At 38.1% G+C, this 126,701-nt stretch overlaps 1 protein-coding gene across 1 annotated transcript; it reads right to left on the bottom strand.

Moving 5' to 3' along the window:
* Positions 1 to 10,982: 10,982 nt before the first annotated feature.
* LOC140243455 (uncharacterized) lies at positions 10,983 to 88,832 on the bottom strand. The gene is made up of 15 exons (XM_072323132.1): positions 87,207 to 88,832; positions 78,918 to 79,109; positions 68,484 to 68,597; positions 54,344 to 54,427; positions 38,223 to 38,402; positions 27,496 to 27,522; positions 21,588 to 21,758; positions 20,825 to 20,923; positions 20,038 to 20,127; positions 17,802 to 17,865; positions 17,061 to 17,171; positions 15,159 to 15,338; positions 14,108 to 14,245; positions 13,598 to 13,706; positions 10,983 to 12,380 (listed from the first exon to the last, which is right to left on the bottom strand). The coding sequence occupies exons 1-15, from the start codon at positions 88,830 to 88,832 to the stop codon at positions 12,212 to 12,214; spliced, it is 3,354 nt and encodes a 1,117-aa protein (XP_072179233.1). The 3' UTR covers positions 10,983 to 12,211.
* Between the last annotated feature and the right edge of the window lie 37,869 nt (positions 88,833 to 126,701).

Raw genomic sequence — 126,701 nt, 5'->3', positions numbered from 1 at the left:
ATACTGAATGAAAGAATATAGGCCTACTGAATGATGTGATGCTACACTTGAATCACGAAGGAATGCGCAATGGCCTCCTTCAACAAAGATTAGAGTTCTATCATAATATTATAAACCATGTGACACGCGCAAAGTTGTTTGGCGAGTCGAAGAGACCATTATACATCTTCATGGCATGTTGTTGTGAGATGAACTTGGTACATTTGATATTATTATTTCCAATGTTCGTACCCTACCAGGCATTTGTACCCAACAACTGCATGTGATACCCAAGTCCAGCTCTCACGTATCCATGATAATAAATGTGTGATCGTCCTCGTCAAAACGTGCGTTGACCTCTAAACCGGTTTCACGCGCGATTTAGATCAGTAATCCCACAAGAAGCTTTTTTTCCGGCAATGAAAATTTATTGAGCATGCACTAGCGACGAGCCAGTACAAAATAATCCTTTCCTTTTTTCTTTCCCTTCTATCTTTCTTCTTCTTTATCTTATCTCTACGTTGTCCCTTACATTTTTATTTTAGTGTTACAGCTTGATCGCTTTTAGGAGTTTATATAACAGCGTTATTGGAGATAGAATTCAGAAAAAATGGTTGTATAGGTTTTCCCGGTCAATTTCGCACTTTTGTCAGTCCATTTGATAGAAGGTTCATTCAAATTCATGACATTCTTCCGTCGAGATGTTTTCATTGCAACTGATTGACAAATTGCCCTACATCGACGTAAATAAGCACTGAATTGATCAGTGTTTTAGTAGTAGCCATGATAAAAAATCATGGGCGTACATACTCGAGCAGGACTCGAACCTACGACCTCCTGATCACCGGACAGGCGTCATCTCCACTAGACCACCGAGCTTTCGCCCGACAGCAAGTGTTGGTTCTAATCCTTATAGCATGCAGCTCGTACTGCTTTGTTATTCAAATTCATGACATTCTTCCGTCGAGATGTTTTCATTGCAACTGATTGACAATTTGTCAATCAGTTGCAAGGTTCATTCAATTTAACAAAACTGCGTGTATGTATATAAGAGCATACATACTCATTCCCTACTCTTCTATTCGTCACCTAATTGCCTGAAAAAAAAAAGTTCTACATCTTCGGTGCCAAGTTATTAGAAAATTCAATTAAATTAAATTACACACTACATTATTTCCACCCAACCGAATGTAATACAATAAAACACAAAGCTTATATTTGACAAATGATCATTGTTTCAACAATTTTTATTTTTTAAGAATATACAGAAAATAAACTATGAAACAAAATATGAGTCCCACAGGTAAAATAGTTCTTTTTTTCTCCTCGTTATACAATAATCTCCATGAATATGGGTATACACTTTAGTCAGTGTTTGACTCCTTGATACTTGACGTCATTGTGAATCTACAGTGTTGTTGTATACAGCGGGAAACAGTTCCAAATTTCATCTCCTGCACGTCATGCATGTATTTTGAGCCCTTCTGAGAACTGTTTATGTTTGAGCTTTAATAAGACATTTCATAGAATGAAACATACCAAAGCTCCACAGTACTTTTTATTGACAGCCCATTTGATTCACCAATATAATCATTTTTTTTTTTTTTTTTTTGCTTCCCGACATTCTTTGTGGTGGACCCGGGCCACAGAGCCACTGCTAAAGTCGAGCCAAAGCTTGTTTATAGCGGGTCTAGGGCAATTACCCCCTGGGCAAGTACTCCAGACCATTCTCCTTACTCTAACCCTGATCCTAATCCTGAGCCTATAATCCTATGAACCCTAACCCAAACTCGACTAAACCTAACCCTAATCCTAATCTTTACTCTACCTTATCACTAACCAGTATTTAGCCGAGGGGTAATTGCCCTCGGGAGGTAATTGCCCTGATACGGTCTATAGCATAATGTTATACAGTTAGATAGGTAGGATGATAGATACGTGGATGAACAGACACCTGTTTTCAGGGAGATTGATTGACAGGCAGACAGGCAGACAGGTAGGTATGTATGATGATTCAGAAGATAAGTAGTGAAAACATTATGGACACCAATGTGAAATCAATCTTACACTCACTGGTTTCTGTCCTGGCCAACCGGATCTCAGCTCCCATGAGCAAGCCCAAACAGTCATTGCCACTAATTTCACTGGTCTCCTGGAAGTTTCGCGATCACTCATTCCTCTTCTGCGATCCGGGGGAAGGTAAGGGCTTCCCCCCCCCCCCTTTTTCCCCCTCCACTGCCTTTAAACGACAACACTTCCAGACAAATTTGATTATTAGTGTTGGTATTATGACTATCATCATCATCATCATTAAGTGTTTGTTTTTAGCAGGCAACAAATAATTGAATAAGTAACTTTCCCACGACTTATAAATCGTGTAGTGAATCAGTATAATTTTCTACTCTTTAGCCAGTATTCTCTTACTCTCATGCTTAAAGGGACTGTACAGTAGGTCCTACTGGTTGAGGTGGGGATTCGTGTTTTGAACATTCCTAAGTGAGATACTGAGAAACCTCTTATGAAATATGAAAGAGCATGTAATTTTAAGAAGGATTCAATGTTTATTTGATGAAAATTGGTTTTCAAATGGCTGAGATATCCAAAAGAAAAAGTGATACTAATAAAAGACTACAGGCCACGCCTTTTATTAGGATCTCTTTGTTTCACCTTGTTTTTGGATATCTCAGCCATTTCATCAAATAAACTTTTGATACCCCTTAGAATCGCATGCTCTTTGAGTCAAGAATCTCATAGAGTGGTTTCTGAATATCTCGCAAAACGTTACAAGCTAGATCCTCACCTCGACCAGAACTGTACACACCCTTTAATGATATGATAAATAACGGAAAGGTATTCATTCCGCCAATGATAATGGGTCGTCAGCAGCACACCAGGGATCAGTGTTCGGTCAAAGTACTGGGCACCTCGACCCCCTGGCTGGCCGGTGCTGCGTTGGGATTCCCTAGACAGCAACCCCATGGCATCTCAAAACACTTGCCATTGATACCCCCCCCCCCCACACTCTTTCACTCTCGATCACCAAGGTTCCCTCTACATCCCCATTACCACCATTACCCACGCCTTCTCAACAATCCATGCAGATCCTGTCTCCGCTGCTCCACAAATCCTCTTTACCCACCTCTCCCCCTTCCTACCACCTACTCCCATCGCTCTGACCCACCTCCTCACCGATCGTCCAGCAAATCCCCTGCACCCAACCTCCACAGTATGCCCCTCTGCTCTCCACCCCTTTTCTCACACTCATCTCTCAACTCGGCACACCTATCCAACTATCTTCCCCTTGCCTCATCCATCCTCGTTTCCCATGGCACAGTCAGTTCCACCATCGCCACCCTGTGCGCAGACCTATAGCCACCAACACCCCATGTCCGGCCGCAGGGCAGTCAGTCACCACCACCTCCTCTGGCACTGTACGATTTCCTTCATCCACCCACACCTCCCAGTCATCCCGCACTGTCCGCATCCCTCCAACGTCATCACCTTAGCCCTTCTCGCACTCCATCTCACCCCCTCCTTCACAATACGGATTCCCCTCACCCTTCAGGGGGTCCATTCTTCTTTATCGCCTCCACTACCACCCTTGCCACTCCCACCATCTCCTTTAACACCTAGCCACCAACACCATGTCCGGCCGCAGGGCAGTCATCGCCACCTCATCTGGCATTGTACGATTTCCCTCATTCACCCTCCACACGCTGACAGAATGTGCTCTGGCGACCCCCTTGCCTTCGTGCAAACCATACACCCATCGTCCTCCAAAACGCCCCACCTCTTCAGATTCACTGGTGACGGCAAAACATCAAAGGTAGAACTGATCATGAAGCGCACAGCTCCAGATGACATTCACCTGAGGCCATCCCAAGACACCTTCCTCTGCTCCACCCCTTCCCACCAAGTCCACACCCCCTGTAATCGATCTCTGCTGTACAACTTTTGCAGACTGGTACTCCTCCTCCTTCTCCTTGACAACCGGCCCCCATCGCCAAATCCCTCCTACCCTTCCTGCCTTGCTTGCTGTACCCTCACACACCCTGATGAAACCCGACCCCACTCCGCCCTACCTGAACAGCATCCCGCATCTCCTTCCACCTTGCCATTGCTACTGCCTCATCCATGATAGCCTCCTCCGCCCTCTATATACTTCCTCCCTGTGTAGATCTGCGGCCTAACTCCTGCTATAGTCTGGTCCTTTGACTCCCTCATAATCCTGATTACCCTAACCTTGCCAGCAGCTTTAAACTTCTCAACCACTGATGGCATAGGCAATTGCAGCTTACCCGATCTACAAAAAATGGCCAGATCTCATCTGCTTGAGCATTCTCGGGACACCTATAGCCACTTCCGGTGGTACAAGTTCATCACATAATTGACACTTTACAGATTTCATCTCTCCAACTGATAAATCCTAGACAGAAAACATCATTTACTACAGTGTATGTAACAACTTAATTATAACTTGTATGGTTTCTGTCCGACCCATTCAGAGTTGTGCATTTGGCCAGTATCACAGCACACATGGCTTTCATGCAGCTGGGAGACTAAGTGAAAGCGAAGTTCCGGCAAGTTTCTTCAGGGCAGGATGTCATTGACCTCATGAGTGATTTCCTCAAGTAAGCAAAAGATTCACCATAAGAGTAATCTTGCTAAGCTAGAGAGTGATAGGTCTCACATAGAAAGGATTAAGTATTTTCAGTTTTTACCACTTTCTATATTGTTGACAGTGTGAACCTGTATCCTACAAGATTTTTTTCTTATTTTTTTTTATTTTTAATTTCTACGGACCGACTTTACACCACACTCGTCGTGGTCCTGGGTGAACATAAGATTATGCTGGATTACCATAGTCTTAGGTCCAAGAAGGCGACACATGTACGAGAAATTTGAGTAAATGGAAGCATATTGGAGTGAGGCGAGGAACATTGTTTTAAAAGAAATATAATATATATATATATATATATATATATATATACCAAAGAGATATGAAAGCTGCATTTTTGTTTCATCTGCAAATAGTAAAAAAAATGCCTTTAATAAATTCTGATGTTAAAAGCCAGTGCTCTTATAGCATATGACACACACACATAAAAAATGCAAAAACATGGTTATTAAGCTTCTGTGAGTTTCTTATAACTTTAAAATCACTCGTTTTTAATAAAATGCTGTGTAGTTGTCCATTGTGACATGAGGCTGAAAGGGATAATGTAGTGAAAAGGACAAACCAAATCACACACATTGCACAGATTTCCCCTTGTCTTTAGCTCTCTGCGGTTACCCTGCAATCATTTCTGCTTGCAAGAGAGTCCACGTATTGCTGGCGGTGTATGAACTATGAAAGGAGTGTAGCCAAGAAATGATGGGCATCATACCAAAATGTTCATTTATCTTTATCATCTTCAGCTGTCACAGACAGTGGACGCAGAGTTTGATGCTCCCCAAGGATTGCTTCCCACGTAGGAAACAAGCAAACTCTGCTCAACTTATTTTTATTTTCTTGACCCGTATAGGGATATATAATCGTATGCCATTTATATTGATCTCAGAGGGTTGTATTGTATGTTATCTGGTTAATAAAACGTTTTTGTCAACAATTCCTTTGCTGCTATTCATTTTGTCTGTGTTCATTTTGTCTGTGTTTATTTGTATTACATTGTATGTTTATTGTGCCGTATCATTAACTGAGTTTGCATATTTATTTGCCTCATTTTACATTTCCGTATTTATTTGTCTCATCATCAATGGGTGCAGATATTCTTAGTGCCACAATAGTATTTCATCGCATGCATTTCACGTATTTTACATGTTATTAGTTCACATTATTATGATCCTTGTGCAATACATTGCTTTGAATTCACGTGCCATCATATGATTTCTTCCGATTTGACTCTGCAACAAAAATCAACGTTTCCCATCTACACTTCCTTTTTATCTGGCAAATTATGATATGAAATACTAATTGTTTTTTACATGATAGTAAGCATGCTTTAAAAAACTGACATTATATTTCATTTGTATATGTTCGAATAAGTATTTGCTTTTAATATTTGCATGCTATATTGTTCTTTTGTACGTGTTACTGTTCAAAGTTCATTTTAATAATTATCACTAGATGTTAGTGTTGATTAACATTAGTATTGATTATTTTTCTATAAAAATCAAAGGAATTATACCATTGACGCTTATAATTTCGAATGCTGATTGACTAATTGAATGATTTTTTACTGTTTATTTGGCCTCTGTTTAACTTATCCAATCTGATATCTCACATCTTTTGAGTCAACGTACGTTTAAACCAACATTCCTTTTTTTTTTGATGCCTCACTTACCCGATATCCATCATTTTTTTTTATTTGTTGTCCTTGTGAATGTATTTTGTATGTATGAACGCATGTATGTTTTTTTTTTTTATTTTGAGTCGCTTTTATGTTGTATATTATATCACATTATGTTTATTACTAGTATATAGTTGCAATAGGGTGCACCTTACCCGACAAGCGTTTGCTTCTTATAGGTGTCACCCAAATGAATCCTTGTAATATTTACTTTGTTTTATATCCGAAATAAATGTGAATTGAATTGAATTGAATTGATGAGTGTTGACTACTAACTCCTGCTTTGAACGAGGGAATTACTTTTGTTGCGTGTAGATGTCGGTATACACTTAATATACACTGATAAAAAAAAAAAACAAGAGGACAAGACACAAACATTTTATTATTCCCAGACACTTTAATACCACCGTATGTGATCTTCTGCTCCTGCAAAGTGTACATTTCTTTTTTTGTTTGTTTTTGTTTTTAAAAAAAGTCTTTACATGCACATCAGTAATAATCCTGTACACAGTATAAGTATATATGCAATGTCCCCTTACACCAGTGAAAGTTAATAGGCAAAGTTAAACGTAGACAGTTCTTTCTTGCTTTCTCAGGAATATATAAATATTTAACCATCTTCATTACTTTCTCTAGCTTGTATAAATTTCATTTACAATGCTTATTTTATGAAAAAAGGAAAGACATTTCTTTATCTATTTTTCTAAAACTTATTGCGTACAAATAACAATGTTTCAATAGTTTCCCCCAAATGCTGAACTCCTTCACCATGTATGCTCATAACTGAAGGACAATAACATAAAATCATAGATTTTTACTTCTCTCAATCCAAGAACAAATATAATTGGGATTATCTTGCAATGTTTCATCTTTACTGTAAGTAAACATGCTTGGTAGAGACAAAAAAACAAAACAAAACAAAACCTGCAACATCATTACAAGAATACAACATTGACAGAACTTCTGTTTTGAAGAGTACAAATGGTCAGTTGCAGTCACACTTAGCATTTAAAGAATGACCTCCAATATGGATTCCGCAGAATCACAACTTTAAGCAGAGTTAAAGCTGGAACACCACTATTGACTGCCGGAGTGAATGTGTACATTCTTTATAATGCATGAATGGGGCTAGGATTTAACGTAACACATGAAGCAATTCTGTAAATCACATGTGTGTTATATCACCAAACTTTGAAATGCAAACACATGTCAAAAAAAAAAAAAAAAAGGCAGCCAACTTTCTTTCCTTGTCATTTAAAACAATTATGACACAACATTTAATCAAAGCAGCACTTTTAATTCTCCTTGCACGCTCCCCAAGTGTATGTGCCAGAGTTGTCACTACGTCCCTGTATCGTGCTGGACCTTCTTTACTGGTCAGCAGTGGACAAATGTCTCGCTTCTAGCAGGAATTGTTTGTTTGGCCCCCCATAGTTTGCTTTCAAAGAAAGCTTTTACTCAAGAGACACCGATTACAACAGGCTTTGGAGTCTCACATCTCCAGTATAAATGGAGGTTCATATTTTAAAGATGTGGGATCAGTGGAATATGTATCACACTTATAGCAGAAATTTTCATTTTAATTCATTTCTTTTCTCTTTTTTTTTGGGGGGGGGGGGTAGCAGTGTACAGATCAATGAAAATGTTCTTCTTTATTCTTTAGTTTAGTTTATCTTAATTATTATTATTAATATCATTATTTACCAGCTGACATGGACTGTAATAATAAAACATCTTAAATCGCAATCAAAGGGGAACCGACCAGAAATTCTCATGTTCGAATCCCGGTGGAATCCCATTTTCTTAGCTCAATTTTTCACTAATAAATATACCTTATCTACAAATTTACCTTTTCCCCATACGATACTTCACAACTAGGTACTACAATTTGAATATGGGAAGTCTCAACTGCCCAAACATTTCAATACTTTTTATACTGCCAAATATTCCCATACCACAGGGGAAAAAATACCATATCCTATAATGTCTCAATGGGGGAGAATGGAAAAATAGCCATGAAGGGATTTAAAAAAATAAATACGATAATGCAGTAATATTTCAAAATTATGATTAAGTAATGCTACATTCAATGAGGATGAATACAATTTTGGTCCATTTCCAAATGTGAACACCAAATCATTCATTAAGCAGACTGCCAATTCATCAGCAAAGTTCATTGCAATTTTGCAAGCTCTCTGGGAGGGTGAGACAAAGAATGACATTAATTCTTTAACATTTTGACACATCAAGATCATTTTTCTGTAAGACGCAGAAACAGAAACGTGAATTACAGTAGGTAATTGCATGAAAGTCAGCTTGGGGAAAAAAGACCAAAATAGATCGTCCATCTTATGCTGGACGTCAAGTCACAAGTATAGCAAAGAAAACGAAAAAAAAAAAAAAAAAAAAAAGAAAGAAAGAAAAAAAGATGCCACTCTGTCTCTGCTATAAAGCTGTCCAGGTGTTGGGAGTTTTGCTCAAAACACATCCCGTAACTCTAACCCGCAATACTGTTACAGAGGAGTGGGGAAATAGCCACATGAAGAGTGCCCTCTGTTGATCACACATGGACAGACAGGCATTCAAGATGTACCACTGATCTTACCAATAATATTCAGTATCATACTGAGTTGATATATAAAATTCAACAAGTACGGTCCTTCCACCATAACTGCCTGCAAATAATAATCCATCATGATGGTAAATCTACAAATTACATACCAACTAATGTGACCATGCAACTGTAAGATCATTCTTACTGTTTTGTGATAGAATTTCAATTAAAAAGAAAAAAAAAATCAACTGGAAACACTTATTAAATGCATGGCAACGGCCCAGTATCAGCCAAGCGGCTATGGAATGCAGGTGGTAAATGAATGCATAAAACAGCACACAGAAATGATGTCCATACTGCTACATTCAAGATAAGGCTCTTAAGTCCAAGGAAGCATAACAGTTTGAAATTCTGAGACACACACAGACACATCAGAAAGCATTTTTCTTTTACATCTCAACTGTTTTATGTTGGCCAGAGCTTTCACTTTTCTAAAATGCTGACTTAGTAGCCTCAACAAGATCTTTCCCGTTAACATCTGTGACTCCATGGTGTGTAATAGTGTTGAATCACCACTGATCTACAAATAGGAATACCCAAAGACAGCATGAATGCGAACCTCATTATAAAAGAGGACCAAATATAGAGGCTCAGTAAAAGTGGATGTTATTACGTAATTTCTTTCTAATGTTAGGTTGGGTAAGATGAATTTTGCATTTTTTTTCTTTATTCTGAGGAATTGAGTCATTCAATAGTGGTGCATACGGCAGGCAGAAATATTTGCATATTTCATTTTTTCGCGCTAGTGAAATGCGTGAAAATGTCCACCCTGCGAGCATGTCCACTTTTACAGTGCCTTCTCATAGACCTAAATTAACCCCTGCTCTGTTCTGAGAGAAGACCACAACTTAAGTGTGATGGCAATGCATGTGACAGGTGGGGAGAGTGTGACATGCAGCTTTGCATCGACTTTCTTTTGTACCTGTGACCCCTGCCTAGGCAAAATTTCAACATGCAAATGAAACAGAACGTCCAAAAAAAAAAAAAGAAGAAAGGAGTGAAATTGACACACATAAAGAATTAAGCACAAGATTGAGATAAAAAAATAAAAATAGCGCATACACATATATATGCATATATATGTATATATATTTTTTTCATCCATATAATATAATCTTTTTGACACATGAAGGAGTATGGTACAGCTTCAACACTCATCATCTGGTCTCCTTAAAGTTCAAAATTGCAAAAAACAATCAAATCGTTGGGCCATCATTTGGCAATGCGTTCCGTGTCCAACTGTTTCGTGCACTGCTGGCCTCAATAATACAACTGAAAGACTTGAAAAAAAAAGCATTATTGTATGATGAAGCCCATTGGAAGCATTTCGTTTGTTTACAAAAAAAAAAAAAGAGAAAAAATGCAACACAAATATGTAATCATACATAAATTGAACCGAGTAACAAAATGAACATACACATGTGGTTAAGGCATGTTTTTCAGTGGCGTCTCACAAATATTTGCCCCCATGAAGACGAGCAACACACTGCGATATACAGAGCGGGATTTGTCTCCAACCGCATCGTTCTTGCGTCAACTAGTGGTCCAAAGCAGGATTGGGACCCTAGTGGAACCTGCGCTTGGAAGTATAATCTTCTTGTCTGCTCGATCAACTTCTACGAGATTATTTAAAGGGAATGTGCAGATGCCATAAATTCCACTTCAGACTGAGCAGTATGTGGAATCGATACTTTCCGTATAAAGGAAGAGAAACAGAGGATGACTTGTCGAGGAATGTCATTTTACTTCTAGCATACAGATATTTACTGAAGAGAGGTTATCATTGCATCATCTCGCGTGCCTCGCCAAAATCTTGAATGCACGGTCATACCAACATGAACACTGCTCCTCATTAAATGGTGCACAGTGCTAACTCAACGACATCCTGCTAGGCATAATTTGCTTTGCTGTGAACAATTGAAACAACATTCGTTAATTGCGGCTGCAGTAAGGAGTTGGAGCTGACATCAAACTTTACTTCTTGCTGCATCGATCCAACGACAAGGCTTCCATGATGGCATGGATTTTGGCATTGCTATCTTCTTTGCTGACAAGCCATCTTTCCACACTGGGTTTTTTTGACATGACGACAGGTTAAGAGATATCTAGTCATTCACAGCCTTGAACATTAAGGCGTACCTCTCAGATGCTTTAAAATAACATCGGGGATAATGCTGTGATTGGTTGAATTTAATGATGACGTCACAAGGTGACAAGTACGGTAATGTAATACGGTGATACTGCCTTCTGGACAAAACTGGAACAAAACAATAACGAGAAATCATGTAGATCCAAAAATTCTCAATGCTTTAGCTTTTGAAGTTGCAGTTTGAGCTGTGCCAATGAAATTTAAATTGAAATTGTACTACATATGTGATTCAAGAGCCAGATCTGGTAATTTTGAGTATGATTCTAGGGCATAGTTTTCTCTCTGATTTTCAGATCAGAATGAACTTAACAGTACCGGACACTGAAACAATTGCTGCAGAATATGTGTATTTCAAAGGACTACACTTTGGTACACAACCGCATTATTCAAAGGTTCCAGCACGGTTTGCTTCAGTTTTGTTTTTGTTTTGACAGACATGAGCAGAATAAAAGAGAAATATTTTAGGCAAATCAATGAACCTTGAAATACTGATCATCACAGAATACAAAACAAAAACATGATCCTCAGGTTGATGTTGTTAACGTCGGTGGAAGAGAGATCGCTCCAGATATGAAGGTCAGTGACGGTCACTGCTGCTCCTGTCCACCTCCAATGTGTGGTCAACTGGCTGTATTTTAATCCTCCCTGGATGACTTAACTCATTCGCTGTCATCATGAAACAGCCTGCGTTTGGTCGGACGCCCAAAAACTCCAATGCAACGCCAGCCACTTGGCGAGATGATGCAGCTCCCGACTGATACATCGTGCAGAGTGAATCAACTAAAAAACAAGTCTTTCACATTCTCATACATACTTATCTCCAACTGCTGGATTTGAAAGGGGCCTAAGTGATGACGGAGAGCTTTATAAATAAGGAAAAAAAAAATGGCGCAAACAGCCAGCTGTCACCGACTTGCCTTTATTATACCAAGAAGACATATCTAGTTTAAACATGCTTGTGTATTCACATGGTATACAGTGAAGTGAAGTTCCCCCATGTCTTTGACGCGCTTTCGACAAGGAAAGTCCGCAGATCGAACACTGCTGAGTTTGAAGAGTTCATCCAAAGGGAGGGGGGAGTGGGGTGCGGATTATGATGTTTACCAGTTCGACACCGCTTCAGAAGATGTGATCGTACTCGAGGAGGACAAACTCCATCACCTGGTTCTGGTACACAGTCGCCATGGTCATGTTCATGCTCTCCCGCTCTGGCCACATGAGGGTGGGGCCAAATACCGTGGCCAGGTTCTTGGCAGGCATGCGGTTGTGCTGTACATTGTCCATGACCCTGGGGGTGGGAAAAATCAGATGGGGGGGGGGGGGCAGGGTAGGAAGATAAAATGAGTGTTGGCTGAAAAGATTGCTTTGCTTTTGCATAGGTAAAAAACACTTTGGTCTTTTATTACTAAAACAGAAACATAAGCCTCATGATACACCTTATTTTCTAAATTTGTGCAGATGTCATAAATTGAATCTACCTTAATTTCCAATGAGAGATATGCAATGAAATTCAGAAATGGCACTTTCATACAGATGAGAAGAAAAATCTCTGTAGCTACAAATTCTGACAAAATGTATGGTAAACAGGCCTACACACATTTTGACTTCTCCATATCAAAGCTGTGCCAATATTGTGATTGTTCTGCACCCTGATAAAGTATCAAAATACCATCATGTGGTTTGTGATATTAAAAACAATGTTAACATCTATTTCCACCGCTGAGAGTGCACATACAATAAAAAAAAAATAATGGTGGTAAACCACATGTTAGCAAGTCAAAAAAAACAAAAAAAAAAAAAACCAACCAACAAACAAACAAACTCTGCTATAAGGTGTGATGCCATATTTTCACTTCACTTCCTTATTTGAACATCAAAATAACATAACATAACAATATCATGCTTACGGAAATCAAATACATCCCTTTTCCAAAGTTCATGTAAAGATGACATTTTGTTTTACAAGCATCAATAGGTGCATCTCTCTCTTTCTCTCCAACCCCCCCCCCCCCCCCCCCCCCGACACAAGATCGGACAGAATTATGAGTTGTCTGCAATATAAAAGCTCTGCTTTTTAGTGGACCTCTCAATCTTTTTTCTTTTTCTGCAGAGCATGGATAATACAACAAAGTTTGGTTGGAAACTATGTATACATGCTTCTAATTCATTAATCACCTCTAATGTTTATCGTATCTACAGCCAACTATGGTGTACTCAAGATTATTTGTGCTTTTTGTATATTATGCCAAGTTCTGTAGAAGAAGAAAATGAAAGTAAATTGAAGTGAATTTAACTGAAAAAAGGCATTTCCACTCATTTGCACCCTTGCCTGTCTTGAATCATTAAACATACCTTACCTCTGTTTGGCAGTAAAGGTGAGAGAAAAGAGAGAAATCAATACAAAAATACCCAACCAAAGAGTAGCACACACACTCAGACACGCAGACATATTAAACTACATGTGTAACTCTGGAAACGAACCCAAGATTTCTCAGTTCGGCTTACCGTTTGAGGTGAGAGAAGAGTGTACGAATGGTTTCGCGGTTGACTGGAGGCATACCCCTGATCAGTTCTTGGAATGCTTTGATTTTCTGCTCTCTGTTTGGTATCTTGGCTGCAACGAGAGGAACGAACAATGGGAACACGACGGTCACACGGATGGTCAACGGTGGTTAAAAAAAATGCAAACACAACAGGACAGGAGAAAAATCTGCTGCAAAGGTGCACAGAGCAAAGTGAAAATTGACACCCCAGTAGGAATGGTTATAACCGTATGGAAAGAGGTATGTTGGATGATGATGTAATCAGCTGAGAACTTTCCCGCTGCTTTGTACATACCAGGTGTGCATACTTCAGCGATTTTAACCCTTTCTTCCCCAAACATCATCAGCTACGTTATTGCAATACAATGAAAAGGCGATGAACAGGATAAGAGCTTATTTCTGACTGCTATACCGATGAAATGTTTACATTCATATGAGATAGGGAGAAATTTCTGAGAAACAGGAGGCTCACTTATTGATGCGATGAATCTATCGAAGGTGGCGAAAGTGAAGAGAGGCTCGGGGAGTTCCCGAAAGTAAAGCTTGAGGGCGCCGGTGATGACATGGATGTCTTCCTTCCACGGCGATGTCTCGAGATCGACAGGCTTTTCTGGAATTCCACAGAATAGATGAGCAAAGAAATGTGGACAAGACAAAAAAATAAAAATAAAAATAAGTTTTAGCACTCCACACTTGCTTCTTTATGCTTTTGCAGAAATCTTCAATAAGCTAGAAGCAATTAAAAATTGTGTCTGTCTTTCGAAAGACAGAATCGCCATCACATTAATTCATCATACTTGTATCTTACTTTGGTGTCTAGCCCTTGATCCATACTGAATTGCCATAGCTGATAACTGATCAATCTCACCAATTCTCACACTGTTGGGTTTGAGATCAACTCTACATGATATTTTAATTGAAGGATGAGTTTCATCGAAATTAAAAGTATGCAATTACTAAGGGTAATAAATTGTAATTAATAAAATTACCAACGGTAATAAATCATAATTGAGAAATTGATAATTACAGCCAACTTGAACATGGAGTGAAATTACATCTGAAATAAATATGATTTCTTTAACGACTATCGAATGATGCCCGTTAATACGATGGATAGTTGACAATTAAGAAATCATGGGAAACTAATTGATCATTAATTACTTCCTCAATTACAATGAGACAATCTCTCAATACAGCTGCCTTTCTTCTCCAAATGAAAATCTTTGTAGATTTGTCATATACTTCAACAAGTGCATTTCAAAACACACACAATGTAACTGCAACTTATCAGAGAATTTGTTTAGAGCAAGGAGCAAGGAACTTTGGCCAATGAATTTTTTTTTTTCATTCTTTGAATAAATGAAGGGGATTCGACTTCTACGAGGATAGAGCTTGCTTTTTTAAACAGTTTTTTTCTCTTTTCCATCGGCCTAAGTTCACCGACAAGCAGGACTGATCAACTCTACCACATGTGCTGAAAACATACAGAATTTTAAGAGATTGAGGTCAAATTTTTGCATTACCTTGGTCAACTTGGAAGCGCAGTTTCTGAATCATGGAGAGGTTGCCGCTGACCCTGTAGATTCCGTCGCACATGAGTCCCCGCTTGTCTATCGTGGCGATGCACTGGGACACAAAGTTGGGCACCAGAGTCCGCTCTTTGTCGCAGAGCTTGATGATGTGTTTGCCGAAGACATTCTCGTCTGACCGGGAGCAAAGGATTACAAGAGATCATTATGAAAGATTATCCAGAATTGTTGTTTTGTATTTTTTGCCTTGCATATAACATGCTTAGAAATTGCCATTTTGGTAAAGATATTTCTTTGTCTTCCTCTCTGATTTGCATAGCCAAGGGTGAACAGGAAATTTCATGTTCAAGCTTACTTTCTACAGCAAAGAAGTGTAATTTAAATCTCTTCTTAAAAAAAAAAAAAATGCTCAGCACACTGGTAACTGGTCTAGGACATGTGAAAAAAAGAGAGAATTTTGGGGGGTTTGCTTGCTTCTTGCATTTTTGTCTGTTAAAGCATTATCCATTGGAAATATTAAGTTTGAATATCTTACATGATCATAAATTAAGCACATAAATGCTTGCAAGAAACCAACCACAGGACCAACAGCTAGAATATCCCTTTAAAACAACTGGACAATGAGGATTGTACATTGCATAGGGGGCACTGACACCTGTAAAGGGGGGGGGGGGGAGGGCGCGGCCAAACTGAGGGCCTCAAGAATTGAGGGAGTATTAGTCCTATCCACTAAACCTCACAAACATATACTCTATTCCCCAGCGATAAGGACGCACCACTGATAAGCCTCTTCCCAACGGATTTTGTTCTTATCAAAACTTCCTCACTTTCCTACATTTTGATAAGAAACTTCATTATTTCTGCATGTTTCTGTGCATTTCCAAAACAATTTGTGTTTCTTTCAGTATAAGTTTTACCAAATGATGCAAACTGGGTGTCCTCAAGTGCATAAATGTGAGGATGAATAACTGAGTGCGTGTGTGTGAAATGAGCCTCACGTGAGAAAAAGCATGCATGTTTGTGTCTTCATGCACACACACACCCCAAGGAGGTATCATACATCCTGGCTTAAAGGACAAGTTCACCTTCATAAACATAAGGATTGAGAGAATGCAGCAATGTTAGTAGAACACATCAGTGAAAGTTTGAGGAAAATTGGACAATCGATGCAAAAGATATGAATTTTTAAAATTTTTGTGCTAGAACCGCTGGATGAGGAGACTACTAAGGCTCGTGATGTCATATGAGTACAACAGTATAAAGAAAATATAAAGAAAATTCAACATATTTTCATTTTTTCGCATAATAAAAGAGCACTTGACTTGCCTCTTTCTAAAGGCAGTGGGACTAATATTACCTATAACATATGTCAGTAACGAGCCAAGGGAATGTGTACTTTTTTCAAAAGATGAACTTTTGTGAAATTCTCTTTATATTTTCCTTATATTGTTGTACGCATGTGACATCATACACTGCAGTAGTCTTCTCATCCAGCGGTGACTGCACAAAAACTTCAAATATTCATAACTTTTGAACAGATTGTCCGATTTTCCTCAAACTTTCAATGATGTGTTCTACTAATAAGGCTACATTCTCTCAATCCTTATATTAATAAAGGTGAACTTGTCCTTTAAACAACTCAATAGCTGAGTACAGCATTGCATGACAAAGCACTGTCTGCAAGACTGAAATTCAGTGGCTGATATCGAGTTGCTCTTTGGCTTATTGCATAGACCCATATGTGATTACGTGTGTTTGTTGGGCTTGGAGTTTCTCTGGGTTGGACAGACAATCACTTGGTTGGGCTGCCTTACAGACCTCACAGCTTATTCCTATTAAAAATTGTGCAGCCTCGTCGCCGACAAATATGGTAATTGTGCTTGCACATCACAGTACCTTGTAGAATTCCTTTGCGCTTGAGTTCATCCTTCTCTGGTCGGCGGATCATGAAGCTCTTGAGTTTCTCGCGGATATTACTCTTCTTCACTGCATGGGCTTCGTGGGATACTGTTTGAAATTGAAAAGGGAAGAGGTTATCTGTCTATGTACATATAAACAAAGTATCATCAACTTTTTGAAATAATGTATCCATCTATAATGTATAAACTCCAAATGAAAACTCCTATCATATGATAACACTTTATATGAAATTAGAGAAATGTTTCATTTAGAAAGCATTTTTCCTCTTTCTCTCTTTCTTCTAGGAAAGGAAACCCATTTAATACAAAACATGGGGAAAGTACACTGTGTTTTCATTACAAAATGTGCAGTAGCAACAAAGCCCCAGAACTCGTCATTGAACAATCACATGAGAAATTATATGTCTGCATCACCATCTCTTTTGATTTCAGTAAATACCTCCTTTCAGCAGTTCCAAACCTGGAAAATACAAATAGAAAAGATCTTCTCATAAGGCTGGAAAGTTTAAGCTTTGAAATATGAAACTGAGTGCATCATTAATAACTGACAATTAACTGTTCAAAGCCTATGTCCTAACAACAGAGCTGGTATGGCCTGGGAGAATATCGATATCATTAATCACGAGTTATAAAGCTCTGATAACAATGTAATGATGGGCAACTGGTTGTCAAAGGCAACACTAAGAGGACTCCTCCATCCCACCTCAGGGTGTCATACCTGGACTGTGGATGTCATTGATATCGTCTGGACTTGGACTGGAATGCCACAAACTTCCCTGACCCTGTGAAAACAACATCAACATACAAACATTTTATCATGACTCCACTAAGTATAGATATACTGAGTTTACTAAAGAAGTTAAATTATCTAAATTGCTTTGTATATATAGCAAGCCTTGAAGCTGCCTCTCAGACCTACATGCCAATTTTGAAGATGCAAGTCTTGAGATAAAGCTATGCCCTCTTCTAATACTGATCCCTATGGTAGAGCTAAGAAATGGGGATGGACATGTCAAAGCAAATGGGCCATGACGTGAGAAAAGGACCCTTAGTGCCGATGCGTGCAAACACCAGAAAACGGCTCGGAAGTTTGACAAAGCAATACGCGCAAAAAAGATCAACAAGCTAACTGCGCACACAAGCATAGACGCATCAAAAAGAGGCAGGATTTAGACAAAACATGCTTTTTTGAATGTCCTAATGGGGCCATTGAGGAGTGGAATTTCAAAAAAAGGTTTGCATATCTAAATAAGTCAGAGTTCCTTCTACAATGTGGAGGTGAAAACTCATTTTCGGTATTTAATGCCCTAAGGGCCCTTTCCTCGCATCATGGCCAACCCAAATACTTTCTGCTGCAGTTTACTGAATTCACTGAATTCCATGGATTTTCAACTCCCTTCCTGAACACAGAGTTAGCTTTCTACTGATGTCAAATTTTGATCTAAAATCACAATCAGTTGCTTAACAGCCTTGATCTCACAGGAGAGAGTCTACTCTTAGATTTTTGATGGGTGATTTACAGTGTGAGTGTCCATTTTGCAAACCTGAAAAGGAGATTCCTTTCATAAGCTGGTATATTGTAGGGGTAGGCAATTCAGACCTTTCCTCAGAATGTTAAAACTGAAAACTTCTTTATGATGGATGGGTAAAATAATACAATAGTTTTCCAGTGAATTTATTTGGACCTCTAAAAAAGTTCAACTGTTATTCTCAGTATTAAGGGAGAAATGAACTCTTGAGTGGCATGGGGTTAGTTTTTTATTTTGTCTTTACAAAGTCTGAGGTGTGTTATTGTAACATCCCATACACAATATTGACAGACATTATTCTTTAACTATGGAAACTTTTGTGACATTTACAAAAGTGATATAAAACCTTCAAGGCAATTTTGTAATTGTTGTACATTGCTAATATAGCATCGCTAACGGAAAATTGGGCATTACATTCCCAACAAAGTCCCACCTATGGACACTTGTGTGCGCACTCTGTTAAGGTCCAAATAATGCACCACAATTTAAGGAGACCACACAAAAAATTCCATCACAGACTTCCTCAGAGCTGTATGTGTAAACTGATATATGCTCATATGGACTCTTTTCTTCTTGGCCTACTCAGGACTTTTAATCCACTGTAAAAGCTGTTATTTTTGTGAGGGCTTAATTTTCTCAAATTTTGCAAATACATTGTAATAATTGTTGGGCTGTGAATTTAAAAACATGCCAAATATCACCACCTGACCTTGATCACATTATGTATCGTGCACTGAAGTCATACACTGCATACATACAGTAAAGTGGTGGATTGAACAGACAGGCATTAGGGCACTTACGATAGCCTGGGTGTCAGATGGCAAAAACAACATCTTGCGAAAATGTTTATGACCTCCTCATTTGCGAAAATATCCCTACGCAAAAATAACAGCTTTTTATACAGTATTAGTTTTGAATGACAACTGTTGAAGACATGATCTAGAGACAGACATGCAGTCAGTGAGTGGTTATGCCCCCTATTCAGACGCAAGCCAGTTTATACCAAAACTCTATAAAGAAACAACGTATAAAGAATCATCGTATAGCCTATAGACCGTTCAGACGCTAATTTCGACCATTCCGGAAAAACGTCGTATAGATGTGCAGTTTCTCACTGCGCATGTTGTTATGGTCACGAGTGACAGGTACAAGGTCACCTTTCGTGCTCGCTCCCATTAAGCCCCGCCCAGTTATACCGTTCCATGGTCGCCACACGTTCAGACGCACAATGCACACGATGGAATGCTGATTTGTTATCGAGTTCTAGTTCGAAACGATGCTCTGACCGTCGTTTCGCTATACGTCATTTCGTTATACATCGTTTCGTTAGTCAGCGTTCAGACGTGTAAATTCATCGTATAACTATACCGTTCTAGTATAAATTTTTTGCGTCTGAATGCCCTGTCAGTGTCACGTTTGTCTCACCGATATTGCTGCTTTGATGGCCTCAAACCACGAATTGCTTGCCACCTCGTCTTCGCCTTGTAGTAGGTACGACCCCTGCTCTGCTTGAAGCTGTGTGATTGTGGGATAAGATCAAATGCAACAGGTTTGTTGGGTAGTCCGCACACAGTGACTGTTAAGGAGAAATGTTTCCCTACATGCATACCTTTTTTTTAAAATTCACTCATGAGCATGGCAATTTCTTTTAGTGCTAAATCATGTTCACATGACTATCAAAACCAACAACTAAATATGTTTATACACACTTGCAGAGTTTTAAGGTCATGCTTACTTTGAACTCCCCCTCAACATTGAGAGAGCAGCTATGGAAAATCTTGAACAGTGAACAAATGGGCAAAACCAATAGTGGAACTTCAGTATTTTTCCCACATTAAATTCAAGATTTATAAAGTAATGCAGTTATCATTGCTTAAAAGGGAATGAAATCCAAATATATGTGAGGATTGAGTGAATACATCAGAGAAGATTGAGGAAAATCGGACAATCCATTCAAAAGTTACGAATTTTTAAAGTTTCCATGCCGCCACCACTTGATGAGACAACCACAACAGTTAAAGATGTCAATGCAGGACAATGATATAAAGAAAACATACAGAGAATTCCACCAAATGTCAGTATAGCCACTGATTACAACAACTGTAATATTGCTGCCCTCTTTTTGCCTTTCACTTGGGGTGTGGAGCTTCTATAAACTAAAAGCAATACATTCTTGAAATGACAGTGAATGGGGGGGGGGGGGAAGACTCACCTCAAACTGTAACCTCTTGGAGGGCTTGCTCCCCGCCTTAGTCCAGAAAATGTTGGCCTTCCAGAGGCTAATGGTGATATCCGGATTACTGCCATCTTTCTGTACGGACACAGGAGCAACAGGTGGATTTAAGGAGATGCACCACAGATGGAAGAAGCACATAGATCATTTAAAGATGATACAGAAAGATGTGCAGGTGCATGCATTTGTTTTGTTTACAAAATAGTTGATATATCTTTGATGTCGTATATGGGTTTACCAGTTTGATAAAAAAGAGAGACCCTTCAAACACAACCCATCAAAACATCACATAATCATTCTGTACCTTTGGAATAGAATCAAATGAGACTGCTATTTAAATAAACACATTTGCATATACACACCTACAACACATAACTATATCTGGATGGATTTTTTTTTCAACTTCTGGACAGCTGTCTTTGAAATTTATACATTGCATCACTGAGCATGTTGTGCCATTATCAATCACCACAAGTGTTCAATCTGGGGAGGGTTGGAAAGGTTCTGGCATTTGTGTCACTGTGCAATTTGAGTTCATATGGTGTCAAAAACGTGAAATGAGAAATATATCAACACACTCAGAATCAAAATATGATGCAAGAACTCTGAATTTCGATGCAATTACATCCTACAGTTTAAACTTCGCCAATACACATAGTGGGTTGAAGGACAAAATTGGCTATCAGATTATGACAGTTCACGGCACACAAACAGACACGCAAACATACACAAAGGACATTACCTCATAATGCTTGCTGTCCTTGTAGTGTTTCAGCTGCGATCCAGCGAGGACGCCGTGACCCGGCCTGGTCTTCCGCGCTCGACTTTTGTCCTTCGTGTGTAGGAGGGTCAAGATCCCTTCCTTCTCCCGAATACCCATCTCGTTCACTATTGGACTGTACACGCTCACCCTCTGTTCTCCCCCGCAAATAAACAAAGAGAAAAGATACACAGACACAGAGAATTAGATGTGGCATTCATACACAGCTGCAGGTCCCTGAGGACCTTTATACAAGTATCTAGTTACTGTATAAAGTGACGGTGCCCTCTTGTGGTGGATTATAACTATGTTGTGTGGATGACGTCTACAAGTGGACTGGATGTGCTGTAGAGAATGTGTGCTGGGTGTGGGCCATATATTACCCCATGGTTGTTATTGATGACACGATTCACATCTACATCTATGACAGTGAGATGACGTAACTAGTTAGCTTTTTTAAAAGTGCATTGCTAAAGCCATCATTTAATTTGAAAAGAAATACAACACGATCCACAAACAAATGAAGGATGGAGATAAATGGGGGCAATGAAACAATGACCTTTCTTCTTCAGATAATACAATGTTCACTTCCTGGTCGCTACGGAGTACACATTCATGATTAAAATGATAATAACAAGATCTTGTAATCTGTATAACATTTTTACTTTACAAGCCATACAGACTGCCAATATTGAAACCAGTGTGTTTCCCACAGATACACCATAGGAGAACAGGTGGGTTTTGTAGGTGCACCCTGGTTTGGGTGGCTAGGAAGATGCTTGTATGTTCTCTGGTATTTTTGAAAAGTTTATTGGACTGTACACTTTCAACAACATGTTGTTGTTGTTTTTTTGTGATAAATTTTAAGCAATTCTGGACCAAGAGTGACCTAAATATTACCAGCACAAACAGAGCAATGATACCCAGGAAAGTTAAGCTCTCAGTCTCCTTTTCAATTGAATTGGGAAACTAGTAAGATCAAGATGTCACAGATTTTTCATTTTGGGTCAAAGGTCATAATCACATTGCATTTCTGGAAACAAAACAACCAAAGACCTTGTAATGCCAGAAAGTAGTGGTAAATGTAGCATGAGGAACTTAGATATTCGTGAAATAACGATACAAAAAATATATCTGAGATTACAAACATGAATATCCTTTCAACAAATGCCAATAAGTGAGGTCAGTTCAATTACAGTAGAAAACTATAGATTGACAAAGGTCTTAAAAGTGGTGAACAAAAAAACAAACAAACAAACACGGACAAATTGTTAGTGGGCTCTGTGAAAAACATACATGTACCTGGAGCATTCTACACAGAGCATATAAATAGATGGATGAGAATATACATTGAGCGCCAAGAGATGAGTTTTTTGTTTTTGTTGAAAGCACAGCAGCAAACAAGTGGCAATTTTTATCAAATTGAAACAACCGACAAAGGATAATGCAAGGTATGTACCTCTTACAGACTCCAGAAATTTGTGAGAATCGCCATACTGAATTAGACTGCACGTCAAGGGATTCGTACAGATCATATGGCAGTCATGGCAAAAATGTTAGTCATCAATTAGCAATTAAAACACAGACCAAAGAAACCACTTACGTACAGTAGATGTCACTGAATGAGCGTACTGCAATGGGATACTTCAACAAGTCTTTTTTGAGGAACTCATGGCGTGTAGTGCATTGAGAAAAGATATTGGTTGCTCTCTCATTATGCACGTGTATATGTATGAGACAGCAACCAATCTCTCCTGGCACACCCTAGTAATGCTCCCGCCATACCCCTAACCACCCCACCCCCTTCCCCATCCCCTACATACTCTGCAACCATCCCATCCCCTTCCCTTCCCATCCATACTATAACTGAAACCCATCCTCAAGTACACTTTAACCCTCACAGTCATGAGCAGTGAAAATGCCACTGGCAATGTACAAAGACAAGTCACCAGTGGTAATGGCAAGGCTACACGATGCCCATATAAGGAAAGATTGCAGGCAATTAAAAACTAAGCTCTCTTGGAGCGGTTTTAAAGCTACACACCACTCTCCACAAACACATCATTCAAGTCTTTCACAAAACACACTCTCTTCTCCCAATTCCAATACTTTCATCAGATATCCATTCATGTATCAACCAGAGACTGGGCATACTTCCAAACAGAAGTACTGACATTACTCAGACCATGTTGGTTTACAAACGCATGGATTTATAAGATTTTTTGCTAAGTTAACTTGTACAACATGGTATGGCAAATCAGACAGAAATAGCTAACAAGAGACAATGTAAAACAGGCTCCAGTTCAAATTTTGGAGTCATGTACAGAAACTAAACTGAAACTTTATCCTTAAAAAAAAAAGACAAAAAGGGAAGCCCATTAAAAGCATGCTAAGTTCATGACATAAGCATTTACAAGAGATTATATTTTTTTATGATCTTTTTTTTTTGTTTTGAATACTTAATTCACTGAACATGAGAGAGACAATTCACTCAAAGAAATTTGGTGCTCAATGCTCGACATTGTGACTCATAAAATAGAACTTGGAAGCCGCACGCACAGGCCTCATTGTACGCTGTGGAACAATTCTGCTTCTTCCAATCATATACCATGTCTTAAACGGCGAGATTAGGAAGGAAAATGTCGACTCCGGAACAGAAGCAAAAAACATGATCTGTTGGCTAACTTCAGTCACCAAGAGGATAGATCTATGTCAAATTTATTTCCACGGACCTCAGTTTACTTCTAGAATAATTTTCAAGTTTCAGCTTCAATAGGTCAGTATTCAGCTCAATTCCATGGTTAGTTTGATAAGTTCACAATATCCATGTTTAAACAACAGTTTTAAAGTGAAGATTAATCACAAAGTTCCAGTTGAATTTGATATCAAAATTGAGTGAAATCAGACAAACATAACTGTAGAAGCTTGATACAAATCAGACAAAAACTTGAGTTGTGGAAAGTTACGGAAAGTCTTCACCAAGTTTTCACCAAATGGTGATACATACCAAATTGATTGAATTTTAATAACACAACTGCCATTCAGACATCACTCTGCTCACTAAAAATCAACATGTACACAGCATAGTCTTGCACTGTAATATAGTCCAAATTTAGTAGGCCTATTTCTACACTGACTTTATCACTTTTCCTGATTTAAAAAAAAAAAATGCAACGCTAATCCATTTTTTTTTTTTTTTTTTTTTTGACCAGTACAAAACTGTGGAGCATTGTTTTCGGGTTTGCTTGTTTTGTTTTTTCAGCTGTATTGAGCAATAACCTTGAAACCTCTGTAATACTTGATGGCAACCAATTACTCCTTTCTCTATCTCTTTCTGCCGTTGCATATTTGAAAAGTGATGGAGTGCTAAAAACCGCAACTTTATAGTGGGTACTGACCAGTATATATAAATTGCATTTCACTGAAAATAGGATTAATGTTAGTACTGCACAAATGGGTGATGGTGTAAACACAGTGTACATTGTGTACGTAATATGGACAAGAATATTGTATTATTGTGCACTAGTGCAATACATACTATATAGGGTACATGTATGTGGAAGTGAATATATTATAATAATAAAAAAAACCCTATGGGGGTGGGGGATCACAACCCCGTATACATTCATATATATATATATAACAATTATCTTTACTGTGATCTGGTTTTCACTGGAAGAATGCCACATAATGTATAGGGAAATGAATTACCTGTCCATGAGCAAAGAGTATATGACAAAAGCCCCAGTACAATTCAGGAAATAAAATTCTTGGAAAAATCTAGCTTTCTTTCCTGCTACCTTTATTTTGCCTTTGCTAGGAAGAGATCATGATTCACATTGAATCAACTGAATTGCTGACCAACAAGTATTACCCAGTATTGGTTACAGAGGAAAGATGATATACTTCAAAAACATGTGCATTACGTTGCAATACAAGTCCTTTCACTCTGATTGGAGCTGTTTGAGTACATCACATCTCTTCACGCAGTGATTTATGGTTTTTACTTTCCAATGGCCCAGGGTCATCACATTAAAGGGATAGTATAGTATTGGTGGAGACGAAGATTCAGCTTTTAATATTTTGTGCGATACTTAGAAACCACTCTGTGAAATGCTAGAGAGCATACAATTATAAAAGGAATTCAAAGTTTATTAGATGAAAATCGGCTTTGAAATGGCTGAGATATCCCACAAAAAAGTAAGACAAAGCTATCCTAAGGGCTTTTTACACTTGTAAATTTTTGCTTAGCCCCGGACTATCGGTGGGGCTAAGGGGGGGGGGGGGGGGGGCCTTAGCCCCACCGATAGTACGGGACTATCCTTAGCCCACTTTCTGTTTACACTCGTTTTTGCCAAAGTGGGCTAGCCCCACCGATAGTACGGTACTATCTGGCCCTGCAAAATAGCAGGGGTTAGCACCGCAATTGCGGTGCTAGCACCGCAATTGCGGTGCCAAGCAAGTGAGTGTAAACAGAACGAAAAAATAATCCTGGGCTAAGCGACGGAGACGAAGTGCGACCCTCACTGACCAATCAGAAACGAGGTAATCAAATGCTGCCGGTGCGTGCGTGTACGTGTACAGTACACAGCGTAATTATGAATATTCATGTGGTTTGGAAAGTCCGGGGCTAAGAAAGACGAGTGTAAAAAGGTCAGTTTTCTCCTTAGCCCCGGACAAGAGATAGTACGGGACTAATTGGCGAGTGTAAAAAGCTGAAAAAATTGGTACGGGACTAACGATAGTCCTGGGTCAGAGAAAGTCCGGGGTTAAGAAACACAAGTGTAAAAAGCCCTCTAGGGTCCCATCTGCAATTAGGATCCCTTTGTTTTGGACATCTTAAGACATTTCAAAACCAATTTTCATTAAATAAACATTGAATTCCTCTGAAGAGTTATCATGCTCTTTCATATTAGACGTTTCTCATTATCTCATGAAAGAAAGTTGGGAACCTGAAGCCCTTATCTCAACCAAAACTATGCCATCCTTTTAAACACAATGCTACAGGATCCTTTGTTCTGTACAGTCAGTGGTTAGAACATATTCCAGGCAGATTCTCTTGTATCTGCATATCTTATTTTGAACACTGTATTGATGCTTAGATGAATCCATAGCTGTTCAAGATTACATGACAGTAAATTGGCCAGTGTACACATGAACAAAATAAACAAAACAAAGACCCAAATACACGAAAACAGAAGTCCTAGCAATGTTATTCAAATTAACATGTTAATCTTGGTGAAAGAGAAAAAGGTTTGGAATACAGAGTTATTTTGTGCTTGAGAGGGAAGTGATCAAACATTTCTTTTATACCCAAACATTTTCACACCCTCTTCAGTTATGTGAGAACGGAGGTACATGATCTGCTGTGTTTCTAATTAGTAGGTCCTTTAAACCCCTTTTATTCAAATTATTTGGGAGTGGTAACAAAAGTTAGTCAAAATGTTTATTTTGGCCAAAGTGAAAATCACTGGCAACATAATAATGCCCTCCTCAACTCCAAAAACAAAGAAAAAAAAAGTAGATACGTTAAAAAAAGGAAACCAAGAAGTTTTGTGGTATTCCTGAGGAGTTACAAGAATGCCACATAATCACACAATCCATTCTAGTGATTAGCACACAGGTAACATCACATTATGTACACCTGATGCTTAAAACACCATGCATAGCAATGGGGTGCACTGATAATGCAGTTAATAGAGTACTTGTCTTTATTAATAGGCACAGCAAGTCTTCATCAAAACTGGTAAACTTAACGATGCCTTAATTTTGGGTTATCTCTGCAAACCATTCATCTGTTACTCTGCAAACGTTAAAGAAAAAAAACATATCAAAACACATACCACACATTACATTTTCATGAGCATGTATGCACTTTTCCATAACTTACATTGTGCTTCCTTTTCATTTCACTTTTCTGTCAAGGGAAAAATAAAGGGGGGAAAACCTGATGATTAACACAGGGCAGAGATTAACAATCTCTATATCATGTATTTACGTGAAATGATGCACACATAGCTACGCATTTCAATTAAGTATTTATGGTTATGAAAATCATTGTAAAGCAGCATATACCTTTTACATAATTCAACAATTTAAAGACAGACAGTGGGTATGTTTAAAAACACTGCATTTCTGATAGTCATCAAGACTAACCTCAAAGTATGATATCATTTTAAAGAGTAGTGTGATACCGCCAAGCAAACGCTATCACAGAACATTTCTGGCAACCTTACTCATCCAATAAGTATCAGAAGAATATAAAGTTTGACTACTCTCAAATCATACCCCTTTTTTCTGCTTTTCACTTCAAACTTTCATCACAGCTAATATTAAATTAAGCTGAGCTCATGGGAAAAAGTCAATGCCCCCCCCCCCCCCCACATTACTAACCAAGCTCAGCCAAGACATTTGGTAGAAAAAAAAAATCAGAAAGCTTTCAAGGATAATGAGCACCTTTAAAAGAAAATCTACCCCAATAGAATAATTGTTTGGAATGAAAAGATATCAAATCAACAGAGCAGTTGATGTCCGAGCAGAATTTAAACATTTTTATATCTTCACAAGAACACGAAGGATAACTAGACATCTGTGAACTTTTTTGCTGTCTCCTTTTCTTAAACCTTAAGTCAGGCTTTGATGCAACACTGCAATTCAAAAATCTTTGATAAAAAAAAAATATGCATTGTGATTATAGCTCTAATGCCTCTAGACTGATCATCCCTAATATCACATCAGGGCAAGGACTCGCACATATGCAGCAATTTGCTCTGTTAACGGGGAAACACATCAGATAATGACCACACATTTTCTTCCACTTGAGAAAAACTGATGATATTGAGCAATTACCAGTGAAGGGGCAGAATATAATGTGCATCACCAAATATGGTGAGTGCACGCAGCCTGGCTCCGCCTCTCTTGCCAAATATGGCAGTAGCCTAATAGGGCAATCTCCTTACAGGACGAATGGTAAACACACACTTACAGTGGTACGACTCAAGATTTTGTGAAGGAGGTGGTCCATTCAGTATATGGCTAATCATAAGCTGAGTGTACAAAGGTTGGGGGTGGGGTGGGGTAGGGTAGGGTAGGGGTGGGGTAGGTGTAGAATTGTAGATGGGGTGGGGGAAGGTATATTCCCTATTGAAAGCAAACTAACCAATGAACCAGGGGCCCTGGTCATCAATACCAACGCTGGTTTCTTCTCAAGTCAAACCAACGTGACATGCCGCATAGAAAGCATATAGAGTCTGCATCACTACTTCCTTGTTCGCTCTGCACTTCTTTCATTTTACAGCTTGTACAGTCAGAAAGACACATGCATACTGCATATGGTGCATTCGGGAATGGACTGACATACAGCTTAAAGGGAATTCCACTCTATATCCAGGTTGACTTTAATGCATGCGCAATAATAAACAAAAATGTTGCACTTTCACAAAAGTTAAACATAAAATGAAGAATCTAAGGAATTCAAAGTTTTATATTTTAATGAAACAAAATCATTAGCAACTACATTCAAATCACATGATGCTGTGCTGATGCCATTGTGCCATAAGTTTCCCTAAATGGAATGCACAGAATATCGCTTCTTTTTAAATAATATAAGGAGTTACTTCAGTGGTTGCATATAAAAACTTGAAATTGATGACAAAATTTATCAAATTGACTGAAATTGCAAATCATAACAAAAACTGAATTTTTGTCGCACTTTTGCAAAAAAAAAAAAACCCACACAAAAAGTAAAAGCTGTAATGCAATGATAACATCATTTCATTTCATCTGCATAGATATAGTTGCAACAAATATTAACATTCCAAGAAAATTAATGTGATTTTAAAATGCCATAAATCTCTAGTTTTTTCGTATGATTTTTGATAAAACTTTCATTTTGTTTGATTTCACTCTACATATCGCAGTCAACTTGAATGTAGTGTGGCATTGTGTCTAAAATCAACTACAACTTGTATCTCCCCCCCCCCCCCCCCCCCCCGTGTTGCAGCTTTTAGGCCAAAAATCAACACGTATTTGCCTTCTGTTGATTTAAATACAATACCCTGATCATCACTTATGTGGCCTAAAGAATACCTTAATGCATGTCAAATATTTTATAATAATTGTTCTACTTTCCTTCAGATTATTCAGATATGCCCACAAAAAACCTTCAAAACCCAAGATTCTTTTGATGACATCATCTGCCAATCGCTGCTGATGTGCAGATATGCCAAAGAAAAGAGACTGCACAGAAACATGCAAGTTATGATCAGTCTAGGAAAAGGTGCATTACAATGTCATTTGCCAATCATTTTATTATCATCATTTTTTCTTTATTTGCCATTTGCAAAACAATACAAGTGAATGATCAAACAACAAACTAAAAACAAACAAAACGAGCACAGCACTTTGACAGCGATTGATAGATGATCTATGATGTCATCTACAGAATCCTTCTTGCCCCTGGATTCCCTGGCAGTTTGTTGCCATTTTATTGCCTTTTAGTTGCCTTATTGTTGCTAAGCTTCAGTAGCTGCAATTGCTGTAAAAAAAAAAGTCATTGTGTATGCCATACACTTTGTGAGTATGATTTTGCACACATCTGGACTTGTAGACAACTTTGTGAGTGGTTAACTTCAAGATCAGGAATCACAGTTATGGAATGAGATATATCTTTCATACCTTTCCAAGATGCAAAGTTCATGATTACCCACCTTAAAAATGTTTGCACTGCATAAGTGAAACTAGCAGGCAATAGTTTGGTATGTTGCCATTCTTAAAATTATTAAAAGACTCACAAACCTTATTGAGATGAAATAAAGGCATCTTATATAATAAAAAAACAAACTAGATGGCTCAATTTTATGAGAGAGAGCCCAAATTCAATAAACATACCTAGGAATTAGTTATATCACATACGAAATATACTCTGTATTCATAATGATACAGACTGAACTACAACTACTGTATACGCTGTTATTTTCGCGTACAGGTATTTTCGGGAATGAGGAGATCACGGACATTTTCGCGAATTGATACAGAGGCCTTCATAAGTGCACTATTATCTTAGCGCACGGAGACATTTTCACTTGTCGTTAAATTCGCGGTCCAAATGTGATTCGCGAAATTCACCAAAATAACAGCTTACACAGTATAGCAAACACCACCAAATTGAGAACACACTACCAAAACAATTAAAACTATTCAAAGAAAAAACACCAAAAGTATTTCCTAAATTGTTATGTCAAATTTGTTGTACTATAATTTCAAAAGATCCCCTGCATGCATTATTTTTTTTCATGTCTGAAGAACTGCAAAACATTCCCGAGATGAAAAATGGCAAAATGTGAACAGGGCCAATGGGATGTATATAGCAAGATTAATGTACTGTTTCAGGTTATAATCTCACAATGCTGTAACAAAGGAATCTGAATATGTCCAACTACATGTAATGATGATACAAATTTAATGACATCAGTGAGGCTTATCTGTTGGGATTATAAGGGCATGGTTTATGAACCAGGATGACATCATTTTCTGCCTCAATTCGAAACTGTGCGCGGAATATCATCACAGCTATTCCATGAAATACGAAAATGAGTAATGAATATATAGAGGTAGACATACAAGAATGACTTGCATATGAAACTGCCAATATAGGAAATATTCATGCTATGAATATGCAGTGATCATCACTTGTTCAGTATCTTCTGGATGAGAGAAATTCCGTGTTCTTTTTTTTTTTTTTTTTAAATACCCTTCCTACTTTTTGGCTACTTTAAGAGAGCACAAAATTTGCAATGAAATATTCCACTTTTGCAAGCATTGCTGCTTATATCAAACTATATGTTATGTTGAACAGAAAATGTGCAAAAGACTAGACAAGACTAGGAGCAATGTCGCATTAAAGCTGTTAATACATGGGCGTCTGCTCAGTTAAGACTTCCTTTCGTGCACATATCAAGTTTCCACATGCATACCTGAACAGCGACAACCTACCAAGGTAGTTACTTTCACTATACATTAAAAATTTAATGTGAATAAAATCTACTGACAGGACTCTATAATCACAGTCATTACCATAGCAAATTTAGCATGGGAATGACAGTAGGGATGACAAATAGTCTACAAGTGACAGACCAGATCTTTAAACCGTCTTCAGAAGAAGAAGAAGAAAAAAAAAGAAGAAGAAGAAAACACCCACACACACATACACACATATTAAGACAACAATATATTGGAGGACATTACCATAATGGTCTATGGCTCATGACAATATTTTGCGGACTGTTTCAAAATGGGAAGGAACGGGACCAGGCAACAATGGTGTACCACGAGTACTGCTCTGTGATAAATCAAGACGTGACAGTAATATCAATACTGATGATATTGATACCAAAAACTGTGACAATGACGACGATGATAGTGATAATAATGACAACAATCATAATATCAAAGCTTAAAATCACTATCACCATCATCATCATCATCATCATCATCATCATCACTATCACAATGATGCTAAACCATCATGCCCTAGGGAATTTCGCTGCAGAATTGATCCTCTTCCTTTCATCAAATTGGCAACCCTGAATCTCACTGGATAGTTTACATTGGAGGACAAGATGTTCTATTTAAATTTATCAAATCTGCTAAAAATCAGACCCCCAAAAAAATAAAAATTAAAAAAATAAATAAATAAAATAAAATAAAATAAATAAAAATAAAAAAATTGCCCATTTGAGAGCCACACTATGTTGCAAGTTGAAGAATCAGTTGAATATTTTATAATAAATAACTTTTGAAAATTCTGCAAGTACGGACAACATTCACACACAATCAACAAGTCTCAGTGAAAGAGAAATATTTTACTCTACCACTTGAAACATTTATGAAGAATAATAAAGATTTACAATTTGAAAAAAAAAAATGGTTTCTTGGAATGGATGGGTTGATACACAGATATAAATATCCATATGGGGTCTGACACAAAAGATTAATAGGATATGTGGTCTGTAGATATTGATGAACTTGACTTGATTAATGACATACCTTTCTTTCATAATACCAGTCCTGCAGAGATAAGAAAACCAACAGATGCAGCTCCTCATGTAAGATTTTTTTTAACAAATCATGACCTGTGTTAACAAGGGTGCTGAGCTTATAGGTTTTAATGAGATTATGCTGTCTACAGTAAACTTTATGACAAGATATAAAAAGCAAATTAATTTTCATTTCGTGCTCATAAATGCACGCAAAATGCCCTGTACAGTAACTGCTTCCACCAAATTCTTGGGGAAACTGCTGCAGAAATTATTATTTGTTGTTATTAAACTAAAACCTCTAAATTTCATGACATATCTTTTATTGGAGAAAGATTAGATGGAAATGGATAAATTCACAAAAACTGCAAAAAAACAGACCAACCCCCATTCCCTAAAATGTGACTTTGAGACAGAAACAAATTGTATTGATTTCAGAAACATTTTTGAATTTAGCAATTTAGAGGCTGTCGATCACCCTGTAACCAGAATAAACAATGGTATAATTGAGTATAATAGGGTGTAAATGATTTGGAGAAGTTTTCATACAACATGTACTTTACAAAAATATAACACTAGCACTGAATGTTAAATATCATGACAAAGAGATAAAGGCTTAAAGTGTATCTTTGGTCAAAAAATATTTTTTGATATGTGAAAGAGATGTATTTTAGTAATCTGTTGCACCAACAATCAGAAAAAAAATGTTACATATAAATGAGGAAAAAGTATATTTTGATATAGAAAATAAGAACTAAATCAGTGAGTCTGAAAGGAAAGACTATCAACTTTCTTTGTTCTCAGGAACCAGCAAGAGATTAGGCAGCCTGGGAACAATAGCAAAGTTATAGTCTTCTTTTCAGACCCATTGGCTTTAGTGGTATGTTTATAACTTTAAATGTATTTTTCTTTGCTAATATTGAACTTTTTTTTTTCTGATTCTTGGTATAATAGGTTACTGAAATGTAGCTCTTACACATATCAATTTTTTTTTTTTTTTTTTTTTTTTTTTGCCAAAGATACACTTTAAACACTTATAAATGTGTTTTCCGGGATATAACATGCACTTTAGACGAGCTCAATGTTATTGTTTTACAATTGTAGTTGCTTGATTATGATTTTGTTTGTTTCGTTATGTTTCCATTTGTCAGTCCTCCCTAAAGAGTATATGGTCCTTGCAAACTGATAATCAATGATACTTGTACATGGCTGTACTACATATAAAGTGTGTATCTGTATAGAAACTTTGAACTGCTTTTGCACTTTTGCAGCATTAAACAAAAAGGTACAATGGTAAGGTAAACATTGCAAGTACTTTCAATGCTGATGTTTTCCTCATATGGATATTCCTTGTTCTCTCCAAACAGTAATTTGATGTATTTATATTAAAAAAAAAACCCACACAAACAAAAATGGGCTCAGTTTTGATTAACTATGCCCATAAATGTTGCTGCAGATCTTATTCCCTGTTAAGTCTTTAGTAATGAACGTCTAATGTGTAGGAAATCAGCCTTGGCCTGCAATTTAGTGGGGTTTTTGTGTGTATGTGTGTTTATAGCATATTAAAACAATGATAAGAGAGTCCATATCATTACGGGAATTATCACTCAGTCTGTAGCCATTTATTGAATGATATTTGTCACCATGTCCCGGCTTTCAAAATCCAGATTTTGAACGAGACGATATGCGAGGAAGTCGTAACTATTGAGGGGCCGCATCTCTAGTGAGGCAGGTAATAATATCATCAAAAACTTGGCATAAAATCTTGTTTTTAGAGATAGCACCGCTATTTGGTAACAGGACACCAATTTCATAATACATTAAATGCAAGAGGGGGAAAAATGACCTTGGTATCACTGTGCAGGTTTCTTACAGAAAACAAACATTGAATGGAAAGTTTCCTTGATAAAGTGTGAATAGGCAAGACTTTCAGTTTCGTGTCATTTTCAACAAATAAGGTCCATAAAATGTTGCCAATAATTACCTGTACATCTATAAAATTGCATGTTTTGACAAGTAAGCACAAAACACTACAAAACATGATGACACACTAATGATAGAAATCTGGGTTGGCAGAATGATTGGAAACAACGCCGTGGGTGTATCAGGAGATACATGGATTTAAAAACAAACAAACACTTATTAATTGCATAATCTGATAAACATACGAACATATTACCTGATTATTTTATGTCAGTGATTCACAGTATAAAATGCTGTTGATATATCAGTCAGTGATTCACGGTATCAAATGCTGTTGATATTTCGTCGGTCTTATGCCAAGGGCCTTTTGGCATAACAGTAGAAGAGGTTTAAGGCCCTTTTGGCATAAGGCCGACGATATGTATAGGCCCTATAAATGTTTTGTCCACTCCCATACACTACTGGCATTTTCTACATACACTGTAGTCAATGTGTGACTTCTTCATTTATGCATTAACCCAACAGATTTCCCCTTTAATAGTTAATTAATAGGTAATTATTTTGAATATTTTGTGATATTAAGTGTTGCAGACAGGAGAGGGAATAGTTTTTCATCTTCACAATCACCTACATGATATCCTGCTGTGGTTGTACAATATACATTCCACAAAGTTCAAACCTATGAGAATCCTACAAGAAGCTACAGTGTGTCTGCTTTCTGTCGAGCTGAACCAGTTTCCTCAACAGACTTGACTTATCCCCACACTACTCTCCATATTTCAAATTATTTGGGGGGTCGAGTGGTGATACATGGCAAGTTTACAAAATATCAAAGTGACAGAAATCGGCTCAGTCTTTTATTACTTCCTTTCAAGACAGAAACAGCATCTCTACTATGCATACAAACAAACAAATAAACACAGTGACAGACAGATGACAAGTGAGTAGCAATCATTTCATGTTTTGCTGCGGGTTTTCCCTTCCGACTTCTGAGACAGTTTGATGCAGTTGAAAAAGTTGTGCTGCAGCATCATAACATTGTGTTATTACACATCTTGAATTTTCTCTTCCTTCTTTTAAAATCTATTTTATTTGTTCTTTTTTAAGCATCTCTAGTGTACAAATTATTGGCTCATTGCACCTCACAAAGCATGTGGAATCTGATCAAAGCATAATTCTGTTTCTGACTCTTTTATTTTGAAATCTTTGAAAGATGCCACAGTCCTTGGAGTACTGCAAAAGTTTCATGCATTTCATGTGACATGAAATTAGAACGAAAAATAAAAATTGCATTCATTTTTTGCTTGTTTGCCTTCTTGTTTTGTGTGTGTGTGTTTTAACATTTGCTAGTCTTGTAGCATGCAATGCAGACTAGTAACCTTTTACTGTATGTAGTACGTGTTGCCAAAGCTGTTAACCACAGTGGCAACAGTAAGCCCTTTTTAAGTGACCGCTCAAATATTGTGACTACCCACAAAACTAAAGACATGCAAAAGGCATCTGAACCTGCTACGATGGGATAACATTACTGATTATTATGATTTCTACACGTTCAAACTCCTTTCAAGCTTGGAGAAAAACTTTGGCAGGCACATGCTGCCTACTGCCAGCTGGTGTCTGCAGAATATGAGTGGAATTTTATGCCAGAGCTTGCTCAAAAAACAAAGGGCTAGTACATTTAGAAGTTCAACAAAACTCAAACAAACAGATAGTTAAGTATGTGAACCAAAACAACCCTCATGCCATCCAGATAATAGTAAAAGTGTCCCCTTATGTCTACCACATAGAGATATATATGTCCCCACTGATACATGTACATATTTACAAGTTGAGAAGCACGGTGTATACCACCCTGTCTAATAAGCTAATATTTTTGCGCATTTTGTGGCAGCCTTTTATTTAGACACAGCTGCAATATTCAAAACTGCTTTTTGCCCGTGATGGCTTTCATTTGATAAAGCCTTTAATATTAGCTCGAAACACAGAACGTTAAATTGGTGATAAAAATCATGCACATATAAGGTTAGCAGTGAAAGTGCAATAATTGCATGTTGGGTTTTCCATGCTATGAAGAAGAAGAAGAAAAAAAACAAGAAAGAGCAGGAAGATAGTAAAAAGTATTAATAGCTGGTACTGTATGAAAATGAGTACCTCTTCCGTCATGGGTAGTCCACGCTATACACGGATTGTGCCATCACAAAGGAGGAAGGGGGGGGGGGGGCAGATGTAAAACAGAGAATGCAATGAAAGACGAAAACAAGACAGAGGATCAATCTGACTGTGATGGGTTCATCGCTTCTTTCATACACACAGCTACTGGATGCGGGTGCCGTGGCAACAACAATGCAAATGTTATGCTCACAAGAGACAAAAGCAACAACAACAGCATGTTAAGGAAACCTTTTATCAGGTGAAGGAAACAGCAATGTACGCACAGAAAATAAAATCAACATGTATTTTCAGGGACAGCATGTAAAAATGGATCAGGAGATATGTGCTAGCATGACACATTGATTTTTTCCTCTTTTTTTTTTTTTTTTTTGGAAGAAGTACTATAATGGAGTGGTAAAAATGACAAGCTTTATTTTCAGTTTTGTATTTTTTCCCCTGTTTCTGCACATGATATTACCACTTTTAATATGCATGAGTATGCAGCCTACTGCTAAAATTCTGGCTGTAATGTTCCACTTAGGAAATATTGTACGAAGGGAAAACAGACAAGATAGGATGACAACATTCATGGGGGGGGGGGCAACAGGAAAATGATTCTTTACATTTATGACAATATTATGCCATGGTCTGAGACAAAATGCTTTGGTTTCAACATCAAAACACTTTCAAATAATTTCTTTTGCTTGCCTGCTACCTAAATCTAAAACTTTTCCTCACAAGATAACGAAATTGCTATAGCCTTTGAAGAGGGTCCATCATAGGCAACAGAGTATTAGAAAAAATGATTGGCAGGACAGGACATAAGAAAGAAAGCACCTTAGACAAGATGCTGCAACTTGCAAGGTTTTGCCAAAGGGGAAGGGCGATTTACTCTTTATAAGTCAACTGATTAATCATACTTCTTTGTGAGCAAAACATGTTTACCACATACATGTACACATAAACAAGGCCATGCTTAAAGGAGACAAAACACTTAACAAAAAGAAAACGATCAACATCTCATAAGAACAATTTAAGAATATTTGAAAAAGGCATTTAAATAAAAGTAGCATGTCACTAACATCAATCACCTAGAAGATTCCAAACCCAAAGAATTTGCACAGTAAAGAGGTAGAATTAACCTCATATTTGAACTGAACTCTTAACAGGATTGATTCCCCCCCCCCCCTCGTGACAAATAGAATTATCACACAAACCCATGTTTGTTTGTTTTTTCCTTCCTATGAACATTTGGCCTGGCATCTAGACACAAAATAACATTACTTGAAAAACATCAGGCTGGTATCAAAATAACAAACACCAAAATTGAAGATAATCATTTAAAAAGGAAAGAAAAAAAAACACATTCAACATAAGATTTCCTGTAAAGACAGAAACCATACTAAAGACAGACTTAAAAGATTAGGAGACAGATAGACAGACAGACAGTCATAGAGACAAACAGACACAGGCAGGCCAGAGGAACGAGAAGAAAACACATCCTTACATCCAGAAACCTGCTCTCAGAAGGGAGGTTCGCGCCCGGAGATGGAGCTAAGTGTGGGTGGAAGGAAAAGGGGCGCGCCGGGCGTGTGTCGCCCCCTGGCCGCAGGGACTGGCTGGGTAACCTGGAATCGTCTCCGCCTGCTCGGTCACTGTCGGATACCATGCGACGGCGTGAGTTCACCTAGAAAGACAGATGCGTTAATGACAAGGGAGTGGGGGGTCAATTCAGAGGGTGGGTTATATCAGGAGTGTCGGGTGCTCAGAGAAGTGGAGTATAGCAGTGCAAAACGAGGGATAGTGTCATCTCATGAATTCAACTGAGCTGTATGGTATCATCATCTTCATACAATTACAATCAATAATATCCATTTCCTTTTTCATTTCCTTTACAGTGACAACATCGGTGGCAGAGTAATAGACTGTCTCACCAAAGCATAGCTTACTCATATTTCAGTGTGTTTATAGCTGATTATACCTCATTCATTCATTCATTCATTCATTCATTCATTCATTCAACCAGGCACATTGTGTCATACGCTTTAAATAAATGAATGAAGCTTACTCAACTACTTAACACATTGAAAGACTAAATACAGGGATCATGGCCATGCTGCGGAATAGAACCAAGGATGAGGTTCAACAACAGTCTGGATATTACACAGTCTACCAATCAGGTTATTGGGGAAAACCCTCTTCACAGTGCTACTAGTATTTCCCGCTGCACACACAGCACAAATTTAGTAACAGACCTGCCCCATTAATATTTTTTTAACTTTCACTTTACTGACCAAATGGCAATGTTATTCTACTGCTCGACTAAAATCTGTTGAAGTGAATCAGATGCATTCAAAGCCTTTGCCCATTCAAAGCCTTTGCCCCAAAAATGACAATCTAAAAAAAAAAGACAAAATAAGAAACAAAAAGCTTTGTGTGGTAAATTCTTACGTAAAGTAAATCTACTTGTGTGATTTCCTATTATTTTGTGGGGGCGGGGGTGGGCAAGAGAGGTAGTAAAGTTAATATGTATGCTAGAAGACATTAGAGTATATTGTAAGATAAAGTTTATACAATTGATGTACATTGATATACGGCATGAATTTTGATTTCATCAGCTGGCACATATCCCCATCTCATGGTATTCTGTATAAGAGGGAACAATGGGATGAAGGTAATGCTTCAGAAAATGGTACAGAAAAATAGACTTGAGAGGGAAATTATTGTTATATTACCATTTGTCGTATTACAATCACAAAGCAGGTTGTCTCCTGTACTGATGCCATGCCCAGTTACTGCTTTTTCCATTTTCACAGTATATATTATACTTTATTTCTAGTCGAACAAATGTCTTTAGAATACAATCATTTTACTGTTTGGTATCATTTGCTATTTGTTCAGAAGAAAATGATCTCCTATTGTTCAGTACTCCACAATGTTCTGCCTGGATGAGGACATGACAAATGGATTACTATCACCTGATCATGTTTAGAAATTTTAGACTGGTATTTGACTATTAAAGCACCTACCTATGTTTGATGATGATATATAATGCAATTACATCAAACTGAAATGTTCAAATCAGCCTAAAGCATCAGTAATAATATGTCTAATTTCTTGGAATGTCTGATCTACATACATCAGAAATATATGGACCTTATGAGGGGAGAAAAAACCCACTGTTCAGAGTAATAAGAAAGAAGGGTGTGTACAGTTCTGGTCGAGGTGAAGATTTAGCTTTTAACGTTTTGTGAGATATTCAGTAACCACTCTATGAGATGTTAAAGAGCATGCAGTTCTAAGGGGTATCAAAAGTTTATTCGATGAAAATCGGTTTTGAAATGGCTGAGATATCCAAAAACAAGGTGAAACAAAGAGATACTAATAAAGTTGGGGCATGTCGCCTTTTATTATTAGCACTTTTTTGGATATCTCAGCCATTTGAAAACCAATTTTCATCAAATAAACGTTGAATCCTTCTTAAAATTACTATGCTCTTTCATATTTCATAAGAGGCTTTTCATTATCTCACTTAGGAATGTTCAAAACATGAATCCTCACCTCAACCAGTACTGTACAGTCCCTTTAAGAGATGTACAACATACACATTCACAAGTCCATACACACACACTTGCACATACATACATACACACAAGACACATTTATGCGAATCATGTTAATCAGTGATAAACCCCAACATAGGTCAGATGGTCAATACACATCCTACATATCATCTTTGACATGGAATCATGTGATATTATATCATTCAATACTGGTTCAAACATTTCTCTTTTAGACACAAGATTATCCAACATGCGTACAAAAGTTAATACTGCCCCGTAGATGGGTACACATTCCATCAACCGGCAGCATGCTGTAAAGTACACTGTATGTACATAGAATACTTTATAGTAACATTCCACAAGTGATGTATGAAATCATCATTGCTGCAAAATACTTGTACAGTCTTACACAAGGATTAAGAACAAAAAGTGTTCTGATTTCCTTTATGAAATACATGCTGCATTAAATCAGCCACATATAGCCCTTGGGTGGTGCAATATCAAAACTAGTGATATATTACAAACCAATGGCAAGCAATCAATCACTTGTTTCACACTGACATATCTCAGAAAATCTATGCTGGTTCTTATACACATGCACATGGAACCACTATTCCACATGGACCGACCAACAGTCAACCTCTGAGTTGACTTTGCACAAGTCGTAAAATTGGCTAAGTCGAAGAAAAATTCTACCCGCATGGATACAAACATTCATTAAGGATATTGTGTAGGTCAAAATTCATGTTAGGTTAAAAACTTTCCTTCCCTTCTTCATCATCAATTTGAATAAGAGACACAATTATATCTGCAATGATACAGGAAATATATTTGAGATATCTGGGCAATTTTGTAAGTTTCCGTTTTGATTGCATTTCTGCATTTTTCCAAAGAAATCATACATGAAAATGACAACACGTGTATCTGACAACAACAGAATAAAGACAAATTAAGATATCTGGTTCTTGCACATGCTTGAAGAACAAGGAACTGCTCATTACCTTCACACAACTTGAAGAACAATCACTCTTGTTGTTCTATACCCTGGACAACTGAAGAGTACTTGAGTGCAAGAGATGTCAAAGTGAGTGACCAGGTCATCTTCTCTCAGTCTCAGTGACCCACAGGGCCTGCTGATATTCCTTCCAACAGTCACAACTTTGCTCCAACAAACAGCCTACCTTCACTTACACTTTCACTTCTACTCCCGTGTAAGACCAACACTGCTACCACTGATAACAACTTCCTCCGCATTGATATTAAAAGACCAATACAAACACTTCCACCAAAAGTACTCACTCCAAACTCACATTTTTCACCGGGCATTCGATTGCTAACTCTCTTGGAGGAGTCTGCTCCTTCGAATGTTTCTGCAACAGATATACGGCGCTATACAAATGATGTGGATCATCACCATCATAGAAAACATACAACTCTCCTCTGCTTTGGGAAGACAAATGCTAATCACGGAAAATAACTTCTCTCTTTGCTGTCATGTTCTCCAGTAGCAGATGTACATGTATACCATATAGCAGGCAGGTGGGACAGTATCATCACATACTGTGAGTTTCAAAGTTTTCTCACAGGCATGTGCATGGGTCTGCGCCGTCTCTGCACACCATGCAACAAAAACCAGGACATACGGAGGATATTCCTGGAAGTGGCCAAGGAGGAATTTCCTTAAAAGGACCATTTCCACTGCGAGCCAGACTGAAAAGGAAGAGGACCTTATTGGTATGATCACCACTCGTTGCTATTCGTTTCTATCATTGGCTACCATGGTGGGGGTAGCACTGAACATGAACAAATTGCCAGCCTTCCTGAAAAAAAAAAAAAAAAAAAAAAAAAAAAAAAACCCAAAAAACAACAACAACAAACAAACAAACAAACAAAAACAAACAACTTCCTGGATGGAAGTTGCACACAAATGATTACATATCATATTACTTTATAACAAATTTCAGGACATGAGCTTGTGGAGTACCGTCATCAAGGAAGTTCAATCACTGTATTAAAAAAAAAAAAAATGTGTGGACCACACACAATACTATAACAGTTCTCGAAATGCACATGCATATAGCTCATGAGCACTTACGTAATGTGGACAGGTCTCTCCCTAGTCTCTCTCTCTATTTCTTTCTATCTCTATCCATTTCTTAATGTATCTCTTAGTCAAATACACAGAAGTCCCAAATTTATGAAAGAACTCAACTGATCTCACTGCCTAAGAATGAAAGAATAGACAAAACCGAGACCAACATTGGACATGAAAAGCACAACATCAAACCAACAAATGCTCAAACAATAATCTCACCCCACCAAGGATACTGTTTCTCCATACACTCATGAAAGCAGATTAGCTGGTTAACCCTCTAATACCCTCATGATCTCAAAATATGACTGATACTGTATAAGATCACTCACCTACGGTAAATAACAGTTATTCATGAGTGGCAAGTCCCATTTGTACAGTGTAAAACATGAAACATGTTGTGCGAGTTGTTTCCTAACGCAGAAGACATTCCCTTGTACAATGTAACTATCACCACTTGGCTATCAGGCCACTCACAAAAGTCCATTTCACAGTGTATTCAAATTTGTGTAAATATTTGATGAATATATACTATACCATATAAGGATGGTGAATAGGCTCACCGTAGGGAACTGAAACCACACTTTTTCTTTCTTCATACACCCAAGCTCTTCATGAACACAATAGTATTGTTTTAATCTGCATTGCAAGAAATGTCTGCTTGCAGTGCCAACCATGAAAACTGTATCCTGTCTGACCACTCAAAGAAATAAACAAACAAACAAAACCCTAACATCCTGGAATATAATCCTAAGGCAAATTAGCAGGAGCACAAATGTGTTTACTTTTATTTTCAGAGAAAACCAAACTCTTGGGTCCGGCAGGGAGGTAGATATAATGCATGTCCCTGGGTACAGGATGGTCACAATGACCAACTGAAATGTACCAGGAAACTATGTCAGACTCAGTTCTGTGTTAGCTGTGATGCATTCCATGAACTGCACTTATCCTCTATCCCCCCCCTCCCCCCCCCCCCCCCCCCCCCCCGCTTTACAAAAAAAAAAAAAGAAGAAAATCATAAAAATGGTGGGGTGGGGGATTTAAGCATAGATGCATACCATGATGGGACCATTATCTCATAAATATCTAGAACAAGCAAACAAGGTTTGGCGTCTAATGTTTGATGACAAAGAAGGATGAATATGAGAAATGAATAAATAATGGTGAAAACAAAAAAACAAATAATATGTGAATGAGGGCAATGTACAAATATGTATGTGTATGGTGCAACTTTTGTTTGCTTCGTAAATTTCATGAGTACCGGTATGCTTTTGTGAGATTTAACCATGACTGCTTGAAAATGCTGCAAACCCATCTTCAAAATTGGATAAGAATTATCAGAAGTAATGGCGTAAACATGATGCGCAATCACAATTTTAAAGAGCTTTCACATTCTCCATCAGGACTCACGACTTTTGATTTGTATGAACAAGAAGAATGTTCCCGACCAACTGATCATGAAGCACAACATGTATTCTGACTAATAATCCAAAGGGGTCATTCATGTTGTGTCCAGTTCTAGTAGATCTGGTTAGCCTGGTGGCTTGTCTGTTTTACAGCTTTCATCTAAAACCAATTCTCTCTGCAACCGCATTCACACACAGGAGTTACTGGTTTTTGATTCGCAATGCAAAAATCAATTTTATTTGCCACCGTATATGCACACGCTGCGCAGGACAATTATCCTTAGAATTTCAACAACAAACTAGAAATGTCGCTACAGCGACTGGTTATACCCCCGCCAAACAACATTTCATAAGCTTTGGTCAAAACAACATTTCATAAGCTTTGGTCAAAAAACTGAGAAAGTAGTTAAATCCGCAAGATCTTTCCTTGATCTTCTGCCATTAATATGCTGTTACCATGGCAACGTACTTTCGGGTACTGTCGAAAAATGCGTCTTGCACATCTACAACCAAAGGCACACATCTGTACCAAGTTTCATGGAAATTGGGCAAAAACTGAGGAAGTAGTTTGCAACACAAAATTTTCCATCATTTTGGCTCATAATATGTGAGCTGTTACCATGGCAACATACTTTTTGTCACTGTCAAGAAATATGTCATGCTGACCTATATCCTAAGACAAACATTCAATATGAATTCCATGAGAATTGGAAGAACACTGATGAAGCAGTTTTGCCATGAAGCATTTTGCCCTATATTTTACCAATAACATGCCGTTACCATGGCAACGCACTTTTTGCCACTGCGGAAATATGTGTCTTGCACATTAACATATTCAGATGAACATCTGTACCTAATTTCATAAAAATTGATCAAAAACTGTGGGAGGAGTTCGCGACGCAAGATTTGTACCCATTTTTGCCCATAATATGCCGTTACCATGGCAACGTACTTTTGGGTACTGTCAAAAAATACGTCTTGCACATCTACAACCCAAGGCACACATCTGTGCCAAGTTTTATGGAAATCGGTTGAAAATTGAGGAAGTAGTTCGCGACGCAAGATTTGCAACGGACCGACCGCCCGACCGTCCGCTGATTCCTATATACCCCCTTCAAACTTCGTTTGGCGGGGGTATAAAAAAGAAAAAAAAAATCAACAGTGATCAGAATGTGACTGTGGGCATTCTAGTGTGCAGAACTATGTGACGAGTTGCATTATGGAATTAAAAAAAAAAAACCAATACGTCTTCACGTGCTGTTCACACACACTGCACAGGACAAATTATCGTGATAATTTCAAGAAAATAAACATCCGCCAGGACTGATTTCCGCATCACAATGCAGATCATATTACCTAATGATTTTTTTTTTTTTTTTTGCGATCTTGCACCATTCGCGGATCACTCCCAATTATCAGCTCCGTAGTTAGTGTCTGATGTGTGCTCAATGTGAATGTGGTGTATTATTAAAGCACGCTGCGTGATTTTACCCTTCATACTCACCACGTCTTCCGAATCTGTGAAGACAATGCGGGAACAGCCATAGCGCATCGAGCTGTTCGTGGTCACCTGGTTCATGAGCTCAGGTTTGAAAGTGATTAGAGTTGTCATGTCTCGCGATTTTTAATCCTCTCTCATCAATTCGATGTCTCTTTGTTTCTCAAAACACACATTCATGAAATATGCACAGTATTTTACCAGTCTGCTATTTGAAAGGTCAGGGGAAGAAATTCCCCTGTCACGACACTGCACTTGTTAAGAATTCACCAAATGCAGCTTTTTGTTTGAAGGAATTCTGGGTTTCCACCAAGATGATCAATATTTGAGTACTGTTCTGCTGATGGCATTGTTATTGATCAGAAGTGGAATTCCCATTTCGAATGAATGAATTATAAGCAACATGCACTGTCATTTGTAGCTCCTTTGCATATATAATCCATATTGGGTGGGCTTCTGGCAAAAGTTACAACAATTTTGAATGAATGAATTACAAACAACATGCACTGTCATTCGTAGCTCCTCTGCATATAATCCATATTGGGCGGACTTCTGGCAAAAATAACAACAATCAGAGATGCATAATGAGTATTCTCAGCAGACAGTTGATGTCCAACTTCCAGAAACAATCTGTAGTATCAGTCGAGAGCATCTTCACAGAATTGATGTTGTTTGAATCATGGACAAATGGAGCAATGGTTTGTCTACTGAAATCCTTCAGGACAATAACAGCAACTATCAAGTTGAAGGAGCTGAAGTGGCTATGTATCTGGATGAGATCACAGATTATCACTCACAACCTCCCTGGTTCAAATCCCCCGGCTGCACTGGTTGTGCCCCGAGGCACGGCATGATATCCTCAATGCCCAGTTCTTTCCGAGAGGACCCGAAGACAATTATCCCGTGGTTGCTTGCAAATCTGCATTCAGTACTCCCTAAATGGAGGTCACGTAAAACAAAATCTACTCTAATAATTCACAAAGTGCTTCTCGAAGGCAAGCGGTTCTCTTCCAAGTGTTTCACTCAGCGAACGACGAACAGACTGCAGGTTGTTACTCAATTCCACATGGTACATATATACACACAAACAGTATCTCAGAGGAAATATGAGGTAACTCCCAGAGATAACGCGTTACTCAGCGCGGAACCAAAACATCCCTTTGTTTCAACTGTTGCTGCCATCAGACTTTATAACTAGTCATCACTGACACTGTGGAAACTGAAACAAAGACTGGCTCTGGTCACAACCTCTTTCTATATATCTCTCTCTTTGTGTTTATAGTGATTGACTGATGCACACCTAATCAGCATCGGCCTACAGCTGTATGTGACATAGATAATTCATGGACCCAACACACTTTATTGTTGGTGGGAGGACAGTCATGATGACATCACAGGGGTTCTCCCTAACTATGGGTGTTGAGCCTACCTCTTTTTTTTTTTTCTCTCTCTCTCTCTTTTTCCCCCAATTCTGGCACAACTGAGTGAATCACCACAATGTTTCTATTATCACTCTCTCTTTCTTATTTTTCTGGTCATGATGGTATACGTGTGAAGTCACACTATACACCCTTTTTTCCCCTTTTGCTGATGTGTGAAATGTCTACCTACTGATATGTATGATTGCACCAGTACAAATACCAGTGTGTGTTTGTGTGTGTGTATAGGATTGTGTACTATTCCGACAGGGTGTCGTCATACTTTTTTGCACCCTCTATAGTACACACAAAGTGACCCTTGCCCAGAAATTCAATCAACAAATGGCAGACTATGTATGCACAAGCAGAGATCTACGAATACCAGGAAATACACACATCCTTGAGGAGAAGAATTTTGAAGAGAAGAATTTTGAAGAGGAAAAGATTATCGTCTATCCTGAATACCTCAGTACACCATAAATTCAGTGACTACATGGTGCCAATACAGGAATGTATGAATGTCACATTATAAAGTTTGATAATAGGCCTATAACGTACGTATCATACAGATGATTAAATGAACATTCTAGGCACAGCTGTACAAAGAAGACTTTTTAATCTATCACAAAATGAATTTTGTGATTTCTATTAGAGAGGGTAGCAAATGAAATTATACGGCTTTATCCTTTTCTCTGTGCTTACATGTGAGCCGTATGTGAGAGGAAATTACTAATTAATGTTAGCCTATAAACCACAAGATTTGCTGGAAACAAAAAAAAAAAATTAACGACCTTCAGGAATTGTTTTTTTTTTCCTTTCATTCTTTTTCCTCTCTGTTAGTGAATACACCAAAAATTCACTCACAAAAAGGAAAAAAAGGAAAAAAACAAAGAAAGGCATCAACTGGTGGTCCAGCATGCATTGAGTATGCAGCACATACAGCATAATAGCAACAAAGAAATAAATCACCCACTGTAATGGCCTCATTATTCTTCATTATTTACATTCATTGCATATTTGTACAAATATTTTTTTTTTATATTCTTGATATTGTTTAATAGCACACATTAAGCTTTGATGGTGGTGCTGATTAATTCCCAATGATCTCACCAACACAGGCCCTATATATATATGTATATCATTTTTAGGCCTACTATGATTTACTTTACAAAGCTGCACAAAAATTATTTGCAGTGGTGACTTATCAAATGCAGAATAATAAACTACACCTTTGCAGATACCCCTGCAAAAACAAACAAACAAACAAACAAAAACAACAACAACATCAACTCAATTACACAGAAATCTAGCACAAGGAAAAACAGCCATAGATGCTGGTTTGCATGGAATAGTTTGTCAGCTCAAACAGAAAGTAGGGAAATACGGATAAAACGATTGGAGCCAAGATTTTCTCAAATCCAGACTGGTTTGATCATAAATTGCAAACTCCACCTCCTGTAGCAGCAATGTACAGCCGTGCCCTGTTGTAAAACACCCTCCTATCCAGTCGGCAAACAAAGCCGATGCATTTATGACTTCTCGCCGTCTCGTTAAAGTTCGGCGAGAATTGCGATGATTCACCGTCACTCCCACCAGCAATATAACAGCGAGACAAACCAATAGGCAACAGCGCCACCGCTGACGAGTGCGTGGGACCCTGCCGTCCATTAATGTCACTCTCTGCATTAGATTGGATTGAGCGTCATCAAATCATCATCGCATCTCCCAAGCTTGGCTCATCGGTGGTCCTTGTCCAGGCCAAACACTCTCTACAATCGTCGGCTCAAAATCAGTCTCCTCAGAATGTCTTTGTAATGGGGCATTTAACTCAAATAGATGCGGATTCAGTGAAGGCAGAAATATTAGTACTACAAGTTGTATAATGCATCACAAAGTTTGTCGAAATTCAGAGAATTTAATAATTCCCCCCCCCTTTTATATAAGGAAAAGCACATATCCCATTGACTTGTTTCTAATAAGTACATATTGTACATAAGGGGTGATGTTATTCCCCCTGCCTTCTGAAAGAGGTACAATGTATGGAAGTTCAGCTACAATCACTTGAATTGTGTAAATGACCAGTGTAGGGGATACCCAACAATACACCTGTACATGGACACTGTGACAGTAAATTGTTACTTGGCTGTGGATGACGTCAGCATCACAGTGTCAGCATATACGCTATCACATACACTCACACACAGACACAAAAACACACACACTTCGCATTATATAGATGTACATTATACAATTAACAATTCTGTATTATCTCAATTTAATATGTTCAGACGGTGATCATTAACCTCCAAGGATAAGCCAAGTTTGAAGATAAGCTCTATGGGGCGCCAAGTGTCACATGGTCAATTTCGTGACGATCTGGCCATTTCGTCAAAGAATTCAAGTCATTTTGGAACAAAATTGACCGTGCGACACTTGGCGCCCCATAGAGCTTATCCTCAGAGTTAGCTTATCCTTGAGGTTAAGGATCAAACATAACTCCTATTAGTGAAATCCAGCCAATGGAACTTAATGGTAGGAGCAGGTGAATGATACGTTTTGTTACCAGGCTGTAGAAAAAACCCCCAAAAAACATATATTGTAATACATTACAGAAACGGTTTAAAAATTGTCATACAAACTGTGTCCCCTTTGATTGACCTTCCACTTCCTTCACGTAAACACAGCCACAGCTGCAACTCCAGCTCAGCACTTCCAGTGGAATATTTTCTTTTCTGCCTAAAAACCACCATTTTGGGGATTCCCTAAACTTTTATGCTGCTTTTTCGTGTGAAATCCAGTTTGCCGTGACGCTAACGTCACTGAACTCAGGCTCACTCTCTTCCTTGCTAACTGGAAGGCACTGAGAGAGCTTTCCCTATTGTAATTCTTGACACATGACCTCATCCCCCCGCCCCAACAAAAAAAAAAAAACCACCAACAACAACCACATACCCTGAAACAACTCAAGCCTTCAGTCTCCCACATAACCTTCTTGAAATGCACATTCAGTTTGGCTACATTTCTGAAATAGAATAATGAAAAACAAAACTTTTCTTTTCTTTTTTCATTTGTAAAAGGCAACATCTCAAGCACCCACTCTAAACTACCATACAAGGGAATACAGAAACCTGACAAAACCTTGCTTGACATTAAAGGCGCAATTTACCATTTGCAGATGAAAGCATTAGTGCTTTAAAATAGTTCTAAAATGTGAGTTAGGGATAGAAACAACCACTGTCAAAATTTTAATCCGTATAATCGATGTTAAGTGTTGTTAAATACAGAAAATGTGAACAATAGTTATAATAAAAATGTTTCCAGACTAAACCGTATACAGTTACGGTTTACTGATAAAAACCCTGATATCTCCTTATATTTTAGGTTTTATTGCAAATATTTCATATGGTAGGATGTTTTATGATACAACAGACCTACACATATGCATCAATGTGATATCTTGAACATTTTTGAAATCACTGCTCCCAAAGGTAAACTGGACCTTTAACTTCTTCACATCGATCCTCCTTTCTTGGCGGGTTCCGAGTGCAACAAACACACATGCTCAATGGCACAACTCTCCGTCATGTAAGCTCTTTTATTTCTGAAAGGGCTGACATTGTCCTACCAACATCCACACAATGGTTTCAATAACACCACAACAGAAACTTCATAATGTGAAATTGTATTATCAAGCATAATCTTGAGTTACTAGCTACTACTGAAGTCTCTAATTACCACAAACATGACTCTCGTCCTCACTTTCTCTCTTCACACACTGACACACCCTTTCTTGGTGGATTCTGAGTGCAACAAACACACATGCTCAGGGGCACAACTCTCAGTCAAGGAAGGTCTTTTATCTAGAAAAGGCTGACACTGTCCTACTAACATCCACACAATGGTTTCAATAACACCACAACAGAAACTTCATAATGTGAAATTGTATTATCAAGCATAATCTTGAGTTACTAGCTACTACTGAAGTCTCTAATTACCACAAACATGACTCTCGTCCTCACTTTCTCTCTTCACACACTGACACACCCTTTCTTGGTGGATTCTGAGTGCAACAAACACACATGCTCAGGGGCACAACTCTCAGTCAAGGAAGGTCTTTTATCTAGAAAAGGCTGACACTGTCCTACTAACATCCACACAATGGTCTGAACAACATCACAACAAAAACATAAGAATGTGAAATTGTATTATCAAGCATAATCTTGAGTTACTACTGAAGTCTCTAATTACCACAAACATGACTCTCTCTTCCTCACTTTCTTTCTTCATACACTGACACACAACAACTTGACGACAACCTAAAGACACGGTATGGCAGTAGAGTACTACTGGTAATCAGTCTAGTGCTTCAAACAAGAGACTGAAAACTGCTTGCTAATAATTAACCTAGCACAGAGATAATGAACAAAAATATCATCATTCAGACTGACATTTTCTTACCTCATTGTAGTCAGTTATCATTGTATGCGGACAAACACCTATATTAGATTTTTTTTTCTATATCATACAGAAAATGGATACATTTTTGTACAGTAATGACCATCATATGCATATAAAATCATATAACAGATAATATTTGAAACTGCAATGGAACTTTTAATTTCTCTCCACACATTGGCCTAAATGCAGATCAAGGGGCAGATGTTTGAAAAACTGAATAAGCAGAGCATCATATGGCAAGGGCGTGTCTTCCTCAATTTGTCAGGAAATGCATTTAAAAAAAAAAAAAATTACATCGTATATGAGCTCGGAAAAAGAAGGCTGGACCAGTAACATCTGTGTCCAGCGGCAACTAGTCGGTGTTAGGGCTCTGGTTGAGAGAGATGCCTTTCTATTACTGTGAGATTATGTCTTTATATGTCTTACTACTCACCTCTTTCCTACATATATATATATATATATATATATATATATATATATATATATATATATATATATATATATATGACTCAAAGAATTCAATACCTTTATGACTTTGGGAACTGCTATTACATTGCAACATTCGTGATTGTGGCTACCCAGTGATTCACACGCAGACCTCCCAATCTTTCTAACTGAAAAATAGGCATGATTTATCTCAAAAGTAGGAAAGAAAGAGCAGTTCCCATAGGAGTGTGTAGTAAAATTATCAAGAAAAATAGGAAACTCATATTGAAACAAGAGCTGGGAATGGTCAAAATTGAGATTCTTTCCTCCAAATTCAGAATGGTTGGGATGTCTCCACTAGTTTTGGAACATCATTCCGATCATGAATACAGACCCATTGCACAAAAGTTGTACGCCTAAAACCATCAAAGCTCTCTTTAATTCTCATGACAAATTTGCTTTTACTGAAAATTTTGAAATGGGAAATTCCTCAGACTGAGGCAGAATTTCATAATATTTTCACTTTGTAGATGATCCTACAAAGAGGGGATATTCCAAATTTCTTACTTTGAAAAGATGCAAATAACTTAAAATCAGTACCAGTATAGTATTGAACCAAAATCAATAAATCATAGATAAAGACAAGTAGCTCACAGGCCACAAATAGTAGATCAAAACATGCAGGGGTCGCACTTAACTTTTTTTTTTAACTAGCCAGGCGGACTACTTAGAATCAATTTTGATACTGAAGCAATTTTTTGGCTAGCCAGACGGACTAGTGACTTCAGAATTTTATGATTTTTAGCTAGTCCGACGTGATTTTGGGTGGCCAATGGCCAGCGGACCATCGCCAATTTCGAACCCTGACATGGCTGGGCCACATGAGTCTTTAAAAAAATGATAATACTCTTTAAAACAAAACAAAAAAATGGAAAAAGTGATAATGATGAAAGAAAAAAAAGAAAGAAAATCATATGCAGGAAATATGGGGGATAAAGATAGTGCAACACATAGTAAAGAATATTGTCAGATCTCATTCCAACAATGATATTGAAGCAAACAACTTCCGCGAAATTGCCATGTGTACATTCAGAAGGGCATAACACATATCACATTCGTATCAGAATGTAGCATACTGAATCAAGCACTCTGATCAAAGGTTAAAAATATGGAAATGAGACTAAACCCACAGTATCAAATCAATCAGCTGTACACACACACACACACACACACACACACACACACAAATAGATGACTGAAGTTCATACATTCTTTTTGAAACAAAACATTTGACTAAGAAAAAAAATAGCTTACATAATCATATTGATGCAATTCTGCCAAAGTAGGAATGTTCACGTATAAGCATGTTCACATTATGTATCCATACATATGATCATACATACTATGAGTAACAGTAGAAAAACAAAAACATAAAGCCTCAAATGCATGTACACATGCTAAACACTGCAATGAATCTTTGGCTTTGCTTCATGAATGTAAACACAGAAACAAACAAAAGCAACATTTCTTATTTTGTTTGGATTTTTGTTTCTCTACATGTACGGCCTTACTACTGCTGGGCCCCGTTGCAAAAAAGTTGCAATCAATTGCAAATAATTGCTAATTTTGAAACAACCATTCTGATTGGCTCAGGGTCTGCCCTATTAAGAAGACATGCATGCAACAATGATTTTGATTGACCAGTGACAATCAGTTGCAAGTTGCGTTTAAACGCAAAGTTTCTAGCAACGGGGCCCTGATCACATAATTTTATCAAGGGTTACATGTACCTCACACATTCAATTATGGTAATAATGTGATATGTATTAATAACAAGCATAATATGCACCTCCTTTCTCAATACGATCCAGTTCTACCATGTACAAGAACCATTTCAAATTCATTTTCCCTCCCACATAAAATGAATCAACAGCATATAAAGCAGACATAAAACATACAAGTAAATGCAAAGCAATAACAGCATTACAGGGAAAGATGATGTAGAACTCTCAGATAATAAAAAATCTGCAAATCCAAATTATTCACTTCCTAACGACTACATTGTATGTTTCAGTTCTCTAGAGCCATAACCACAGACTGTTTGATTGCCCACAGTCAGGGGTTTGCTCAATACACACAAGCTTGCTTTACAAAAGGCCACAAAAAAAAAAAAAAAAAAAACAAGGCATGATGAATAAATGGATATGAGAGCAATCACAATAATTCTATAGTCCTGAGTGTGACTGAAGTAAACTGCACAATAAACTCCAGTTTGGTTTCACTAGAACTCTTTCAGAATTGCCATAGCATCAGCTTTAGTTTATGAGGAAAACAAAATGAACCCACACATTCTGCAGGGGGCACAAATGGCGTCTTGATGAATATGAAGGCATTTCCGGCAATCAAAATGCATGTCTGTCATGGACAACAATTATTTATTTTTCCTCCCACCTAAAAATCACAAGTACTGATTCTTTGGTTTCAAGCCATGGTTGCAAGCAGCAGTCATCAAGACTTCCCTCAGAGAATTTGGGAGAAAAGCTCAAAGACTCCTGGCTATGGTCATTATATTTCAGAGAATTTTACGTGCTGTCATTAGTATCCGCAACATATGTCATCAGCATACACTTGAAAAAACTCTTTTCTCACATTGCCTGCAAGACCCATGATTCACCCATTTTTCAATTTATACATGAATGATTCATTAACTTTCCCTGTCAGATTAATGCTGTGAAATTTGCAGCTTAATGCAGAGGACTGTACTCACCACAGCCGGAAGCTCCCAACACGTTTTGGATCTATCCTCGCTGTAGAAATACGGGTCTCCGTCGCTGGGAGTAGCTTTATACCACTGGAAAGAAACGATCAAGAATGGTGCAGAGTTAGGAGCACAGTCAAGATGCAGAATGCGCGTGCACCCAATGACCGTTGCATCGGCGACATAAATACATGACATCAAACTGATGCCAATATCAACAAGGTTTGGTGGAGTCTTCAGGTTGGCTCTCTTCCTTTCTAAATGTTTCCACAACAAACATCCACCCATCCCTGCAAGTCTTTTTAGCCTGTACAAGCAGGTACTCCCCACTGCCTACTGCGTACACAGTATATCTTGCTGTGTTTTCATTATCACTTATTTTGCAAGTCAATCAATATTCACAAAAATAGCACAACTCAGAAAAGTACTGCATCCAATAACATAAATACATTGCATATTGTGCATCTATTTAGATTGAGAAATTGCTAATTTTTCTCTACAAAATTATAATACTTCTTCTCACTCCCTCAATGTGGTTTTTGACATGAATTCAACCACTCGAGAAATTGTCTTACAAGTACCAGTTTGCAAGATACACCACTGGCAAAAAAGATGGCATTCCTATTGCAAATCCATTGGTAGGCAAGGCCAATTTCCAGAGAAGACAAATACAAGATGGGCGGTTGATCTCAATACATGAAGAAAAGAAAAATGAAGGTGCCATTCTGCATTTTTTTTTTTTTTTTTTTGACAAACACGTTGGAAATTGTTTCGGAAGAGATAATCAACATAACTGCTAAATACAATTTGTATACTTTTGAACCTATTTGCTTGATATGATGAGCCAGAAAGGTGACATTCCCTTCTGAAGTTCGCACAGTTTTTTCCCCTTCGATAAACTACAAATTCCATCATCTACTCAAAAACAAAAACAAAATCAACACCAGTACATTGTCCCATAGGACACTTGTATTCTTGATGGAAAGACCAAGGAAGTAATCAAACTCAAACTGTATCTCCAGAGGAACGCAAGAAATGATGAGAGTTGAATACGAAGTGAAAACTGGACAGGAGTCACAGGACAACATCCATTTCAGATCAGAATCAGAGCAAACTTGGCTTTGCTGTGGCTGACCTAGTGACTGATTTCAGCCTTCTGACATTTGTGAGAGGTTCTTCCTATTTAACCCACTAAGAGCCAGTCTTTAAGCATTGTCTGGCCTGGGTCCACGGCGAGTGAATATTATGGGGAAAAAAATCCTTGTAAGCGTTTCTATACACGCTGCGGGCAACTGCAAGCTTCAACTAAACATTCCCGAAGTTTTTGTACAAGGTGAAGCCCACAGCATCAACTGAATATTGCACACAGCTATGACGCGCATACTATTACCACTTTAAGATGCTCTTGATATACAGGAAATGATGATCAAGTGTATCAGATAGGTACTGAATATCACTTACTAATTTAAAGTCTCTGAGATGTAAAGCATCAAGAACAAATCCCATTGCATTAGAAGGTCAAGTCCATCAAATGGGCGCATCATAACATTTTGCAAAGGATATCACAAGTGTAATCACAATCCTGAATGCAATTCAACATAATTTCCTCATAGTGTAGTCCATTGAAATATTTGTACCAACATGTCCTTTGTGAAAATGAACCGAAAAAAAAAAAAGATTCATCACGTTTTTTGAAGAAAAAAAAATACTAGATGAACCTTCAGTCCTCAAGCATCCATATAAAGTTTGTAACTCCAAAACTTGTCAAAGCATTGTCTGCAGTATTCTTTGACTGTTCAGTAAATAACATTTCGAGGACAAAAAAGAAAAAAAAAAGAGAGAGATCGCACATTGTATTTGTGTAGGGAATCTAGGTATTAAAGGACAAGTTCATCTTCATAAACATAAGGATTGAGAGAATGCAGCAATATTAGTAGAACACATCAGTGAAAGTTTGAGGAAAATTGGACAATCGATGCAAAAGTTATGAATTTTTAAAATTTTTGTGTTGGAACCACTGGATGATGAGACTACTAAGGCTTGTGATGTCATATGAGTACAACAGTATAAAGAAATTGAAAAGAAAATTCAACATATTTTCACTTTTTTTCGCATAATAAAAGAGCACTTGACTTGCCTCTTTCTAAATGCAATGGGAATAATATTACCCAGAACATATGTCAGTAACGAGTCAAGGGAATGTGTACTTTTTTCAAAAGATAAAATTTTGTGAAATTTTCTTTATATTTTCCTTATATTTTTGTACGCATTTGACATCATACACTGCAGTAGTCTTCTCATCCAGCGGTGACTGCACAAAAACTTCAAAATTCATAACTTTTGAACGGATTGTCCGATTTTCCTCAAACTTTCAATGATGTGTTCTACTAATATTGCTACATTCTCTCAAGCCTTATGTTAATGAAGGTGAACTTGTCCTTTAAAGACAGTTGGTCATCTCTAGCCCTCTCCCTACTTGTTTGTTCACAAGAAGAGAGAGATGTTTTCCACATGTCAAAAAAAAGCCTGTCTTCATCACAATGAAGTTTCAAAATAGTACAATATTTTGTGGTTTCACAAGGAAATTGGCCCAATGTCAAATTAACCCACTATTTGTGCAATAAAGATGCAAATTGCACACTGTTTGATCAGGAAAACTTCCCCTAAAATCTTGGTCTCTTGTGAAATAGCGTGCTACTTGTGTGAATTAGTGCACTATTTCAGGTTATGTCTCCATCAGCTCAAAATTTTCTTGACCCAATCATTTGAACCACACGCTGAGCCCATAGAACTCTACGTAGAGTTCTGTGGCTGTGCGAGCCAAGTTAATGCTGCAAAGTACGCATGCGTCAACTTTGGGTTAATTTCCCAAGCGGGTTGTTTTCAAGCTGATGAAGACGCACAGTCGTAGTATTGGGCTATTTTCTCAAACAGCAAAATAGCCCACTAGTTTGAATTTTAATCTGATGAAGACAAACCTAGAGAATCTTGCTTCCATATCCATGACTTTTCATGCCATAAAGTCTATGGTTTTGTGCAGCATGCTCATGTCATGGACAATGACATTGAAGAGACTCTGCACTGAGCACTGCAGTTTATAATGACTTGGAAAAATAATGACCAACTGGAAGTCAGCCAGTCTGACATATGCACCTACGACATAGCAAAATCAAGCATAGCTCGAGATTTTTTGTACCAGTTTACAAACTTGGCACCAATTTCAAACGTTCTACCATGACATAGAAAGCAGATTCACAGTGTCTCTTTAATTATTAAATGATATGTGTTTGTTGAAACAAGAGACTGATATGAATGTGTAGATAGATTCAAATGAGTGCCAGTATATTTTCCATATAAAGTAATCGCTTTGTGTTGATCTACCCATAATTTCCTTGTGGCTACTTCCTCATAACAAGCCAAATGAAAACAACGAAAGCAGACTCCCTTAAACAATAACATCAAGTCGACACTGGGGGTACTTTCAGGCTCTTGCAGAAAAGAAAAAGAATGAAATGATTCGAATTTTCTCCTCAAAGGTTCAAAGCAGCTATTGTCAGATCTCCAAATTCCAGTAACGTTTGTATGATATGTCTCAAGCCCTGTGTTAACAGACCATACTGTAATATGTCGCGACAACATCCAGAGAATGAAATTCCTTGGCTTGGGCAATAAAACAGCAGGGGCGAGTGAAGGGTACCATTTGAACAGACACACACCGAAAACCTTCTCGCGTAGGTTTCCACAAAGGGGGTGTGTCCACTGATGTGACTACACTGTCCATCGGCCAGCGCTGCTTATTGTTCTAGATTGCGCACATTGAGGAAGGCAATCGTGTTAGTAAGCAAAATGTGGTTTTAATCACTGATCTCAATTCAGTTGAGATCAGTGGTTACAAACCATGCCCGTGATCAGTGCACAGTGTGTCAGGCATTCTCTATTTGCAATGTTGCACATGTGGGTTGAGTGTATCAAAGGAATATTACCACGGTTACGTTCTAATAGAAGGGTTGTCAGGGTAGTGTCAAGGTAATTACCCTTGTTGGCTAGGGTAGAATTCAGCAAAAATTTTTGCGAAAACGTCCAAGCAACAGGGTAAAAAACAAAACAAAACAAAAAAATACTTGGATGCTACTTGGACTTTGTCGCAGTAACTCTAGCTTGAAAGGCTCTGTTAAAATGGGGCTTTACGCACACTATTTAGCCTTTGGTGTGCTATGAGAGCTGATTGGCAGAAAAAATCACATAGCATTACTATACAGTCCAAAATCCTTGGTAGATAAGGAGTTAAAGGTCCAGTTTACCTTTGGAGCAGTGATTTCAAAAATGTTCAAGATATCACGTTTGATGCATATGTGTAGGTCTGTTGTATCACAAAACATCCTACCATATGAAATTTTTGCAATAAAGCCTAAAATATGAGGAGATATCAGCATTTTTCTCAATAAACCATAACTGTATACGGTTTAGTCTGGAAGCATTCTTATTAAAACTATTGTTCACATTTTGTGTATTTAACAATACTTAACATCGATTATATGGATTCAAATTTTTACAGTGGTTGTTTCTATCCCTAACTCACATTTCAGAACAATTTTAAAGCACCAATATTGGGTTTTTGTTTCATCTGCAAATGGTAAATTATGCCTTTAACATTATGGCAGCTCAATTTTAGATATACTATTGTTCATCATTGCTGACAGATCTGTAGATTGACATTAAAGGGAAATTCCAGTCCAGTTAAAAATCATGCTAAAATGAAAGAGTAAAACAAGACAAGCACAATAGTGAAAAATTTGAAAGCCAAAGAAATGCGTAGTATGTCTTTAGCATTCACTACAAATATTCCAAATATCATTATACATTTTGCTTAAAGAGATTCGCTCAGACAATGACTTTCAGTGTAATGTATGGTGAGTTGAGTTGCACTATGCTCGTACCAGAGATGGCACTGAATTACAATATTCATAAGGGAATGGAGCATATTTGCTTCACACTCACAATGAACATGATATTTATTCAATTAGTGATTCAGTAATTTATTTGTTCATGGTTTATTTATCAAATATGCAGGCTGAAAGCTGAACTGGAGGAATACACAGAGCACCATCGATTATATCACAAAACATCAAGGCCTTTAACAGGAAGAAAACTAAAATGATCTGACATTTAGACATGAAAGAGGATCTAGGGCATGCATTGTATGTAATGTAAATTGACTAAGGCATGCTCAAAGGCTCCTTCACAATAGAAACAGAAAATAAAGCATTGATACTTTTAGACACACAGTGCAACACAAATGTGTGTTTAGCAGTCACTAAGAGTGCAATCTATCTCTCTCTCTCATTAAAGGCATGATTTACCATTTGCGGATGAAACAAAAACCCACGCATTAGTGCTTTAAAATAGTTCTAAAATGTGAGTTACAGATGGAAACAACCGCCACAAAAATTTGAATCAGTAAAATCGATGTTAAGTATTGTGAAATGTACATAATTTGAACTATAAATATGTTTCCAGACTAAACTGTCTACAGTTACAGTTCATTGAGAAATATACTGATATCTCCATAATAATACTTTAAGCTTTATTGCAAAAATTTTATATGGTACGATGTTTTGTGGTACAACAGACCTACACATATGCATGAAATGTTATATCTTGAACATTTTTATTATCACTATTCCCAAAGGTAAACAGGACCTTCAACCTGATGAATAAGACAATTCTACCAAAGGGAAATGGAAGATGCCTTGAGCATTCAGAGAAAGTCACCAGGGCCCTGTTGCATAAAAGTTGAGATAAAACATTACTCAGAAAATCAGTCATAAGTCTCTAAATGCTCAATTCTGATTGGCTGAAACCTGACTTATATCTGATTTTCTGACTTATGCTTGATTGTATCTTTTTATGCAACAGAGCCAAGAACTGATTATTTTCTCACTGCTCAAGGGAGACCTCCAGATGATTTTTTTTTTTTTCTTAGACTTTTGCATCTGAACATTTATTAAAATTAGTCACACTGGGTACGGAGTTTCAGAATTGAAAGTGATTGGGATGAGAGACAAGAATATTTTCAAAATTCATAACAAATCACAAAGATCAAGGATGATGACACTGCAGCATCACATGAGAATGTATGAGTGGGTGCTCAAGGACGCAGAACAAAAGAAGAAAACATGCATATGAGAATGTATGAGTGGGTGCTCAAGGACGCAGAACAAAAGAAGAAAACATGCTCAATTCTTAATCGGTAAACTCGTGTTCACAAGCAAGTGGCATTATAACTTAATTACACTGCTGTAATACTGGAATATGTGAGTCTCCTATGTCATCATCCTCATTCAGTGTAACATGCTTTGGGAATTTTCAGAGTACTGGTTTTCTGCTCAATGACCACAATAAATTCCACAAATCTGTGCATGGCACCATCAACTTATGTACTACCTGTTGTGAAATCATATCATTGTCTGGAATGCCCCTTGAAGCCACTGGTCACTGATATTAGTAATTGACACACGCCTCTAAGATGCCACAAAATGAGAACCCGTATATATTATAAGCTCTGGTTCAGACTAAAGGGAGGGCATGAAAGAGAAACCTTCTAACTCTGGGATATATTTGAGTCATCCCACATGATGATGACATATCCAATTTTACGAAAGCAATATCACAGCCATGAATATTCTGTTAGGTGTAATATCTATCATGAGTCATTTAATGTTCTACATCACCAGATGTGCATTGCCATCAGCCAGAAATAAATTGATTGGTAATATACTGACATTTCCTTCTTCAATATTTTTTCCTTTTTCTTTGTATTCATTTATCTATTTTTTTGGCTTACAAACATATCATTTCAAAATCAATCTTTTGTGCTTTCTTTGGCAGTTTTTGTCATTCAAGTCTTCATGTCTGTGTTATTTCATATTCTATGTTTAACCATGTGTAAATGTGTTCAATGTTTCAAAATGAACGTCTTTGTTTATGTCATAGATCATTTTCTTTGTATTACTGCAGTATTTCTTAAAAAAACAAACACTGAAAAAGACTATCTTGCTTTATATTTTTTCAAATCAAATATATCACTAAATGGAATATTGAATGAATACACGTAAAATACATCCGAGGCATGAAGTTTAAAACATGGTACAATTTTTGTATGATGGGGGGGGGGGGGGGGGGGCAAGCCTAATCTTGGGATCTCAAAAAGATTCAATGTTCTAAAACACACAAGCATTGGAATTACAAATTTACATCATATCACTGTGATTTTGATGAAACTCACTTGGTGACTTTAAATTTAGTACTTTCACATCTGTGACAGCTGTCTCTGTGTACGATACATCTCAAGTTGTGTGACATTCTCTCCATGTGTGTATAATACCAATCAGCTTTGCAAGGAAACATCATATCACCGATCTGGCTGCCTAGAGGGCGCCCTTCCAACATTTCAGTTCTTTGACATTGACCCTCCAGCTAGTTACATTCCAACCATGCTTGTTTATTGTTACTGCCTTTTATCTTTTAACCCAGCTTCATGCAGAAGATGGACCAGAACACAGAGCTCAATTTGTTACATATTTTCATATTACTGACACATATATGAGGATGTGGTTTTCGAAACCCTGGGGTACCAAATAGAAATCTGTCATCTTGCTGAATTACTCTTCTATTTTTTTTTTTTAAAGGTAGGGGATATGTTTTACAGAACTCCTTAAATGCAGCAAAACTTTAAATATGAACCTCAGTGGACTTGTTTAGGCCACTGCTTAGAAATTTGGAAGTCAACAGTTATCTACAATTTGAATAATGCACAAAACTCAACTACTCAGCAGTTCTGTGTGTCAGCCACACTTAAGCCTTTTTGTTGCAGTCTTCTGTATTTTTTATCTATAAACACAAATCTAAAAGTATAAGAACTGATGTAATAACATATAGAGTGTGTGGCAAGAATGTATATAGAAATGTTTGTAAGTTTTGATGAACTTTATTCACAAAATATACATGATGGACACACATGCAGTGCATGGGTCTGCAAAGGTAGCCTAGTTATGTACTGGAATTTACGGTGAGCCCCGAAAAAATTCAATTCAAAATCTAACTGTCAATAAAAATGCACTAAATGTTACCTTCCACTTTCAATACTTTATGGGAGTTTCTAAAATGATACTCTCTTCAACATACCACTGTGTTTATACAACTCTTCATTTAAGGCATGCAAATGGGATTCCCTACCTTTAAGCACGGTGCCCTGGATTAACGGAAAAAAAAAATAAGTGAAAGCAATTTTTTGTCCTCTATGCAAGATTTTGTCACATGCTAATGTACCAAAAAAAAACCTCTATAAATTCCTTTGAAATAATAAATCTTGCATCTCCCAATGTAAACTGAAAAGTATATTCTGTTCATTATCAAAGATCCAAAGTGCCATTTCTTTAATCTAACACAGTTATGCTAAAGTTGAAGTGTGCAAACTCCCTTTGCATCCCCCTCTAAACCCTTTACTTTTGGCAAGTTTATATTGCAAAATAATCAATGATATTGTAGGAAAAGATTAATTACTTGCCAATTCTTGCACTGATCAGCTGAGCCGGCTTAAGTTTTTTCCCTATCATTCCCAAAAAGATTATAAAAAGTGTTAAAATTATTATCATTATGGTGTCAGAAATGTCGCAACAGTGCCAACTTGGCATGGGGATCGTTATTGCCAATTGCAAAGATTTGGCCGCCATCACAGCAATGTTTAAAACTGTACATCTTACGAACACAAGATGGTGCTGCACAATGCCAGCACCCCAGGTTAAAGCATGCTGCATCATATATTAAAACTAAACCAATGTAAACAATAGTTTGAATGCATGAATACCATTAACATGCACTCATACACATACACATACAACTTGTACACACACAAACACACACACTCACACAAGTCACCCTTCTTCCCTGATATTTACTTGTGAATGTGTTTGATTGCATTTCACTTCTCTCGAATGGAACATCTGCAAATTTTGTCTTCCTTTGGTCAGATAATTTGAGGGAATGACTCCATTTTGACTTGCACATAATTATATACACTGTAGCACCTGGAGGGGCCGAGTTTTTGACAAAATAAACTAGCAAAATAATTACACATAGCTGGTTTTCACCAAAAAAAAAAAGGCATACAGGCATGAACAGGTGAGGCCATGGAAAGTGCATCAACTGCATCTGAGCTTTAACAAGAGCTTGACCCTTTGACATGGTGCCTTTTTATAGGGGGCTCTCCCAAACTGCTAGCAGAAGCATGCCAATACAAATTTACTGTAACTCTCAGAATATCACTGGTTAGAATAAAGCTTAGTATTCTTGATATGCAGTATCATGACAGATCCCATATGTAGCTTTACGTAATACCTGTAGCTGTTAATCTCAAGATACTTTTTTTTACTTGATGGCAGAATGCTGCTTCTGCACAGGGTTTTGTTTTTTTTTTGTCTTTTTGTTTTTTTTTTGTTTTTTTGTCTTTTCGGGCCAACCAAGAGTTATCAACAGCTCAATATCAATGTGGTCATCACTGCTTCAGACAACTCTGGAATAAGCACATGGGACTACACATTGTGCTGCAACATGCGCAAATCTCAACAGCATTAATGAGCTTGAACCTCGGTTGCACCAGCGCAGGCAATCATCGAAGCCAGATCACCAACCTACATCAGCTTTGACAACATATTCTCTTTTTGTTTTGTTTTGATAAACATACAACAGGGATTTGTTAGACACAAAATGAAAGAATGGCATATGTCATATTATCTGTTAAAAAAACCAAACAAACGATAACAACACATGAACCACAACATGGCTGCCTTCAGCCGGTAAAGCATAATGCTTCTTGGTTTCTAACATTATTTATTTCGTCTGTCACTAGTTGTCACAATCACCCACTAAGTTTCAAATAAATCATCATTTTGTCACTTGAACTCCACCACACAGCCACTGTATTAGAACTGAAGTGCAAGTTACTCTTTATGTGGCAAGGAGAAGATAGGGCAAAACTGAGCTCAGCATGCTGGTGGATTACGTAATGGATTTTTAAGCAAAAAATATTTTTCATTTATGTAGTTTCCATGACTGCCAAAATATTTTTGAATGCCAAAAGGCTGCATTTTGTTGTGATTTGTCTTCTTTCAGTGAGGTGATATTTGCTATAGAATTTCAGTTTTGTAGGAATATAGGATGAAAAATGAATCTTGTCAAATGTCTCATCCCATTTAAGCAGGAGTAATCTGCCATGGAAATATTGCCATGATGGTATCCCATTTTATCAGTCTTCCAGTTTATCGGAGTAATAATTAAATGGCAGCAACTGTACACCTACTGTCTAATTTCTGCTGAAAGGGGATTCTATATATTTCCCATACATTAATGTGTCAAACGTTTTTTGTTCCCCTCTACAGGAAAAAGGGTAAAACAGATATATATAGCAACTTGTATTCATCAAACATGATCGTTTTATTGCCAGGGAGTGTGACATGCATCTTATAGACAACATACATGAGAACTACATTTTGGCCATTCCTTTATGATATAACCTACAGACTCAGCGACTTTCCTCAGAACATTTTTTTCCAACAGTAATACAATAACCCTTGTCCATTTATCAAATCATGATGCATGCCATAAGTAATAGTCCCATTAACATTTCAAGTAGGTGATCAAGTCATGATGTATAAGCCACAATAAATCATCCTTTCAACATTTCAAGCACGGAACCAGAAGTCTAAGCATGGGCAAGGACAGAAAGCAATTGAAACAACATAACTGGAGGGGAATGCAACCAAAACAGAATAAGACCCCATTAGGCAAGATACTGCATGGCTCGTTTCTGTGGAATATGAATTGAAAACAACATCTGACATTAAAGAATGGCTAAAGTATTACTTTGATAGGTCCCTGGAAGAGAAATATTCATGGAGCAGAACACATTATAGAATGGGTAGCGAGAATTCTGCGATCTCATTAGTCAAGAGCTACATGAGTCTTGTATGTGTTGATTTGTACTGGCCGCACGCTGAGTCACAGTGGTAAACATGTTATCGCGCACTTGTAGCAACAGTACGCGCACTTGTAACAAAGGTTCGCGCACTAAGCAAGCGTTCGCGCACTCAGAACGAGACGCCTATTGGCTAAAACAATCATGCATCAGTTTTTACTGGATGCATGGTTCTGAAGAAAAACCATGCATCCAGTAAAAACTGATGCATGGTTTTCGGGCTCTCGTCTATGGCAAGCCAAAAGGAAATGCACCCAGTAAATTTGTCATCGGGTAACACGATAGAAAAAATAGGTTTTTGGCAAGAAAATTACCCATTCTATAAAACAGATGACGCACAGGTCTTTTCGTGCGTCAGTCGGAATAAAGTGTGCATGCGGTAACTATGGAATTTAGCCTAAACCCACTCGGATTTGCCTTGTGGGTTAAGCATTCCATAGTTACCTTATTCACACAATTCTGACTGATGCACTCAGACCTGTGTGTCATTTGTATAGTGGAAATATTAGTAAACTGGCTGACTGCATGGAGTGAAGCAAGAATTAATTCCAATACATGCTCTGGAGAAGGTAGTGACATGCCAACATGTATACTCTATGCATACTTCGATAGCTAACATAGACTGTTACAGCCAGCAGAACATTAACTGGCAAGACAACAAGTAGCAAATGCTGAAATCTATGCAAGTTGTGTCTTATACCCCTTCCAGGTAATCGTGGATGCGGATAATAGGAGCACTAAGTCGTAAAATTTTGATTACATGAACGGGAGAGGAGTAAAAAAGTGCGCATTATTTTGATGCTGCTATTATCCGCATTACTGCAGCATGAGGAGTTGATCGAGAATACATGAACGCGTTTTACGACTTATGCGCACTAACATTCCACAGTTCGGTCAAAGGTCACTCGATTTCCCGCACAACCGCTGATTGCTGAGCTTGAGCGAGAGCTGTGCATACACGTGAGTATATCACCGAAAAACATTACGTCATTATAGAGGCGTGCGCAGTAACCATGACAAATACTCCCGTCTTTTGCACCGTTATATGAACGGGCGCTCGTAAAAGTAGTGCGCACTTCATGGGATATATGAACGCGATTTTGATTACTTCATCCGCATTATTTGGATGCGGATAATTGAACCGTGATTACCTGAAAGGGGTATTAAAGGGACTGTACAGTACTGGTTGAGGTGGGGATTCGTGTTTTGAACATTCCTAAGTGAGATAATGAAAAGCCTCTTATGAAATATGAAAGAGCATGTAATTTTAAGAAGGATTCAACGTTTATTTGATGAAAATTGGTTTTCAAATGGCTGAGATATCCAAAAAAGTGCTAATAATAAAAGGCGACATGCCACAACTTTATTAGGATCTCTTTGTTTCACCTTGTTTTTGGATATCTAAGCCATTTCAAAACCGATTTTCATCGAATAAACTTTTGATACCCCTAAGAACTGCATGCTCTTTGACATCTCATAGAGTGGTTTCTGAATATCTCGCAAAACGTTAAAAGCTAAATCCTCACCTCGACCAGAACTGTACACACCCTTTAAGCATGCCTTCGATGTCATTTTCAAGACTGCACAGATGGTAATAAAATAGAAATGAGTTGGGCAGAACTGCTTTTTCTTATTTATGCAGATCCACATACAACATTGTAGCTAGATGAAAAGCACTGAAACTTGAAGGGTAATGAGTGTAATCAGAATACCGCATGTACAGCCCAATTAAGCTCAAGCTTCTCATCTGTCAAAAACAGTTTCCTCTTCAAAAGCAATAAATCTTCACATTGCTCCTGCGTGCTTATAAATCACTCGGCAATCACATTCCGGCTTCCATTAATGTGATCATTCACCTGCTGATATACATGTAATATATTTCCTTAGATCATTAGGTCACATACCCTTCAAATCAAGCAGGCCATACTAACTTCCATCATTTACGCCACATATCTAGCAAGTCTAATTTTTCATGAATCGGGACTTTCTGACATTTTCTCAAGTGGTTATACTTGCAGTCATGGAATAATAAAGTAGTGATAAGAGAAATATACTTGTGCCTATTGCATTCGTGTTGGGATCAGAGTTAACACTTTCACACGGTGTTAAATTCACAAACAGCACTGTATTCGCGAAAATAAACCCTGACGAAATATAAGGCACAGTACTTGGGTGAGTCTAAACAAGGGAATACACTTTCTCTATCTATTAAAGAATCTGTACCCATCATCCTTTCATATATATATATATGGATCATTTGGAAGACATTTCCATTTGTTTTATACGCAAATTTATTATTACATGTTCAATGGCAGTTTACGCAATGGAGACACGAAAATTGTCTCCTTAATGACCAGTTGTCTCCCTAATGAAGACACTTCCCCCCAATATGTCTCCCTAAGGTGCCAACTAGGGATATATATATATATATATATATATATATATATATATATATATATATATATATATATATATATACATACATACATATATCAAAATTAACTTAAATTGGTGTCAGGTGATTTCCACTGATTCACTTTGTGGTTATTGAGCTAAACACACTCCTAGGTCATGTTTTGTGAATTGTTTTAAAACAGATATTTAATAGCAAACTTAAAATGCCTCCCACATAAAAAAATGCAATGTTAAACTGCCTCCAAGATGGAAAATTCCCAAATTGTGCTTCTCAAAAAAGTAATAACAAATTTCCTTAGTTGCTGTGGTTTGCCATTGCAGATCTACCAACTCGGGAAACTGACTTACTAGTCCCAACTCTTGAAACATTATGCTCACAAAACATTCAACTAGTGGTTCTGGGATGCCAACCATGAAAACAGCCTTGCAGTATTCTGAGTGCAAAAAGGGCATATTTTTGGTGGAAAAATCAGGGGTTTCACTTGGGGGGGGGGGGGGGGGGGGAGGTAAAACAACATAAAATATGGCAGAAAATGAGCAGCTGGCATCTCTGGTGCTCTCATCGTGTGTGTACTTATGAGGTAATTACTCTGAACCTAATATCACTGTTTTTATGTGTATGACCTTTACCACCTTTTTATGGCTGCATTGGTATGGATAGGGTAAATGGACTACACCTCCATACAGATCTGTAGGACTCACCTTTTCTGAAGTGGATTCATTGATGAAAACAGGATCGCCTGTGACTGTCTGCTCTATTCTCCAGCCCTGGGGTACATCGTCCTGTGAGGGCGCTGTTGTAGTTGGACTGTGTGGCTGTAATGACAAGATGAAAATCAAAATTTCATAATCGAATTCAACTATCAAAATAATGATTAAAACATCATCATTAGCAGCTTAAGAGCAGAACAAAATACACCAATTGCTATAACAACAGCAGTAATAAGATAGTCTTTTGTGTGGCACATTTCCAGTATGATACGAAAAAAAAAAATCTGCAGTTGTTACATACATTTGTTTTTATCATATTAGTTCCACAGTCATATAATACAAATGTTCATGTATCAAACAAAGTTATCATCATTGTACACACAAAATACAAAAGTTAAATCTTTTGTACTTTCAAAATCAACTTTTTGAAAATCAAAATGTTAGTATTGTGTATATTACATATAATACTAACATTTCAATTTTCATTCCTTAAAGAGACTATTGATACATTTTCTAGTTTTTCTATTACTATTTTTCACAAGCAATCTATAAAAAATTAATTTCTATTTCACTTTTAACACACATGAGACATAATTTCTGAATTGCTCATTGATATCTCAGTATTGATTGTTGGTTTTTTGTTTTCCCAACACTTTTTATAAGATCTTTTGAGGGCACAAAAAGAAAAAAGTCACAAGTCATCCATACATCTTCACTGTTTTTCTTTCGACATTAATTCCATTCACAGTGAAGGCAATTATTTCTGATTCTTACAGAGTAGGATTCATTTCACATCATGTCATTTCTACTGATAAGTGCCTACTGTCAAGAGACATACAAGTATTCACCACAAGTCCAAACATTTCTCAGTAAATAAAAACAGTATGATGATTACTGTGGTACTGGTATACAATTCTATTCCTGGTGCTCGTTTCTTAGAAATGTGAGTTTTAACAACAGGAAATGTACTGTATATGCCATTTAATATTTGGCAAGGTATATTTTGCAGAAACGGGACTGGTACAAGGTCAATTTAACTCATGATTGAATGCACAATCAACAATATCACAGATGGCATGAAAGATACATTTTAGTATAACTTGTGTTTGTCTTAATTTCCCTACTTTAGAAATGATATTAACAGTGCATTTGTGCTTGGAAGGCAACATTTTTATGAGTTGTTCATTTTGTGAATATCAGTCCATTCATGAAATATGTGAAGATAAAAATATTGCAATATATACAACAAATACAATACTTTGATTGCTTTTGGGTATAGAGGGTATCAATGCATATTGAAAACTAGAAATGTCGCTTTGGCGACTGGTATGCCTCCGCCATAATGCATGATTTTCCCAATAGGTCTAGATAGTACATGTGGACAATGTGTGATTACATTTTCACAAAATTGGCAAAATACTGAAATGACAAGTTTGTCACAAATGTGTTGAATGTTCACCTTCCTTGACCTAGGTTTAATTGGATGAATAGGAGAGCATGTATCTAGGGATTTAAGGACTTTAACTTGACTTTGACCCATTCATACATTTAGGCATTGAGTAATTTTCAAGGTACAGGTGTGGAGAAAAAGTGCAATTTCTGAATTGAATAGTAAATTGTTACCATTTTCATCTCGCCCTTGACCCTAAAATTCATAAGATAATCACTTTCAGGTACAACATGCATAATATGTACTAAGTTTCAAGATAACTTGAGCCACTTCGAGATATGGAGGAAAAAGTTAGTTCAGCACTTTCACTTGATCTTTGACCTTTTGACCTTTGAGGCAAAAAAAGAAGAAAAAAAAAAACTTTCCAGAGAATTTCTATTAGGTTACACATGCATACACCAAGTGTAAAAAAAATAACCCTGCTGGCATTGCATAAATATGAGGGAAATAGTAAAATTTTGAAGTGTTGCACTTGACCTTTGACCCCTGACCTTTGACCCCATGAACCCTACATTCTCTAGATAATCACTTCCAGTCAGTACATGTATATACTATGTTCCATGAAGATACCTTCAACAATTTTCCAAGGCACGGAGAAAAAAAAGAAGTTTTGATATTTTTACTTGACCTTTTGACCTTTGACCTTTGACCTCATGACCCAAACTTTCACCAGAGAATCTTAATTGGGTAATACATGTATACACTAAGTTTCAAGAAAATATCTTCAGGCATTCAATAGATATGGCGAAAATAGTGAAATTTCATGTATTTGACCCTGACCTTTTGACCTTTGACCTTTGACCTCATGACACAAACTTTCACCAGAGAATCTTGATTGGGTAATACATGTATACACTAAGTTTCAAGAAAATATCTTCAGGCATTCAATAGATATGGTGGAAATAGTGAAATTTTATGTATTTGACCTTGACCTTTTGACCTTTGACCTTGAGCATGTGCACCCAAAAGTTGATAGGCACAACTTCACCCCCTAATACACATACATGCCAAGTTTCATTAGGATACCTCAACAGGTTTTGATAGTTACCTTGTCCACAAAATTCATTACGGACGGACGGAAGGACGGACAACCCGAAAACATAATGCCTCCGGCACCACTTCGTGGCGGAGGCATAATTATTGAAATACAGATGTAGGCTCAAAGATTTCTTCTCAGTCACAAGAAGCTAGACAAATGATTCAATAGGTGGTGCTACACTGGCCAAATTACATTGTTACTATCATCACATGTATACTATAGATTTGAAGTCTAGCACCAAAAATCATGTCAAAGAGCACAATTGGGAGATACAACTGCAAATCTTTCAATAAAATGAAATGTGATATGATGGCAGACAAACTCAACACAGAGTAGACACAAATGTAGCATACACTGTACGCCTTTAGCGGGATATCTGGTCCTCATAATATTCAAAGGAATGTCAATTTATTTGCTATACAATTCAGTTTAAAGAGGTCCTACACAACATGATTGTTTTGTGGCCAGCTGCCATGATCCATTATATTGTATTCATACTTGTATAAAATGTGAGGAGTAGCACTGCCTACTTGAAATACTGAAAGATGGGTATCTGCTATGATGCAAAGGTCTTGAAATTGACAGTGCTGCAAATAAATGAGCAGGGTGACTCCATTGTTTCAGCCTAGATGCACATGTTGCACATGTACACTCCATGATTATCACATCTTTGACTAGGCTCTAATAATCAAATACAACAAATGTTTCAAATAAAGGAAGTTTGACTTTAACAGAAACAAACATGTAGAGATGCAATTTCTGAGGAAAATGCCTTTGACTGGTTCCGCAATGTAGATTCATAACATTTGACGCGGCAAAAGCCTCTTGCATATCTCTTGGACTAGCCATTTATCTTAAGGAAAAAAGGCAGTTATTACAGTATTGATCATTCATGCTTTCGCTACATTCTACCTCCCAGATGTGGGCCAAACCTACTTTGGGCAATATATTTTGGGATATTAAAGGAAAATTTCTGCCTTGAAGAATCTTTGCCAGGAATCTTCCTGAACATCTGATTTTAATCTAATACTTCCTTGCAGACAAGGAGAGGGAATGGGGACATAATCAAGTTTTAAAGAACATTAAAAATCCATGTACACACAGTCTCTTTTATCTACATTCACATCAGCTGCTGGAAACTTGGCATACAAATGCTGTCCTGGTATGTAGTGCCAGCGCGTAATATATTGGGTCATGTACCCATAACCATTGAGGAAATGCCGCGAGCTATCAAACAATATTGAACATTATTGGTTCCCCCCAGTTAGTCACCTCGTGACGCACCATCTATGATTAAGCGGATTTGTGCTGTACGATTCCTCATCAGTGGGAGCTACAATGTACAATTTTGTACATGTTATTCATCAGCCTCATTCGATCTCATTTTTTGAGGTGCATGTCTGTTTGTTAACGCATACGCTGACACTCTGCTTTTCATTGTTTTGAGCCAAAGACAAATGCCCTGAGCAACAGGAGACTGTTGCAATTCAGAATACCATACCATCTTTATCACACCATCATTTGTAACAAAAACATGTATCTGTGATCAAATTGGTTTTGTGAAAAACACAGCAATCATTTAATAATCTTATACATGTACATGTGTTTGGTGATCATCAAATTCTGTCACTGTCAGCAATATGTTATACCCATCTTTTAATGTTTTATGTAAACATAAAAACTGGGAGTATACATCAACACAAGCAGACGAATGTAATTCACACAAAAGCACTTTTCACTGACAATTTACAAAATCCTTTCATACTTGTTGATATTTCTGCTAAACTTTTTGGCAAACAATAAGACTAGATAAATGACCAATCTAGCAAATCTGATATCTCTTTATTGAGCCAATATCCAGTAAAACGGTCAAACAATGAATTTATGAAACACTGGCCTCATGCGCGTAATCTATGCCAGTAAACATCCTCCCGAAATGAAACCATGCCTCAAGCTATTATAAAGTCGACCTTTGCAACAAACAGGATTACAGACAACGGTTTCTCCCTGCGACCACTTCCATTTCGTATGCCAAATGCATCCACTCTGGTAGTTGCACTTTGCTGCAGGAAATTATCAATGGGGAAAAGTCCATCCTGTGGCTTTGCATAGCCAAAAATACAAAAACAAAGCAAAACAACACAAAACAAAAAGAAAAAAAAAATACCCACAGAGATAACGGAACGCACATGGCAGCCGTTCTGCATACAGTCCACTAGAACACAGCCAGTACAATTTTTGTATAATGTGCCTTCGGTCTGTACACAATAACAATGGCACAGGGTAGCCTCAAAATGAGGTCAAACTGTATAAAATTGTTTTCCATACCCAAAATTTACACTGATACATGAAAATTCACCTGAAATTGTAGAAAATCCCTTTATTTTTTTTTTTGAAATTCCACAGTTTCTACAAATGTACCTTGTCTTCACAAACATTTCTAGCACTCAAAAATCACACAATGCAATTGATGGGTAAGGTTGAATACATCACACCTTAATTTGTGAGCAGCAAACTGCCAAATCAATTGAACAAGGGTATAAGGTTGGCAAAACTTGAAACATTCCTGATGTCAATTTTTTTTTTTTTTTTGGTAGTGTAAAATGAAAACCTCAAACATCGAAATCTATATTAAGGTATATTATTATATTATAAGGTATATTATTATAGGTATATTAAGACCTTAGACCTTAGACCCATAAGACCTCCAAGAGCAAGCATCTTTACCTGCTCTCTTCTGGGACGTATAACATTGTAATGTAGCCATCTTCTGCACTTGGAAAATTATCTAAGCTCTGTCATCGCAGTCTTACTGGTTTCAGTTATGAATCATAAGAGGTTTCTCATAAAAATAGCAACTTTTCTAACAGACACACTCTATACTGTGAAGGCAAACATTGCTCAGAGGGCTCTTAACAAAATGTTGCAGATCTTTAAAGCTGTGGTCTGCAAAAGTAATTTCCTTGTACATTATGTGCTGAATTCCACAAAAAACATACAGTAAGTTCCATCTTTCCGCAACAGCTACTGAACTACGCCCGGATTATTTCCAGTGGGTTCCTGTCTTGACAGAGGCGCGACAGACACCTCACTGAGGTGCCAGGCCAATAACGATTGAACTCGTCCGCGATGGGACACATTTTGGGGGGTACTCCCTCTACTTTCTCTTCTCTGTAAGGAAATGTTAAAGGACAAGTTCACCTTCATAAACATAAGGATTGATAGAATGTAGCAATATTAGTAGAACACATCAGTGAAAGTTTGAGGAAAATCGGACAATCCGTTCAAAAGTTATGAATTTCTGAAGTTTTTGCGCTGTCACCGCTGGATGAGAAGACTACTGCAGTGTATGATGTCACATGCCTACAACAATATAAGGAAAATATAAAGAGAATTTCACAAAATTTCATCTTTTGAAAAAAGTACACATTCCCGTGACTCGTTACTGACATATGTTATGGGTAATATTATTCCCGTTGCCTTTAGAAAGAGGCAAGTCAAGTGCTCTTTTATAACATTGCGAAAAAAGTGAAAATATGTTGAATTTTCTTTGCATTTTCTTTATACTGTTGTACACATATGACATCACGAGCCTTAGCAGTCTCCTCATCCAGCGGTTCCAACACAAATTTTTTTTAAATTCATAACTTTTGCATCGATTGTCCAATTTTCCTCAAACTTTCACTGATGTGTTCTACTAATATTGCTGCATTCTCTTAATCCTTATGTTAATGAAGGTGAACTTGTCCTTTAAACACATTCCAGGAAGTTGTGTGGCCGGATGCAGCTAAATGCATAATGTAACTGAGCAATTCTTTGTTAAAATAATGTCAATGACAAATCCTATCGTATCTTTGTCCTTGACGGTGGTATAAAATGCTACACAGTGTGTTTGTTAAACAGATCATGTGTACGTACGTATATCTTGTCCCAAAGAGTTGCCACGATCGTTCTCTGCAAAATCGTTTGGTACAACCTAAATCTCAAATTTGCTTGTATGAGAAGTGCACACATACTACTCTCAAAGTTTTAACACAGAAAGAAACTAATTTTGAGCATTTCATTTATTTACATTGGCTTCGAAATATCATTTTCCTGTCATTATACAGTGTAATCATTATCAGTGTAATCACTGTTGTCATTACTAGTAGTGTTGTGACAATTCTCCCTATCGCATATAGCTCTCCGAATCTGAACGCCTGTGGCGCTCTAATTTTTTTACCTTTAATTCTTGGGACAGTAACTTCCGGTTTCATGCGTGCGAGCTAACTCGATGCGCTACCGGCGAACATTTTTTTCCGTACATGGAAACGCTATGGGACATTATTCATCTTGCATCGTGATTGTCAGCCAAGGCAGCCGGCGCCGCGGCATGGCGAGCATCATGGTTCGAAGAAAATGCAGTCGACTGTGGACAGCAGGTACACGCGCCGAGAGTAGGCCCATAGCGTTTCCATTTACGGAAAAAAAATATTCGCGGCCTGTGCATGTGGTGCACCTCTACTGCTCGGAGCACGGATATTTGTCCAGTTTTTTCCTTTTAGCATCATCAGAAGTACACTCTGCTGCCTCACAGAAAAACCCCATGGTGTAATGGATAGTTATATTCGGGAAATAAACAAACTAAAGTCAAAACAAATATATTTCTTTGGATCCAAAACAAAGCTTGTAAGTTCGCCTATAGAAAAGCACACACGCAAATCAATAACCGGAAGTTACTGTCCCAGCCTGAGAGGTTCGATATCGGACGTATCGAACGATATCACTTGATATCGCCTTGATATCGGCTATATGCGATATGGAGAATTAGCCTCACTATCATTACTACACCTACATTACTGTACAATCATCATAATCACTATCACTGCCATTAAATCATCCCTGGCAATAGGGTCAAGGAGGTAGCCCTGAGGTGAAATAGAGGGGGGGGGGGGGGGGAAGTGAAATGACCATTTCACTATTTCCTTTTTTTTTTTAACAAACATGATGCTACATCATTACATGGTCCCTTGATACTTGCCTCTATGCACTACGATAAGATGAGATGATGATATGGAATGGAATGATATATGGAAAAAACAAAACAAAACAAAACAGTGTTTTGTTGACCTCCTCAACTGGCCATTACATTGAACAATGTCATTTGCAATAATCATATCCCATTACCAGCAAGTACAATCATGATGGTTGAAAATCAAGGCTGAAGGAGCTACCCCTTACTTCAGAGCATGCACCATGAATAACTAGCTTTATACAACAGTCAGGATTGACAGAGCTATGAATTACCCCTCCATCGCCCCCTATGCATACAAATATACTCTTCAAACGCATCACAGGATCTCTCTGTTTGATATCATACTTGTGTATCAAATATGGACTACACGGCAAGTCACTCATTAGACAATGGAACACAACAATCTGTTGCAATCAGCATACAGTACATGTAGGGCCTATTTACTGAATCTGCAATGTGCTGCAGTTAATTTATAACTGCATGTACAACAGAAAATGATATAATCTGCACGTTCTGCAGGGTAATGAAACCATATTGTGTTGATAATCTGCCAGTCATATGAAACCAGGAAGATCTCATGACAGTCAGCCCAATACCATATTGATGCAAAATATTAGTCTTTCTTACTCTCTGCCCCTCCCGCTCTCATGCGGTAAGATTTGAACATTTCAGTATGGAAAGCTGAGTGGACTTGAAATGAGTGTGTGACAGTATCAATGTACAGTGTACACATCTTTGGTGGGCTCTTATGGGGCACTTACATAGTTGTACTTTGTATTCAGCATGAATATCAAACTGTTTCATGAGGCTTAAAGGGTGTGTACAGTTCTGGTCGACGTGGGGATTTAGCTTTTAACGTTTTGCGAGATATTCAGAAACCACTCTATGAGATGTCAAAGAGCATGCAGTTCTAAGGGGTATCAAAAATTTATTCGATGAAAATCGGTTTTGAAATGGCTGAGATATCCATAAACAAGGTGAAACAAAGAGATCCTAATAAAGTTGTGGCATGTCGCCTTTTATTATTAGCACTTTTTGGGATATCTCAGCCATTTGAAAACCAATTTTCATCAAATAAACGTTGAATCCCTCTTAAAATTAAATGCTCTTTCATATTTCATAAGAGGCTTTTCATTATCTCAATTAGGAATGTTCAAAACAAGAATCCCCACCTCAACCCGTACTGTACAGTCCCTTTAATCTTAACATTCCGTGCCATTAAAGAGTTGAACATACTGTCCTCCTTGAATAAGAGAGTGAATGTAACATGTTAATACAGTTTGGCAATAGGGGGTATTCTGTGCAAATGAACAAACTTATAAAATAAATCCTAGACCTGGGGGGAGGGGGTGGGGGGGAGCAATGACAACAACGATATCTTTGCATTGAATTCAAACAAATTGACATTTGCATTCCAGGATGAGTGCAGCAAAATGCTATTGCATTCTTTATGTCACTTATCTTTCTGCTTCAAAGCAGGACAACACTGAACAGTTGACTGTGCTGACATATAAAACCAATTTAAAGAAGCAAGGAACAGAATTGTGAATTTTCACTTACTTACAGATATTCCTCAGCAGGATGAGTGATTTCTCATGAAAAAATAGCAAAAACCAGAATTTGCGATAGAACATGCCAAGTCCAATTCAATAACCATCTATGATTCAAATTTGGCTGATTTGTCACTTACTTCCTTCTGCCAAAAGAAGGGTGGTTAAACCCTGACCTTGTACTGCATAATATCTTATCACTCTGACTCTGGCTCTATGGTTGTTACGAACATTTTGTCAATTAATTAAATGGTCTTAAAAGCTACCCTTTTCCCCATAACTTTGCATTCTAATCACCTGCAGCAATATATTCACAACTGCTTGCAACAATAATGAATGCTCCCTGTTTACAGTGTACAATTACTCAATAGTCCACACTCCCTCTTCACTTCAACATGCTCGGTTTTATGTAAACACTTGAGTACATTTTAAGAGGAAGCTCTGTGGTCTAAATAGTGGGGCCAGAGAACAAACAGTGCATTAGTTTTACTAGGCAAGAGCTCGCACGAAGCTCCTTCAACCAAAAACATGACTGGGCATACTGAAATTGTGAAAAAAGAAAGCACTGCAAGCATTCAAGCACATGGCAGGAGATATTGTAGGTTTGCACGCAGCAAAACTCATTGTGTAAACTCACTGTGTAACATACCATGAAGTGATTTGTGTCAGTGCATCAGCGGTACACTGTAGGCCTATACAGGCGGTATTAGCAGACAGGGTCAATTTGAGGTCACAGAAGAAGGCGCTTGAACATGTAAGGGAAAGTGTTTCATGTGGATCCAGCACAGACTGTCCTCAAATTAAAGAGTAACTATCTCTCATAACTATAATTCATTAGGCCTAGCTTAACACTTTAAATACCCAATTTTCACATTCTACTGAGTCTGTTTCTGGTTTCATCAAATATAAAAGGTTGATTACTGAATAATGTGTAACTTCAATAATGTAAACATGCAGACTGAAAAGATATTTCTGTTGATGATCACTTATGTTTGTAAGTACCACCATGGATATATGTAAGTAGGACTGATACCATTTTGTTTTCTTTCAACTGGAAATGTCGAAATGCTGATCTTCATGCAATTTTCCTATTTGCACAACTAACGTCATAAGTTTTCAGCCAAAGGGTATGAACAGTGAAACCTTAAATAAATTATCAAGATTAATTTGTTCTCAACTTCAGTGACAATGCAAAAACAAAAACAAAACAAAAAACATGCACAAATTGAAGTTTGTCATTAATCAGTTGGTAGGGAGTTATGTAGAATCTACACAGTTAAGATTTTAATACAATTCTTGTTTCTGATTTCCTTTTTAGAGTATACAGTGTACACAGAGACAATGATCACGTGATGAAATGATGCCCGCTTACCGTGCTACCACCCTGTCGTGTCTGGCCCTTTTGCCCCAGGCCGGACTGATCATAGCCCCCTTTGAAAGTGGTCCCTGAGCCTTCGGGTAGCCTGACTGCCCAGTTGTTCCGTGTGACCGAGGGCTGGCTCTGGTTCTGGTCCCCATGGTTCCGGTCCCCATGGTTCCAGCTGGACTCTCGGCTCGGTGGGTACTGTGATGAGATCGAAAGGAGAAGGGAGAAAAGTATTAGACTTCCACATCAAGAAGAGTGAGGACAGCGTGTGATGACATAAATGGTATCCCGGGGTACCAAATAAAAATCAGCCATTTTGTTGAATTATTTATTTTTTTAAAAAGGTTGTACACTGGGTGCCAAAAAGAGGAAATTATTTTGGTGCTGGAGCTAGCGCGCGCTAGCCACTGCACTGCACTGCACTAAAGCACGTGCTAGTGGTATCGCAGCTTCCATGCACGCACAGTATAACATGCAGTGGCATGGGAATGCTATGTACACGCACACACAGTGCATGCATTTTTCTCTGGCTGTCCTCGAGTGGACGTGAGGTGGCATTACACAACGTGGTTACCCGGGGTACTACCGTACCCCAGGGTAACGCATGATGCATCATGTGCCCTTTTGCAACTAAAGTGTTTCTTCGACAGACACTGCCTATGCTCAATCATGCAGTGTAAAAAAAAAAAGCTCCAAACTTTTTGGATTTTGCAACAGACCACAAGTAAACCAAGCCTACAAACTTTCTCTAGAATATGCACTGAAAAGCCTTTCAATGTATTGCAAACAGAACATCACTATTGAAAATGACACCATTGTTATGATGATGGTAATGAAATGCTAATGATTGTAAGGATAACAATGCTCATCAATTATACTACAACCATTTTCATAACATCACTAAAGTACATTTCTGATTCCTAAATTCTCAGTTCTTTTAATACCATAGTTTTGTGGAACACGTACATACAATGTATCTTTTCCCCAAAACCTTTGTATTAAATACATGTATGCAAAGCCTACAAACTACGTGGTAATGTCAATGCAACTTCAGTTACATAAGTGTGTCTGCTTGGCAGACAGTACTGCAATGAATACGACAGACTCTGCACTATCTGTGATCATGCCGAGATCCCAGGCGGGACCAGAAGTTTCATCACAATGTATTCTTTTATTAGTTACACTATACAAACAAATTCTCTGTAGATGCACAACTGGTAAGTGTAAACTTATACATCACAAAAAAAAGGAAAAAAATATTAAAAAATCACAATATCTGTATATTATCATCAATAGGCTCCTACATCTACAGTGTATCACCTATTGTATATTGGTCATACTCATACTGTTGGGAAGCTGAGCCCTACACGTGTACAATTGTACTACCTGCTTCCTTTTTCAGTGTAGGGTATTGTAAACAAGTTTGGGAAATCAGTACAATTCTGTTCCTATAACTATCCCCCTCCCCCCCCCCCCAAAAAAAAAACAAAACAAAACAAAAAAACAAAACAAAACAAAACAAAACAAAACAAAAAATAAAACAAAAAACAAAACAAAAAATAAAACAAAACAAAACAAAACAAAACAAAAAACAAACAAACATAAGTTACATATAAAATTTGTGTATCTTATGACTTAAAGTACAAAAATGTACACAAGTTCATGTAATTAAGACTAAAGTTTTAAATACTGTAGCAAATCAGTATGGTTTAAAACTTTTTCAGACAAGACCAAAAAATACCACACAAGTTCTACATTATCAACCATATCTGAGCACTTTTGGCACATACATGTCTTGTACAACGTATGCTCTGTTAACAAATTTTTATCGTGGTAAATCAAATCTTACCATGTCTATTGCATAAAATAAGATTTGCAGCAATAGGGTTTAAAAAAAATATATCAGCCTGTTTGTCCAGAATTATTGTTCTATCTATGGTCAGTAATACCCAAACTACACTAGAGCTTTGAGCATACAATCTAATGGATTACATACACTGCTTTATGTACAATGTACTGACTGTATCCTGCATGCATTTGGCATACTACATGTAGCTCATAACATTGACAAATTCCCTTTCAGTGCATTTCAATTACAAACTGGTCTGTAATAGATAGCACACAGATATACATAGGTGGGACTACTGTATGAGAAAAAAAAATACATGTACTTCTTCACATTGCAGTCTACCTCTCTACAATATGTAGGATGTAATTGTAGATATGCTCTTCAAGTGCTTCTCTGCAAAGAAATACATTAGAACACATGGCAACATTCAGGAAATAACCGTATATGGTGCAAGCTTGCAAAACTATACCCTTATGTTGTCAAAACAATGACTGTGCACTGATGTTGACATAGTGCACAAGATCTGTCTCTCATATACTTGTACATACAGTACAATGTGGGATGTAGCTTTCACAGTACATACATGTACAATACCAAGTTGAACTGTGCATCATTTTCTCTGCCTTATGACACACTTCCAACACATGAGGGCTGACATTTTTTTTTTTTATTTATTCATTTTTTTTTTTTTTGCATTCCATTCACAGTGTTTCATTCAGGCGACATTGCAATTTTTATATTGATGTAAACATCAGTCACATAAGGTAGCAGTTAATGATTCCAACATTGTTGTGGTAAAACTATATCCCATCCCTTCCCCCTCACTTTTGTTTCCTACCTTATCTTCAGAATGCGGACAAAACCTGTGGCGCAACAGGATGCAATACATCTGTACTAGAATTACATGGTTTTGTAATACAAAAGAAAAAAATGAATGTTCAACATCATACATTGCATTGAACAATACAAACATTACTACTACATATCTTGGTGCAATGTAAAAGATCAGCAGCAATAACAAGTCAAACAGGATAGCTACAGATGCTGACCTAATATTTTGTAACACAAGCATCACAATTCATTAACTCATTGAAGACTAGTCCCGAGTATACTCAGGCAGTTACCTATGATGGAAAATGTATATCTAGCAAAATCAGTTCATCCTCAACAGGTAAGGATACATTGTATTTATACAATGTACAGCATATGGACATTCAGACTATTTCTTCACTGAAAATCTGTTTGAATACTTTGCACAACTCTTTGGAAAGGGGTGATTTCCAATGATGAATTTTGGTAATGATGATAAAAAAACTAATTTATAATGCTACAATTGATAAAGTAGACATTTCTTTATACATGCAAACACTTGTATAAGGATTCCTATTCTATCTTTGTGTTCCTTTTTTTTTTCAGGAAAAACATAACTGAACAGAAAATCTAAAAAATTTGATTATTCTTGCTACAAGTCAGAACACATTCTGACCGATGAGACTACAATAGACATACACTGCTCACAGACAATTTTTTTCCTGTTTTAACAATTCAGAAGAGAATTTATGAGGGAAATATCAAAAAGAAATAAACTGTGCAGGCACAAGTGCGCTAATATGCCTGCTATTAAAGATAAATATATGATGAAAAAAAGAAACACACACACACACACACACACACACACACACACACACACACACACACACACAACACTATAAAAAAAAAACTGTTTCCTGCTATTGGAAATCTACATGTTGGATCCCTAAACTTGAATTAAGCAGATGACAGCCACACTTTCACTTCAGAGAATATGACACACATGCTTTGTGTTATTAAAAAAAGAATGTTGTGTTATTTCAAAAAACATAACCAAAACACACACACACACACACACACACACATAAAGCACACAGAGAAAAAAAATAATAAAATGTTACCCAGTATTAAAGATCATACACATACTGTATATTGGATGGATCCTTGCTTGGAAATCACAGCTGACGGCTATAATTTGAGAAAAGATGTTTTGATTTGTGGCCCATTTTGCTCGATTATGTATCTTTGTGTCCCTCGAGCATAATCAATCTCATAAATGAATCATCTCATTTGCACAGTAATTTGAAAATTTGACTGAAGTTAAAACTGGTTAAGTGTTGTGTCACAATTGATTTACTGAACTTATGAAAACTGAATTTTATTAAATATCTCTTGCATTACAGCAAACACTATGCAATCTTTAAGCATCTGAATAAAATTCAATTAATTCAAATATTGTGTGCGAAGTATCTTTCCCTGAGCTTTCACTGCACCACGCTGGACTAAATTGGATCATATGTTTCTTGAATTATTGCTTGGAAGAGAGATTTAATAATACAAAATATCAAAATTTCATTACCACATTTTAATACCATTCTCAATTTCTTAGCTTTCTTGACATAAATGTAAAACCTGCTCATACAAGTACGTGGCCGAGCAGATACATTTGTATCATTTTGACACAGCAAAAGCATTGATAAGATAAAGAATGCCTCTTGTGCTATTCGGGATGAAGACATAAAAAATGGAGAGAGAAGACCAGTTTGAATGCATGCCAAGATACAAGAAATGCCAAGTCAGTCCATCATTTCCTGTCATATCAATTATTCATCTGATCCTGCTCCTCTCTGAGAGATCCACAGCTTTGTGCATGAAACATAAAAACACTCAAGATCATAATAAGAATGCGACGGAGTGCCAGAAACCGACTAACAACTTTGAGACAAGGGGTTTCTTGAACAAGTAGAATATGGGATTACTTGCATTTTGTGTGCATGTGGGGTACACTTCTAGATGAGAGGATCTAGGAAAAAGAAAGCATTCCTTGGAATACCTGAAACATTCAATGATACCATCCTTCTCAGGAGTATTTCACAAAGTGCCTATTACTGGCTAAGGTGCAGAAATTTGCTTTCGTGTGATAGGAGCTTGCCAACACCTTTTACCTGGTCCAATTTTTTTGCATCTTCTTTGCCATGTCCCGTTTTGACACTCCTGGACACCCTGGCTATCTTGCCCAACTTGGCAGTCACGTGCGCCATCTTGTGGGCCATTTTCTCGTGGAAGCCCTCGCTGTCTGACAGGCAGCCATCGCTGGCGCTTCGACCCTTCAGAATGTAAAGGTGCCGCTTCTTGTGGGTGGTTGGTGTGGTCTTGTGTTTGGACTCCCTAGCTGGCCGCTCAGGACCGATAGTTTCGGATGCTATCGAAGCACTGCTCCCTTCATCTTCCTCATAGATGGCCTCCGAAATGCTATCAAGCTCTGATAAACTTGAGGAGAGGCCCATGGGGAGCCTTTGAGAACTGTTGTCACCATTTGCGGCTCCCGCTTCATGGCCTTCCCTGCGTCGCTCCAAGAGGTCCACCCTGGTCTCAAGAGCCTGCAACCTGGCTTCGACCTCACGATATGAAGCGATGCACTTCCTTACAAGAGCATCCTCCTCTCCCTTCCCCTCACCATGGTTGATGTCAAGCCCCTTTGGCTTGAGGAAATTGCGGCCATCTACCATTTCATAATCGTGGTCGGACATATCGTCGCTTCCTTTGCAAGTATCTGTTCCCTCCTCCCAGTCAGGCGCACCTTCAGCACTCTCTTCCAAAGCTCCTATTCGTTTCTCCACCTCCACCACCCGTAGCATCACTTCCTCCTGTCTGTCCACCACCTGCTTCATTGTGCTCACATCGCTCGCAATGCTTTCTTGGCGCGGATCGCCATCACTTGAAATGTCCATGGTTGTGAATCTGAACTCTTTGACAAATAACTTGACAAAGCCAATGATAATATATCCTATGCTTTCTCCTTTCCCACCACCAGTCAATGCAGGAAGCAAAGGAGATCGAAAGCACAGTGTTCCAGAGTATTTTGCTAACTACAACCTGTATGCTTCCTTTTCGAAACTTGCTTTCTGTGTTTGGAGTCTTGGCTCTTTGTGACTATTGAAGAGGGATGTACAGTATCTCTGTTGCACTGACTCCCTAAATCCTAGTGTCTCATACAGTATTGTATACTACTTACCAGTAATTTCCTTATTCATTTGCATTTTCAGTCACGTGATGAAAAGGAATTTGGATCATCAGTGTTTCCTGCAGCAAACTGAAATGCTGGTCAGATGGGACGTACTGTACTTTGTATGCATACACTTTCTTGCAGTTCATCCCTGAAAAGTTCTTCGGTTCAGCCTCTTCAACCTACACTACACGGTAACCTTGGATGTCAGTCACAACATTACACAGAGTATACTCCTCTGCTTTACAGTGCTTTTACCACAAACACAAGCAGAGAGAATCACGTAAACAAAAACTAAGCAGCAGCTAGCAAAACACTTTCACAGGAACTCCTAGGATGACATGTTATGGTTCATTTCACAATACTGGCATGTGCCTGATATAAAAAAAAAAAAAAAAAAAAATACTGTACATGTGCATTACAAACCTATACAAGCAAACAATGTCAACAACTGATTAAAAAAAAAGGAACAACAAAACAGAGGCCTATATGCACTATGTATTGTACCTGACAAGGAACTTACAGTGTCCTTTAGCAATGCGAGCCACATATTTCTGAAATGTCACTTTATATGTATACATAAGAATAGACATGATTCCCCAGAATACTATAATTACTGACACAGACAGCAAACCAGGAAGGAAAGTACATTTGTACTCCAAGACCAAGCTTGGGTATCAAAGCATGCCGTAGTTTAGACAAGTAATTTTACACGATGGGGGACAAAAGATGACTGCATGCACTTAATGGGAGTGTTATCCTTCCAGGCACTGCTCTTGATTGGTTTCAGGACTACTTACTGAAACTGGTCCCTGATTCCCATAGCTGATATACAGTAGATGAACATTTAATTCATAAACATATGATTTGCAACATGCTTTATTTGTTGTTGGCTTTTGCACTTTCTCTTGACAATGTGTTTCCATTTGTTTTGTTTGTTTGTTTGTTTGTCTTTTGCACACTCTTCTACAAGTAGGTACAGCCTTTTAAGATGACTACAGTTGTACACGTACTTGCAGCTTATGTTGATCTACAAAATCAAGTAATAACAGGCGTATTCATGACATTGGCAATTAAATACAAAATAATTCACATTATTTATTATACTATTTTACATTGTAAGTGTACATCTGCTTTCTTTTATTGAGAAATATGAAAATTTATTGAAATGAAATGAAATGAAAAGAAAAATCAATATCCTGGATTAACACAACTCACAATTAGGGCCAGAAAAATGAATGGGGACCTGCCTACTAAAAATGACATGAGATCCTACACTATAGTTGCTCAAATACTTACTCACAGAAGTGGAATAAATCTCTTCTGAAATGCCCTGGCATGCATTGCTGTAGATACACTGTATACCTAAATCAGAATCTCATGCATATTATGCAGATTATCATCATTCAAGCGTTACAGTTCATTTTGTTCCTCACTGATAAGCACTGATGCAGTGCAACATACATTAGTTCTCAGGAGGGCTCAAAATTCATCTTCTACCATTTGGAAGTTGCTTGCAATATCAACGGGTCTACCAAGAAACGTGACGGATTGACGCGCTTTGCTGGGATATTGAGGTGATATGGAGTGTTTGAGATTAAAGGGGTAAAATAATTTTGATCGTAGTACACAACTTTTATTCCTGAAGCACCATCTCCATTCAGTAGTTAGTAGGTGGAAAGTTATGCGATTATTGATCATGCCCTAGCAATCACATTTTCCAACAAGCGTCCTGTACATTAATTGTATATGCTATTCGCTCTAGTATGGAAGATTGGTGGCTCTTGCTGTGGCCTGATTTGTTGACTATCGATAAGCGATAAAGAAAAATTACGTAGCAACCACGATCAGTAAAGCTCTGAAACTGCAGTACTCCCGACAAACCTTTTTGGCTTATATTTCACATTCTCCTTGTTGCCCACCTGAAATCATGCTATTACAGATATTATTTCACACATTTCTTATGCATACAACCTGTATGTGTACATTTTGGAGCTGAAATCAACAATTCTGCAGGCATATATGAGACTTATGTTTTCACTTTAAATAAACTTCATGCATGCTACTCGGTAGAGATACAGGTAAAAGGGCACATAAACTGGGAAGGGTGCTAACCACAGCTTCTAACATACACTGTACCCTTCTTGTCACATAATAGGGCAGTCAGTGCTTTTAACACAAAATATTTGCTGTAGAGTAAGATTTGCAAAATAATTTAAGCACAAACATTCTTTCTCGGAAATACTGAAATATGGCCAGAAAGGCTTCTTTAGATCTATAATTATCTATGAATAATAGATCTATAAAACTACATGCAAGTAAACATCACTTAAAATTGGCCGAATGAAAAAAAAAAAAAATAATGCTAACTGCACATACCTTCCACTCTTACAGTAGTCTTTGTGCTTACCTTGGGAGGTAATGGTTGATCATACTCTACAAAGTCAGGAATGGGTGGTTTGAAGGTGCTGGTCAAGGCGGGCCTATCATAAAGTAGTGGCTCTGCTGTCTCTATGTTACCAGATGCCAGATGAGAAACTTGATAGGCCTCAATTGGTGGCGGTGGTGGAAGGTTTGCCATAACTTCCTGTATATCCTCATACACATGGTCTTTGTATTTTCCTTGCGGTCCCGCACTCTGTGATCCAGACCCTTTGCATCCAACCTCCCCGAGTTCATTGGAAGGGGTGCCCTCTTCTTCCTCAGATGGACAGAGTGTATAGTATTCAATACCCTCAGTCGCAGGATTTTGCGAGCTGAGGAGGCTGCCTTCATCCTCGTCCAACGGACAGAGCACAGCATACTCCCTGCCCTCTTCCATGGGGATTTGCAAGTTGTTGTTACTGCCACTGTCACTGTCACTGTCACTTTCATTTGAGGTACCTCCCAAATTCTTGGTCAACTGCTGTGATGGTCCTGCTCTGTCCGCACCAATGAGATCATATTCGTGTTCACTCTTGACAGTGTCTCTCTGGGAAGGTTTTGTCACCCTGATCACCACACTGCTTCCCTTCCGATTAAATGAAGGGCTTTTCTTGGCTGGGTCACCCCACACAACATTTTTGGGAGCATCCCCCAAAGAAGCAGACTTAGTAAGAGCTTTCTTGGGCCTAAAGCCCTCCGCTACCCTCAAGTTGCCCTCATCAAGCGGTTTCCCTCCTTTGAATTTGAAGCTTGCCAGCTCCTTGACCATTTCCTTGTTGGAAGGCGCATTCTTGCCAAACTTGCTATTCATATCCCCACCTTTGGGGTCACCTTCTTCCTGATTGCCACTATTCTTATCTCTTTTGCTATCCTTGGCATTGTTCTCTTTCCCCTCATCAGCCTTGTGCACAGACTTGGATTTGAACCTTATACTGGCAAACTTTCTAGTTATCCCCTTTGGCTTTTTAGCACTCTCTGCATCTCCTTCTGGACCATCCTCCACATTCTTTCCTTTGGGTTCCTCTGCCTCCACGCCCCCCTTTGATATACTCCGCCTTCCACTGCCTCTCCTCTCGAAAATGAAGCGCCCAGGCAATCCATGGATGTTTCCGGGTTGGCCCTCACCGAGAGTCTCCGTGCCCATCTTTGGGGAGTATTTTGGCGAGAACTTTGGTGACTCTCTGGGGGAAAAACCATTCTCGCCTACACCCAATCCTGCACCAGCGTCCGCTATGGCAACCGACATTTGCACATTCCGCAGGTGACTTGAGAGTTTGTTTCGAAGAATAGGACTTCCTACTACTGAGATGTCATCCAGTTTTGATGCTGCCTTTTTGTCCTGAGGCTGTGTGTCTACATCCATCGTTCCCTTTACATTCTCCTCCCCTGTGGCTTTTGCTTCGAACTTCCCACCTCTAGGGGCCTCTCGGACACTCCTCAGTCTTGATTTCACCCTCTTTAATTCTTCCGAGGCCTTTTCTGGTTCAAGCCCGGGAAGTTTGATGTTGTCGTTGTCATCTGTTAGGGCTTTCTTGCCTCTGAAACTGGAGCGAGGCCTAGTATTTGCACCTTGCTTTGGCTGCACCACACGCTGTTCTCCCTTGGCAGCCATGGCTAAAACATTGAAGTAACTGTTTTACACTTGTGTATCATGCAGAGCTTTAATACAAACTCAATTGATCAAGTCAAGCATAGCCAGTAGTTCCCCTGCGATGATAAAGAATGAGGAAGTCTCATCCATTCCAACGATAAATCATACTGTGCTCACAAAAAGTCACACAATCACTAGTAAACCTAGTACATGTTGTTTGAAATACAGCAGTCTGTAATCTCAGTGCAATATGGTTCCAAAGTTCTTGTTTGTTGATGAGCAAGCAGCCACACTGCGGGAAGTTGATCTCAGTAAACCAGCCTTGCACACCACTGGTACCTTTTCTGTGACAGACACTGACAATCGCCACACAGCCAATGCTGCTTGTGCGACACCAAAAATAACACTTTAAAGTACTGTAACAGTGGCAAACACTGCACCGGTTCTGTCACCAGCACACATGGGTCACACGTATACCACCAACTGGGTGAAAAACTTCTTCATTCTTCACCTCCTCCAGTTCCCCAAACTCTGCTATTATGAAGACCAGCATGCAAAAGAGAAGTACCGGTACTGGGCACAACTGAAATATTGCCAAATCAAATTCCAGTTTTATGCATGCACAAGTTCTCCCTCCACAGTTTAGAGCCTTTTGTGTACAAAATCCAATGAATAAGAGGGTTCCACAAAAGCTGGCTGGGCCCGAGAAAAAAACCCTACAAAGTAGAGAAGTTTTTCCTGCTGTTGAAGAAACAATCTTGTGCACTTCTCACAAAGCTTCATTCTAATCACTCCCACAAACGTTCAATTGGCAATGCTACGCTGATCACCCTGTACCTCCCATTCAAAGTCCAGCTATTTTTTGTCTGCTTCTTCTCTATTCTTTCTTTCTTGAGTGTGTCTTTTTTTTTTGAGACACACTTCCCAGTTCGGAGGGGTATCATGAACATTAAAAACATAGAAAAAAAAAACAACACCAAAAAACCAAGAACAAACAGACGGTATGAAGTCACATGATTCTCTTAAAGTGCAAATAACTGAAGGGTGAGAGCTTGCAGCAATGTCCGACTGGCCATGTTCGCACTGAAGAGCACTGTCCAGGGGAGTGCATGAGTTGACAATGGATTTTCCTGTTTTGATAAAAACTTTATAGGATATTTATAGTGTTCTGTCATCATGCCACAAAAGTACACTTTCACTTTGAATTTTCAGAAAGCAATTCATCTGTCATGAAGTAATAAGTATAAGTTTTTAGCTTATCGACATTGGTGGTGGAGGCAAACTTTATCACCTTCTCTGGCACATATTCCATACTGTCATTATGTCACAATGGAATAATGGCTAAAAGATGAAATGAGTGTGTCTACTTCAGCGGTGTCACCTTGTGGTTGATTTATGGCTTGGTACAAATGTACACTGTATATCATAAAGGCACTGCTTCAAAACATTTCAAGTTTGAGAAATTTGAGATTGCATGGTCCCATGTATGCAAACAAAGTGTCTGATATTGTGGAAATTTGACAGCTAAAAACAGTATGGCTGGCACTTAACACTAAGTGCTTCAAGAATCTAACAATCTATTTTACGAATGAACAGATTTAGCATACACAATATTTCTCTTAAACAGCAGTGTAAGAATGAAACAATACATTAAGTGCTTTATTAGCATGGTGATGCTTCTTACACAGATCACTTGACTGTGACGGCATCATTCTCACAGCTTTTGTTTGCTGGAATTTCACTGGAATTAAAAATGATCATGCATGTACAGCTTAGCCGGTGAAATTGAGAAAGTTCTAAAACTGAGTCACCACAATGATAAACAGTATCTTTAATGTACAGCATTTCACTTTATCTCACCATGAGATACATTGTCTGGTACACATTAAACAGAAAAGATGTTTCTATTTAGGCACCTACACATTTAACCTTTGAAATCACGGGATGTCAATATCTCACTCAACCACACCATATGAGCAATGTGTCATGAATTCTAAAGAATATGTGTGCAAGTCAGATATGTGGTCCTTTAATTGTTAAAATAAGTATAAAGACCTACCATTTGTATGTCAGTTCTTTCCCAGGGCTGGCAAGCACTGCATTGTATCACTTTATCTGCTGAGAAACTCTATGATGTGCACCATTTCACACAGTGTGCAACACAGGGTGCATCTACCCGTACTACGCTGATGTTGAACTATCGATAAGATTTGAATCATACACTTTGACATCACTTCAAAAGGCATCAAGGCTGAATTACGTAACTTACATGAAGTGTGAAAAAAAAAAAATCTGTGTTGTGAAGTAGATTCACTGAATTATCACAATGGATGCAAACAAACGTACATGTTTGTCTTGAATCTTGCTGATGTCCTCTTCATTTCTCCATCCCCTTACATCATTTTTATATCTGCATCGTGATTCTCAACCACGAAATGTTTACAAAAGATAAAAAAAACAACAACAAAATACTTCCCTTTAATTCCCCTTGTTCTTGTCATTTTCTATTGCACGATGGACTGTCACAAATGGTTAGGCTATCAAATCTCGGAGGAGGGGGGTAATAGAATCTGACTGATGTCGCAGACTGTTCACATTCCTGATTACCTCAAAGAGGAAGCAATTGTTCGAGACAAGTCATTGAAGGGCAATTGACTTGATATGCTAGTAATGACCTCCCACTGTCACCTAACGGCGGGGGCTCCGGCTTATTTCTTTCTCGCTCGTCCGGCGGGCCGTGGAGAAATGTATCAAACACAAGCGGTGCTTGTACATGGTACATTGTGACAGACGACGGGACAGAAATACCGCACATTCATCCCAGTGATGAAGACATCACACTCTCGAAATGACAGCAGTATGGCTCTGTTGTGACTCCCCTGTAAGCATGGCAGAGATCTATACACAGCTGTGTGCATACTACAGAATATTCTACAATTGTAATGGCTCCCCCCCCCCTTTCATCTTTTTTTTTTTTCCTGTTTAAATGTAATTCATTGGATATTTTGTTTCAAGGACTTGTTTTCAATGAAGTTCCAAAATGTACTTTATCTTGAAAAGATATCCAATAGAACATACAGTACATTTGTATAGTTGTAAATGGCATACAGTATTGTAATGTATTAGTCTTGTAGTTTTGCCCAAACAGATGAATTTGTTACTAACTTGATCTCATCTACATGTAATGCTTTTATGAGGTAAGGTTGCAAATAAAAAAAAAATATAATAATATAAGGGGGAAGGAGCAATTGAACAAATATATATCTACTGTCTTAAAATATTGAAATAAATTGTAATGTATGTAGGCATACAATGGAGTTTTATTACTGAAAATACAAAGAACTTGTTATGTAATGTGACATCTGGACAGGAAAAAACACAATGTCAAGGGATAGTTAATCTCCAGGTTTGATTATTCTACAATGTAGATGTATTAAAAAAAACCCCAAACAAACACTTCTGTATTAAAGTGGCAAATGTGTTCTTTTAACAAGAGACCCGCGGGTCTAGCGCTCACCTGAGTATCGCAAGTTCACCTTTCACGCAGTCACTAATCTAAATTATTCACAGCTCTACTAAAATTTGACCAGGCATTCTCAAGTAGAAGATGAAACTAGAAATGTCGCTACAGTGACTGGTTATACCCCCGCCAAACAACATTTCATAAGCTTTGGTCAAAACAACATTTCATAAGCTTTGGTCAAAAAACTGAGGAAGTAGTTAAATCCGCAAGATCTTTCCTTGATCTTCTGCCATTAATATGCCGTTACCATGGCAACGTACTTTCGGGTACTGTCGAAAAATGCGTCTTGCACATCTACAACCAAAGGCACACATCTGTACCAAGTTTCATGGAAATTGGGCAAAAACTGAGGAAGTAGTTTGCAACACAAAATTTTCCATCATTTTGGCTCATAATATGTGAGCTGTTACCATGGCAACATACTTTTTGTCACTGTCAAGAAATGTGTCATGCTGACCTATATCCTAAGACAAACATTCAATATGAATTCCATGAGAATTGGAAGAACACTGATGAAGCAGTTTTGCCATGAAGCATTTTGCCCTATATTTTACCAATAACATGCCGTTACCATGGCAACGCACTTTTTGCCACTGCGGAAATATGTGTCTTGCACATTAACATATTCAGATGAACATCTGTACCTAATTTCATAAAAATTGATCAAAAACTGTGGGAGGAGTTCGCGACGCAAGATTTGTACCCATTTTTGCCCATAATATGCCGTTACCACGGCAACGTACTTTTGGGTACTGTCAAAAAATACGTCTTACACATCTACAACCCAAGGCACACATCTGTGCCAAGTTTTATGGGAATCGGTTGAAAACTGAGGAAGTAGTTCGCGACGCAAGATTTGCAACGGACCGACCGCCCGACCGTCCGCTGATTCCTATATACCCCCTTCAAACTTCGTTTGGCGGGGGTATAAATATATTGTACAATAAGGGCCCAAATTTTTTAAGATTCCTTAATTTGGGGGGATTGGGGCCCCCTGGGGCCCACTGGGTGGGGCATGGTGCCCACTTTGATAAATTGGGATCCTGACCCCCCAGGGATGCTACCTGCCAAGTTTGACGAAAATCCATCATGAGGTTTTCAGGAAGAAGATGAAAATGTACAATTCAGGCCCCCATTTGGACCTTCCCAACCCCCAACCCCCCCCCCCCCCCCCCCCCCGCCCCCAAGAGGGGCACCCCTGGATCTGCTATGAACAAACTTGAAACTACAGTCATTAACGTACTCACTCATAGTATTATCTTAGCTCTATAACTTCTGATTCTAGAGAAGATTTTTAAAGATTCCTTTATTTTGGGGGGTTTGGGCCCCCTAGGGGCCCCCTGGGTGGGGCATGGTGCCCATTTTAACAAAATGAGATCCTAACCCCCTAGGGATGCAACCTGCCAAGTTTGGTGAAAATGGGTCATGGGGTTCTCAAGAACAAGATGAAAATGTACAAGTTAGGCCCTATTAGGACCCCTCCCCACCCCCCTCCCCTGGGTCACAAGGGGGGCACCCCTGATTCTGCCATGAACAAACTTGAAACTACAGTCATCAATGTACTAACTCATAGTATTAACTTAGCTCTATCACTTCTGGTTCTAGAGAAGAAGATTTTTACAGATTCCTTAATTTTGGGGGTTTGGGCCCCCCTGGGGGCCCCCTGGGTGGGGCATGGTGCCCATATTAACAAATTGAGTTCCTAACCCCCTAGGGATGCTACTTGCCAAGTTTGATGAAAATTGGTCTTGGGGTTTTCAAGAAGAAGATGAAAATGTAAAAAGTTTATGCACGACGGACGATGCACGACGGACGACGCACGACGGACGCCGGACGAAGGGCGATCGCAATAGCTCACTTGAGCCTTTGGCTCAGGTGAGCTAAAAACCAAACCACCACTGTCAAGCTAATTTATGTTAAGAATAACCATTCCTTCTACATAATGGCTACTACATGCACATTGTAACTTGTGATACTCATAAAGGGGTCATCTTCCCTATAAATGGCTGAAGTACTGTATACTCAGCTAACAGGAATGCAAAACCAATTTTCATCAAAAAAAACTTTGAGTTCCTCTTTTAATTGCATGCTCTGTAGCATTTCATAATGTGATTTCTAAGTATCTTGCAAAAAAGTTGGGCTAAATCATCACCTCAGCCAACACTACTGTATGTACACCATATATTTCGCGAGTCTAAATTTTCGCGACTCGGGAATTCTCGACGATTATGCGAGTGGTTAAATTCGCGATCATGGAGTCCTGTACTGAATGGAACTAGAATTATCACTGAAGGTGATTAATACCCCCGCCCCTAGTGTTGCTTTATAGTATGTGGTGTCATGAGGGCAATGACGTTAATACCAAGTTTGTGCATTTGTCGAATTGGAAACAGAATAATTTTAGTTTAGTGTACAATTACAGAGTTGAAACTGAGTATAAACTTACAGCAAATGGAAACATGCTTTCCCCCAGCACTTAAAGACCATCATACACACCAAATTTGACCTTCATAGCTTGAATGGTTTATTTTGATACAAAAATAAGTGGTTACCATGGCAACACTTTTTCCTTAAACTAACACATTGGTGTCTTGCAAAACTACACTTCTAGATCATGATACATACTAAATTTGACTTCAGAAGATGAAACTAGAAATGTCGCTACAGCGACTGGTTATACCCCCGCCAAACAACATTTCATAAGCTTTGGTCAAAACAACATTTCATAAGCTTTGGTCAAAAAACTGAGGAAGTAGTTAAATCCGCAAGATCTTTCCTTGATCTTCTGCCATTAATATGCCGTTCCCATGGCAACGTACTTTCGGGTACTGTCGAAAAATGCGTCTTGCACATCTACAACCAAAGGCACACATCTGTACCAAGTTTCATGGAAATTGGGCAAAAACTGAGGAAGTAGTTTGCAACACAAAATTTTCCATCATTTTGGCTCATAATATGTGAGCTGTTACCATGGCAACATACTTTTTGTCGCTGTCAAGAAATGTGTCATGCTGACCTATATCCTAAGACAAACATTCAATATGAATTCCATGAGAATTGGAAGAACACTGATGAAGCAGTTTTGCCATGAAGCATTTTGCCCTATATTTTACCAATAACATGCCGTTACCATGGCAACGCACTTTTTGCCACTGCGGAAATATGTGTCTTGCACATTAACATATTCAGATGAACATCTGTACCTAATTTCATAAAAATTGATCAAAAACTGTGGGAGGAGTTCGCGACGCAAGATTTGTACCCATTTTTGCCCATAATATGCCGTTACCACGGCAACGTACTTTTGGGTACTGTCAAAAAATACGTCTTACACATCTACAACCCAAGGCACACATCTGTGCCAAGTTTTATGGGAATCAGTTGAAAACTGAGGAAGTAGTTCGCGACGCAAGATTTGCAACGGACCGACCGCCCGACCGTCCGCTGATTCCTATATACCCCCTTCAAACTTCGTTTGGCGGGGGTATAAATATATTGTACAATAAGGGCCCAAATTTTTTAAGATTCCTTAATTTGGGGGGATTGGGGCCCCCTGGGGCCCACTGGGTGGGGCATGGTGCCCACTTTGATAAATTGGGATCCTGACCCCCCAGGGATGCTACCTGCCAAGTTTGACGAAAATCCATCATGAGGTTTTCAGGAAGAAGATGAAAATGTACAATTCAGGCCCCCATTTGGACCTTCCCAACCCCCAACCCCCCCCCCCCCCCGCCCCCAAGAGGGGCACCCCTGGATCTGCTATGAACAAACTTGAAACTACAGTCATTAACGTACTCACTCATAGTATTATCTTAGCTCTATAACTTCTGATTCTAGAGAAGATTTTTAAAGATTCCTTTATTTTGGGGGGTTTGGGCCCCCTGGGGGCCCCCTGGGTGGGGCATGGTGCCCATTTTAACAAAATGAGATCCTAACCCCCTAGGGATGCAACCTGCCAAGTTTGGTGAAAATGGGTCATGGGGTTCTCAAGAACAAGATGAAAATGTACAAGTTAGGCCCTATTAGGACCCCTCCCCACCCCCCTCCCCTGGGTCACAAGGGGGGCACCCCTGATTCTGCCATGAACAAACTTGAAACTACAGTCATCAATGTACTAACTCATAGTATTAACTTAGCTCTATCACTTCTGGTTCTAGAGAAGAAGATTTTTACAGATTCCTTAATTTTGGGGGTTTGGGCCCCCCTGGGGGCCCCCTGGGTGGGGCATGGTGCCCATATTAACAAATTGAGTTCCTAACCCCCTAGGGATGCTACTTGCCAAGTTTGATGAAAATTGGTCTTGGGGTTTTCAAGAAGAAGATGAAAATGTAAAAAGTTTATGCACGACGGACGATGCACGACGGACGACGCACGACGGACGCCGGACGAAGGGCGATCGCAATAGCTCACTTGAGCCTTTGGCTCAGGTGAGCTAAAAACCAAACCACCACTGTCAAGCTAATTTATGTTAAGAATAACCATTCCTTCTACATAATGGCTACTACATGCACATTGTAACTTGTGATACTCATAAAGGGGTCATCTTCCCTATAAATGGCTGAAGTACTGTATACTCAGCTAACAGGAATGCAAAACCAATTTTCATCAAAAAAAACTTTGAGTTCCTCTTTTAATTGCATGCTCTGTAGCATTTCATAATGTGATTTCTAAGTATCTTGCAAAAAAGTTGGGCTAAATCATCACCTCAGCCAACACTACTGTATGTACACCATATATTTCGCGAGTCTAAATTTTCGCGACTCGGGAATTCTCGACGATTATGCGAGTGGTTAAATTCGCGATCATGGAGTCCTGTACTGAATGGAACTAGAATTATCACTGAAGGTGATTAATACCCCCGCCCCTAGTGTTGCTTTATAGTATGTGGTGTCATGAGGGCAATGACGTTAATACCAAGTTTGTGCATTTGTCGAATTGGAAACAGAATAATTTTAGTTTACTGTACAATTACAGAGTTGAAACTGAGTATAAACTTACAGCAAATGGAAACATGCTTTCCCCCAGCACTTAAAGACCATCATACACACCAAATTTGACCTTCATAGCTTGAATGGTTTATTTTGATACAAAAATAAGTGGTTACCATGGCAACACTTTTTCCTTAAACTAACACATTGGTGTCTTGCAAAACTACACTTCTAGATCATGATACATACTAAATTTGACTTTAATTGCTTGAATGATGGAAAAGTTATTCGATCTGCAAGGTTTTGGTAAAATTGTGGTTACCATGGTTTGTGTGACAAACACAAAAATTATGAGTTCCACACCTATACCTCAGGGCCATAATGCCTACCAAATTTGGTTTCAATTGCTTCAAAATTGTGGAAGTTGTTCACTCCACAAGATTTCGAAGAAAACATGCAGTTACCATGGCAACGCTTTGTCAAGTACAAACACAAAGAGTGTCTTGCATAACTACACCTATAGATCATCATAGATACCAATTCTGAAATTGATTGCTTAAATACATTGTACTATGGAAGTTATTCAATCCACAAGGTTTTGGTAAAATCATGGTTACCATGGCAACGTATTGTCCGTTAAACACAAAAAAACATGTCTTGCACATCTATACCTCAATATCATCATTTATCCTAAGTTTCATTTAAATTGCTTCAAAACTGTAGGAGTTCACGACGCAAGATTTTGCAACAGACCGACCGACCGCCCGCTCGACCGCCTGCCCGACCGCCCGACCAACATCACGGTGATTCCTATATACCCCCTTCACACTATGTGTGGCGGGGGTATAAAAATGTTTACACGTATGTACAGCTGTACACCATTCGTCACATCCACATCGGGATCAGAGTCAATATTTTCGCGTGTCTTTAATTTCGCGAATAGCACCTGACTCGCAAAATTCGCGAAAATAAAAACATCGCGAAATATTCAGCCTATACAGTATATCATCCTTTTATGGCAGGCCTGAGAAGCAATGAATCTTGTCATTTTATTACAAATATTTGGCAAGAAAAAAAATCTCGTATCAGAGAAAAGACATCAGCTCAAAGCAACAATAACACCGTGTCTTTCAATGTTACTCTATCAACAACAAGAACAAAGAAATATGTTTATCACCATACATTGTAACAAACAAGATTGAATTTCATATTAATTTATACACTTTTCCTTCATCGCTGTTCATTCTGTAAGATCTACAATGTAGGTCTGTGGCTCTGACCTTATGCCTTATCAACTGTGACACATTGACCCATTGTATATAGGCAAATCAGCTCTACACGAGAAAAAGATAATTTATCTATATTTTAGTCTGTTTAGGATCCAGTACATCTACAGTGTATACATCTATCTAGCTGTGCCTGACTGATCTCGCAATCAACAAGTAGTTACACAGACAGCCACATGAGCGCACATATGCACACCCTGGTCCTATCTGTATAGGGTTCCAGTTCAAGAGATTGTAAAATGTATCAAATGTACACTGTACAACATTGGGCAGGAAGAAACAAAGAAGCAAAATGACATCATAATGTTACTGATTTGACACACACACTGTGCAAATCATGAACATCAGGTACATTGTACAGTGCACCAGGATATGAATGCCAGCCTCATTATATCCCATTTGCTGATTGATTCCAAAGTGCGATGTGCCAGCAAAAAATCTGCCAATTTGGCCAGCTGGGATAATGATGACTCACAGTCGGGCTTTTAATAGAACGTAAAAAAAAAAAAAATGGAAGAAAGCACCCACGATTTATCTAATTCATCCATCGTTTTAGCGCAGGAGCATTCCTCGTCTGGCACGAGAGAGCGAGTATTGGCACAGGATATATGACTTTCCTCATAAACCTCGCGGCTGTCGAGGAGTATCATGGGCTACCACATACACTTGTACAGATGGAGCGAGTACTACCATTAACCAGTTAAAGTGTGAAATGGTGATGACAACATTATTGCCATGTAATCAATAAACAGTTCCCCAGACAATTTCATCTTGGCTTAATTTACTTTAAAAATGACTCACACAAGAACTACTCCTCCTACAAAACACATTTTGTTTATGTTGACATTTATCCTGAGTGCACTGTATCGTTCTTAATACACTTTTTACACACTTGTACATGTATGGTGAATATCTTTTTAAAAATGATCTAATTTATTGAGATTACTTTATGTGAGTACCATGTGTGTTATGGGGTTTTATTGGCACTGCAGCTACAACTGTACTTGACATCCTATGGCATAACATGTACACGTACATTTGTATGTTCTTTCAGTTTGGGTGAAATTCTTTGCCCTTCATCACGGGCATTGCTGCCATCTCATCCAGACACACTCTTGTAACCCTTTATGTATGTTCGTTAGCGGAATCCTGAACATACAGTAACAAAGCACACTGCTGCATGGGAAGGACTGTACAATGTAAATGAGTATTCAATCATGTACACATGTACACCAGTATACTGGTACTCACTGTAATAAATGACACAAAATATGTTTTGTATCAATCACTGCACACACATCGAGAGAAATAAACATCATCGTCAGATTTGCTATATTATCCCACACCCACTGGCCTCAATCAAGATTACCATCTCAGTTGTCATTTTAGACAATCGACAGCATACAGAATAACCATGTGACCTTTACAGGCAATCCACTGTGTCAAAGGACATACAGTATGATCAGGACACAGTCCTACTGCAATAAATAGCGAAAGCCTAGCATTATATCAGTGAAATGGCTGATGAATACTCACAACAACAGAGAGGTCTTTGAAACTCAAACAATACAATAAAGACAATTTTCCCCCATCCCTCCAGACCAAAAACATTACATTGAATTAAATGACAACATTTAAACAAGCACATTGATCAGGCCTTTCAATATATCTGATATAATTATAAACATGCAGGTTGTATACGACAAGTCCTACATTATACATTGTACATCTAGTGGTCTCTGAACACACCTAATATTGATAATATAATGAATCAAAGTGTGTGTACAATACACACACACAAATACACACAAATATCTGCTTCATAAAAAAAAAAAAAACGACAAGCCATAAGGTTCTTATGAAATGACATTCGAAAACATATTGAATTTTGCATAGCTATGAAATGTATGTACAAGAGCTTTATCCTTGAAATGACTTTTAAAAAAAAAGAAGAAAAGGTAGAAATTCAGGCTGAATACATGATCACAACTCAACTTGCTATGGATATATGTTATTTGTACATACAGATAGGATTTCCCATCTAAAACAGTCAACGTGAAAGGATACTTAGGGCCATATGATTCTGCTACATGTACTGTCATATGACAGAAAATATTACTCAATTCCACAGATGGCCATAGGCATACATTGTACATATGATGAATCTGAGTGCTCCTAAAGCAAACACAATATAGTTTACATAGTGTGACGTGATAGACTTTGGTTTCCCAATGGATCATTTGACTAAAAGGATTTTATAGTAATAAAAACAATCACACAAGAGATCTACAATGTACTGTTTCCTCCAGCAGGCTCTGTTGAAATTAGGGTCTGATGTTCTAATCAATCAGTAACACTATTGCTGGCAGTGGAATAGGGAACAGGGCACCAAAATTTCAGAGGACTTTATTCTTTGCAACTGATTGACAAATTGCCCTGCATCGACCTTAATAAGCACTGAATTGATCAGTGTTTTAGTAGTAGCCATGATAAAAAATCATGGGCGTACATACTTGAGCAGGATTCGAACCCACGACCTCCTGATCACCGGACAGGCGTCATCTCCACTAGACCACCGAGCTTTCGCCCAACAGCAAGTGTTGGTTCTAAACCTTATAGTATGCAGCGGGTACTGCGTAATTATTCAAATTCATGAAATTCTTCCATCGAGATGCTTTCATTGCAACTGAAAGGACTTTATTCTGTTTACAACTCTTATTCCATCTGACCTGGAATGTTCAAAGAGATTTCAACATTTGTAAGCTCTCATCGTATTCCAAGTGCTCATCTTTGTACAGTGCACTCCCGCTTTAACAAACACGGTTATAAATAGCAAAATTCTGGTTACAACGAAGTAAAAAATTAGGGCCGTAACGCTATCCACTCTGTGAATTTTTATTGTTTGTTTGGTTAGAACAAAATTTAAATATAATGAAAGAAAACTGCCGGTCTCAAGGACTTCGTTATAATGGGAGTCCACTGTATTGCTGTTAAAATGAAAGTTGCTGAAAGAAATGAATCACACAGGTAGATTCAAAGGTAGAATTGTAAACAATCCACACACGGGGAGGCTGCTGTATGACCAAGAGGTGTATTGGTGGGTGTGGTCTGCAGCAGCGGGGGTCTGAAGGCAAATCCTGGCAGACTGATTTGGGGTTATTGCCCCAAATACAACACTACTCGGATGCCAGTTTTAAAAAAGCAATTCAAAACCTGTTCAAGTTAACTTTCACAAACAGTGCAAAATCATATGTTCTGGACGGTAAAAATATCATAGAATACACAGTGAAACAAAAATGGAATTTACACGATTTCACCAAAAAATAATATTGGTGACATCACAATGCAGTTTGGATGAGGTAATGATTTCATGAATTCATTACTATCCCACTGGTTGTGCACAAAATTCCATTAGAATCCTACTGTTGGTCAAAGTTTAGCAACAACATTCGCAAATTGGAGACAACAGCCTTTTTCGCAGAATGAAACTTCTGGAAATTGCCTCTGGCATTCAATGCACTGTGTAGACTAAAACTTTTGTGTATATTTTACTTTCGCTAAATTTGTGAAAGTTTCCTGGTTTCACAGTATCAGATTACTCCACAAGTAATCATTGCTGGATCATTACATGATAAAAATTATGCAAGCGATACATTTTTTTCCCCCCTGTATGACTTCATGTGGAAAAACAAAAAGATTTGGGGCAAAATTTGCATACAGGTAAATGGGAAACAACAGAGTTATGACATTATCTCATCTTATTTGCATATTATACCATGTGGTTACTACAAATATCACTCCCTGTTTTGTGACAGCACATAAACCTTTGACATCCCACGTTTTGCTGAAACCTCTAAAATTTTGTGTTTGATTGCACTCTCTTTTTAAATAGTCTCATGAACACTGCTAACATCTACTCTAATATCAATTGTCAGGAGACATCCACAGGTTAGAAAGATAAGAATAAAGGCGCATCAGGGCAATTACCCCCCCCCCCCCCCCCAGCTTCATACTGGTTAGTGTTACGGTTAGAGTAAAGATTAGGGTTACCTGTAGGGTTAGGGTTTGAGTTTGGGTTTGGGTTAGGATTAGTTTCAGGATTAGGAATATGGTCAAGGTCAGGGGAAGGGTCTGGGGTAATTGTCCAGGGGTATAATTGTTCTAAAAGTGAATAAAAGGTCATTATTCACCCTTGGCAGGAATAAATGGTCTATATACTCATCCAAGGAGGGGAAAAAAAAAAGGGAGAAAAGATGGTTTGAGGCATGCATACTCACCAGAGGGCTGCTTGTGTCAGAATACGGACTGGGTAGTCTGTCTCTGGAGTCCGGAGCTGGAACAATAATGTCCAAATTGGTCGGCCTAGCCACAGACTTGCTGGGCTCTTCGTCGACTATCGTGTTCCTGTTCAACCTCCTCACCATCTCATTCATCATATTTTCGTGGTTGCCATGGCGACTGCCTTGTAGCGGGTCCCGCCTCTCGGGTATGCCGCCACTGGTGGGAGGCACCGTGTCCTGCTGCTCCTGGAGGTACGTAGCTGGGAGGTACACGGGCCTCTCGCCATCCTTGCGTACATACCACCAATCATTGTTTGACTTTTTGATCAGTGTGAACACATCTCCCGGCTCCATGTGGGCGGGCAGCCCATTTCCATTCTTGTAGTCATATGCGTATTTCGCCTTCACCGTTGCAGTAGCCATCTTTGATGCACGATACCCTCCTTTCGTACACTCTACTGTCGTGAAATTTTCATGCTCTCGAAGCCCAGGCCTGCATGCAGTACACCAGGGTGGCAGACGGAGACAGGAAGAGCTCAATTAGCTTGGCATCAAATGCTTGGCTCTGTGGGACACAAAATCCAATTCCAATATCAATGATTGTATATTTCCAGGCACAGAAATGTGTGCGACTGCCAAAGGGAAATCATGTATGTACTAACACAGATCCAAGGCACAAGCCCAGGGGACAGTCCTTACTGACGACGTAGAGAGAGAAGCTCACGCCACTGAGAGAAGGCACAAAATATTCCCCCAATCAGATTCACAGAGCATTGGTACACTGAGCACGGATTATCACCACCAGATTGATATCACAGATATATCTCCTCCTTATGGCGCTTCCATCCACACTGACACAAGCACACTGTGAAAGGCAATTGCAAGCACTGCACCTAGTGCGATCTGGCTATTAATAAAGTCCCGTCACAGTGAATGGGAAATTCTCCATTACACCTTATTAGACAGACATCCCACCACGACAAAAGTTCACCTCCGACACAGGTTATGTGGGTTATGTAGACCTCCACTCCTCGTGTGCAGGCCACAAGCGGTGGGAAGAAACCCCCCAACTATGACTAATTTTAAAATACTGTTCACTCCCAAACAGTGGTGTGCTGCCTACATACAGTACAGTACAGCTCTGTGCTACACCGTGAAATCGACCTCAAGCCCAGCACAAATTCCCCTTTATCTGGCCACAAATAAGAGGTATTGTGCTTACCCCACAGTCGGGTAGTTCCAAAGTCAAGTCAAATACAATTGCAGCAATGCACTTGGAATGCAATAGCAAGTCTGACTGACAAATGATGGTCCAGATATAAATTTATCTTTATAGAAAAAAAAAAGAACAAGAAGGAAACGGGAACACAAAATATGAATTTCACAAAAGCTGAGGCACATCTAAAATCCACTCTTTGTACGCGTATTCCAATGTAAGGCCGTGAAAACTGCTGAAGGTGGTACTGATGCCGGTGAGATGGTGGGCAACACCTGGAATCTATGGCGATACTGGTTGTGTTAGGGTGGCGGCATGGTTGGTGGCAGCCTTGTCTTCAGCAGAGTGTGTCCTGCAAAACGAGAAAGAGAAAGAGGGGGATGGAGACATATGAATGTTGAAACAAGGAAATGCTACAAAATGATGGGTCGGGAGAAAAGGGGGGCGGGGAGGGGAACAGAGGAAGGGGGAGAGTGGGACTATACATTAAAGGCCCTGTTTACCATTGGGAGCAGCGATTTAAATAAATGTTTGAGATATCAACTTTGATGCATGCATGCACGTCAGTTGCATCACAAAACATCCTACCATATGAAATTTTTGCAATATATCATAGCCTAAAACATACAGAGATATCACTCTTTTTCTCAATGAACCATAACTGTACGGTTTGGTCTTGAAACATTTTTATTGTAACTATTGTTCACATTTTGTACATTTAACAATATTTAACATTGATAATACTGATTCAAATTTTTACATCTGTTGTTTCTATCCCTAACTCACATTTAAGAATTATTTTGAATACCTGAAGCTGGCTTTTTGTTTCATATATGCAAATGGTAAATAATGCCTTTAAAGGGGAAGGCTAGTAACTGATCAGTGGGAATCAGTGGAAATGCTGGGAGATGATTGTTCCAATCCTTATGGGATTCATTCAAGAGTTCATTGTATATCTATTGTTGTGTGAAAATGATTTGCTTCAGAACGGTCTCATATTCAAGTAATGTGCAGATTAATGCTCCGTCACTGACCAGGGACGCTAACCTGGAAGCATTAAACTGCACATTACTTGAATATGAGACCATTCTGAAGCAAATCATTTTCACACAACAATAGATATACAATGAACTCTTGAATGAATCCCATAAGGATTGGAACAATCATCTCCCAGCATTTCCACTGATTCCCACTGATCAGTTACTAGCCTTCCCCTTTAAGCATGTCATGTCTGGCATTCTTTGGTGGACAGAAACTGACATGGCACACAGGGCTGCACTTATACGGGGGCTAGGGGCGAGCGTGAGCCAGCATTCGGGGACACGGCAAGGGGCCAACACCTGTGTGCCGGTCTAAAATTGGATTGTCTGGGGTGAATCAAATTGGAGCGCTCTCTGTTCCACGGACAGTGCGCCTCTTTTCCGTCAGTAATGAATGCCTCTGCTGCAAGCTCACAGTCTGTCAATCAATCACATGATGCTGTCAGAGTGGTAACTCCCTAATTTTGCAAATGCTTTAAAAGGATGGCACGGTTTTGGTTGAGATGGGGCTTGGGAGTCCAAATTTTTTTGATTATTTATAAGATAATGAGAAACCTCTAATGAAATCTGAAAGAGCATATAATTCTAAGAAAAATTCAAAGTTTATTTGATGAAAATCTGTTTTGAAATGGCTGAGATATCCAAAACAAAGCGATTATAATATAAGGTTGGACCCACCTTTTATTAGGATCACTTTTGTCTTGGATATCTCAGTCATTTCAAAACTAATTTTCATCAAATCAACTTTGAATTCCTCATTGAATTGTGCATATCTTAACATTTCATACAGTGGTTTTGTAAGTATCTGGCAAATTAAAAGCTGAATTTTTACCTCAACCAATACAATACTATCCCTTTAAGTTTCCCATTCTGCTTGGCACAGAACACAAAATGCAGTGCAGCTAGGGGCAATCCTAAAGCTGTTTGGGACTCATCGAGTATTAATTTTCTGGAAATCTTCATGGGCTTACACAGGACATAATGGAAGCTACATGTAATTAATCGTTACTTTGCCAGACAAATGCATGAAATGGCCTCTAAAGAACCCAACACCACCAACTATAAAAACTGAAAAAAACACAACAAGATTACTGCATGCAATGTACTGCATCTGTATAAGAAAATAATGCCTCCGGCACCACTTCGTGGCGGAGGCATAAAAAAAATCCTTACAGTCAACACATCATTCAATTTCACACAGTCCTATTGTACTGACTTTTTGAATTTATATGACAATTCTTTTAGACAAGCCACTTTGGATGTCTAGCAAAAAAACAACAAAACAAAACAAAATAAAACTGGGATGAGTGTAGCTTTACAATAATGACCTTCCATTGGACTGCTTTATCTTCACATTCATTTTGTGATCAAAGTGTTAATTTCACATTCTGAGTGAGTAAGTGAATTCTATATGTATTTCTCTGTAATATGCCAGTTCAGTTCGTAAATAGCTCACATGCACAATGGTACAAATGACCTTCTTTTTCTCAGTAGGGTAGGCACTTCACTCATTTTAAAAGTGATATATTTCATAAAGCACAAGCTTATCTTTATTCCTGCCCCCTCTCATCCCTACCCCTCCCCTACCCCTCTCATCATATTCTCACTGTATTTGTACTTTAGACAATCGTTTCAGTCAAAGAATAAAGCAAAACATTTCTTCCATAGTACACAATGGAGAAAGATTATCACAGGTGATAAGTCATGTTTCTTAGAACACTTTATCTTGAATGAATCAAAAGAAGAACACAGGTTTAGGTTTGTGTATCAAGAAAAGAATACCACTCTAGTAGGAAGTTGATCACTCAAAAATTATCTAATATCCCTTTAAAAAAGCCGGAAAGGAGTGATATTAAGAATAAAAATTGACAAGTGCTTGCTACTGCGACAGCAAAAACTAAATGTCGGAACAATTTCCTCTTTCACATTTCTTATTCAAGGCTGTGTATGTACGCTGTCGAGTCAGCAGCTACAAAATTCAGCCAAGGCCTGCACTTGTAATGTAAAAGAATTGCCCATTACCCTCGAAAGCAGATCATAAACTCAATAGTCCACTTAATGTGCATAAAGTATTAACATGATCACAAAGTAGTTTAGCTTTTGAAGATACAAGTGCCATATTCCTATCAGACTCAGCTCATCGAAACAAAACACGATGCAATGTAGGCGACTCCCATTATAACAAAGTCCTCGCAACTGGCAATTTTCTTTCGTATATATAAATATTGAAAATTCATTATGGCTGAAAAGTAAAATACATGAAGACATGTATAGAGATATGATTTGGAACACAAAAACATTTTTTTTTTTAATACTTATGTGTTTTATTGAGGAATCACAACCTTCAGCACAATGATATTGTGGCACTGTTGGAAGGTAAAGCTATGGGTTCTTTTCCTCATATATTTCACTGCATATCATGAATATCTAAATGGCTTAATATTTTTCTTTTTGTAACTGTGGAGAGTGGATAAACAGCTGTATGTCAGCTATGCACCTACCAGTATATCTATCAATCTCCATACAATGCCGTTGAACACACAGCCAAAGTCCAATGTGGGATATCTTCCTTTACTACTGGACCCACAAGGGGTAAGAAAAGTGTACCCCTCTTAAACAAAACAAAACAAAAACAGAGCCCCCTAAAAAGGAACTTTCATTGAGGAACTGCAGCTATGCAGCCATTGAGTGATGATAGAATAGATTAGTATACCCAAGTCCAGGTGATTACAAGACTCACATTAGGATTAGTCATCCTATGGTCCTGTGCAAGTGCCGATGAGGGTAAACAATGCACCCCTTTGGGACAATAGCACCCAAACTCTCCATGACACACCCCTTTCAGTCACTACCTCCATGCTGAAAGAGCTTTTGAGAATGATAGAGATGAGGGAGAGGGGGGGGGGTGGAGAGGGAGAGAGGAAGGATCACGTTTACACGGACAGATCTCTCCCTGCTTTGCAGGAGATTGCTTACAGAACATGAGTACGTACGCAAAACCTGCGGGATCATTACTAATTAACCACTTTTATTCACTTCCTGGCACGACTTCACTAGAGGCACATCCAGCACACAGACATTGGTTCATGCAATGTCTATGCAAGTATTCCATATTGTACCGCTAACAATATCAAGGGATGCAATTATCAACCAGGTTTTCCTGAGGGTATGTGCCTTTGATATCATACCTCGAGCTATTAACATTTGCTTCGTAAAAACAGTTACACAACATTGTATGTATAGTGTACAACTGTATGTCAATGTGCATATACCGTAGAGCACAAAACACAGAAAAGAAAGTCATTCACAATTCAATTTCCAGCAGTAAAATGCATTATCTGTGAACGCAAGCTACAAAATGCAGATGACTTACGATGCACAAATCCCATTGCTTCAAATCAATGCCCACTTCTCACCAGGAGAACAGCAATCATAGTCACAATGACACCATCCAATTTTGATAATTATGAAAATATTCAGGGAACTGGTTTGATCATGTACACAGCATTCACAGCTCACAAGTAATCACAAATTGACATTAAATTTGTCAAGCTAATGCACTCATTATACGTGTGTTGTCAATGCCACTATCTTCTCACATGCAAGGTCCTACACTCGCCAGTTAAAACCAAGTACAATTGTATGTAAACCCTTACACACACTACGGGAAATGGGATTGAGTACAATGTGTAAAATAATGTATATGGCATACATTGTATTACAAATTTATATATATTTGCTAGGGTTACAAATTTTGTGAGTAGGTTGCCATTTGCAAATTCAAATACACACAAAATCATTAACTCTGATCTCGGCATAAATGTGAAATGTACACTATATTTCTAAATTGATTACAGTACTCCATGATCGCAAATTGAACAACTTGCAAATTTGTTGGGAAGTCCCAATTCGCTAAAAATCAGACTCCTAAATACATGCCGTATACAGTAACACCCTGACATAAACAAGATGTATGATACCGGCATGTTTCTGTTGTTCCGTACAATCTGTATCACCTACTAGGCATACACACAATTAGTACAAGTTTAGAAACTGCTTGATATTTGTTCATGAAATGTACATTCAAATGATATCTTATAACTTCTTTTGCCATTGAGACCAAACCTCTCAATACCACCACCAAGAAGATTGGGACCTCATGGTGTTAAGTATCAGAGTACTCTTTAAAGTATACTACACAACGAACTGTCTAATTAATGCTTTCTATCTAGTTGAACTAATCTGGATCTGTATACCAGACTCCCACGACACATGGCTTACCGTGTATATTATCTCCTCCAGCAAGTGACGGTGACCACTCACATTGGGGCAAAGTGGATTAATGGAGCTTTCAGGTCCTACAGACAGTTTAGTGACTGTCTATAGCCACACTAAACGCCGACACTGAGCAAACGCCTCCCCTTTTATTTGTCAGGAACAACAGTACTGGGACGGCACACCTAGAATCAATACCGGCACATAGCAGAATCCCCGCATTGCCACGAGTATTCCTGGTGTCAACAGTAATAATGGGGCAATAAAACTTTTAAAGAAAAGGTTTCACACGTTGTGCCCCTTGTATAGGAAGATTGTAGGAATGGCTTAGATACACCCCTATACATGTGTACCATTCTACAGTGCATATCAAAGGTACTGTTTACCACTGGGAGCAGTGACTGAAAAAAAAAAAAAGTTTTGAGATATCACATTTGATGCAGATGTGTTGGTCAGTTGTATCACAAAACATCCTAACATTTGAAAATTTTGCAATGAAGCCTAAAATATAAGGAGTTACCATGATTTTTCTCAATAAACGGTAACTGTAAACCATTTAGTCTAGAAACATTTTTATCATAACTATTGTTCACATTTTGTACATATTCAACAAAGCTTAACATTTATTACACCGATTCAAATTATTACATTGGTTGTTTCTATCCCTAACTCACATTTTAGAACTATTTTGAAGCACTAAAGCTGGGTTTTTGTTTCATTTGCAAACTGCAAACCATGCCTTTATAGGGCGACCACTCCATTTTCAAGTTGTCTCAATGTAATAAGAGAATAAATAAAGCGAAAATACCTGATAGGCAGGGCATAATCGAAAATAAGTGTAAAAGTTACAGCAGTTACAGAATATTCAGGTTTCAAACATGTATGTTTTCAAGCAAAATGGACATTGATCACAATCACATAAATATGCACACAAAAAAGACGTGTAATTTCAAGAGTTTTTCACTGGTTTACATACAAAAATGCAAGCTATACTTTACATGAATTCAAATTGAAGAAACCATATCTTCTGCTTGAAATCATACGCAAAACAAAATAATAGGGGTGGCTTTGTTTCTGATAGAGAGAAATTTGCTATATAAAATCACTGACAATGGAAAATACTTTTTTTTTATTCAATACAGTTTGTGCAAAATTCACATCACGAAGAGTTCTAACTGGATGATATGATCACATTTTAAAGCATGTGTTCATTTTGTGTGTGAGACCAATACATTGTTTCATATAATTGTAAACATGTAAAATTTTAAAATTCCATAACTTTCTATTTTTTGTCTGATCTTTATGAAACCTACAAACTGTGTGTCTTGTTTTTATTCATTATTCATTTGGTTGTAACAAAATTTCTATATTTTATAACGAAAGAAAACTGCTGGTCCCTCTACTGTACTGGAAGCTATCCTTGCCATTAGCTCATTAAGAAATACAATAAATAGATATAGATAGATAAATAAATAAATAAATAAATAAATAAGTAAATAAATAAATAAATAAATAAACAAATAAATAAATAAATAAATAAATAAATGAATAAATAAAATATGTAAATAAATAAATAAATAAATAAATAAATAAATAAAACAAAAGGAAAAATGATATGTGTGCATAAGTTTGATATGCATTAGGTTATGAATATGCCCATGCTCTATGAATGGAAAAATAACTGTCATGAGTCACATCCTGATTGGTGACAAACAATCTGTCAATGTCCCCTTATATTGCTACTGTATCATTAATGACAAGTCGTCATATCAAAGAGCATTTAGCAAAGGAGGCATGCTGCTTGGTTTAGCTTTCATATTCTTTTACACCTACAGCTGCACACTTTTGGAGGAAGAGCTCAGATTGTCTATCAGTTTCTAATCTCTTATATTTCCACAGCAGTACAATACAAGCATAGTGAACAGGTGGAAATATTTGTACATCACTGTGTCTGCATTGAATGCTCCTGCTACAAAATTTTAATTTTAGGCTGCATAGAAAATGCATTCATGTACTTGGCTGTTTCATTTTTAGCATTTAAACAAAGACATAAAGAGCTCATGCCATGATACCTACAGATATCTCCATGCCTTGCTTACCACTACAGTCCGTGTACTTACATGTACAAATCGGCATCATTTTATCGGCCCTTTACGTGTATATGACAACCCTGAAATGCACAATATCTGACTGTTGATGGAGAGATAAAGACACTAAATCGGTTTTTGGTTATGTAACGTGGCAGCATGACAGCATGCTGAAGTACAGTAGACATAGTAGACTTTGACTTGCCCTGTGTCTGGTACGTGGAAAGGTGCATTTAAGCAATACTGAGTTTCACAACTGTGTACAAAGGTACATTACCTAATGGTCCAGTTCAAGTAGAAATTGTGTTGTCATAATCATTGAGACTGATATAAAAAACTGACGGAAAGAATTGCACATATTGGCCTTAGAGTAGAATTTAAACGTTGTGCATTTATGGGTTATTTGGACAGGAGGCATACTTTACAATCTGAGATGAAGTCAAACATAAGATTTGATAAGCAGTCAAATGTTGGCTTGTTTTATAAGTTCTATCTACTACTGGCATTTAATATATCAATATATTGCAAGACTGCGATGCTTCTTCCCATATACACTGTATGCACAAATTTACAAATCTACACCATCTACGAGATGTATTTTGTGGTAATATGATTTTTTTCCCCCCATGCCTGTAATCTTCTAGTTTGGGCAAACAAGTTATATGGTAGACTTTCAGATTTAAAGGACAAGTTCCTCTAAATATACATGTGGATTCTGGAAATGCAGCAATATTGGTAGATCACTCGTGAAAGTTTGAGAAAAATCACAATTCAAAAAAAAAAAATCACAAAAATCAATTCGTTCAAAAGTTATAAATTCTTAAAATTTCAGTGCTGCCATTGCTGGATAAGAAGACTACTATAGCTTGTGATGTGATGCGTAGAATATAAAGAAAATATGAAGAAAATGTAACATATTTTCACTTTTCTTGCATGATACAAGAGCACTTGACTTTCCTCTTTCAGAAGGCAGGGGGAATAACATTACCCGTAACATTATGTCAGCAACAAGTTGAAAAAAAAAAAATTATTTTTTTCAACAACAAAAAAAAGGAAGACATTTTGTGGAATTCTCTTTTTATCTTCCTTATATTGTTCCATGCAAATGACATCATAAACTGCAGTAGCCTTCTCATCCAGCAGTGACTGTGGAGAAACTGTCAAGATTCATAACTTCTGAATGCACTGTATGATTTTCCTCAAATTTTCACTGATGTGTTCTACTAATATTGAGCACTGCATTCACTCAATCCACACTGATACTATTGCACTTGTCCTTTAATGACATACACTATAAATTGGCAAGTACATGTACCAGTACAAATGTGTACATGATACATTACACTAATCATAGAGCCTAGTAGGCCTATAGCATGTATGAGAAATTCAAGTTTGCAAGTTCGCTAGTCTGTGTCTGAGATCGCCTCTGTAGAACCATCAGACTGTAGTGTATACACCATATACATTTAGCAAGTCTAAATTTTAGCGAATCGGGACTTCCTGACGTTTTCGCGAGTGGTTAAATTTGCGATCATGGAGTACTGTACTGAATTATATACGTGTTCCTCACATTCATATCGGGATCAAAGTCATTATTTTTGTGTGTCTTTAATTTCGCAGTTAGCATCTGACTCACGAAATTCGCGAAAATAAAAACCTTGCGAAATATTCGGCGTATACAGTATATAATTCCTCCCCTAGCAGGCTTTCATACATGAATGTCTACCTCCTCATTTTGGGAAATGATGCACTAGGGAAGGGTCTGAAGGGTCCAAAGAAACAAGGTTGTAATAAGAGTTATGCTTTGACTACCATCATTCCAATATATTTCAGTTGCAAGAGCCTTTGTGTAAAACCTCAACCCTTAATTTCACCAGTTGTCTCATTTCCTAAACTCTTCTCATTTCCTAAACTCTAACTGAAAAGGAAGTAAATGGATCTGTATGTTCCACATGCTGTAAAGGCACCCTTAGAACCAACACAACTAGATCTATTTTGAATGACACTGCCGGTGCAAATGCTGGAATCTCCCACCAGGCATACATCAATAGCTACAGGGTGTTCCAACTCACTGTGCAGATTTGACATATTGACCAAAAGCATGTTTGTGAGACCACACAATGGAATGTTTCAGCAACAGTGAGTTTCAATGTGATTGTACAATTGTATTATCAAAAAAATATGTGTGTAAAACCCCTGTTAAGTGCAACTGAGAAAACGAGTGAAGACAAATTCCTGGCTTTGTGATTTTCCTTTGAGAGAGTGCAACACACACACAACACACACAATTTGAACAATACAGAGATCTGCATACTGCAAGTGCAATGAATCATGCACAATTTAGCCTTGCATCAAAGCTGAAAAAAATTCATGTTCTAGATATAAAAATTCACAGTTTTGTGGTAGTCACAACATACTACACATGTAGGTCATAAAAGAAAAAGGGCATGAAACGGAACAAATACGTTGTGCACTTTTCTGACTGCATTCAGTGAACAGTAAAACACAGTTGCGAACCATGTCTCTGTTTACATACAATATGTACCTGAGTGCTGTTTTATGAAGAGTTATATAATTGATTATATAAGGTAATTAATTTCTATCATGTCTACGGCAGCCTGTGTGGTAAGGGAATTTATAATTTATTTTATCTCTTGACAAAACGGGGCCAAGGTTGGTAGAGTTTGAATGCAAAAACAGATACTGTACACACCGTTTTCAAAGCTTTTAAAGTGAGGCTTCCTCACATAGACCCCGTTTACAGTGCGGGGCTGGGCCGAGCCGCAGCCCAGCCGCAGCCGAGCCCGGTCTCAATTGCGGAAGGCCCGCAATTCTGTCCGTTTACAGTGCCGGGCTCGACCCTGGCTTTAAATTCAAACTTTCTAATATTTTTTCGTAGTGGCGCTCTGCTTGTAAAAAAAAACGCAATTTGGTATAGTCTGGTTTCCAGACCCTTTGCCAACTGGACTCCGCGGCGACAAAGTCGCCATTCGGCAAAGGCCTTTGCCGAAGGAAAACTCCTTTGCAGGACAAAACCACATTCAACTACATGAATACTAGTTTTCGACATTGAGGGCGTTAATATCCTGAATAGCGAAATAGTACAGGTAGAGGGTCTGGAAGTCAGACTACATTTGGTACCGCATTTGGTCTGCCAGTATAATATCTCAAATATAAACAAAACTCAATTGCAAATTCTTCACTGACAATGGAACAACATAAATCCATCTTGTGGTTTCAGTCACATGCATATATTTGTACTTCAGTATATCACATATTTTCTTATGTTGAATATGATACTCTCGTTGAAGCCTCTACTTTTTCTGCTTATTTGAGCGCATTATATTCTTTACAGCCAACTTGAACATGGTCTACAGTTTGCACATCTGACTTGTCAGTATTTTGAGCAATGATCCCCGAGTGCTCCATGCTCCCCTACCAAGATTTGCAACATTCATGTGACAATGAAAGAGTAATGGAAGAGAATAGAATGGGCAGAGCTGCTCCCACTGCCACATAGTAGGCTACACCCAGCAGTCCTTTGAAATCCTTCAAACATGACATGACAGCCTCCGAAAATGACTTGTGTGCGATGTACGCTCGCTGCCTGCTTCCTCAAGAAAGGTTGTCATAGGGGGAAGGAGTGGATTAGGGCCAGGATGTTAACCTTTTTCCTTCTTACTTTCTTCCTTTTTTTTTTCCTTTTCTTCGAGGTTCACAGGGGTGTAGCTGACACACACACATCACCAAATGTGGTATAAAGCCCAGGTGTGTGCACAAAGACAAAAGTGCCAGATAAGCATCCACTCTCTCTGTTGTACACTGTATATTGCTAGATGTTCTGTCTCCTGTGAGGTGTGTGTGAGTAATACTAATGCATTCAGCTACTGCACAAGCAACTGCAAACATACAATGTACATGGGATTAACTGTTTTTGTGCATGTCTAATACCTTCAAGTGATTAAAAAAATGATGAAAAAAAAAACAACTAAACTAAAAAAGTTTTGATATCCAAAGGACATATTATGTGCACATATGACTGTAGTGTACAGAGTGTATAAGCTGTTACCAGGTAATTTGGTGACCCTCTACATGATTGCGTAATAACATAAATCATCAAAATTATAAAGTTGTACATTGATCATCTAACTCATCTGATACTTCCTATGTACATTCATCTAGGACTAAAATGTACTGTTTGTATATTCTTCACTCACTGCTTTGTTTTGTTTTGTTTTTTCACTTTTTTTATTATTATCTTTTTTGGTGGGAGGGGGGAGAAAGTTTCAGATATGACCTACACTTTATTGGAAAAGTATGAATAGATTTCTGTACACTGTATGTGATACTAATTCATATGTCTATTTCTGTATTTTACTGTCTATAAGCACATAAAGAGCTATTTTTTATGCTTTTCAAACTGTTTGGCTTTCCTGCTTCGATATAATTTAAACATAATCATGGTTTTGGTTTTGATATCAATTCAAGAGTGCCTATTTTTTTTTTTTTGGGGGGGGGGGTTTCAATTCATAAATGTAAAGGCATACAGTATGTCCATTGCTTGAAGGTAAATTGAAATTGACAACACAACTGATACAAAAGTTTTCACCAAACAAATGTGTGCATTAAACTTGGTCATTACTGCATACAATGAATCCTAGCAATTCTATCTAAAATCAAAGTATATTCTACGACATGCCTTGTTTTCTGGTTAAAGATAATAAAAAGTTTTGGTACCTCAAAAGTTTCCCTGAATTTCCGTGTTTCAGGTTAAAGTACCTTTCAAATAACTAACACTGTGAGACTTACTCGCCCCAAAGTGCTCTCATTTCTTAGTAATCATGCAATTAACTGCGACCAGCAGCCCCATACGCATAGCAACCAGCAGCCCCATACGCGTAGCGTAATGGGGCTTCGCATTGTAGCATTCAGGATCATGACAGATTTAGTATCGCGGGTAAATATCAACTTAAAATCAAAAAAATTCTTCAATTTGAAGACTTACCAATTAAGTTGAAGTCTTGAAAACAGGCTTTGGGCAACGTTTGGTTCTGCCAATAGTCCCTTTCTGTTCGAATTGATGACTGAATGTGACTCTGTCGAGAGGACCTTGGGAGAGCTACATACACTGATTACTACGGCCAGCGCATACGCACACATCACATGCGAACAAATTTCAAATCCACGAACGGATAAGATGTTTGTGTGCGCATGCGCTGGCCGTCAATTCAGTGTAGCTCTCCCAAGGTCCTCTCGACCGAGTCACATTCAGTCATCAATTCGAACAGAAAGGGACTATTGGCAGAACCAAACGTTGTTCGAAGCCTGTTTTCAAGACTTCAACTTAATTGGTAAGTCTTCAAATTGAAGAATTTTTTTGGATTTTAAGTTGATATTTACTCGCGATACTAAATCTGTCATGATCCTGTAAGCTACAATGCGAAGCCCCATTTAGCTATGCGTATGGGGCTGCTGGTCGCAGTTAGCTACTCAGTATGCGTATGGGGCTGCACGCTGCTGGTCGCAGTTATCATGCAATAATGGTTTCGTACAATACGTGTACTACCTCGCCGCCGTACGGCGGCGGCTCTGATATGAAACCATTATTGCATGATTACTAAGACATGAGAGCACTTTGGGGCGAGTAAGTCTCACAGTGTTAGTTATATGAAAGGTACTTTAACCTGAAACACAAACTAAGACAAGGAAATTCAGGGAAACTTTTGAGGTAATACCGAAACTTTATATTATCTTTAAAAGTAGTTTCAAAATATCAATAAAGCATCTTTAAAAAAAAAAATAAAGAGTTGGAAGTGCTACAACTGTATTATATGTGTATATATTGCTTCACACCAGGAAGTAAAATGGCCAATTAATCATCTCGCCTTATCACAAATAACCAAATATATAGAGGGAAATTCATGTATTCAAAGAATAGCCATACCAGTTTGGTAAGAACTACATATATTCACCAGCAATCCTCTGAAGAAAAAAAAAAATCATTTGGAGGGCTGGACATGGTCTCATTTAAAACTAAGAGGCAATAAACATATGCACAGTATCTCTTTCAGCATACAGATATAAAATCAGAAAACACATACATGTACACTCATTTTAGTGGTGAGACAGTATTCTTCCCTTGAGGACCTATGAGCAGAGTTAGAAACAATGCCTCCCCCCACCCCCCCCCCCACCCCCAAGGAAAAAAAAAAGTCCAGGATTGAAGTGACACAAGTTGGCTGACATGTACACGGTACAGCTCTGTATGTACTTTGATATGGACTGCAACAGACATTGGATCTTTGCTGTAATTTAGGTACATTTTTGACATTTCATTTCTGACATGTGTCTACAGAGAATTTGTAGTTATACAGGTTTGTGAGACCTCAAGGGAAGTTGAAATCTACGGGTCACCCAGACGGTCAACAACGGCCAATTAGATTCTCAAGGGGTCTCGAGCACTCTCTAGCGCGCATACTTGATGGTCCTCACTGCTATATAGTGAAATCCAATCATCTTAGATTCACCTTTTGCCGGAAACCAGACAGCTCTATAGGATCACGATAAAAAAACAGACAGGCTACACCATATAAATTTACAACAACTACAAACACTTGGCGTGTCACAGTGTGGAAGTTTCCTCGTTCATGTGGCTCGTTAAGACACAATATTAGATTTGCAGCCATGAAGACTCTGCTCAAGATGTGTTTGTCAGTACACTGGTCTCATACTCTGTCTGGTGACATGGCATCAGTTTACATTAAAAATTGTACACTATTTATCTTCCTCAAACAAGTGCGTACAATAAACCTCAAGAAAATTCCTGCTTTCAAACTATCGAATTGCACTTTCGAACAGTGCATAGCATGCAGAATGTATTCATGTTACCGCCACGGTCACAGTGCGCTTTGTGAATACCTTGGTATATCATACAGGATATACTCTGTGGTACACCCACTGACCACTGAGAACAATGCAGTTGACAAATGGAAACACAAATATTTCACTACAATCACTGCCACTCATCAAGGTGAATGGGGGGGGGGGGCAGGAAATGAGGTTACAGATAACACCATAACTTGCACGCACTTTGAATAATATTGAGCGCAATTTCCAAATTTTCTTCCTAAGTTTCTTCCTTAACTTAAGTCAGAAACTTATAGTAGGAAGTGCCTAGGAAAGACAGAATAGGTATTCTGAAATTTCTTCCTAGGAACTTCTTAATGCAAATTAGGCCATCCTTATGCCCGCCCATGTCCTTTCTTGAGCCAATACACAATGCCGTATCATAAGGAACCAACCCATGACAATCGCATATTATTATGACGTAGGGTTAAATACATGTGTGCGCACCATGTCCCTTTCCTCATGCCCATTTCGCGCATGAAAGTATATGATGCACGCAGTGAATGACAAGCACCTATCACAATGGTTTGCAGCTTTATATCTTAACAACATACTTAGGACAGGGGTGGGGCTTTCCTACATATCATTCTACAATTCTTTCCTAAGTGAATTCTAGAATACCAACTTCTTCTTAAGTCAGAAATTTGCATATCTCATCCTCATTTGCATATCTTCCTAAGTTTCTTCCTAAGTTTAGGAAAATGTTAGGAAGACACTTGGGAAGAAACTTAAGAAAGAATTTCAGAATATCACTTATGAAAAAATCCTGACTTATGAAGAAATTTTTTCCTAGGAAGGATTTCAGAATACCACCCCAACTCTGCAAATCAGCAATGTAAAGAACAATATGCATTCAACAACTTAACCCAACCATTGAAACCAACTCTGCAGAATTTGGGTTCCGCAAATACACAAGTGCCTCCAGATCTGTACTACTTCAAATACATTGTGGGATGGCTAGATTGAAGTGTAGCAAAGTTGGATGTGGTCTGGGCTACATCTTCCTCAAAAGACCAAGCACTTGTATTATGTGACCAGGATGGGTCAGGAAAGAAGCACCATGCCCTGAAGGGCTATCCAAATAACTAATACAAGTCAAGACTTTCATCCAGGGTGATTTTTTGATGATTTCTTTGCCTATCATCGAGTGACCAACACATTGCAGCATTGCACTGGCAACTTTTGACTTTAATGGCCACAAATCAGTCAAATTAAAAAAATAGTAAATTCTTTCTATACCAAATTCTAATTGAGGAAAAGAGTAGTATGAACAAGGTGCACGTATTACATTGTATGTGGATGAAGATATTTAACAAGCTATAATTATTTGAGTGCGACAATGCTATAAAGCTACAGCCTGCATCTCATATAGTGCGTCTGTGACAAGGCTCTACAACAGTACTTGGCGTATTGGCAGTACTCTGAATTGCCTTTTATTGATGTAAATGATGCACTTAAACTACATGCACACTTCGACATCGTGTACATGTCTAGATGTATGATGGGAATGACTGCTCATTAAAGCTCTGATGTGTGGGTCCACTGCCTTGGCAAACCTGAGGACTTCCCCTTCAGTGCTACACAGAAATTGTACTATCAACGAGACATATTTCTGGTGATATAATGTCTGCAGAGATCCATAAAGCATGACTCATAAAACATCGTACATTGCACAAAGCCTAACATTAAAAAAAAAAAATGAGTAAATGTCTTCTGTCATTGTGCAGAGGGCCAACAAAATCACATCCACATTTTCTTCTGACTACTATATAGCAGCTATCCAGCGTATCCATCAAACTCACAGACATTTCTCTTCCTTTCTGTCCACAATGTTTTACACTCACCCATAAAATTCTCAAGAGAAATTTCAAGAGCTTCTGACCAAATTAAATCTTCATAAATGGTGATTAAAGATTGTAAATATACCTTTCTGCCATGATTTAAGTATGCGGACATAACTAGAACATTATGAGATGTTTTAATTAGCCTACAACAATGACTATAGGTCCTAATCCTCTTTTTGTTTTGTTTTTTGTTGTTTTTCTGTTTTAATCATGATGGAAATTGTTCACTATACAACAGTGTAAATTCTGAAAAGGCCACGAAGTATTCCTCCTGTGCTGGCCTTCTGCTCAATACTTTTGAAAATAATGATTACTGTCATTCAATCATACTTACAGCCAAAGAACATAACAGTTCTCTATTTCGTAGCAATTTTTTTAAATCTTTTTTTTCCACCTTTAAAATGCTACCCCATTTTATGATACAGTTCCCCTCTTCAAGAAGATACAAACTCTCTCTTAGAAATATGAGAGAGGTCCTTGACATTTTCTGTTTTGAAAACTTACGAAAGTGGTAACTATTCAAGTACACAAACTACATTGTATAAACACAAGCATATTGTGTGTCTCTCTTCACTGAGTTGACAATCTGTATTCTAGTTTTTTCCTCAGGTTTCTATATTCTACCATCAAACAATACTATCCTAATCTGTAACATACTCAAAACTCTCTGAGCAATGAGAGGTCCTTGACACTTTGTTTAGAAGACTCTTAGAAAGCGGCGACCATTCAATTTGAACACACTGCATCAACACCACAATGTATGTATTTCTTCAGTGAGTTGTATAATCTGCATCAATCAGTTTTTCCTCTAAGCTGCTATCACCAAAGAAATATAATACAATCTCCATCTCTAACAAGAGGTAAACTCTCAGAGACACATGAGGGAGGTTTTGACACTTTATGTTTTAAAACCCTTGTCACTCGTTCACTTGGGACGGTCATATTGCCATATAAGGCAATCATATAAGCAGGTATCGGTCTTTACCCTACTAACAGATGGTACATCACGGCAAAATACACTACGCCCTGGTAGTAGAGGTGAAACACAATAATTAAGGAGACAATTGGGTCTGCTTGACTTTAGCTAGACTTTTCTAGCTTCAGATAATCCTGTTAAAACCGGCACCCATAGATTGCTTCAAAGAATAAAACAAATGTAGCACTAGTTGTTGTCTTTTGTTTTGTTTTTTTTTTTTTGCTTCACATGAACAAAATATGTGTTTGTGTCGAATGTATGATGATGTGCAATGATATCATAGTCACTTTTTTTTTTTTTTGGTAACGTATCAGTTACTAAAAATGAAACCTAAACCACCCTTATTTGTAATATGAATATAAAGTTTATTAATTTTGTGGATTCCTGTTAGTTGCAAATTATTGTACATGTAGCATGTACTGTACAATGTATATCCAAGTCAATCCCTTTACCCTATCATTTCAGTCTCACTGTAATGAACAAAGCAAGACCACAGAGAAATGACTACTGTAAAACATGATATATCTGCGGCATGAATTTTTCGTGAATTGGAGCCTACGGCCTTTTTTGGGACATGAAATTTTCGCAAACTGCCACTGGCATTCAATGCATATAGTGTAGACAAGAACTTTCGCGTGCATTTTAACACTATAAAGCCCAAGCTATTTTGACCCCTTCCAGGCCCAAGAGGGGGGGGGGGGGGGGGGCACACTGTTCCCCCCCCCTATATAACTTCTTTATTATATGATGTATGACCATCATATTTGGCACATGGGTAGAGCAACTCGTACTCTACATGACCCAACATTTGAAATTTCTAAAGGTCATCCACTGAGGGCGCTATTTACCAAAATATAAAGAAATACATAGGAAATAGGCTAAAATTATGTTTTTTTCTTTTTATTTCTTTACCCCCAGTATATATGTTTCTATTTTATATCAATCATTTCCATATCTACCACAAAGGAAAAGCAAGTCAACCTTCACTTTTTGATGTGGTTGAAATTTCTCAAGGTCAACATGAGGGGGCGCTATTCATTACAATATAAAAAAAATATATGAAACCCATTATATATTGCTTGGAATGGGTACTGCTGATTGGTATCACATTTCATATTTCCAACATATTGAAATTTTGAGTTTGCAGATTGATAATATGATCAACAAATGATATTACAGACAAAGCTTGTGTGAAGATTGTTTGATGCCTATGTCATATAAAAATAAAGGAAATAATAAGACAAGCATTTCAGGGTAATTCACAAGGTTCCATAATTACTTCACATTTTGGTCCTTCAGCAAATTACAGCCAAGAAAACCCCCATTTCATCCATTATTATATTGTTAACTAGCAGCACCCGTGGAAATCCACAGGTCTGAGGGTTGTTTTTTTTCCCCATTTTGCACATTTTTATTGATGAAATAAAAAGAACAGTTTTCTCATTCTTTCGTTACTTGTGCTCTCTTCTACCCATGACCACCACCCCTCCCCCCTACGCACACACACACATTTTCACCCTCGCAGAACAAACAAACATACAAACAAACAAACATTCAGGGAAAAATCACCAAAAAAGCTTATGAGATTCTCCGAAAGTTTTGCCCACAGATTCTTCCCGTCTGAACGGGGAGATACTATTGACACTATGACTTTGATATTAATTACACCCCCCTGCCTTTGCATCCATGCAGGCACCCGAGGGAATCCACGACTGGTCTCAAGGCCTGGCATTTTTTTTTTTTTTCATTCCTATTTCTTTTCCCATGTTATGAGAGAAAAATATATTGCTCCCTCCTTTTTTTTAAATCACCAAAACTTGGTTTGATATATCATAGAACCATCCGTTTATCTGCTTCAGACTAAACATCATCATTATTATCATCATATTATTATTCTTATTATGCCCCCATTGCTATATTATTATTGTGATCATAGTCATTAGGTTTTATAAGTATTAGAAACCCGTGAAAATCCGCGGGTCTCGGGGCTTCGTATTCTTTCTAATATTTCTTCAACCGCGTTATGAGAGAAGAAATATACAAAGAATATTTCCGTCTTCATTAGCTCCCTCATTTCTGTTTTCATGAGCAAAACTTCACCTCCCTGGTTGATGGATCTACATCTGAACCGCCTGCTTATCTAATTGATACTGTTCATTGTTTTTATTATCATTATCATTATAATCATGATTATGATTATGATTATTATTATTATTTACAGGGAGGGGAGATCATACCATTCAGTTTTATTATCATTTTATATAATTCATTGACATGGGGATAACTCAAGTCTAAAAAAAAAAAGTTTATCGGTCAAGGATAGTGAATCTTTTTTTCCGTCATGTCAAGGTTATTCTTAAGGTTACTTATTTCAAATAGCTTCATTATCATTGACATTTCATTTTAAACATTAAAACAATCCAGTACCTGTTTGCGTCTCTTCCTCCCACTCTTAGTTATGGATCATAGCACCCCTCCCCATTCATTTGCATTTGCCTCTTCTTTTATTATCATTATTTCAGTGTATTGTTGTTATTGTTTTAATCATTTTTATTATTATTACTAACATTATCATTATTATTATTATTTAGGGGAGAGGAGAGAGTAGAGTCATAACATAGGGATGATCAACCAAGGGAGACGGAAATGTTAATTTGTTAAGAATTGTAAAAATCTGTTTCCCCCATTTTTCTGCTCTTGATAAAAAGCTTTTCTGAAGACAGTCCGGCGCAAACTGTCCAAAACTGCTTCACTGCACTAACATACATAATCTTGTGCTGAGCAGGACTACCCTAGTTGTGTTTTTGTTGCTATTGTGTTCATTTGCTCTTTTTTTTTTTTTTTCGTTTTTATCACCAAACCTTGGTTTGATAGGTCATAGAACCACCCGTTTATCTGGTTCAGATACAGGTACATTATCATCATCATTATTATTATTGTTGTTATTATTATTATAAATATCAACATTATTATTGATTATTTTATCATTATTTTTATTATTATTATTATCATCATTATTGTTGTTGTTATTATCATTATATTACCACTGTAATCTCCATTATTATTTTGGAAGGGGGAGATCATATAGTAATTAGGTTTAATAAGTAGGCACCCGTTGCAATTCATGGATCTCAAGGCCTCGTATTTTTTCTTTAACTCTTGTCCCACGTTATGGGAGAAAGAAGAATATTTTTCTCTTCATTTGCTCCCTCTTTTTGATTTTTATCACTAAAACTTGGTGTGATGGACTATAGAACCACCCATTTTATTTCCACTGAAATTCAAAAAAAAAAAAAAAGGTGGTCGGCAAAGCGAGGGTTTCCTCTACGTCCACTCATCTTATGAATATTCATATTAACAGCAGCTACGGCAGTAAACGAATGGACAGCGGCGTGTGTAATCTGATATGGAAGGATACGATCGGCAAGGACAAAATTTAAGTGGATATTTAGCCGTCCTAAACAGTCTGAGTACAATGATACCCGACTTGAGAGTAAACTAAATGACGTTCCTGAGCTGCATAGTATCCTGCAGTTGTGCAAAATACAATAAAATCACAGCATTCGTTGTTTTCATTTGAGCACGCCAATGGCGAACGTCACTGTACGTAAATGCCCTTGTAGGACCGCGCCGTGTATTATGTATTATACCATATGAGAGTCCATCACGTGCACGCAGATAGTGTTTCGTACGATCGTGTAACCAAGATCGTCAATACACGCACAGGCGCAGGCCACACACTGGCATGCCGACCCACCCAAGAGTAGTATTCTTACACATTGTGTGCGTGCGTGCGAGTCCGCCGGAAGATGTCAGAGATTTCGCTGCACCCATCATCTTTAGTATCCCACTGTCTCTGCAAGCTGAAAGATGCACTATCGAGAAAGTAGGAGTCCAGCACAGGATTGGTGAATATTAAAACGCTCGGGTCTTTCGTCACGCACAAAAATGCATTATGCATCTATCTAATTAATTTTTCTTTTTCGTCCTCGACATTGACACGGAGGCGGAGAGGGGACGAAACCCGCGCCATTTGATACAGGATACTCTCCTGCGGCCAACGGCACCGGTCGCAGCTGCCCGGAGCCGACGGCTCGGGAGGAGATAGACAATCCAGCAACGCCGGGATAAAACAGGAAAACCTAAGGCCGCGACAACAACAACAACTTCGCGTATTAGACTGAAATCGGAACAGAAAATCATGCAAAATCTGACGAACATGGTTGTCAGTTTACGGTTTCCATGGCAACTAGCAATATCGGATATAGCCAAATTATATGTTCGCAATAAGATTTTAGGAAAAGTCATCAAATTTGGTTGAAATCGAGTAAAGGGCGTAGGAGTGGCAAACGAAAATATGGTAGGGGGACAATGTGCCCCCCCGGCTTTATAGGGTTAATTTCGCGAATCTTCGCGCTCACAAAATTTGCGAAATTAAAATGCATGCAAACATTCCTCGTTTTACAGTATTTTACAATGTAAAGTAAAAACCCTTTTGATATTCTAGTATTTCCAGATAAACTATACACGTTGTTCATGCCTTAAAACTGCACGTTTCAAAAACCCTTTCCAGGAAAATCTTGCAGTGACTTATCAAAAGTTTGTACAATGTATCGTGTTTGTTATAATAGGTGTTCAATGTCACGCATAATTGTTCATTCCAATGCAACATGATATGAATGTCCCACACAAAACAGTTAGGATTAAAGGCATGATTTACCATTTGCAGATGAAATAAAAACCCAGCATTAGTGCTTCAAAATATTTTTAAATTTGAGCTAGAGATAGAAACAACCAAAGGAAAATTTTTGAATTAGTGTCATCAATATTAAGTATTGTTAAATATACAAAATGTAAACAATGCTTATGATACAAATGTTTCCAGACTAAACCGTCTACAATTACGGTTTATTGAGAAAAATTGTGGTATCTCCTTATATTTAAGGTTTTATTGCAAAATTCTTATATGGTAGGATGTTTTGTGATACCACTGACCTACACATATGCATCAAATGTGACATTTTAAATATTTTTTAAATCACTGCTCCCAATAGTAAACAGGACCTTTAAGCACAAATTGTAATGAACACAAGAAGCTGCATACTTGGGGTTTGTCATCACCAGGTACACCTCACTGCACCCGCATTACTTCTGATGGGGGGGGGGGGGGGGGGAGGGGGGATACAAATTACTTGCCAGAAAGCAGATACACAGATTGGGCTAAGTGGGACTGCAAGGTGGCACTAACAGGATGTCTGAAACTTGCTTGCTGAAATGTTAGTATACTTTGTGTTTTCAGAAGATTTCACAAACATGAATATTACTTGGTGTTTGTTATACAACATTCCATTTACATATGATTCATTAAACATCACACACCTTTTTGATAATAATTAAAAAAAGAATAATAATAATAATGTCTTATTTACCCAGGGTAGCCTCTTCAGTGTTGCCACTGCTCTACCAGAGGGCCCTGCCATTACTCTAGCGTTGCTAGGTACTCATTTATACACCTGGGTCGAGAGGGAC

This window comes from Diadema setosum, chromosome 20 (genome assembly GCF_964275005.1).
Source record: "Diadema setosum chromosome 20, eeDiaSeto1, whole genome shotgun sequence".
NCBI classification, from domain to species: domain Eukaryota; kingdom Metazoa; phylum Echinodermata; class Echinoidea; order Diadematoida; family Diadematidae; genus Diadema; species Diadema setosum.
Note: the sequence above shows the minus strand (reverse complement) of the source record. Positions and strands in the feature narration are given on the sequence as shown.

Coding starts and splice junctions, on each gene's coding strand:
- LOC140243455 (XM_072323132.1), bottom strand. CDS start 88,832: ATGGCTGCCAAGGGAGAACAGCGTGTGGTGCAGCCAAAGCAAGGTGCA. Junction 15,339..17,060: donor GCGCAAAGGAATTCTACAAG/GTACTGTGATGT, acceptor GCTCCCGGTCAG/ACGAGAATGTCTTCGGCAAA. Junction 14,246..15,158: donor GCGCTTCCAAGTTGACCAAG/GTAATGCAAAAA, acceptor GTGGAATTCCAG/AAAAGCCTGTCGATCTCGAG.